Source organism: Ochotona princeps, chromosome 14 (genome assembly GCF_030435755.1).
Source record: "Ochotona princeps isolate mOchPri1 chromosome 14, mOchPri1.hap1, whole genome shotgun sequence".
NCBI lineage: Eukaryota > Metazoa > Chordata > Mammalia > Lagomorpha > Ochotonidae > Ochotona > Ochotona princeps.
This window is the reverse complement of record NC_080845.1, coordinates 33,146,339-33,287,781: the sequence shown is the minus strand read 5'-3', so window position 1 is coordinate 33,287,781 and position 141,443 is coordinate 33,146,339. Positions and strand designations below refer to the sequence as shown.

The window sequence follows — 141,443 nt, the reverse complement described above, 5'->3', positions numbered from 1 at the left end:
AGAAGCTGGTCAGAGGTAGAGCAGCTAGGACTTTCAAGCAGTGGCCATATGGGATGCCTCTGCTGGCAGAAGATTAACCTCTATGGCACTGACCTCGGTCAGGAAGGGGTTTTGTAAAAAGCCTTGCCATCTAATTCATTGGTGTGTCTTATTAGATTTCAATATTGCAATAAAAACTTTGAAGTATAACACCGTAGAGATCCCACAATCCAGGAATGACAGCTGCTTCTCAGGCCATGTGTGTGCATTTGTGTGTGTGTGTGTGTGTGTGTGGTGCCTGCTGTTAGTCTATGAGCTCATGGTCAAGGGTCACTTCACCCTTGTCATTCTTGTGGCACCCAACACCGAGTGTCTGGCCTAGGCTAAGTACCTACCATGTGTGAGTGACTTCCAGACTCCTTGGGAACACAGGAGGCTTCACTTCTTTGCTCCCACACTGCAAGGTTACTCACGCTGGCCCGGGAGCAGAGCTCAGCTTACGCATGAGTTAGAACCGGGTCTCTTGGATTGAACCAAATCATCCCGTGTCCTAGCATTCTTGCCCTCCTGTTCCTGCAGGTCACATGCCAACCCCAAGCTCTTAGCTCATGTTGGTGTCTGGGAGGGATGTGGGGTGAGGAAGATTACAGAGCAAGTGTAGTAAGAGGGTGGGAATTCATGAGGACACAGTCGTGTGGGGCCTTCTTACTCTCGTTCTCCCTGCAAGAAAGTGGAGCAGATCCTGTGTCACTGACGATCCACTCTGTAGCTGGGCATCTGAGTTGTGGGAAACCATGTGTGGCTTCTTCTCGTTCTGGATCCCCTTCCATTGTTACATGACGCTGGTCTTTGAATCCAATAAAGTTCTGTGAGTGTGCAATACTGTACAAGATGGCAGTTTTATAGATGTGAAATAATCTCAAGTATATTGTGTTTTTTATGCAGAGCCACTAGTATTGTTACTTTGGCCACTTTTGCTATTAAAAATAAATGTCAGGATTCTTTGCAAAGAAAGAGAGAGAGAAAAGAAAGGAGACAAAGGGAGAGATAGAGCGGAATTTTCCACTCACTGGATGGCTCTCCCAAGCACAAATGAATGAAATGTTACACAGAACATGCATGTATACAGGCATAACTGGCTGGATGGGTGTTAGATCACTGTTTCCAGAGGCAACAGAAAGAGAACTAGAATTCCTGGTGAAAACAGGAATTAAATGGATTTTTAAAAAGCAACAGCAGTAGTAGCTGTCCCCTGGGGCTGACATTGTGGTGTAGCTGCTTGCGACACCAGTGTCCCAGAGTGCCTTGAGTCACAGCTGCTACGTTTCCAATCCAGCTTCTTGCTCATGCACCTGGGAAGCAACAGTTGATGACTCATGCGGGACACCAGGTGGGAGTTCCTGATGCCTGGCTTCAGCCTGGCCCTGACCTGACTACTACATCAATCTGGGGAGTGAATCTATGGATGAAAGATTCTCTCTCTCTCTCTCTCTCTCTCTCTCTCTCTGCCTTTCAAGTAAAAAAAAAAAAAAATCTAACTGCCTTCTTTGTTGTATTTCCAGAGAATTCTTGCCAATTAAGCTGGAGACTGATAGCTCCTCCTCCCAGATCCCTTCTTTACCGTTGCTGAATCCCGCTACCCATGTGGATGAATTAGATTGCTTTTATCTCCTGTACTCTGGCACACGCCACATCACACCAAGTTCAGCACACACACATATCTTACACTTGCCCCCTGCTAGCCACCTGCTACAGATGTGTCAGGGCAAGCAGGGCTCTAGGGGTCCATTCTAGAAGGAAGCAGCTGGGGGGAGAGGGCAGAGCGGAATGTCCTCTCACCTTTGGGCAAAACTTTGGGAGATTGCTGCTAAGATAAGTCACCACCAGACTTCAGAAAAACCTTTCAAATGCTATATTTCCTCTAAGTATGTGCCTCAGGCCTCCTAAGAAGTACAGAGTTTATTTAAGGCTGTGTTGGAGTGCCAAAGAGGAGAAGAAATGTACCCAGGGTCTCTCTGAAGTGTTTAAAAACAAATGAAGAGGGTCCAGCGCGGTGGCCTAGCAGCTGAAGTCCTCACCTTGAACATGCCAGGATCCCATATGGGTACAGGTTCTAATCCTGGCAGCCCTGCTTCCTATCCAACTCCCTGTTGTGGCCTGGGAAAGCAGTCGAGGATGGCCCAAAGCCTTGGGACCCTGCACCCGCGTGGGAGACCTGGAGGAAAGTTCCTGGATCCTGGCTTCGGATCGGCGCAGCAGCGGCCATTGTGGTCACTTGGGGAGTGAATCATCGGACGGAAGATCTTCCTTTCTGTCTCTCCTCCTCTCTGTATATCTGACTTTGCAGCAAAAATAAATTTTAAAAAAATCATTTAAAAAATGGAGTGAGAAAACTCTACCCAGATCATTCCCTTACGGATAAAGATGAATGACAAAAGCTTAGGGTCTTGCCAGCTTCATTCAGCCTCACGCCTATTCGTTTCCAGTCTTATCCAAGCCCTGTGCTCCTGGGCTCGAGGAACCTGAATTTAGAAGGCAAACCAATGTCTGGAGGATTTAGAGATGCGAGCGGAACTCTGCTGCAGCCAGGAGAGAGAGAAAGAGAATATGAAAAATCTGGACCATGAAATTCCCTAGAGATGGAAATAAAATACACTTTAATTGTGAAGTACCTGAATAGACAAATAGACAATTCTCCAAAGAGGGTATAAGATTAACAAATACAGGTACAATGATCTAATCTCAGTACCAACAACAGAAGTACAAATAAAGATTGCATATGCCTGGAGCCTGGCACAGTGGCATTGCACGCTAATCCTCTGCCTGCAGCACTGGCACCTCATATGAACACTGATTTAAGCCTCAGTTGCTTCACTTCCAATCCAGCTCCCTACTGATGGTCTGAGTAAACAACGGAGGATGGCCCAAGTGCTTGGCCCCTATACCCACGTGGGTGACCCAGAAGATGCTTCTGGATCCCAGCTTCAGACCAGCCTAGCTCTAGCCATGATAGTCATTTGGGGAGCGATCCAGCAGATGGAAAATCTCTCTCTCTCTCTGTCTTACCCTCTCCCTCTCTCCGTAATTCTGATCTCGAAGTAAAATAAATAAATCTTAAAAAAAAAAAAAAAAAGATGTGTTCCTGCATACAGAAGGACACTTCAGTGAGGTCATGGAAAAAATGGAATTTCCACAAACTCCTTTAAGATGTTGGTGAGTTTATATGCGTGCACCGCATACAGTGTAAGTAGAATGTCCACTTTCTTTTTCCAGAGGAGAGTTTTCCTTCGTCCGTGGAACTCAGCTCTCTACACAGGTTTTGGTGGAGGTTGGGCAGCACTGGCAGGTCTACATTGGGGTGGGAATGCTTGTCCTCCAGGCTGTGAAGAGCAACCTGCATGGCGCTGTAGCTTCCCACGCACATCACCAGGATTCCAGCCTTTTGCTGGGGCAATGTCACTGGTGGTGGTGGCTTTCATGCGTGTCTCAGATGGTGAGCATCTCCATGACCTGGTCCTTGGGCACGCATCAGTGGCTATACATGCAGCAAACAGGATGCATGTGGCCATGGCCATTTGGGCACAGCCATTTCTGTTTTATTGTGCTTGTCAACTTGGAAGCAAGGAACCAAGAGAGTGAACTGTGATACTCTGTGAGTCATAATGTTCTGAAATGATCTCTAATGGAATTCTAAGTGGGCGGGGAGAGTCTTCTAAAAGCACTGGGCGGTAGGTCCCAAGTGTCTGGGAAGTGTTTGTACTTTACTTCCAAGAAGAGTAGCACAGGATTTGACATCAATTTATTCCCAGTTCTGATCACCTATCCTCAGGGAATCTCTTGAAATACAAAAACAAAATAACAGCAACAAGAACACCAATCACAAAAACTAGTCTCAAAGATGTGCATCTCTCTGGGGTTTTCTTTCCTTCTTAAACTTTTATTTATGTATTTAAAAGAGAGATCGAGATAGAGACAGACACAGAGAGATTTTCCATCTGCTGGTTCACTCCCCAGACACCCACAGCAGCCAAGGTTGGCTCATGTCAAAGCCAGGAATCTGAAATTCATATGGGTGGCAGAGATCCCAAATATTTAGACTGTTTCCAAGAAGCTAGAACTGGAAGCAGAGCCGGGACTTGAACATGAGATGCAGATGTCCCATACAGCATCTTAATTTCTACACCAAACACTTGCTTTCCATGCTATGCAACTGTGCCTAGGAACAACCTAAAACTCAGCCACCCAGTATATGGCTATTAGTAGAAATTCACAGAACATTCTTCAGGCAGGTGTTGTTGAGCAGTGTTAAGTAGTCACTTGGTACACCAGCATCCCATACCAGCATGCTGTTGCCTGCTAATGTGCCTGGGAAAGCAGTGGAAAATGGCAGAACAACTTGGGCCCCTGCAACCCACATGGGAGACCCTTATGGAGTTCTTGGTTCCTGGCTGCTGGCTTCAGCCTGGCCCGGCCCCAACCGTTGTGGCCATTTAGGGAGTGAACTAACATATAAAAGATATCTTTCCCTCTCTATAACTCTGCCTTTCAAATAAATAAAATAAATGTTTTTCTTAATTGTAGTCAGACTATTTTAACAAGTTTCCTTTTCTGTTTGCCATATGCTAAGCTTTGTCAGCAAAGAGCACAGAAGAGACACTGTGAGAGGAAAGGGCTTTTCCTTCCTTGTGTCAATGTGCCCTGCTCCACAGGCCCAGCACAGACAGTACCTGCTCCTACATCGCAGACAGCTGCTCCAGAATCCAGTCCTGCACAGGAAGCAACATTTTTTTTCAGACAAAGACAGACACATGGAAAGATCTTCCACCTGCTCGTTCACTATCCGAATGCCACAACAGCCAATGTTAGCGAAAGATGAAACCGAGAGACAGGAATTCAACCACTTCTGTGCATGGCAGAGAACCCAATACTGGCTCAAATATCCATAGCCTTTGAGACTGTACCGGCAAGAAGCAGATTTTGAATCACTCAAAGATGGAATGTGGGAATCCCAAACAGCAGCATCAAAGTTGTGCCAAACACCTGCTGTACCACTCCTTCAGCACCAGGTTCCTACAGGGAAGCCAGCTTTTCCAGCATCTGGCTCCGTAGATAAGCATCTTACCCTGGCATATTCTCTCCTTGGCTTTATGTGGTGATTCTGGCAGACACATTTCCACCAAGTACCACCCTTGCTGCCCCCACAGCAGCTTTTCTCCCACCCAGGGAGCCACAGCCATACCTTCTCCAACAAGAGCTGGTTCAAGCTGTGGGAATACTATCTGGGATGCTATATTGTAGCTCCTCCTTGCAGCTGCTATGCCTACGCACCACAGAACTCTGGTTCCTACTGGTTCGTATTTCATGATTCTGATCCCTGCTAGAGCTAATTACTCTTACATTAAGCCTTCCCTATTCAGCTAACACCATGTTATTTCTCTCTTATGAGTGGTGGGGATTTATCTCTTCTCTCTGGGTGACAGGCAAAATTTTACAGTGATAAACAGGAAAACTCTGCAACCCCTTTTTCAGCTGTGTGAGCTGTAACTGCACAAAGGAGAAGTAAGGAAACAGGTGCACAGGGAGAAGAAGCAAGTGATAAAAACCCCAGGGGCCTGAGTCAGCAGAGCAAGGAAGCCCCCTCCACTTTAATCCTTACAAAAATTCACCTGATGTTAACCCATCAGCCCCTTTTTTAAAAATGTATTGTTTTATTGCCTTAGTCTCCCCTTACAAACTCCATCATTCTGCTATTGTCCACTGGGAGCCCTCATTCTGTTCTGTAGAATGGCGGCTGCCTCTCAGCTGCCTTGTACACAAATAGTGAATACAAGCCAGCCAGCTCTGCCACTAAAGGTGGCGTGAGCACAAACATATGGGCCAATGATTCCCAGTGTCCTCTTCGGATCCTCCCTTGGCTGTTCTCCATTCATTCATTTGTGTCCTAGGAGGGTGACCAGATAACAATGCTTACCCCTCTGCCTCCCAGCTCAGGGCTGTAGATGGAAGACACTAGGAAACTGGGAGGGCAGAAGAGAGATGCTGAGGACTTCACTACCTCGGTCCCTTCCAGCCATACCGTGGTGTGCAAAGGCTGTGTTGCCTCACCTGCATTCCTGAGGGGCCTCTGTGTCCCACAGCTAGGGTATCCACAGGTGTGCCTCCAGGCCTCAGGACAGTCATGCCACATCACTGGTCCCCTGACAGTTTCTTGTCCCCTCACGGGTTACCGTTGCCTTGCTTGTAAGCAGTCGGTTCTCAAAACTTCAGAGCTCCCATTGAGTAAGCTGCTCGTTTTCTTGTGAGACCCCAGGCTGATGAGGCTGTCCATGAGGACAAGGATTAGAGTGTGTTACAGAAAAAATGTAAAGAGAAAGACTGAGGCTTCCCACTTAGTAGGGTTACATAAAGAGACAAAAACTATAAGGTAGCCTATTGATACGTTGCTTCAGATTATTCTTCTTTTAGAATGTATTTATTTTTTATTGGAAAGGCAGATTTACAGAGAGAAGGAGAGATAGAGAAAGAGCTTCCATATGCTGACTCACTCTCCAAATGGCCTCAATAACCAAAGCTGAGCTGATCGGAAGCCAGGAGCCAAGAGCATTTTCCAGGTCTCCCACGTGGGTGCAAAGTCCCAAGGCTTTGGACCATTCTGTATTGCTTTCCCAGGTCACAAGTAGGGAAATGAATGGGATGTGGAGTAACTAGAACATGAACCAGCCCCCACATTGAATCTTGGCACTTGCAAGGTAGAAGATTAGCCTATTGAGCCATCATGCCAGGCCCCAGATTATTCTTTAATCAGGACCTTTGTTATTTTTTTCTATTAGACTTTGAGAGGGACAACCTGACTTCCTCAATAAGAGATCAAGAATATCGAAACCACAGATTCTCTGCACGTTCCCAACCTGTGATATAAGTCTGTAATCACCACAAGAACATGGCTGACTAAATTACACGAGGTAGACTCCAAAGGTTCGTGGAAAATGGAATCAAAGGATCAGTTCATTTTGGTGCAAAACATTGGAAATTCATGCCTATGAGAAGTCTTCAAAATGCTTATGAAAAGTGCATCTTATAAAAGTTGCAAATATTAAAAAATAATAATACATTTACACCTTGAGGCCAGAGTTGTAGCATAAGGCATTAAGCCACTGCCTGCAACACCATGTGGGCTCCAGTCAGAATCCCGGCTGCTCCACTTCTGATCTGGGCTCTGCTAATGTGCCTGGATACAACAGAAGATAGCCTAGGTACTTGGTTCTCTACCACCGACATGGGAGACTCAGAAGGAGTTCCTAGCTTCACAGCTGTTTCCAGGCATCTGAAGAGTGAACCAGTGGGTGGAAGAGCTCTCTCTGCATGTCACTGTGCCTTTCAAATCAATAAAATAAAACAAATTTTTTTAAATAAATTAAAAAGAATTTTCCACCAAAATAAACTTTCATTTTAACTTCATTTCTGCAAACTCGTTGAAGTCCCTTTACCAACAGTAATAGTTACCACAAATTTTCATGCATCAAAGCTTCAACAGTACTACTAAGCAAAATGTGGGGCACGAAAGGTACAGGCGTTATGATCTAAAGTGTTAAATATGTACACAAAAACACATAGGAAAAAAACTTCCAAGAAATTCACCAGGACATACAAAACAATCCCACCATTAAGTGGTGGGATTAGGGGCTAGATGTATATATTTTTTCTTTATTTCCCTGTGTTTCTACATTAAGCACGGATTGCTTTTGGAGCCAGAGCCTTTTTCTTATATTTCCAAAGAACACACACATCATGTTCTGTCCGTGTTATCAGCAACAAACCAGACTGACCCCGGCCAGTGCCAGCCAAGGAATCTGCTTCTGGATATGCCTTGGCCTGGTTACTGTTATGCGCTTCAGCAAACCCAGCAGTTAACTTCTCCACAAAGTTGGAGGCCTGACCCTTTCGTGATGAGGGCTGCCTGTGGGTAGCGGGCTGCTCCAACGGGTTTGGCTGAGCTGTCTGGAGTACCTGCTGTAGACTTAACAGGTCTTCCCCAGAATTTTAGTGTGAGCCCCTGGAAGGTAAGCAGAGCCAGAATTGACCCAATTTTTGAGGGAAGAGGGGCAAAGGTAGGTCTCAGTGGCCAGGGATCTGCACAGCATGTGGCGGGCATCCTTGGAGAGTAGAAAGATCGTAGGGCTGAGTGGGTCTTGGCTGTATAGCTGCATGCAAGTGGATGGCCCCCTGAACCTCCCCGGGGGAGGGTGGTCCTGCCCTTGGAATTTATCGTCTATTGAAAATACCACCTCCCCATCCCATGCCCACCCACCAAACTCCTGCCTGACTTACCTCTGGAGTTTTAGGTAGTACAGGATGAAGACTAATCCTGCAGGACCCAAGGTCCTAGGGGCCCCCCCACCCCGCCCTCACATGCACCTGCTTCCTGGAGAACACAGACAGGTGCCCCCTGCTGGGGGCACTTTCTGCATTACACACTTCCTGAACCCTCCCAGTACTCTCCCAGTGATTAGCCAGTCCTCTGATTGCAGTGGCCAGCCACTGGCCAGGCCTGGCCAGAGACGATGCCACTGGAGGAGGGAACAGTCAGCATCCCTCAGCATTCTGAGTCCCACTCATTCCCTCCCTTCCAGCCATACCTACTGCATGTGCTCAGTCATGACACGCCTCAGCAGGAAGAATCTTAGGCATGGCCTCACTCCCTGTCCATTCCCCCTGAGTATCTGTGTCTCTGTTGCCTACAGTGCTTCCTATTCTGTCTGTCTGACCTGGCAGAGAGGCCGCTAGGTCAGCCTCATCCAGGAGACCACACAGGAATACATGGTGGTTTTGTTTACATCCGTGTTATGCCATTTAAAACGGTGCTTTTCTTTCTTTTCTTTAAAAAATTATTTCTTTTATTTAAAAGGCAGATTTACAGACAGGGAGAGACAGAGAGATCATCTGGTGGTTCACTCTCCAAATGGCCACAACAGCCAGAGCTGGGCCAGGCTAAGACAGAAGCCAGGAGCCAGGAGCTTCATCTGGATCTCCCACATGGATGCAGGGGTCCAAGCAGCACTTTCCCAGACACATTAGCACATAGCTGGATCAGAAGTGGATCCAGAAGTTGATCAGCATCCAGAATTTAAACTGGTACCCGTCTGGGATGCTGGTGGTGCAATTATTGGTTTAACCAACTGCACCACAATCCGGGACAAGGGCAGTGTGTAGAACAGAAATAAGAGTCACCTGGGGATCTTGTTAAAGTGTAGTTCTAGGATGGAACCCAAAAATCTGTATCTCTTCTATGGCAAAGATATAATGGACCCAGAATTGTGTTCTAGGCTCCGATGAAGTACTGACTTTGCTAGGCAGCAATAATCACTCAGCAGTATCATTTCCCCTACACCTTCCTTTAAAAAAAAAAAAAGATTTATTTTTACTGGAAAAGCAAGTTTACACAGAGGAAAGACAGAGAGGGAAGGATCTTCCATCCACTGGTTCACTCCCTAAATACCCACAATGGCTGGAGCTGAGTCAATCTGAAGCCAGGACCAGGAGTTTCTTTCGGGTCTCCCACACAGGTACAGGGTCCCAAGGTTTTGGGCTGTCCTCCACTGCTTTCCCAGGCCACAATAAGGGAGCTGGATGGGAATCAGGGTTGTTAGGACACAAATCAGCACCCATATGCGATCCCTGTGCACTCAAAGCGAGTTTAGCCACTAGGCTACCGCGCTGGGCCTGACACACCTATCTTGACTCTTTCCATGTTTGTTGGTGCAGTCAGAGAATTCTGAAGTCCTATGTCTAGTCTGGGGGCTGCTGGGACAAGTGGTCCTTGAAGTCCTAATCCGCAGCATGTTTTGAAGGAATGAGTGGGCAAAGCAATGGCATTTGAAGGTAATGTATGAAAGGTGTGGGGTGGCAGTATTGTCAGAATCGTGTACTGGGAGCCCCAGTTCAGAGAGGTGTGCGTGATATTTGTTACAGAAATGGGGAAGAAGCATCATCGTCACTCACAGGACCACAGTAACCCTGCTGAGACACCTCCTGCAGGGCTTGGGTGCTGAGGAAGGCAGAGGAGGCTGGAGAGAACAGCCGCTCCAAGAAGCAGGACTGAAGTAGCTGAGTGCGTGCCTGTGCAGACCAAGTGGTCAGACCTGGAAGCCATCTTCAGGCTGCAGGCTTGCGGGCTCGTCCTGCTCTCCTGGGCTTCTCTGAGAGCCAAGCAGAGGGCACTTCAGACCTCCTCTTCCATCTATGACCTCTGCCATAGCAGACAGTGGGATCAGGAAACCAACAATGCATCTTACCTTCTATACCAAATGCCCACCCCAGGTCCTCAGCTACTAAAAAAAAGTTCGCTTATTTTTGTCATCCAAGAGGCAGACAGACCTGCAGATGGACAGAGAGTTCCCACCTGCTGCTTTACTCCCTAGATATCCAAAAGTGATGGGACTGAGCTGGGCCAGAGTGAGGAGCAAAAGCCCAGATGTCCCTTGTGAACTTTGAGGACCCGACTAATTGGCCCACAATCTGCTGCCTCCTAGGGTCTGCATCCGTGGGATGTGAGAATCAGGAGCCAGAACTAGACAACATACCCAGGCATACCAATACAGGACAAGGCTGACCTAACCACTAGGCCAAAGTTCCTGCTTCTGTCAGTAGATCTAGGTGGGAGAGAAGGAGATAAATAAAGCCTAAGGAAGTGCAAGAGAGACCTCCAGCTCCGAACTGTTACAAGTACACGGTGGGATGGAGGTAGGCCCTGTTGACAAGATGCCTGCTTCCCATACCAGAGCCCATGGCTTTGAGTCCCAGCCCTGGTCCATGGCTCAAGCTTCCTGCTAACATGGACCCTGAGAGGCAAAGTGGTGGCTCGAGTAATTGGATTCCTGCCACGCACACAGGAGACCTGCATCGTGTCCATGTCTCCTCGTTCCTGACTTTGGCCTTGTTGTGAGCATTCGGGGAATTAAACAGAGGATGAGAGAGAAGCTCTCTGTTTTTCTTTGTCATTCTGCCTCTAAACTAAATAAGGAAAATAAAAAATAAAGATACAGGCCCACAAGATGATGCGAATTGCTCTCAAGAACACTCACAGGTAGGATTCTGAGGAATCTTGTTAGTGCGACTCTGCCTCTAGACTCCAGGGAATTAGGCACTATTGCCACCTAGTGGCAGCATGTCAAAACTGAAGCAGAATTCAGTGTTTTTTGGGTTTTGTTTTAAAGATTTATTTTATTTTTATTGGAAAGACAGATCAGATTCAAGGAGAGAAGGAGATACAGAGAGAAAGATCTTCACTCCCCAGTTGGCTGCAATGGCCGGAGCTGAGCCAATCTGAAGCCAGGAGCCAGGAACTTCTTCCGGGTCTGTCATGTGGATACAGGGTCCCAAAGCTTTGGGCCATCTGCTTTCCTAGGGCACAAGCAGGGAGCTGGATGGGAAGTGGAACAGCAAGGACATGAATCGACACCCATATGAAGTACCAGCAGTTGCAGGATTAGCCACTTGAGTCAATCTGCCAGGCCCCAGAATTCAGTTGTTTTAAAAAATTATGCATACAATTTACATAAAATGAAATGTTAGAGTCACGGATTGCTTAATGACCCGGCTATGCTCCAAGCCATGCCCTGTTGTGCATACCTCAGGGTGCAGCCTGACTGCCACAGACCAACAGCTTGATGTGGCTTCGGGATGTAGCCAGGAAACTGCATACAAGATATGTGAGGCTGCTGCTGGAGTCACACAGCAGACTGCTTTATAGTAACCATTTTTTTTTAATGAGTAGAAGGGATAAATCCTGACAATGGGGGCTGTGTTGTAGAGCAGCATGTAAAGCCCCCACCTGTGACATCAGCATTCCACATACATGCCAGTCTGTGGTCCTGAATGCTTTCTGTCCAGCTACCTGTTAATGGCCTAGGAAAGCAACAGATGATGGCCCAAGTGCTTGGAACCCAGCTGCCCACATGGTTGTTCTGGATGGAGCTCTGGCTCCTGGTTTTGACCTGGCTCAGCCCTAGTTGTTGCCATTAGCTGCAGATGTATGATGCTCACAGACCACTGGCAGCACAGAAGATCTGTTTATACCAGTGTTGCTATGGACACAAGGGTAATTGTGGGCATTTGGAGAGTGAACTAGTAGATGAAAGACCACTGTCTGTCTCTGTGTCTTTCAAATAGAAAAACAGAAACAATACCCAGCATGATGGCTCAGTGGCTAAATCCTCACCTTGCATGCACCAGGATCTCATATGGGCACCAGTTGATTCCTCTGCTGCTCCACTTCTCATCCAGCTCCCTGCTTGCAGCCTGGGAAAGCAGTCAATGACCTATATGGAAAACCTGGGAGAAGCTTTTAGATCCTGGCTTCAGATTGGCTCAGCTCTGGCTGTTACAGTTACTTGGGAATTGAACCAGAAGATGGGAGATCTTTCTCTTGTCTCCCCTTCTCCCTGTAAATCTTCCTTCCCAATAAAAATAAAACAAACCTTTTTTTTAAAACCCACATTTTAAAATAGAGATTTATTTACGTACTTGAAAGGCAGAGCAACAAAGAGAGGGATAGAAAGAGACCTTCCATCTGCTGGTTGATGCCCCAAATGCCTGCAGGAGCTGGGACTAGGCCACGCCAAAGCCAGGAGTTCCATTTGACTCTCCTTTGTGGATCACAGGAACCCACGGACCTGGGCAAGCTTCCACCATCTTTCCAGGTGATCACTCAGGCGCTGACTCAGAAAGGGAGCAGCAGGGATTCCAACAGGCACCAGATAAGGCATGCTGGCACCACAGCAGTGTCTTAACCTACTGTGCCATAATGCTGGCCCAAAATCATACCATTTGAAAGATAAACAACCTAATTTATTTAAATGGGCAAAAGACAGTTAAAGATACTCAAACAGCCAGAAAGGTTCAGCATTAGCCGTTAGGGAAGTGCAAATTGAAAACATGAGAAATCATTTTGTACCCACTATAATATTCAAAGGAAAATATCAAGAGTGTGGAGATACTGGAGGCAATTGGGGTAGCAGACATGCACACGCATGTGTACACATATACAGGGGAATGACTGTGTGCACATGTGTGTATGCACTAACGCACATGAAAATGACAGTGTGCACATGCTCACACATGCATGTACACGTATGTACATAGGAATGACAGCACATCTCTCCACCAACACTCAGTTCCTTGACGAAATAAGAACCCATGAAGGGTTTGCACATCTCCGTATGATCAAGCCAGAAAATTGCAAGGCTGGAAGATAAGCCTCATGCTTTCCACCGATTGTTAGGAACCCCTTGGGGTACAGAAACACATATGAAGGTGGGCCCTCATGCCTATTCTTTATGTTTTTCATTCCAGAGGCTTCCCCCCATCTCTCCTAAGAGGGAGAAAAGGATCCTAAAGGCAAATCAGATCAAAGTCAAATGACACTGGGTCCAGGGTCAAGAGAGCTGGGCAAGTGTTCATGAGACCCGTGTCCATCTGGTTTTCTCCCACTTTCTCTTCGCTCTCTTTCTCCTTTTCATCATGGCTTCAGTCATGAAATTTTGTCATGAACCAGGCTTGTAAGATGCACATTGCTTTCTAATGCAACACAGCATGGCAGGTATCCTTAGCCCTACTTTGGAGGACTTGGGGCTCCCAGGGTGGGGGAACTTGCTGAAGGTTGCCCAGCTGGTGGATCCATTTCCTGCTGCTGCTGTTGGAACAAACGACCACACACTTACAGGATGAGACTATGCAAGTGCCCCCTTTCACTCTGAAGGTCCGAAAGTTAACACGATCGGCTCTCTCTGCGAGCTCCCACGGAAGATCTGTTCCTTGTTTTTTCTGGTGTCATTAAAAAAAAAAGTTTCATTTATCTACTTCATTTGAAAGGCAAATGACAGAAAGAGGGAGCGAGAGAAATCAACCTTCTTTCCATTGATTCACTCCAGGAAGGTCCACAATGGCTTGGGCTGGGCCAGGCTAAAGCCACAAGCTAAGAATATCATTTAGGTCTTTCATATGAGTGGCAGTAACCGAAGTACTTGACTTGACATCACTGGCTACCTCCCAGGGAGCACATAAGCAGGAAGCTGGAAGCTGGAAGCCAAGCACTCTGATACAGAATGCAGGTATCCCAAGAGGCAACTTAACCACAGTGTGCCAAAGAGCCTCCCTCAGTTAGGATCTGGGGTTTGAAGTTCAGACTGAGATTGGCTTGAATGCCAGCTCTGTTGCTTACAATCCTGGAGTCTTTGGATAGGTTATTTAATCTCTATGAGCCCTAATCATCTAATCTATAAAATGGCCATAATTTCAGGCCCACCTTAGAGATTTTGTGAGCATGATGGCAATACATGTAAGGTTTCTAGCATAGCATCTGACACACATGGGAATAAATTCCCAGTGTCTGAAGACCTAACAGCCACACAACGCGGCATTGCCATATAGGTCCTTGATAACATGGAGTGATAAGGCTCCAGGGTCATCTGTCCCAGCTCTTCTGAGGCAGGGAGGCCTCTTGGGAAGCAGCCAATGTGTGTTCCATGATGTCAGACCTGTCAAGGAGCTCTGGAATTGAGCAGGATTGGATGGAGTAGCTCCTAGATCTGGGCAGCTCATTAGCAATGAAGCAAGGGAGGGAGGGCAGGGAGCAATGGTCCTGAAGCCCCAGGGACATGGAACCTATCTGAGGGTCCTTGGGCTAGGTCCGCAAAGGATGGTGGAAACCTTCAGCATCACGAAAACAAGTGGCTTCTTTGGGGGCTCAGTACTGTGGCTCAGTGGCTAAATCTTTGCCTTGCACATGCCAGGATCACATATGGGTACCAGTTTGTGTCCCAGCTGCTCCACTTCCATTCCAGCTCCCTACTCGTGGCCTGGGAAAGCAGTAGAGGACAGCCCAAGCCCCTGGGACCCTGCACCTGCATGGGAGACCAAGAAGATGCTTCTGGTTCCTGGCTTCAGATCGGCTCATCATGGCCATTGCAGCAATTTGAGGAGTGAGTCAGCGGATGGAAGATTTTTGCCTCTGTATCTTCTTCTCTCTGATAATCTTCCTTTTCAATAAAAATAAATTTGATCTGAACAGGAGATGGCGCTGCTCAGGTGAGAAATGAACAAGGCAAAGATCATGCCCACATTGCACCCACTACCCAGAGAGGGGCCTGTGAGGGTCTTCGGGCCGCTCAAAGGTAGGGCAGCAGATAATCACCAGAGAGGGGCAGACAGGCACTGAAGCCTCGCCTGCCAACACAGCAAATATTTGCTCAGCACCTAGTAGCACTGACCCCTCCCCCAGCCGAGACCGTGCTGCCTTGATGTGGAGGGCCTCGATGGGCGCACCTTGGGCACAAAAGGGGCGGGCCGCAAAAAAGGAAACGATCTCCTGGATTCCCAGTACCCACGATGAGGACTTTAGCCGTTTAAATTCTCAGGTCATGACTTCTGCCAGGTCTTACAATGAGCAGTCATTTCAAACCTTGCTACTTGGCAACAACAGGTGCACGTGATGTCAGCCTGGCCAATCCTAAGAAGCACAATACCCGCGCCAACAGCAACCGGTCCAAATATAGTGGATAGTTGTCCTAATGGTTGGATTGCCCACATTCTGTATCCGAGTATCTGGGTTTGAATACTGGCTCTGCTCCTCTTTCCAGTTCCCTACTAAGGCATACCCTGGGAAGCAGAGATTAAGTAGCTGGCCACCTACATAGAGACCTGGATTGAGCCACCTGGCTTCAGCCTGCTGCGGCCCCAGCTGTTGTGAGCATTTGGGGAATGAACCAGCAGACACCAATGTGTGGGGGTGTCTGTTCTCCCTCTGTTTCTCTTTCTCAACAAAGGGGAAAAAAATATATCCAAAGGATAAGCATGTCTTATCCATCCAACACAGTCTTCACCTGAGTCTGCCTGCATTGAAAGAGGTTGTGCATGGAGAAGTCCCTGTTTTGTTGGTCCACAAAGTTGGAATACGCAGTCTACAGCCTTCCCGCCTGCCCCCCGTCAGCATGCGCTAGACGTGTCCACGTCCTGCAAAGAAGGATAGGAGGGGAGATTGGAAGCAAGGCTTTGGCACACACCAGAGCAGCCCAGGGTCCATGGGGTGAGCAGAATCTGGGGAGGGGGGTGTTGCTGGGGAATACGTTTACCTGCCACTCCAAGGACCCATGGAGAATGATGCAAGCTTCCCCCACTGCAGCACATATCACACACAACTACCTGCTCACAGATGAGCAACTGAGCTTGAAGGTGAAATGACTTTCCCCAGATCTCCAAACTCCGGAGGCCAGGCCCAGAGGGTGCATAGCCTCTTGGCTCACCCCGAAAGTCTTGCATAGGTTAGGGTGGAGGCAGAGGCTGCACAGTCCTAACCCTGGGGTGTCCAGGTATGTCACTCTGGCCCAACCTGGCTTCCAGTGGAGGGATGAGCCTGTGGGACAGATTCCATGAGATCTGTGGTTTTTGTACAACCAGCACCTTTCCTCCTTTTGGTCATAGAATAGTCCCAAGTTTGCTTTGAAGATTTGCTCTTCTCCCACAGAATGCCATCTTTGTTGGATTGTTCAGCAAAATATCCTACCTGCTCTGCCCAGAAAGCAGGCATGGGCTGTAGGCTCTTTGAATGCTGTCCTTTTGTCTTTTTGTTGCTTTATTTCCCAAGATTTTCATCTAATGTCACGTGCAGCTGCTGCAACAGCTACTGTCCATATCCCACCCACAGCCCCTCACCTGTCACCCTTCCTGTGCCAACCTGCAGCTGCCATTTGTACCCTGGAAAGCCCAGGGACAATCCCACAGTGTGTACAGTACAGGTAGCACTGGGAGCAGGTGACTGTGTGTGATTTTGCTGTTCATCTGCAGGGGTGTGAACTCACATCATTCTCCACAGGCCCTGGAGTGGCAGGCAAATGTGTCCCCCAGTAACCTCCACAGGCTCTGCTTACCCCAAGCACTGCAGGCTGCTCTGTGATGCATCAAAGCCTTGTTCCTAACTCCCCCTGCTATCCTCCTTTCCAGGACCTCCATGAGACACTGGGATAGGAAGACTGTTCACGTCACTATTTCTAAAATTGTCCGGACTGTAGCATTTTATAAAAACTTGCTCCATTGTTCCTCAGCTCTACCACATGTGAACCACCAACTCCTGGAGCAGAGGGGTGCAGGATTCACTTATCTCTATAATCCCAGGAGCCAGCCACAGTGATCGGTGCCCCAGATCCCAAGAAGGGCTCAGTGCTTGACTATTAGGGCAGGTGCCTCCATGGATGAACAGCTGCAGTCCATTCCCATTGCTGAGTCCTTCGGAATTAGAGCTCAAATGAGTAAATGAAATCTCTCCCCTTTGAGAAGGTAAGCTATGCCCCCCTCCTTCTGTCCCCATGCTGGTAGACCTGCAATCCCTGGACCAGGAAGAATGGGCACCATAACTAAGACCTGGAATCAGGTGCCTGGAGAACCCTGAACAGTAGGACAGTATGGAGCTGGCTGGGTCCCAAGACAGAGGCCTGCACATGGGCTGTCACATGGGGAGACTGGGCAGGTGGGGAGACTGCAGGCTAGAGGAAGGGTGGAGCAGGATGTGAACTGAGGGCCAGGGAAGGTGGTCCATAGGCAAGCTGACATATTTGCCGTGTCATCTGGCAGGCTCACAGCCTACTTGGGCTCAGCTAACTCATTATTAACCAAACAAGGCCCCTGCCTTCTCCGCCCTTCCCGGGGACTTGTGATTCAGACTAATGGATCCAGTGCTAGCGTCATCAAGGTGTGGCTGTACTTCAGGAGAAGTTGGGCTTGATCCAAATCTGAGCAGATGGTGCAAAGGCAGCTGGGTGAGGTTAGGGAGTGCCACTCGGTAAGCATGCACTTCCAGGTCCTCACTCAGACCTGGACATAACACGGAGGAATCACCCAACTTCTCTCTGTTCTTCAACCCAGTTTCAGGGTCTATCTGTTCTAATTGTAAGGATCCTGGCACACACCTTGGTGCCCAGGGGTAGTTTAGGCCTTGGCCTCTGCTCAGGCACCTCTGTTAAGGTCACAGCAGCTGGGCCCAGCACAATTACTCAGTTGGCTAATCCTCCCCTGCAGGCACCAGAATCCCATATTGGTACCAATTCGTGTTCTAGCTACTCCACTTACTATCCAGCTCCCTGTTTATGACCTGGGAAAGCAGTTGAGGACAGCCCAAAGCCTTAGAACCCTGCACCTACGTGGAAGACCTGGAAGAGCCTCCTGGTTCCTGGCTTTGGGTGAGCTCAGCTCCAGCTGTTGAGGCTACTTGGGGAGTGAACCAGAGAACCCTCTGCTGCTCATTCTCTCCCTAAATCTGCCTTTCCAATAAAGATAAATTTTTTAAAAATCACAGCAGTGACATAACTTCATCTCACACAGTGCTCTGCTGGGCCACCATGACTGCTGTTCTTAGAGTCAGAATGGTGATGGTATGTTTTGGTGAGCCCATTACTCAGATGGAAGAACATGTGCAGACTCAAAGAAGGAACACAGAAATGGGTCACTTGGCTGGAACCTAAGTAAGGCCCGTCTCTCCCTTGTTCATTGTACTGTAGCTATAAAGGGGTCCTGGGCATGAGAATTCCATACTTACACCTCCCCTCAGGTCTTTACACAGGCAGGTCTTCAGTTGGCAGGCTCTTTCCCCACACATTACTATCAAACAGCAGTAGCCTCCCCTTTGTCACACTATTCCCTTCTACATAGCACACCATGTGATTATAATTTTTTGCAGTCTGTCAACTCCCAACTAATTGTAAGCTCCTGAAGATAGGGACTTTGGGGCCTGGCAGTGTGGTCTAGTGGCTAAAGTCCTCACCTTGAACACTCTGGGATCCCATATGGGTGCTGGTTCTAATCCCTGCAGCTCTGTTTCCTATCCAGCCCCTTGCTTGTGGCCTGGGAAAGCAGTCAAGGACGGCCCAAAGCCTTGGGACCCTGCACCCATGTGGGGAACCTGGAAAAGGCTCCTGGCTTTGGGTGGGCGCAGCACCGGCCATTTCGGTCACTTGGGAAGTGAGTCCTCAGACAGAAGCTCTTCTTCTCTGTCCGCCCCACCTGTATGTCTGACTTGGCAATGAAAATAAATAAATCTTTATTTATTTATAGGGACTTTCTGGGACTGGCTTGGTGGTGCAGCAAACTAATCCTCCACCCTGTGGCACAGGCATATGAATTTGTGTCCCAACTCCTCCATTTTGCATACAGCTCTCTGTTTATGGTCTGGGAAAGCGGCAGAGGATGGTTCAAATCCCTGGGCCCCTGTATCAATGTAGGAGATCAGAAACAGCTCCTGGCTCCCAGGTTCAGATTGGTTCAGCTCTGGCAATTGCAGGCATTTGGGGGAGTGAATCAATGATTGGGAAATCTCTCTCCTCTCTCTCGCTCTCTTTCTCTGTAGAATCTGCCTTTCAAACAAAAACAAATCTTTAAACGGATTTTTTTCTGTCTCATGGTGCTAGAACAGAGCATAGAATACAGTGGGCATTTAGTAAGCAGTTGTCCAATGGATGAACAATTCCAGACTGCTTCGCTCTTGGCTCCCAGTGCTTCTCTGTATCCCAGACGTCAGAGAATAGGGAGAGTGGAGAAACTGGCTCGGCCTGGAGGGAGGAAGCCTGGGCCCTTTATCAGAGACCCATCAAGATGTTCTGGCCCAGGCAAGGCTGCCAGGATGTCTGGTGTGTGCCAGGGGTTCTCTTGGGCCCTCATGGCATTCCAGGATCTTGGGGGCATTGGTGAGGATGGCCACTGCCTGCCCTTAAGGGCCTTTTCCCCAAAGCCAGCACCCCCTCTGTCCTTGAACCACCATCCTCTGTCTCCTCTAAGATGTGACATTTGAGAGGTATTGAGCACCTATTGTATGCCAGGCTCATAACTGGACTCCAAAGTGATGAAAGCCAGTAAGATACTATCTTATTTCCTAGAGAGCTTCCAGCTTGGTTGGCAAGGTAGATAAGCCAACACCACCTGGGCATAGCGAGACAGCTAGAGGAGGCAGAGGGGAAGCAGGGCAAAGGAGTTGGGAGGGCAGTAATGACTGTGCCCAACTTGGGGAAGGACGTGTAGGGGAGGCTTCAGGAGAGGGAATGATTGGACTGGAATGAGGTAGGGGTTGGAGATGGGAAACAGCATGGTCAGAAGAGAGAACAAATTATTCAGTGGGTTCAACAGACTGACGTGCAGGTCTGGGGTGGGGCAGGTGAAGGCAGAGCTGGAAAGGTGGGCTGTAGTCAGAGGGCCTTGATGCCAGGCTAAGGAGCTGGGGCTCACCTGTGGGCAGTGAGCAGCACAACAGCTTTGGGGCAGGGGTGAATTGGTAGCATTTGTCCACTCAGGTGCTTGCTTGCCCTGGCTGCAATGCACATGGTGTGTTGGAGTGGCAGGTGGAGAGACCAGAATGTGTTTTAGGTTAGGAAACTTTTAAGGTGGCTAGCTTCAAGGTGGCCAGGATGAAGGAATGGTGGTGGGTTCCGAGGGGAGAAAGGGTTCAAGAGCTACACAGAAAGCAGATCAGCACACTCAACAGCAAGGCAAACAGGCTGAAGGATCCATTCTTGGGTTCCTGTGTTAGAAGTTAGAGGGACCTGGGGTAGGGGAGCAAAGGCCAAGGCTGACCCAACATCCGCCGACCATCTCAGGCTAATCCCAGGCACCTCCCCAACTCCCTGCCTTCAGCTTATACCCCTAGATTCCCTGGTCTTCAATGGGGCCAGCCTCCTTCCTGCCTTAGGGCCCTCATACATTCTGCCCTAACACTCAACCTGCCCTGCACATCCATCCTTTGGCACTCCTATGGATGCATCTCTCATTCGTGGGATGGATCCCTGAAGGCGATGACACAGTTCTGCTCAGTCACAAAATCCATGAAACCACATCCAGGGAATATGTCTGAGTGGAGCTTGGCCCTTAGCTGCTTGTTTAACCTCGTGGAAGAGGCCCAGTGCAATGGCTCAGTGGCTAAATCCTTACCACGCAAGTGCCATGATCCCATATGAGTACCAACTCTTGTCCCGGCTACTCCACTTCCTATCCAGCTCCCTGCTTGCTGCCTGAGAAAGCAGTAGAGGATGGCCCAAGCCCCTGAGACACTGCACCTGCCTGGGAGACCCAGAAGAGGTTCCTAGCTCCTGGTTTCAAACTGTCTTAGCTCTGGCCATTGCAGCCATTTGAGGAGTGAACCAGCAGATGGAAGATCTTTCTACACTTGATCTTAGCCAAAAGGCCGAGAAGCAATTGGAAGATCTTTCTACCTGTCTCTCCTCCCCATAAACCTGATCTGCTTTTCCAAAATAAATAAATAAATCTTTAAAAAAAAAAGACCTTATTGAAGAACAAGCTGCACTGTGAGTCGATGAATGGGCTGTATGTGGATGCACTGACATCCTTAGTGGTACTGTCCAGGAGCAGTTGGAAACGAGTTAACCTCAAACTTCGGTGGAATGACAGGTGCAACAGGGGGGATCTAGGAGTTGGCTGTCTCAGGGAGGGCTGCTCAGCAGCTGCCTTCAATTTTACTGTTCTTGGGAGGATGCAGGATCCCTGGCAGCAGCTGCAACCAGCACCAGCAATTCCCGCACACTGATGATGGGGGTGGAAGGCAGGAGCCAACAGCCTCTGCTTCCCTCTGCCCCTTCCTTACTCTAACTTGGGACACTGGCAGATAGATCGAGGGATCCAATGAGAAATGAAGAAAGAGAGCCAGGAGCTCCATCACCTGCAAGGGTGGGAGGCAGGCAAGGGCTGGACCTGTTCAGCCTGGGCATGTTTGCACAGGTGCAGGAACCCAGAAGCAAAACTGGGAAGCCCTTCCTCACAAGGAATCTCAGGGAAGGACTCTGTGCCCCAAGTCACCCAACCATGAGACTGGTAGGCAGTAAGCTCCCCATCACTAGTGGCTGAATGGCTTCTTGGAGCAGGGATGGGCTGTGTAGGAAGAAAGATGGCAGATGGTGTCTAGATGCCCTAACTGCAGTTCCCCTCCCATTAGGAGATGATGTTTTTCTTTAGAACAGGAAATTATCCTTAAATATTTGCCCTGCCTGATTAAGCCACGGAAGAGCTGCCACCTGCCTTGGGGCATAGATGGACTGGGTAAGAGTGAAGGTTCTGAATGGTGACGGGAGGCTGTACTGTCAAGCTTGGCCCCAGACTCCTGGCGACCTTGGGCAGTGTTCAGTTGCAGGAGTGAGGCCTCTAGGAGTGTGTAGATGTGACTGGCTAGTTCCTCCACCCAAAGGAGCTGTTTATGGATAGAAATCCCTTTCTGAACAGCAATGGGGGTTGTGGCACAGCATGGCAAGCTGCTGCCGGGAACATCCACATCCTGAATGGGAGCACTGGCTTCATCCTGATTGGAAGTCTCCACTTTCAGTCAAGCTTCCTGCTAATGCATCCTGGGAATCAGACAGCAGGAGATGATGATCCAAGTGCTTGCGACCCTGTGAATCCCATGGGAGACCCAGGTGCAGTTCATGACTCCTGGCTTCAGCTAGGCTCAACCCTGGTTGCTCTGGGCATCTGGGGAGAGAACTAGCAAATGGAAGATCTCTTTCTCTCACTTGTTCACTCTCACTGTCTCTTGCTCTTTCAAGATGACAAAAAAATTTTTTTACTATCAATATGTTGTAGTATCCTTATAGCTTATCCAAGGTTTGAAATTTTAAACTGAATAAGAGTTTTCTTTTTTTTCCAAAGATTTATTTGTTTTCATTGAAAAGTCAGATATACAGGAAGACAAGAGAGAGAGGAAGATCTTCCATCTGTTGATTCACTCCCCAAGTGGCTGCAACGGCTGGAGCTGCGCCGATCCGAAGCTAGGAGCCATGAGCCTCTTCCAGGTCTCTCACATGGGTGCAGGGTCCCAAGGCTTTATGCCGTCCTCGACTGCTTTCTCAGGCCACAAGCAGGGAGTTGGATGGAAAGAAGGGCCACCGGAATTAGAACTAGTGCCCATATAGAATCCCAGTACATGCAAGGCGAGGACTTTTTAGCCACTAGGCTACTGTGCCAGGCCCCAAGTCTTCTCTTTTTTTCAAACAAACTCACTAGGGTCAGAATTGTGGTGCAGCAAATTAAGCTGCTGTCTGCCATGCTAGTGGAAGCTGATTAGATTTCCTGCTGTTCTACCTCCAGTTCAATCCCCTGATAACGCACCTGGGAAAGCAGTAGAGACTAGCCTGAGAGCTACTGGGCCCCTATCGACCATATGGGAGAACTGTGCCAAACTCCTGGCTTTGGCCTGGCCTAGCCGCAGCCATTGTAGCTATTTGGTGATGGGAGGTCTCCCAGTGGATGGAAGAATTCTGTCTCTCTGCTTCTCCCACTTTGTCACTCTGCCTTCCTCTGCCTGCTGGACCCACAGCCCTGGCTGTGGATGGCAGTAAGAGCCAGGGCTGAGCCACTCTGAAGCGAGGAGTTTCTTCTGGGTCTCACAGGTGGGTTCAGGGGCCTAAGGATTCGAGCCTTCTTCTACTGCCTTTCCAGGTGCACTAGCAGAGAACTGGATCAGAAACAGAACAGCCAGGACTCAAACCCGTGCCCTCATGGGATGCCAATGCTGCAGGTGGTGATTCAGCCCACCACACCACAGTTTGCCCCAGATAAATAAAATGAATCTATTTTTTTAATGGTACAAGGACTAGCACTGTAGCATAGCAGGGTAAGCCTCTGCCTATGACACTGGAATACCATATGGGTGCCAGTTTATATTCCAGGCGCTTCACTTCTGATCCAGCTTTCTGCTTATGGCCTAGGAAAGAAAGGGAGGATGGTTCAGTCCTTGGGCCCCTGTCCCCTTTTAGAATACCTGGAGGAGGCTCTGGCTTTAGACTGGCTCACCTGTTTGGGGAGTGAACTGGTGGATGGAAGATCTCTATCTCTCCTTCTCTCTGTAAACCTGGTTTTCAAATCTTTTTTTTAAAGGTACAAAAAGATAAGATAAAATGATGTTTTAAAAAGATGGTTGACAGAAAACATTGAGCTTTTAATTTAAATATTTCGGGATGAAGCTAGGTAGTTTTATTTTTTAATTCTCTCCAGGGAATTCTAATGTGCAGCTGGAGGTTAAAATCATTTATCGGAATGAATGAATGAAAATCTATTCAAACATGGCTCTGTTTTTATTTTTATAAATCAGAAATTCTTTGAAATCAGAGAATCAGATTACTCATTTATATACTGCCTTGTATAGAGAGTGTTTTTGACATTATTTTTTCTTAAATGAGATCCTGTCTTGAAACTGCTGATAGGCAAAGAAACACATGATATCGGCAAAGTAGGAAGAAATCTTCCACTGGTTTATTTGTTTAAGGGGCGGAGAAAGAGAGTCAGTATCTGCTGGTTCATCACAGCAGGCGCTGGGCTGAAGCTAAGAGCTGGAAACTCAAGCTGGGTCCCCAGTGTGGGTGGAAGGAGCCCAGGCGCTTGAGCTGTCACCACTGCTTGCTGGGGACCTGCTTTAGCAGGAAGCTGGAATCGGGGCATGTGATACAGGGCACTAGGCCAGAGGCACACCTCCTTTCTTTCAATATATTTCCCTTTGCCATTTTTTTTGTTAATAGTGTCCCTTTCACAGCACCAAAATAATAAATAAAAATAATTGCTTCATTTCTGTTTACAACTCCTTTCTTCCTTTTAAAAAGATTTATTTGTTTATTAGAAAGGCATATTTACAGAGAGGAGAGGCAGAAAGAAAGATCTTCCATCCACTGGTTCACTCCTCAAGTGGCCACGACAGCTGGAGCTGAGCCAATCCGAAACAAGAAGCCAGGAGCCTCGTCCAGGTCTCCCACGTGGCTGTAGGGGGTCCCAAGGTTTTGAACTGTCCTCTGCTGCTTTCCCAGGTCACAAGCAGGGAGCTGGATGGAAAGTGGAGCAGCTGGGACATGAACCAGAGCCCATGTGGGATGCTGGCACTTAAGGGTGGAGGATTAACTTGTTGAGCCACAGCACAGGCCCTACACCCCTTCCTGCTCTCATCACCTCACATCTTCTCCACGGCCACAGAAGAAGACGGCTGAGCTGGAATCATCACCTCCACTTGGTATAGAGATAAACTGGGGCTTGTTTTGTTTTGTTTTGTGGATAATGTTTACATAGTTGATCAGGGTGGAAAGGGTCGAGGATTAGGGGAAAGTGGGTGAGATCATTATCTCCACATTTTCTTTTTCTTCTTCCTGTATCTGGAGGAAGGAGGGACACAGGCGAAAAGCTTTACCCAGGCTTCCAACCACCTCAGTATCCGGGGAGAGGGAACAGCCACCCGATGTCATACCAGGGCCCCCGATGTGGAGCATGCTCCAAGGGTTCTGCTCAAGCGGTTTCATTAGTTCTAAAATGCTGTTGATCTCAACACTCTAAGGATGAGGAAATCCTTTCAAGATCTATTGGCTGACATAGCCCACCTTAGAGTGTCTACTTGCCTAGATATTTGCTGTCAATTCTTGGCCGGGGTAGTTGACCAATATGTTCTGCTCTCCTTCTTCTGTTGTGGTACCAGATGTCCTCTGCAGGCTACAATGGACTGCCATATTATCCTCCAGGTGCATCTGGGTATGCCATCCACTGCTCAATCTGAGCCACTGAGAAGGCCTAGCTCTGACACATGCACTCTATGGTCAGACCACAGATCCGGAAATTCTTCCCATGGTTGGAGTTCTGAGTCCAGCAGTTCAGTTGGGAGAATCTCCAAAGAAACCCAGTCTCAAGTGGTCCCAGACCTGACTCTTGTGTGTGCTTGTGAGTGCAGGGTCTGGCTCTGTCTGTTACCCACTTCAGCCTACACACACACAGGTAGTGGCAATTGCAGGGTCAGTTCTGTCTCTAAACCCATCTCCAATGCAAACCAATGGGGGCTATAGCCCAGCCCAACCCTGCCCACCACACACAGTCCTCACGTACACCAGTGGGAGATGCAGCCTAGCACAGCGACCCCCAGAAACTCCTATCATGCCCTACCCCCAACCCTGGTTCCTGTGCTTGCCAGTATGTGTAGTAGACTGGTCCAGTCTGTCTCATATCCCATTTGGCTCCCTTACATCTCATTGGGCATTGAAGCCTAGCTCAACCCAACCTGCCCCACCATGCAGCCTACACTCATGCCAGCAGGTGCCACCGCCTGTCTAGCCAGGCCCACCCCCAGCCCTGGTTCTCATGTTCACCAGTCAGAATTCAACCCATCAGAGAGGTGCCACAGTTTCCTCACTGGGCCCACTCCCACTCCCAGATCTTGTATTCTCCAGGTGGTTCTGCTGTCTAGCTTGACAGGATTTACCACCATTCCCAGCACTAGCTAGATGATGCTGCAGCAAAGTCCAACCAGTCTGCACCTACTCTGGCTTATGCATGCACCAGTGGGTACAGTTGGTTAGCCAGCCTGGCTCTCTCACTAACCTCGCTCACATGCAGATTAACAGGTGTTGTAGCCTTGTCCAACGTGATCTGCTCCTGATCCCAGCTCTCACACTCACCAGTAGGAGCAGTTGTCCAGTAAAAGAGTCCCTCGCAGCCCCCTATTGGGTTTGCACCCTCCCCCACCAGGTCTCAGGTGTGCTGGTGTGTGCTGCAACCCAGTCTGGCATGACCTGCCTCATCTCGGCATTTGCCAGTAGGTGCTGTAACTTAGCCTGGCCTGGTCTGCACCTGATTCCAGCTCATGCTGGTGGATGCTTGAGCCTAACTCAGGCCATCCAGTCAGCCCCTAGTCCTGGCCCTAATGTGAACTGGCTGGTGTTGCAGCCTGACCTGGCTTGTCTGCATTCTGTCCTGGTTCTCAGATATGCCAGTGGGTACTATGAATTGGCCCATGAGGCCCGGTTTTTAAAAAGTGCTGTTCCTTTTTAAAATATGTTTTTATTTGTTCAAAAGGCAGAGTGGTAGAGGGAGAGATAGAGTCAGAAAGATTTTCCATCTACTGGTTGACTCCCCACAATAGATGGACTAGGTCAGGCTGAGACCAGGAGCCTGGAACTCCTTTTGGGTCTCCCATATGATGACAGGGACCCAAGAACTTGTACCATTTTCCTCTTCTACTGCTTTCCCTGGCACATTAACAGGGAGCTGAGTGGGAAGTGGAACAGCCAGGAATCAACAGATGTGTACATGAAATGCTGCAGCAGGCAGCAATTTAACTCACTAGGCCACAACACTGGCCCCAGATGTTGGTCAGTGGAGGCACAGGCAAAGGAACCCATGGCCCAGCACCCTCCTCTGCCTTCTGCCACCTTGCAGCTGCTACTTTTTGGTTCATTTTTTCTTTTGATTCTGCCTTTTTCTCTTTCTCTTTCCCACTGTCTCTATCTCGATTACTGTTTTCCTAGTTCAGTGTTCCTCTCTTTTGGCTTCAACCCTCAGGCAAGGGTCAGCTTGCAAGTTCTCCGGATGTTTCCCCCTAAGGAAATCCGCCTGCCCCATAGCCTTAGCACCACGTCACCACGTCCCTGCACCCTTTCCGGATGCCTGGGTGCAGGGATTAACTCGGGGTGACGCTCTAGCCTCCAGCTGGCCCCAGATAAGATAAGGGTGGGGATTAGCACTATAAACAGGCCCCCATACAGCCCCTGGCCCATATCCCAGTCAGCTCAGACTGTACCAGCTGGCCCTGGATCAGCATGGCTATCCACCTGGGGTTGGTCACTCTGGCCTTGGCTACTCTCCTTGCTGTGGATGGGGGTGAGTGAACAGAACCTGGATGCTCTGCAGCATATGAGGGTGGTTGAGCATGTGGGATAGGGTCAGAGGCAGAGCATGGAGCCCCCTGGGAGGCCTCAGCTTTCTGCATGTGCTATCATTCTGATAGCATCCCTATCATAGTTGAGAACAGTATGAAATGTGAAGTTACAACCTTGAGTTCCCCTCCTACCTCTAGCCCAGAATTGCCCAAGTCCTCTTCCTTCTTGCGACCTCAGTCCCTCCAGCTGTAAAGTAGGAGGTTGCCCCAAGTTCAAGTTGCACTGAGTGACTATGGGGCTGGAGGCTGGGGAGGTGGAAGGGAATAGGTTGGTCACGGCCCTCAGGGAAAACTGGCAGGTATGTCCACTACAGGCTGCTGACTGCAGGGGGGCGGCTGCAAAGACAGACCTAGCTCAGGGCCTATAAGTTCTCAGTTGGCTCTGACGGGCCATGGTCTGGGATGTGGGCAGGTGGGAGACCTCACTAGAGCTGTACACTACCCCTGGAGTAGTGCCTCCTTGGATTGGGGCATCTCTGTGTCAGATGCTGTTCAAAGCCCTGGAGGCACATCAATGACCCAAATAGAAAAGGTGCCATTCTGATAGAGCTTAAATCCAATGGGGCAGGGAAAAGCAGGGGAGGCCGAAGGGGTACCATGCGTGCTGAACAGGATGCTAGAAGGCATATAAATTGAAGAAAAAAACACGGCTAGGGGGTTGGGCCAGGAGGGGCTGTGATTTTACATCAAATGAGGGCTGTCTGAGAGGCTGATGCTTTTGTTTGGAACTTTATTTGAAAGAACAAGTGACAGTGAGAGGAAAAGATGGAAAGACAGACCAGAGATCTTCCCATGCCAGTCAATACCAGTCCCCACCCCACTGCTCAGGGCGAGCCCAGTGAGATTGTTCATGGCCAGAGGCAATCCCTGCACTAACCTCCTGCACCCTAGCTCCAGGGAACCCACAAATGGGTTCACAGCATGAGTAGTTTTTGGTGTCTGATTTCTCTGGCTCAAACAGGTTCAACCACAAGACTGCGTGCCTCCGTCACTTATTTCTGCTGCTAAGTAGAATATTTTTTTAAAAGTCTTATTTATTTTTATTGGAAAGGCAGATTTACAGAGAAAGAAACAGAGAAAGATCTCCTGTTTTCTGGTTCATTCCCCAAATGGCTGCAACTCCTAGAGCTGAGCCAATCCAAAGCCAAGATCCAGGACCTTCTTCTGGGTCTCCCACATGGTTGCAGGTTCCCTAGGCTTTGGACCATCCTCTATTGCTTTCCCAGGCCACAAACAAGGAGGTGGATGGAAGTGGAGCAGCCAAGACATGAACTGGTGCCCATACGGAATGCCAGGACTTGGAAGGGGAAGATTAGCCAATTGAGCCCAGGCTCAGAGTAGAACCTTCTCGCATGGAAGTGTCAGTTTGTCCATTCTCCTGTCGGAGGCTCTTTGGGTAGTTTCCAGCTTTGGCAATTATGACACAAAAGGGATGGCAGTGTGGTGACAAGGCTAGCTACGCATTTGCATGTCCCATTGCCAAGCTTCAATTGCATGGCTGAGCAACTTAGCCTCAATTCCCAGCTCCCTCTTTGCCTTGGAAATCTCTTGTAATATCATCTCCAGAAAAAGGTGAAGTCACATTGCCTTGCTGCCTCCAGCCATGGGGGGAGCTCTTTGCTGGGGCAACCTCCTTGGTTGCAATTAAGCTCCCCTGTAGAGAAAACCCTGTTTTCTAAGGCAGGCAAACCTGCTATCCTGCTGTAGGGGTGCAAGTGAGGGCTGAGTAGGGCTCCAGGACACATCCTACCCTTCTCCAGCCCTTCCCCTCCATGGTCAGCTTCAGATCAGCTCCAGGAGTTGCAACCATTTGGGGAATGAACCAGAGGATGTGAACCAAGAGTCACATCGCTGCCCTTGGCTCATATCCTCTACCGCACAACTCAGCCAGAGCCAGAGGGGCACAGTGTGTGTGTGTGTGTGTGTGTGTGTGTGTGTGTGTGTGTGTCCTGTTGCGCTGCCGAGCCCCCTTACATATAGAGGGCCCCAGGAAGCAGACTTGGAGTGTGCTGGCAAGTATTCCTGGGAGTAGTGCTCATGAGGAGCGAGGGGGCAGCAGAAGCTGTCAATCCCCCTAGGACCTGTAGAATAGGGTGGCCTTCAATCCCACTACAAATAGAGACAAAGGGGCTAGCCACCCACCACCACAGTACCTCGCTGAACTGGAGCAGTGGGATCTAACAACTGGATCACATCGACTTTCTGTCTGGTGATTGGAATTCTTGCCCTCAGGAATTCCACATTGGGCAGTGGCTAGGCCAGGCATCCGCCAGTCAGACAAGCAGTCTTCAGACCCCTGCACTCAACGCCTACAGCCTACATCAATTGCCTAACCTTGCTTCTTTGTCTTTCAGCGGTGCTAATGTCAGCCAGAAAGCTTGTTTTCCCAAGAATGGTAAGGCTGTCACCTGTGCTCTGGTCTTCTCACTGCAAGAAGTCCTCTCATCCATAGCCAGCACCATGCCATTCCCTCCTCCTGCTTGGACACCTGCCATGGCTCCAAGGTGGCCAGGTAGACTCTGGAGCCTGTACATTCCCCCCAGATTAGCCCCTCTAAGATGACTACACAAGTCTCAGATCTGACTGTCCCCAAGTCTCAGGGATCTCCCCCAGCCTTGCTCCATGAGATCTCAGCAAGACACAATACTTTCTCTGCTTTGCATGTTACAGAGACAGAAAGACAGTGGCTGTGCAGGCTAAAGAAGCGACCCTCATATATGGGAATATGCCAGCCTCTCCCACCACATTTCGTCATCTCTCTCTTCACGCTGAGCACACAAGTGCCAAGTTGTCTGATTTTTCCTGGGGGTTCCTTGGGTCTAGTGGTCCCCAGTGATTACAAGGCATTGGTGTCAGCAAGCTTTAGACCTTCAAGCCATCCCTTCAGGTAGACGAAACAAGGAGACTAAAAGTCACCTTCACCTCCAGAACCCTCAGCATCTTCCCCAGCACTTCTTACCTGGAGCCCAAAAAAAGACATAGTTTATGTTCATTATTCCAATTAACCCCATGTGAACTTTATTTAAAAGGTGTGCACATACACATACACAGAAAGAGGGAAGAGAGACAGAATCTTTCTTCCATTGGTTCACTCCTCAAAGAGGAGCCAAAGATTTGCCATCCTTTGTCAAATGGCTACAACAGCTGCAACGGCTGGAGCTGGGCTGGATCAAACCCAGAAAGCAGGAGATTCCTCCAGGTCTCCCACATGGGTGCAGGGACCACAGCCATCCTCAGCTGCTTCTCCAGGCGCGTAGCAGGAATCTGGATTGGAAGTAAAGCAGCCAGGACTTGAACAAGGGCTCATATGGGGTGCTGACGTCACAGGTTGTGGCTTTACCCATTTCACTACAATGCCAGCCCCTCAAACAACATCTTAACCATTACCCCAAACACCTGCTATATTATGCTATTATTATTTACAGTTTTTACAGATGAGGACCCTGACGGCAGAACGGGAATGGCTCATCCAAGTTTGTACAGCTTGAAAATGGTAGAACTCTGGCCTGCAGAGTCCAAGCCTTGCACTGCACTGCTGTGCCACTTCCCTTATCCTGACCCTGTCCCAAGTTCCAACCCCAGTCTGAACTCAGCTCTGACCCTGGTTTTCAGACCTGGCCTGAAACCTTTTCAGATGGAGTCCCATACTCCGCCCCATTGCTCCAGGGTTCCCACTCTGTGCAGCCTCTCTGCCAAGGGCCTGCAGGGCACATAGACCAGGCTGAGTTTGGGTGCCCTTGGGAAAAAGAGGCACCTCCTGAGAATGGTGGCCCCTCTCTAAGGAACGTGGGACCTAGAGACCAGCAGCCAAGAGCACACACATAGATGTGAGCACAGACACTCCCTTGGACAGCTGGCATCCCAGGACTTACCAGACAAAGGTGCACAATCACACACACACCCATAGCCATAGACACACATGCAGTCATATACACACACACAGCAAACGTGTCAAGGAGCCATGAGTGTTTGATGTTGTGTTTGCTGCACCCACACAAGGGCCTTTTTAAACTCCCTGGGAGTTTAAAATGCAAGTAGAGCCCCCACGTCCCTCTCTACCCTCTCTGATTGTCACCTCATTTCCTTCCTGTCCCCCACAGCCCATCTGTGAGCACATGGTGGAACCTCCAGAATGTCCCCGGACAGCCAGACTCATCTGTGGTACTGACGGGGTCACGTACAACAATGAGTGCCATCTCTGCTTGACCCGGATGTAAGTCCATTCCCTGGGCTTGCTTGGGAGCACCCCATCTCTGGTGCATGCAAGTCTGAAAGCAGCAAAGCTTGGCCTGAAAAGCACTCTCTGACATTACCCCCAGCAGAATGAACATAGATGCGATTCAAAGCAGGCATATGTTTGCAGGCAAAAAGCCAGAAGCTGTGCTGGGGTGGGGGAGGGAGAGCTTGAGTTCTTTTCCTTATTCTTCCCATGAATGACTAAATGACCTCACTTGTCCTTGCATTCCTCTGGCCAATCATGATTGCTTGAGTGCTTACTATGGGAAACTTAGGAATACACCCTAAGTTCTAACAATACTGCTGTCCCCCAAGAGCAGACAGGCAGTCAGAGGAGGAAGCCAGGCAGATGGCCAGCCAGTTAGAGCACAGAAAGCTAAAGGTTGGCTGGGAAAGCTAAAGGTGCTGTGGGAACAGGGAAGGGGAGGGAAGATTGAGCACCTGAGCTCAATTCTGCTGGCTACGTTGGAAGCAGCTGGAAAAAAAAGGACTCAAAATCATTTCGTGTGTAGGAAAGGGAACTTTAAAAAGGCCTAGAGAAGAAAGTTTATGTTTGGGGGAAATATCAAGTTGATCTGCTGGAGTGTAAGGCTTAGGAGAGAACAGAGAGGTGAGCAAGCCAGAACATGACCTTGGTACCTAAGATCACCTATTGGGCCCCAGTTTCTTGGCCAGAAAAGCCCCACTGGAGTTGGCCTGAGGTGGTAGAAGAGAAAGTCCTTGGAAACTGCAAAGCTTCAAACTGATGCCAAAGAAAGTCTGTACTGGAAGAAATATAAGGAGGACTACATTGTCCTAGCTATCCCCTTTAGGTGATACTAGTTAAAGATTCATGGCCGGGAGATACACCGATGAACATTTGACAGGTTCTGGGTATGACTAGGTACAATGGCATTAGGAGAAGGTGGAGGGTTGAGTTCCATGTTGGCTTCTAGCTTGTGGGCTTGGATGCTGGTGATGCTGTGGGCTGACATGGAGATTGGGGTGGAGAGGTCTGTGGCAGATTTAGGAGGTGGTGATATTGGTGGACAGTGGAGGGCAGCCAGGTGGAGATGAATAATCGGCAACTGCATGAACAGTCAAGTCCGAGGACCAGGTTGGAGAGCGGTTTGGCAGCCATCAGCATGCAGTTACAGATGAAGTCTAGGGCAGCTGCAGTCTCCCTGAAGGAGGGTGTTTCCATGGGTCCCCGGGTCTGGCCTGCACCCCTACGTGGGTGGGTGGGCAGGGCTCAGCAGGGTGTCTGCAAGGCCCTGGGTGAGGTCCCTGAAGGCTAATTTATAGCTCCTACGGCTCTGTCTTCTGTGGATTCTAGAATAACCAAACGGGACATCCAGATTGTGAAGGATGGCATTTGCTGACACTGCAGGAGCACCTCGGGCAATGAAGCTTCAGGCTGGAGAGCAGCGGTGGGCATGGAGAGGTGACCTGAAATAAAGCATGCAACTCAGCATGGCAGAGTGGGCCAGTGTCTTGGTGGGGCACCAGGGCAGGGGAATCTTTGATCAGGGCTAGAGGGTTAGTTTTGCACTAAATCTGCTCTACTCTCCAGTCAACCCTCTGGTCCTGCTTATGCCTGTCGCATGTGGCCTTAGAGGTCCCCTTTACCCCTGACCCCAGGGCTCCTATCTGCTCCAGCATAGACTGCCACTCAGCCAGAACCTTGGCAAGATCTACATCCTCTGCTCATGCTGGGGTGTATGGCGCAGCCTCACTACGCCTCTGTAAGGTTCCCACAGCCCTCTGGGCTCTCTCTAGGCTGTCCTGGCAGCATGCGAAGGTACACACATACACACACACACACACACAGACCTCAGGCCATGTACACTGCATAGCTGGACTGTTTTTTCTAATACTGGAAATAGATGTTACCCCAAGGCCCTTCATTACTCCCTCACCCTACACCTTGACCTCCCAGACTGTTCCCTGGGAATCTGTAGATCTCCATGATCCAGCATCCAAGGTTAATTCCAGGATGGAAAGACAATGTCTCTGCTCTTTTGACCAGCACCCACGATGTTGACATAGGATACAACCCAGGTACAGACAGTGCACCTGCACTCACTCAGGGTCCACAGGAGTACTTAGCACTAGTACTGTGGTACATGGCCAATACCCTCTTTTGGCCAAAGTCCATAGGGAGAGCCTCTTGATAAGAGTGCCAGGGAGGGCCCGGCGGCGTGGCCTAGCGGCTAAAGTCCTCGCCTTGAAAGCCCCGGGATCCCATATGGGCGCCGGTTCTAATCCCGGCAGCTCCACTTCCCGTCCAGCTCCCTGCTTGTGACCTGGGAAAGCAGTCGAGGACAGCCCAAGGCTTTGGGACCCTGCACCCGCGTGGGAGACCCAGAAGAGGTTCCTGGTTCCCGGCATCGGATTGGCGCGTACCGGCCCGTTGCGGCTCACTTGGGGAGTGAAACATCGGATGGAAGATCTTCCTCTCTGTCTCTCCTCCTCTCTGTATATCCGGCTTTCCAATAATAATAAAATCTTTAAAAAAAAAAAAAAAAGAGTGCCAGGGAAAGGAGTGGAGAGGGCAGCCACATAGTAGGGCACTTCTATGGATTCAGAGTCCCTGCTCTAAAGGTGGGAAGAAGGAACAGCAGATGTTGTGCAGGAAAGCACACACAACTTGAGAAAATGGTAACAAAGGTAAGAACTGGCATTTCCTGTACCACGGAAGGGCAACACTGAGCAGGAATGTCATTGAGTCACAGGTGGCAGAGACTGGGAGTCATCTTTAAGCCTTTCTCCACTATTGATCAACTCACTTCCTGCATAGTTGCATATCATGTGTGATTCGGTTTGGTCCTAAAATACCGAAAATCCAAAGTAGCACTGGCCCAAATAGATGTTAATCTCTCCTCACACCTAGATGTATGCAGTGACAAATTCACACTCCTCAGGGCTGGCATGAGCTGTTGGGTTCCTTTGCCATTGTCACTGTTGTCCTCAAGTTTCCATCTCTAGGTTGAAGGTAACAGCTCCCATTCCAGCCATTGTGTCTATATTCCAGGCCATGAAAGGTAGGAAGGGGCACCCTGTCTGCCTCTAAAGACACTTCCCATAAGATCATGCAGTCTTCAGAAAGTTCATGGAACATGTGTATTATGGAAAACAATGATGAATTCCAAAAATTTTTTGCACTTTAAATTCCATTTTCCATAAACTTCTACAACTAGCCTTATAATACTGTTTATATTCCATTGGCTCAAACCTAGTCAACGAGTAGGCCAAGCTGGAGCAGTAATTGAAAAAATCAGTCTCTAACTGGCCAGCCATTTGTTAAATTGAAAATTAGGAGTTCACTCATAATAGGACAAAGTAGACACTGGTGACATCTAAAGTTTCTGCTCAGGGCCAGTGTTGTGGGACAGTGAGTTAAGCAGCCTGTGATGACATCCCACATGAGAGCACGAGTTCAAATCCTGGTTGCTCTGCTTTCGACCCAGCTCCCTGTGAATACTTCTGGGAAGGAAGAAGAAGATGATCCAAGTTCTTGGGTTCCTGCCACCCATTGTGGGAGACCAAGATGAAATTTCCAGCTTCTAGCTTTGGCCTGGCCCAATCCTGGCTGTTGTGGCCACCTGAGGAACAAGCCAGCAGATGAAAGATCTCTCCCTCTCTTGCTGATGCTCTGCCTTTCAAATAAATAAATAAACCTTTAAAAACAGTAAGATTGTTCTCTAGGATTTTTAAAATTGCCAACAAGAAAACAGAGGCAGTTCCTCTCTGATAGGAAAGCTGCAAGGTGTGTGACATTGGAGTTGCTGGTTGCCACTTTCCCTACTTCATGGAAGAAAGAATACTGAGAATGTGTGGATATGCAGAAATAGGGAGAATGATTTGGGGCTGTGCTTGCATTCCTGAAGCCCACCTGCTCTTGACCTTCCCAAAACTATGAGAGTAACTTGCCATCTTGCACATCAATTTTCTACCAAATTTCCAATTACTTTGGAATTAGGCTTCTGGTGCTTTCAAGTAAAAGTCCTGACTAGCACGCAAAGGACTTAAGAGGTGACCTGAAGGATTAAGTAGAAATCGCTAACCAATCCACTAGGCAATGTGAGAGAGGTCTCTTTCTGAGGTTGAAGGGCCAGTCTGTGGGAGCACACCTGCAGCAGGTCTGATCCTGTCCCTGGACAGAGGACAACTAAGAAGAGTTGTCTTTTCCTTGCTCCTGGGCAGTCACCCCATGGAGGAGGTCTGTGTGCATGAGCCCTGTGTACACATGAATAGGCACAGGTCCGTCACTGCCCTTAGTGACCAGCAGTGGCCTTAGTGCCCTTAGTGGCCCCCTTTTTGTTTGTTTAAAAGTTTTATTATTATTACTATTATTATTATTATTGATGATCTTTATATAGTTAATCAGGGTGGGAAGGGTTGAGAAGCTGGAGAAAGTGGATGAGATCATTGTCTCTACATTTTCTTTTTCTTGTTCCAGTATCTAGGGGAAAGGGGCAGACAAGGGGAGAAACCACACCCAGCCACCCAACCACCTCAGTACCCAACAATGGAGATCAGCCAATGTCATCCCAGGGTCCCCGGTAAAGAGCTTTTTCTGAGGGTTCTGGCCAAGTGGTTTTGATAGTTCCAAGATGCTGTTGATCTCACCACTCCAAGCATGAGGAAATTCCTCCAAGCTCAAATGGCTGACATAGTCCACCTTAGAGTCTCCATTCACCCAGAAATTCGCTATCGAGTTTTGCTGGAGTAGTTGACCAATTTGTTCTGTTCTCCTTCCTCTGTAAATCAGTGGGTGCTGGAGCCCAGCCCTGCTGGCCACATGATCGGCCCTCACGTACCCCAGGGGGAGCTGCAACCCAATCAGAGCAACCCTCAATAACCTTCACTGGACTGACCCCCAGCTCTGGTTCCTGTGCTTGTGGCCTCTTTTCAACCTTTAAATAAGACAGTGTCCATGGACGATGTGGATTCCAGTGCCAGCAGTTTCTGTGGAAACTTTGGTATTGTTGGATGCATTAGACATCCATTCACTCTCCAATTATCTGCTGCGGGCTTACTATATGTGGGTCAGTGTGCTTGAAACATGGCCATTAAAAACACAGAAGCCCCTTAACCCAAAGAACTCCAGTCTAGTGCTATAGGATAATACAAATAAACCCTCCAACTAGGACACATGCTTCCCAAGAAAAGGTATGGGAAATCAGGAAAGGCCCACTTGGGGGTCTCAGAAGCAGGTGGGTTTCTCCAGGAACAGATGTTTAAGCTCTGAAGCTGAGGCTCCTAGGAAAGGCATGGGGTGGAAGAAGGGTGGTGGCAAGCTGTTCAAGTAGAAGTGGCCTTGGGAACAGGGCTCAGGACAGCTGAGGCCCTGAAGAAAGACCGCAGTGGCTGACAGCAGAGAGCAAACTGGAGAGGGCGCGGAGATGAGACTGGAGAAGTCATGAGCGAAGGACTTTTATCTTTACTCTGACACAAAGTTGCATGGCTGGGGTTACAACCACCAGCTGATCGGAGTGATGGACTGTGGTGGGTACTGTGCTTACTAGTAGTGCATGTAGGAGCCTGGACTGGGAACACCTCAAAGTTCCTTTGGGGATTCCCCTGAACAAAATGGAGGAATCAAAACATTAATCAGGAAAAGATAGAAGATGGAGTAGATCAATCAACCACTTCAGCTCTATGTTTGCAGCGAAAAACTGGACAAGGGGAAACTCTAAGATGGACTATGTCAATCAGTGGACTCTGCACCAGTCTCATCGTACCTGGATTGTTGCTGATGATATGTTGGAGCTTCTAATTGATCGAGGTGAAGCTCTGCTGGCTCTGCCTTCAAACCTGAGAGGGCCTCCCTAAGAGGCCGTTGAACTTGACTGGACAGTGGGATGCTGGACTCTGTATGGTGTGAGCTTGTAATTAGGGAATCCCAACGGAACTTGAGCTGTGGTTATGCATCAAGGTGAAGGAATTCACCATGGGGGAAGGGTTTGGGGTGAAGGGGGGAGAATCCCAGTACCTATGAAATTGTGTCATGTAATACAATGTAATTAATGAATAAATGAATAGGAAAAAAAAAGGAAAAAAAAAAAGAATACATCTGAGTTTGGGGGAGGGTTTGGGGAGGGGTGGGGAGAATCCCAATACCTATGAAACTGTGTAACGTAATACAATGTAATTAATGAATAAATAATAAAAAAAAAAGAATACAAAAAAAAAAGTTGCATGGCTGAGTTACATTTCATGATCATTCAGATCTGTCCTGTTAACAAATTTGAGACAGGGGAAGGGAAGAGAGCAACATGGAGGTAGACGGAGAGAGGGGACAAGAGAATGACATGTGCAACCCACCTGGGTTAAGAGGCAGAGCAGGGCCCGGCGGCGTGGCCTAGCGGCTAAAGTCCTCGCCTTGAAAGCCCCGGGATCCCATATGGGCGCCGGTTCTAATCCCGGCAGCTCCACTTCCCATCCAGCTCCCTGCTTGTGGCCTGGGAAAGCAGTTGAGGACGGCCCAATGCATTGGGACCCTGCGCCCACGTGGGAGACCCGGAGGAGGTTCCGGGTTCCCGGCTTCGGATCGGCGCGCATCGGTCCGTTGCGGCTCACTTGGGGAGTGAATCGTCGGACGGAGGATCTTCCTCTCTGTCTCTCCTCTGTATATATCTGGCTGTAATAAAATGAATAAATCTTTAAAAAAAAAAAAAAAAAAAAAAAAAAGAGGCAGAGCAGTATATGCTCTGTGAGGATTAAATTACCATTTGGGGCCAAAATTGGAATGCAGCAGGTTAGGCTATCGCCAGTGATGTTGACATCCCCCATGAACCCTGGCTAAGCACAGTATGGGCTGCTCCACTTCTGATCCAGCTAAAGGGCCTGGGAAAACAGCTGAAAATGGCCAGAGGGTTTTGGCCCACACCATCTCACAAGGGAGACCTGGATGGATTCAGGCTCCTGGCTTCAGTTAGACCCAGCCTTGGCCATTGCAGCTGTTTGGGGAATAAATCAGAGGATAAAGGATCTCCGTGTCCTATTTCCTCTCTGTATAACTTTGCCTTTCAAATAAAATAAATCTTGCTAAGAGATTGATACACGGAGAACTTAAACGTGTCTAGCATAGTCAGTTCTCATTATATGCAATGGCTTAAAGCCACGCACACACACAAATACAGAGAAAAGCAGGGTCCAGAGTTGTGGCACAGTGAGCTAAGCAATTGCCTGCTACATTGGCATCCCGTAGTAGTGCTGGTTTGCACCCTCGTGGTCCGGTTTCTGACTAACTCCTTGCTGATGTGCCTGAGAAAGCAGAGGAAGATGGCCCAAGTACTTGGACCCCTGCCACCCACAAGGGAGATATAGACGGGGCTTTAGGCTCCTGGCCTTGGCCTGAACCAGCTCCAGCACCTGCAGTCTTTTGGGGATTGAACTGGTGGTTGGAGGATCTGTCTCTTTCTACAGTACTAGTATTCAAATAAATTAACACATCTTTAGAGAGAATTAGGGGCTGGCACAGTGGTATAGCAAGCTAATCCTCTGCCTGTGGCGCTAACATCCCATATGGCCACCAGTTTGAGTCCCAGCTGCTCTACTCCCAATCCAGCTCCCTAATGACCTGGGAAGGCAGCAGAGGATGGCTCAAGGCCTTGGAACCCTACACACCCATTTGGAAGACCTAGGAGTTGTTCCTGGCTCCCAGCTTCTGATTAACACTGCTCTGACTGCCATTTGGGGGAATGAACCAGCAGATGAAAGATCTCTTTCTCTGCCTCTCTTTTTGTAGCCATTTCAAGTAAGATAAATCTTAAAAAAAAAAAAATAGAATTTGTGAACCATTCTGACAAAAATTGGAGGTGGGTTGGACAGGCCCCTGAGCCTTTAGCCTCTGGTCCACCTCTACTCCTACTCCATTGCTGAGGCCTTGCCCACCCAGTCCTAAGTGCCTGAGAACCAGGGAACCCTTCTCTATTGAAGTGGCCCTCAGAGTGACCTGTTATGAGCCTGTCTCCTGGACTCTTTGCCAAACAGTGAAGTGACGTGGGATGTGTGTTTGGCCCTGAGTTAAAGCACTGTTTGGGATGCCTGCAGCCTTCTGTGGTGCCTGGGACAGACTTCAGTTCCACTTACAGTTCCAGCTTCCTGCTAATAGGCACCCTAGAAGCAGCAGATGATGGCTCAGCTACTGGTCCCTGCCACCCATGTGTGAGACCCAAACTGCGTTCTGGGCATCTGTCTTCAGCCTGGTCCAGACCCTGTTCACTGTGGGAATTTGTAGAACAAGCTACCTAGATGGAAAAATCTCTTTCAAATAATATAAAAAGAAATAAAACTTTAAAAAGAGAAAAACTGAAGTGATAGCAGCTAACAATTCCAGCATGCAGGACCAGAACCATATGGGGAGGAAATACGACTAGAGTCACAAAATGGAAACAAAATACTCTCCTGCCTAATGAAGGGCACACAAACTTTTTAATAATGGGAGGAATGGGGAGGGGAGCGGACAGGGGGGTCCAACAGACGGACAAGAACAACCATGAGAGAAACAACCACTCCCATGAGGGTGTAATAGAAATGCCTTTGAAGGAAATGTGTCGCTCCTGAGCTCTGCCTCGGCCTGGGCCACCTGCTTTACTCTATTTGGGTCCCTCCTTCAGCACTTGCTAAACTACAGCTGTGGCCTGGCTTCAGCCTGCACTGGGTTCTCACCCTCTGCTGAAGGTTTGCTTAGGGACAGGAAAATCTGTATATCTCAAGTCCTCTACAGGATGGCCCTAACATCACGGCCCCGGGGCTGGGCAGAGTCTATAAGCCAACAACTCAGCCAGATGCTCAGGAGTTGGGTTACATAGGGGGATATCTGGATTGTCTGTGTGGCAAACACCTATCCCAAGCCACTCAGCATTCCTGAATGGATCCAGCCATCTGGTGATTCTGGTTTACACCTATGAGATTGTGGGATCACTATGGCAAGAAAACTCTTGTGTACCTGAAGGCCAAGGCAGCCCATACATCTGGAACTCACCCAGGGCAAACAAGCTCTCTCCAGCCCAAAGAAGGCACCTGAAAGTTACAGAGCTAGGGAAGCTTGGGCAGAGGGTGTCCTTTCCAGAAAAGGTGGGCTGCTATACAGCACGGCCACACAGGGCAGAGAAAACAGACAGTAGCACTAACGTCAGGTGGCAAAGACAATACTTTTTCAGAGAATTGCTGTAGGAGGGGGAAATCCAGCAGTTGGCCAATTGCCCCTGGCAGCCCAGAGAGACCCTGGCCAAGAAGTTGGTGACACCGTTCTTCAGGGCAGCATAGCTTCTCTTCATGGCACATCAGTTGGCCAAGGCCAAGTTTGTAGACTGGAGTCGCTCTGTCTCCTCGCAGATATTTTGTTCCACCAAGTCACATTCAGCCAGGAATGCCTAAAAGATAGACACACAGGGCAGTGAGGGCTTGCTGAGGCAGCCTGCTGAGGCCAGCCCACACAGCCATTCTGGGGGATTCATGTGTGTATGAAGGGCACCTGACCTGGGCTTTAAGGTAGTGGAAAGACAGGAGAGAGCAGGGAAGCCCAGTACCAGGGTTTCTGACCATGTTCTAGATCAACAATTCCCTAAAAGACATAAGGACAAGCAGCCTTGCCTCGGGGCTGCTGCACTGCAATTGCTCATCTCCAGGGGACACAAGAATGGGGCCTTGCAGAACTATGCAATATGTTAGTCCTACTTGTTCTCCAGGGTGCTTCCCCCTTAAATACTTCAAATTCAAATATTACCATAGGGACATGAAGGGGGCTCTTTTTGATATTCTGAGTTCATGGTGATAAGTAGTATCCCAAAAAAGCAATGCTCCACACACTTCTACATTACCCAGCTTCAAATACATACATAAACATGACCCAACATACTGCCACTTCGTCCTCTACTACCACAGAACTCACCTGAATCTTTTTCACCAAACCCTTCCTTTTCAGTCTACTGTCTTTGAAATTTTCTGGCAGGATCTATGAAAAAATAAGTTGACACATAAGCAATCCTTTGTGAAAAAGAAATGAGACTCTTTCAGCAACATAGCAGACCCTGATGTGAATAAGATGTGCATTTTCAGCAATCACTTCACCAGCTCTGTTTCTTATGTGGCCCTTTCCACAGCTCCCATCCCTGTAAAGTGCCCTTTGTCCTCAACGTTGGAACCACTGAAGCTGATGTGGAAGAGACTGCTTTCACTGTTTCCTGTGTTAGCCTACCATTACAAGCTACACCATGACTCACCATGCCTAGAAAAGCACCTTTTGTCCGTCTGCACAACCCGCCCTCAGCCCCCACCTCCCCGCCTCGGCTGCATCTAAAGCTCAGAGAAGCTCACAGCAATAAGGGGGCCCCAGACTGGAAATGCCATCACTGCTTGTCTGTGAGAAGCTTGGCTCAATGATGCTCATAGCCTCACAAGATGTGGACCTAGTGAAATTCTACAGAAGAGATGAGCTCACTGGAACTATTAGTCACATGAGGAACAGAGAAAAGGAAGCCCCATGGTTTCTTTTTTAAAGATCTACTTTATTTTTACTAGAAAGGCAGATCAGACTTATGGAGAAGAGAGACAGAGAGGAAGATCTTCTATCCACTGATTCTCTCTCCAAATGGCTGCATGGCCAGAGCTGAGCCAATCTGAAGTCAGGCACTTCTTTTGGGTCTCCCACATGGATGCAGGGTTCCAAGGCTTTGGGGTTATCCTCTACTGCTTTCTCAGGCCATAAGCAAGGAGCTGGATGAGAAGTGGGGCTGCCAGGACACGAACTGGTGTTCATATGGATGCCAACTCTTCCAAATGAGGACTTAGTCATTGAGCCATCACACTTGTGGTTTCTTTGATCATGACATCAGGGACCACTTGGGTTCCAGCTTCATGATGTTGACAGATGCTAACAGCATACATGAACATATATGACAAAAGCCCTTTCTTATGGGCCAGCACTGTGGTGTAGCACATTAAGCTACCACTGATGACTTCAGTACTCCATACAGGTGCCAGTTCAAAATTGTTCCACTTCTGATCCAGCTCCCTGCTGATGTCCCTGGGAAAACAGCAGCAGATGACCAACGTACTTGGGCCCCTGAAATTAAAAGCAGCTCTTGGCTCCTGGCTTCAGTCTGGCCCAGCCTTGGCCATTGTGGCCACTGTAGCCATTGGGCGGGGGGGGAGGCAGTGAATGGATGGTGGAAGATATCTAATTCTACCTTTCAAACAAACCTGAAACAAAAAAAGTCCTTGGTTGAGTTATGAGTGTCTACAAATCGGGACTGACTCTTTGGTGTATTTATACAGTAGGAGACATTCAATGCGCTTGAAGAATGGGCTTGCTCAGGCAACTAGAAGGAGTTACTGAAAAAGTGAAATGAACCAAAAGAATGTCACAGAAAACTAGCTCTCAGCTCACTTACCAGAGTGTCAATCTCCTCTAAAATCTTCATAAAATGCTCAATGGTGCCTTTTACTCGCCTGTCAAGCTTGCTGAGAGCTTCTGCTTGCAAATCCTTGGCCAGAAAACCCTATGGAGAAATAACAGGTTATCATAAGAGCTCTTTGAGGCTGATGGAAAACTCTGTATCGATGATATGACCATACCCTGAGTCTATCACTGCTCTGATAGGCCTGGTCACATCTCAGGCCCAGCTCTTGGCAATAACACAAAGGCTGTAGGCTGCTCTATCTCCTACAACCCTCTGGGACGCTACCTCTGCTGAAGTCCTCAGTCCCAGTCCTGCACACAGGAAGCGACTCTAAGAGCACAGGCTGAACAGCAAGTAGGCTTTAATCCTGACTGCTACATACCAGCTTGTGATCTTATAAGACTTAAACTGTTCATGGCGTGAAACCTTCATTATTTAAAATATTTATTAATTTTTTTGAGACTTCCCATCCACTGCCTTACTCTTCTTACCAACCCAGATGACCACAATGGGTGTGAGTCAAAACTGGGAGCTATAGGTTGGAGCCAGAAACCCAACTCAGTTCTCCCATATGGTTAGCAAGATGCCAACCACTCAAGTCATCATTACCACCTTCAGGCTGCACCAGCAAGAATCCAGAATCAGGAGCAAGAGCTGGCTCTGAATCCAGCCCGTGCAATTAGGAATGTGATGGTATCCTAACTAGCATCTTACCGTTGTGCTCAACACCTGCCCCAGGTGTCCTTAGTATATTCCTTGGAGAATAAACAAAGATGTTTAATACAACTCCTCACACAGATGCTTAAAAATGGGAGTGGCTAGGCCCAGCACAATAGTGTAGCAGCAAAAGTCCTCACCTTGAACATGCCAGAATCCCATATGGGTGCCAGTTCTAATCCCGGCAGCCCTGCTTCCCATCCAGCTCCCTGCTTGTGGCCTGGGAAAGCAGTCGAGGATGGCTCAAAGCCTAGGGACCCTGCACCCGAGTGGGAGACCCAGAAGAAGCTCCTGGTTCCTGGCTTCGGATTGGCTCAGTTCCAGCCATTGCAGCCGCTTGGGGAGTGAGCCAGACAGAAGATCTTCCTCTCTGTCTCTCCTCCTCTCTGTGTATCTGCCTTTCCAATAAAAATAAATAAATCTTTTAAAAAAATGGGAGTGGCCAGTCATTATTCCCCCACCCCCGACAGTCTCACTGAATCACAGTTTCACATTTCTTTATCCAACACCCAACTAGATGGAGCAAGGATTGGATCACACAGAGCTCTCAAGATATTTGTCAAAGCTGAGAGCCACAGATACAGATTGACAACATGAAGCAAGAGGTTTTTTTGTTGTTTTTTTTCCCAAAGATTTAATTATTTTCATTAAAAAGACAAACTTATAGTGAGAGAAGAGACAGAAAGAGAGAAATCCTCTATCCACTAAGGGGGTACAATGGCCAGAGCTGAGCCAGTCTGAAGAGAGGAACCAGGAGGCTCTTCGGGTCTCCCACAGGTAGTAGGACTACCCAAGAGTACTTGAGCCACCCTCTGCAGCTTTCATAGGCCATAGGCAGGGAACTGAATCAGAAATGGAGCAGCTGGAACTCAAACTGACACCCATATGGGATGCCAGCACTGCAGCCTGATAAGTCATTGCCCCAGGAAGGAGTAATTCCAACTCAAAGTATTTATTAAAAAAAAAAATTAGAAGTGGGCCAAAAAGATTCAAGGACATTCAAAGAAGCATTACAAAGACGAATGCTGTGGAACAACAGTTAACCTGTTGCTTGGCATGTTCAAATCCCATATTGGCTTGCAATCCAGCTTCCTACTAACATGTTTTGGAGGCAGAAAATGATTGTTCAAGTTCTTAGGTTCCTGTCACTCACATGGAGACTCAGATGGAGGTTCTGGTTCCTGGCTTTAACCCAGTTCAGCCATGGCTTTCATGAGCATTTGGGGAATAAATCAATAGATGGGATATCCTTCTGTCATCTGCCTTTCAATAGAGCTGATTAGGTAAGCTATGATACATTCACCTACAAAATATTATGCCAGCTCTGAAGTCTGATGATTTTTAATGAGACAGGAAAATATTGCATGCTTTTTAGATTTTTTAAAAAAGATTTTTAATGGAAAGGCAGATACACAGAGAGGAGGAGAGACAGAGACGAGGATCTTCCGTCTGGTTCACTCCCCAAGCGGCCGCAACGGCTGGAACTGAGCTAATCCGAAGCCAGGAACCAGGAGCTTCTTCTGAGTCTCCCACTCGGGTGCAGGGTCCCTAGGCTTTGAGCCATCCTCGACTGCTTTCCCAGGCCACAAGCAGGGAGCTGGATGGGAAGCGGGGCTGCCGGGATTAGAACTGGCACCCATATGGGATTCTGGCGTGTTCAAGGTGAGGACTTTTGCCGCTAGGCCACCACACCGGGCCCTAGATTTCTTTTTATTTGAAAGCGTTGCAGAGGAGAGACAGAGATCTTCCATCCGCTGGTTCACTCCCAATTGGCTGCAACAGCTGGAGCTGGGCCAGGCTGAAGCCAGGAACCAGAAGCGTCTTCTGAATCTCCTACCTGGTTTCAGGGTTCCAAACACTTGGCCATCCTCCACTGCTTTCCTAGGACATTAACAGGGAGCTGGATCAGAAGTGGAGCAGCTGGGACTTGAACAGGCACCCACATGTGGAATGTTGGTGCCACAAGCAGAAGCTCTGGTCCCTATATTTCACTCTTTGTCCAAAAAAAAACCCAATTCACAGGGGCTAGTATTGTAGCACAGCAAATTAAGTCACTGCTTATGCTTGAAGAATATGAGCACTGGTTCAATTCCTGACTATTCCACTTACAACCCTGCTCCCTAATGTGTCTGGGAAAGCAGCTTGGATCCCTGCATTGATGCAGGAGATCAAGAAGGAGCTCCTGACTCTTGTCTCTGGCTTGGCCCAGTCCTTTCTGTAGTGGCCATTTGGCGGATGAACCAGTAGTTAGAAGATATCTCTTTCTGCCACCGTTTCTTTAACACTGCCTTTCAAACAAATAAGTAAATCTCATATGTATGGGTGTGCGTGTGTATATATATGTAGACCATATGTATATATTATTTACTTATTTATTATATATATATGCACTAATATAGAAAATAAAAAGTATCTATAAGCCTCTGACTCAGAGATAACCATTATTGAAGTCTGAAATATAATTTACAATTTATACAAATTTGATTTGGTAGGTCAGCACCTCCTCTCCAATTCAAGGAACTAAACAGGATGATCTCCCTACCCCACTAAGTTCATGCTCAACTTAATCCTTCTATCAATCAACAAAATGTTTCTTGCTGCGCCAAACTCATAATGGCCTGGCCCATGGGAAGGAGGCTACCTGCTCTGTTTCAAACAGTACATGATCCTAGCCTAGCAGGTGCTCTTTGAGCATAAATGTATGCTGATAGGGTTTAATAGCATCAAACCCACTGATAGCACTTAGTGCCAGGCTTAATCAATGGTATTTAGCATTCATAACTCTGAAGTAGGAAATGCTATCATTCGCTATTTCAGAGATGAGAAACTTGGGAGAAAGATGATTTTCCCCGAGTAGGACAAAAGGTACTGCCAGGATTGGAAGTCAGCAATCTGGCTGCACTCTACTCACAAAGTTCTTATAGAAGGTAGCAAGCCAAAGCTAAGGAAAGAAGTTACCTGTTGGATGCCACTAAGTTCTTTATTCAGCTCTTCAAGTTGGCTAGCTATCTTCTCCACAGACTTCTCCAAATCTTTCAACTTCTTTAGTTCAACCTCTTCCTCTGGACAGTTCTAAAATGTTTAAGAATAAAATGAAGTCAATAATCACCAACAACAGTAGCCTCCAGTTGGAAAAAAAATCTGACTGTAACTGGGATAAACAATTTATCTAAAGAGGGGTCTTAACTCTGCTACTCTGTGGACACCAAGTCAAAGGGTTATACTTGAAAATTTCTTATATACAAAGATTCAGGCCAGAGGGGAGATGTCAGGTAAACATTCCAGGGAGGGTCCTGGCAGCTTGAGTTCAGAGAAGAGAGACAAGCAGACCCAGGCTGATCAACAGCCAGACAGAAACCTGGAGGGTAAACAAATTACAGAGAGCCACTACAAGGAGTCCAGAATGCCAAGACAAGCAAAATTATCCTTTCACTGTCTCCTCTAAAGTGAGATCTGTGTTTCAATAAAATGACTATACTAAAAAGCCAACACAGCTACTGAATATTCCCTATACACCAGCCGCTACACTTAAATAAAATATGCATATGGGGCCTGATGCTATAGCCTAGCCACTGAAGTCCTCACCTTGCACACGCCAGGATCCCATATGGGTGCAGGTTCTAATCTCAGCGGCTCCGTTTCCCATCCAGCTCCTTGCCTGTAGCCTGGGAAAGCAGTTGAGGACGGCCCAAAGCCTTGGGACCCTGCACCCACATGGGACACCCAGAAGAAGCTCCTGGCTCCCGGCTTCAGATCAGCTCAGCTCTGGCCGCTGCGGTCACGTGGGAAGTGAATCAGCGGATGGAAGATCTTCCTCTCTGTCTCTCCTCCTCTCTGTATATCTGCCTTTCCAATAAAAATAAATAAATCTTTCATATATATGTATATACATACATACGTGTGTGTGTGTGTGTGTGTGTGTGTATACAAAAACATAGAGCATCAGAGAGAAAGGTAGAGAAGGAAAGGGAGACAGGGAGAGCAATATCTTCCATCCATTGTCTCATTCCTCAATGCTGGTCCTGCCAGCCACTATCCTAGACACATTGCCTTTATGATGGTTTTTTCTTTCTTGATAGGCAGAACAACAGACACAGGAACAAGAGCTGAGGCACAGAGAGCCTCTATGTGCTAGTTTACTCCTTAAACACCCACGTTAAAGCCAAGAGCCAGAAACTCCAGTCAGGTCTCCCACACAGGTAGCAGACATTCAGTCACTTTAGACATCACCTGCTGTTTTCTAGGTGCGCACCAGCAGGAAGCTAGATAGGAACCAAGGAGAGACATGATCGCTGGTACACTCAGATGAGACGAAGGTCCTAGGTGGTGGCTCAACCTGCTGTGCCACAATACCTGTCCTATATTACTTTCTTAAGTTTTACCACAACCCTGTGAGAAGTACTTTTACAAAGGATGAAACTAAAGATAAGACAGTAACCTGAGGCCACTCAGCCAAAAGAGGCAGGGCAACTTGAACTCTGACTGGGCTCTCTACACCCTGGGACAGTCCCCAACTCCTCAAACTCCACCCTTGGGTACTGCCCCATGCCCATCCTCATTCTCCCTGATTTTAGAAAATGCTTCCCCTCTCTTACCAAAACACTGGGTGGCAAAGTTTGTTACACTCTTCCAAACTTCACTTCTCTTTGTGGCCAAATCCTGAGGCCCAGGTTTTTGACAGTTTCAAGTCTGTATTAGATTCTTTGCCCCAACTTGGCTAAAATCAGCCCTCACTCTGCTTGGCCACCTCAAAAAACTTCACAAGCTCAACAATCCCACGGTGTCACAATGTAGGCCTGCTCCAGTCCTCTCTCATCATTTCAGGACAACTACTGTCACCTGCCACCTCCTTCCCCCACCATCAACTGACTCCTGGGAAAGAACTGAGTCTGATAAAGGTTTTGCTCTCATGGGAGGGGAAAAAAAGAGTAAAGGGAGAAAAGCTCTTAAAACTGGCACATAGTACTTATTTATTTATTTAAATATTTCCAAGTTTCTTTTAGCCGAAAACTCCCTTGCAGATTTCACTCAGAGTGAATGAGGTCTGTCCCAGACACTGTTTTAACCAGAGATCCCATCACCATGACAAAGCCACATTGTCAAGGAGACACAGCCAGCCTAGGTCCTGGAGCTCAAGGCCTGACCAAAAGGAGCAGAGAGATACAAGAACACCCAAACCAGTAACCCCATCCAACAAAAGGAGACTTGTGCTTGTGTGAAGAGGCGCTTGTCACCCATGTGGAATCTAGGTCCCGTCTGACTTTCTCAACAGAATCACATAGGAAAGACTTGAGTCTGCTGAGAGTCAGGAATTCTGGGTGGAAAAGCCACTTACCTTTTCCCCAATTAACATGATCCGGCAACCATCTTGTATTCCAAGGGCTGACAATGGTGTCTCCATTTCCTTCAGAGATTTTCCTGAAAAGAGGAGACAGGTATGCCAAGCTGTAACAATTGCGTAACACTGAATATTGATTTTTAGCGAGTGTACGAGAAATAGACAAGTTTATTCACTAATCGATCCTAAATCAGTATAACTTTTTTGGAGGGTGTCTTAAGTAACTTTACTTCTAGACATTTGTCGTAAGCAACTACTGCACATGTGTCTACACAGTGACTACTATATGATAATGCTCAGTACAATCTTCATCACAGTGAGAAACTAGAAAGAGTCAAGTATGTGGGAATAGGGGGCTGCTTAACACCACCACTGAAGACTTCATAGGCAGTAAAGCTTTTTTTAATTTTAAGAATCTTCAATGACACTATGAATTTTAAGAAAGAATTCACCATAAGAAAAAAATGTAAAGTATTATATAGAGCTACACCCAGAGGAATGTTCTCCTTTATGGTTTTGTCTGTTTTGAAACATGAATATCTATTGTTCTTATAGTTCAGAAATGAAATTTTTTGTTTTGTTTGGTTTTTAAAGAGAGAACTAGAGTTGTGCAATTGATTAAGCCACCCTCTGTAAAGCCAGAAACCCATATCAGAACGCTAGTTCCAGTCCCGGCTGATCCAGTTCAGATTCAGTTTCCTGTATATGCACCTGGGAAGCCAATGAAAGACACCCCAAGTGCTTGAGCGCCTGCTACACACATGGGAGACCCAAATGAGGCTCCAGGATCTTGGCTTCAGCCCTAGCCATTACGGCTATTGCAGGAGTGAAACTGCAAATGGAGGGTCAACCTCTGTTTTTCCTTCTGTCACTCTGCCTGCTAAATAAAACAATCTTTAAATAAAATCTTTTAAAAAAAGAAAAGATAAGCAGTTGTATTATGAAATAATAAAATGCTATCTATCACTAAATTCTTTATAACAACTGGCACCCAACGAGATAAGTCTATCCCCATCAGACACTAGAATTGGGTTGTCACAGGAGGGGGAAGACAGGATAGAGGTGGGCAGGGAGTGGGTCCTAATATAAATAGGCGTTATCAACTAGGCCTGCAATATTCAAGCCTGTCATAAGTTTGGTACAATGGTCAAGTTGACATTTAGAATGCCTGCAAACCTTATCTGAGTTCTAGCACTTGCTCCACTGTCAGTCCCAGGTTCCTACTACACAGCCTGATGTACAACCTGGGTGGCAACAGGTGATGGCTCAAGTATGTGGACCCCTGTCACCCAATGGGAGACCCAGATTGAGTTTCTGATACTAACTTTGGCCTGACCAGTCTCAGCTTGTTGGATACATTTGGAGACTGAACTGGTGGATGGAAGATCTGTCTTTCTGCCTTTCAGTAAATAAAAACTAATAAAAAAAAACTTCCTCAAGCACTAGACACAAGACAGTACCTTAACCTAACATCTAACAAAGTTTTATGTTAAGCAACTAAGAAAACAACTCTTTAATAGTAATGTCATTACAAGGTATACTACAAGGTACACATGGTAGTACCATGTGAACACACAGTAGGGAGAAGATCTAACCTAACCAGAGAGGTCTGATTATATGTACACAATGGTGAAATTTCTGTCATCATCACGTGGCTTCAAATCTGATCCCTGTTCAGATGAACAAATGTGCCAGATACAAGGCAAACCCTCAGTAAACATCTGCTGAAGAAATGAATGGCCCAGTTTGAAAACAGAATTCCCTTTGGGTAACGTTAAGCAGTTTTAAATCTGTCTGTTGGCCATCAGGGTTCAAAGATGGAAAAGATGCCTACCCTTAAATATGAGTTTCTGCAAAGGCAGTGGAACCCCTATGGCCTCTTCAACAACCTGGGCCAGGTCTTGGACGATTGGCTCGCTGCTGCCATGCTGGGGGATAACGTGAAGGTCATGCTTCTCATTGCCTGAGGAGACAGAAAAGTGGTGAATGAAGACGGATTCCTTACATACACCGACGCAGGCTGACACTGTATTACGTCTGTGTAGCACCAGCCTTCAAGCCCTGGCCCTAGGCCCCCAGCAGCACTGCTTTCCTCTGGTGATCTGCTGCAGGAGTTTTGTTTGCTCTCACACAATACCTAGCAGGAGGCACAAGAGGTACATTTTAAACACTTACATGTGAGGGGCTGGCACTAGACTCATACACCAAAAACAATCCCACCAAAACATGTGTGCTACTGCTTAGACACAGACTGAGTTTGACTCAATTAAGACCTGCCTTTGGACACCCAAACTAGATGGAATCGAATGAGTCCTCACAGGCACAGGTGTCATGACCCACTGCAGGCGGACACCGCACCACCACATACAAGCCAGACACAGAACCATAATCACAGTCACATGCTAACAGGACACAGAACCCGCGATTATACATACACACAACACAGATCTCATGATCATGCACACACTCAGGATACAGAACCCGCAATCACACACACACACACACACACACACTCACACACAGGATACAGAACCCGCAATCACACACACACACACACACACTCACACAATTAAACACACACACATACACATCCTGACACAGATCCCACGACATACCCGACACGGATCCCGCAGTCTCGCGCACACACACACACACACACATCCCAACAGATTCCCGCGACACGCCAGACACAGATCCCACAATCTCGCACATACACACTAGACACAGAATCCGCAATTACACACTCACACACATACACACAGAACAAAAACTGCAATCACACACACATGACACAGAACCTGTGATTATACACACACACAATTCAGATCCTGCAATCATGCACACACACACACACACAGGACACAGAACCTGCAATCAGACATACATACGACACAGAATCCGCAAGCACACACACACATACACAAAGGACACAGAACCCACAATCACATACACACATCACACACATACACACACACAGAGTCAGGCCCACATGGTAAAGCACGAACCCGCGTTCACACACACACAGACGGGCCCAGCGGTGAGGCACGAACCCGCGCAACACTTAGGTCCCAACAAATGCCCAAGACCCGGTCACAAGCAAAGGTGTGAGGACACAAGTTATACGCAGAAGTTGGCTCCACGGACACAGCCGAGAAGCCCACGCTCCGGGACATTCTCCCGGAGGACTCGTGGCCGGACCTTTCGAGCCCCGCACCGGGCCCACCCTGCGCCCGCGCTCACTGTGGGTGACGGTCACGCAGAGCCCGGCTGCCGCCATTTCCTCGGTCCCGGTCAGCTCCTCTGCCTGGGTCACCTCGTTCGGGATCACGTCCTCGGCCGGCGGCGGCACCTCCTCAGCCGGGGGCACCCCTTCCACCTGAGGAGCCTCCTCGTTTCGCGGTGTCTCCTCGCTCCGGGCCGAGCGGGTACGGGCTTTCTTCTTCATCCGCGGCCTGGCAGCGCCGGAGGCGGCGCCCCGGGTGGGTCGGTCATGTCCACTGGCTGCACTCCTCAGCGATGGACGACGAGAGGCCGGCTGGCGGCCCTCGGCCAGGGCCTCCGACGGGCGCGGCTCCCGGCCGGACCGAGGAGCGCGCCGCCGGGGGCCCAGCTGGCCCCGATCGCCGCGAGGTCTCCTTGCGTGGCCGCGCTCCGCCAGGCCCGCGCTTGTCGGCCGCCCAGCAGCCGTGGGAGCCGAGCGCCGCGTCCCGCCACCGTGCCCCGGCCTCCCGGACCCGCCTCTCGGCGCCGGCCGGCTCTCGCCCCGCCTCATCCGCTAAAGCCACCGCCCTAAGCCCCACCCAACGAGCCTGGGCCCCGCCCCGCACAAGGAAGCCCCGCCCACACATCACGGAGGCCCCGCCCCCGGAGGCTCCCTTCCCGGTTCCCCAATCATCTGGCCTTTCCCCCCCATCCCCCGGAAGGCCAAGCTGAAAACCCGGAAAAAGGTTCGGGAAACTCCAGTCACATCGCGCTTGCGCGTGGTGGTGGCGTGGGAGGGGGGGCCCGGAAGTCGGACCGGGAGTGATTCTGCTTCCGTTTCTGTGTTCGCTCCAGTGTTTGGGTTCTCTCCGCGGCCGCCCAAGATGAACCGATTCTTCGGGAAAGCGAAACCCAAGGCTCCGCCACCCAGCCTGACTGACTGCATTGGCACGGTGGGCACTTGACCCTGAAGGACTCGGCTCAGGGACTTTTAACATCCCGACCCCGCCCACCCCCCGGTCCCTGGGCGCCTAACCCTCCTCCCCATTCCTGGGCCCATCACACCCCGACCTTCCGTCGCACCTTACCTCCTTCATTCCTGTGACCCTTGTCTTTCCAATGCCACAAGCCAGGGACCCTTTGGCCCCATCACTAGCTCGCCTTACCCGTACCCGACCCATTGCCCTCTCCACACACTGCACTCCATCCTCTGCACTCCAGCCAGCCGTTTTGGTCCCCTATACCCTTCCCATCATGTTCAGCCTGACTCCGTGTCAGTACCCTTAGCTTGAGGTTTGCATCATAGTGATGCAAAATTAAGAACCCTGGTCCCTCCCCGCACTGTCCACTGGGCACTGCCTGTTTGTTGGACCTCCACCCTGGCCGGTCTCCAATGCCAGTGAAAACCTCAGCTTAGAACCCTGATTCTCCAGTTATTATTCTGCCTCCAGTACATTTAAGGGAGACCTGGTATCTCAGAATCCAGAGAACCCCCTGTGTGTGCTGCTGCTGTTTCCCGCCATTATCCTTCACCATTCCTTGTTTCTTCCTCCGTACTCTTTTTCTCCTGTGCCTTTCCATGTTAAGTGCAATCACTGTGACCACATTTGATATTTTTCCCCAAGGTGGACAGCCGGGCTGAATCTATTGACAAGAAGATTTCCCGACTGGATGCTGAGCTGGTGAAATACAAGGATCAGATTAAGAAGATGAGAGAGGGCCCTGCAAAGGTAAGGCGGGCAGCGACGGCTTCCTGAGGAGCAGAGCGCGCCGCCTGAAGCACTGCAGGAACAGGGCTGGGGGTGGGAGATGGTGAAGGATACAGAAGAAATGCTCACAGCTTGGTGAACGAGGCATCATCAGAGGAAGGCCAAGGTGTGGCCCGGTAGGGAAATGATGCTGATGATGCCAGAAATATGTACACAGAATCAACATATACTGCCGAAAACGTGACGGAGCAGGGCCTGGTTGTGCCCAGGAGCAGTGACTCGTCAGGCCGGTCAGCTTAGGTGGTTATGATACATTGGTTAAGAAGTGGCATGCTGGGAAAGCATACTGAATGAGGCCCATGGGACCAGCGTTCCTTTTTTTTTTTTTCTTTTAGGATTTATTTTTATCGGGAAGGCACACCCGCTGGTTCACTCCCCAGATGGCTACAACGGCCAGAGCTGAGTCAATCCATAGCTAGAAACCAGATCTCCTACGCAGGCACAGGATCCCATGGCTCAGGGCTATCCTCCACTGCTTCCACAGCAGGGAGCTGGATGGGAAGTGGAGCAACCAGGAAACGAATGGGTACCCACATGGGTTCCTGGTGCTTCCAAGGGGAAGACTAGCTAATTGAGCCATTACGCTAGGCTGGGAGCAATGTTGTAAAACACTGTCACCACCTACTAGCTGTGACCCTGATTAGGTAGGAGCAGAGTGTTGCATTTAACTGCATTGACTAAGCATATGGAACTAGTTTTTTTCCAGCTGCATACTGTATCGACCATATAATCAGGTTATCACTTAACTTTAATTTTCCCATCTGCAAAGTGGGAAATATAATAATATAATATAATATAATATAATATAATACTTTATAGTGTAACCATTAAAGTAATTTACATAACATGAATTTACTGGCATGCATAGAAACACTCAGTAAATGTTAGTTACCATTGTCTGTGTCCTCCCTTACTGGAAAAAAACCATACAATGATGTACAAAAAGGGAAGGCTTTTTTCCATTCACCTTAATGGATAGTGTGGAATGAACAACACAGAATGAAGCCCACCTAGACTCAAGGCGAAGCCCGACCCAGAGGGTAGTCAAGAGGTAGTGTGAATCAGTTTGAAAGTGAGTTCTTAAAATCAGCAATGAGTTCCAGTGCAGAGAGAAGAAAGGTAAGGTTACCATAAAGGTTCTGCTTCTAGAGGGGTTGGAGACTGTAAGATAAGATTGAGGCTTGAGGGAGTGAAGCGTAAAGCAGGAGAGCCAAGTGCAGAATCCCCCGTAAGGCAGATATACAAAGTCAGCACTCAAAATAGAGATCATATGCACTGGGAAAAGGGAAAGGAGTCCAGAACACTTAGGGTGTGGATGCACAGGCAGCTGGGCCTTTCAGGTGGCACTGCAGAACCAGAGCCAGGTGTCTGCGTCCTCTCTAGGCATATGAGTGAAGGAATATGGTCAGTTTATCTTCGTATGTGTCTATTTTCTACCTGTTTTTAATTAAGTCTATTTTCTTCCTCAGAATATGGTCAAGCAGAAAGCCTTGAGGGTGTTAAAGCAAAAACGGATGTAAGTTACATGCATCTCTTTCCCTCTTGCAGGTTTAGCACCAGGGAAATGGTCTTATATCCCTTCAGGTTTCTGTTGATTTCTGTACAAATTTTCATTCACATAATGCAGTTAATAGGGTATCCCCCTTAAAAGTTCAGTTACATCTGTCATATCACCTTCTATTTTTGAAGATGCTCCATATGTATCTTGTGTCCATTATAATAACTGCTTGCCACATGTGGCTGTTGAACATTTGAAATGTGACTACTGTGACTTAAGGCCTGAAATCTTCTCTTTTTAAGATTTATTTTTATTTGAAAGGCAGATTTACAGAGAGAAAGACCTTCCATCCGCTGGTACATTCTCCAATTGGCCGCAACAGCTGGACCTGAGCCGATTCAAAGCCAGGAGCTTTTTGCAGGTCCCCCACTTGGATACAGTGTCCCAAGGACCATCCTCTGCTGCTTTCCCAGACCATAATCAGGAGGGCAGCCAGGATACAAACTGGTGCCCATATGGGATGCCAGCACTTGAAGATGGAAGATCATCCTATTGAACCATGGTGCCAGCCCCTGTAGTTTTAATTTAACTTAGTGAATTTAAGTAGCCATGTGTAGCTAGTGCCTACTGCTTGGAAAGAACCATATCTATAAGGTGTTTTTCCTCTCAGTATTTAGCTAGAGTATGCCATTTTTTTAAATATTTATTTATTTATTTAATTATTTTTATTGGAAAGGCAGATTCACAGAGGAGAGATAGAGAGAAAGATCTTCCAGATCACTCCCCAAGTGGCCAAAGCTGAACCCATCCAAAGCCAGGAGTGTCTTCCAGGTCTCTCACGTGGGTGCAGGGTCCCATGGCATTGGGCCGTCCTCTACTGCTTTCCCAGGTCACAAGCAGGCAGCTGGAAAGGAAGTGCAACAGGCAGGACATAAGCCAGCACCCACATGGGATCCCAGCAGTTGCAAGGCGAGGACATTAGCCCCTAGGCTACTCCATTGCGGGCCTCTTTTTTAAAATAAAGTTAGGAATTCTGTGTCCCTTACCGTTAGAATACATTTTTATGTAATCATCCTTCATTTGTTTTGGTAACTATGCTGCAGTGTTTATATAGAAAGCAAAAACAGTGGTTAAGATGCTGTTTAGGATGCCACCTCCCAGTTAGGGGTTCCTGTATTCAAATCCCAGCTTTGCTTCTAGTTCCAGCTTTCTGCTAATGTGCATGTGGTGTCTCAAGTACTTGGGTCCCAGTCAGTCTTGTGGGAGATTTAGATTGAGTTCTGACCTCCTGGCTTCAGGCTGTCCTACCCCTGGTTGTTGTGGGTATTTGGGGAGTAAACCAGGACATGCAAGGTGTCCTTCTGTTCGTCTATCTCTGCATTTCTCAACTTTTCAAATATAAATAAATGTTTTTTTTTTTAAAGAAATTTTTCTTAAAAATGTGAGTTTTCACCACTGTGGACTACATAGCTGATAAGATATAGCTAGTAGGGAACCAGAAAGGTTGTTGCTATCTCTGTTCCTATTTTAAATTGACTTTTCATATCTGATGTTCTCTTCCTTCTTTGGATTTGATCAGATTGGGAAAAGAAATTCTAATGCCTAGAGTGGTGTGAGTGTAATAAAATTACTACCTTTTTAATTAGTGGCCAACAGGCTGCAGCTTCCAGCAAATGCCAAGACTAGGGACAGGCCATACTGGGCTGTAGCACCTACTAGCACACACAAGACTCAGGGCTGGGAGCAGGCCTGGTAGTACAACCTAGGGGATTCCCTTATGGGCCAACTGCTTCCACTGGTGAGCATGAGAGCTGGGACTTGGGGTGGGCTGGTCCAGGCAGGGCTGCAGCACTCATCAGCTGGCACGTGGGCCGAATCCAGGGTGCAGGCCAGGCTGGGTTAGGCTACTATACCTGTTGATGTGAGAGAGAGCCAGAATGGGCACAGCCAGCTGGTCTAGGCTGCAGCACCCACTGGCACACTCACTGCAGGCTGGACTGCAGTACCCCCAGCAGGCAGTACCCCTTGGCTGGCATATATGTGGGCTGGATCTGGAGGCAGATCGTGCTGAGCTTAGCTGCAGCACCCATGGGTGTGTATAAGATCCAGATGAAATTCAAGACAGGCTGGGCTAGGCTGCAGTACATGCCAACTCATGCAGAGACCAGGGCTGGGGTGATCCTGGTGGGGTTTTTGGAGTTCCCCCCAACTAGGCTGTAGCACCCGCTGGTGTGCATGAAGACCGAACCTGTGGCAAGCTGGGTTGGACTAGCTGCAGCATCCATCAGTTCATGTGAGAGATGGGGCTGGAAGGCGGGGCTGACCAGGAAACTGCATCCACTGGTTTGTGTGTTGCTGGTGCAGGTGACAGACCAGGCCTGACCCTGTACTGTCTGTCTGTCTGTCTGTCTCTCTCTCTCTAATGCTGTCTTTCAAAATAAGTCTTAAATGCAAAAACTAACTTGGAATTCCATCCAGGTCTCCCATGTGGTTGGCAGGGTCTCCAACACTTGGGCCATCTTCCACTGCTTCCCAGGCACATTAGCAGGGACTGGATTGAAGTGGGGAAGCTGGGGCTCAAACCACTGCTCCTTTGGCATGTTGGTATTGAGGTGGCAGTCTTAACAGACTGTACCATAATGCCAGTCCTAATTTGCTGTATATAAAAAATATTTCTGAAGAAATTCTCTTTGATTGCTAAGGATATTTTCTTCCTAAAAAAATTTTTTTGTCTCACATTTGCCATTCTCAACTCATGCTAAACAAGGTATGAGCAGCAGCGGGACAACCTTGCCCAGCAGTCATTTAACATGGAGCAGGCCAATTACACCATCCAGTCATTGAAGGACACCAAGACCACGGTACGCCAAAAGCACCTTTGTCCGTTGTTTTATTTTATTTTTATATTCTTGGGATTTCTCCCCTGTGATTTGCAACCAACGTGGCTTCTTGAGACACTATGTTTTCTTTTAGGTTGATGCTATGAAACTGGGAGTAAAGGAAATGAAGAAGGCATACAAGCAAGTGAAAATCGACCAGATTGAGGTGAGATGTCTGCCAGGTTTTGCAAGAACTTGTACCAGTTTTTGAAAGAATGTGAACAAACATGAGTGATAGAAGGAGCAAAGAAGAAGGACTGAACCTCAGACTGGCATCTGTTGGTGGTATAAATAGAAATATCTACATGGTGTGTCTGGTGCAGAAGAAGCACCTAGCAGTTGCTTACAACTCAATGCTTTTTGATCAGTTTTCTCAGAAGGCAGTGACATTGCTGCCTGTATTAAATGAGGATACATGGGTCCGGTTATTAACACAATACCTGGCATCAAGTTGGTTCCATTTTCCATTAATTACCTTTTTAGATTTTTTTTAATTTATATATTTATTTCAAATGCAGAATTACAGAGGGAGGGAAACAGAGAGGTATCATCTAATGACTGCTGATTCCTTCTCCAAATGGCCACAATGGCCAGAGCTGGGTCAAGCCGAAATCAGGAGCCCAGAGCTTCTTCCAGGTCTCTCTCTTGGTTGGCCTCTGGTCCAGCTTCCTGCCAGTGCGTACTCTGGGAAGGCTGCAGAGGATGGTTCAAGTACTTAAGTCCCTGCCACCTCTATAGGAGACCTGGATGAAATTCCTGGTCATTAGATTTTGTTTAGCTCAGCCTTGACTATCAGATGCCATTTGGAGAGTGAGCCAATGGGTGGAATAGTCTCTCTATCTCTCTGCCTTTCAAATAAAATTAATATACTTTTTTAAGTAGTCACTAACCTTAAAAAAAAAAATAGGTGCTGATATTGTGGCATAGCAGGTAAAAGCTACAGCCTGCATTGCTGGCATCTCATATGCGCACCAATTCGACTTCTTGCTCCTCCACTTCTAATCCTGTTTCCTGCTAACATCACTTGGGAAAACAACTGGAGATGACCCAAGTGCTTGGGCCTCTGCCATGCATGTGAGAGACCCAAAAGCAGCTCTTGGCTCCTGGCTTTGGCCTGGCTCAGCACTAACCATTGCTACTTCTCAGGGAATAACCTAATAGATAGAGAACCTCTATCTATATAACTCTGACTTTCAAATAAATCAATAATTCTTAAAAAAAAAAATAAAACACGCAAAGTGGTCACTAGCAAAGGATTTAGATAAGGCACTTGAACTAACAAATTGAGAGCTGCTTGTAATTTTGACATTTTACTAACTTTTAAAAAATTACTCATTGCTAAGATCGAAAGGAAAAATGTAGGGGAAGGGAATACTTAGAAAAAAAAAAAAAACTTGTGACACGTATTTCTATAGGATTTACAAGACCAGCTAGAGGATATGATGGAAGATGCTAATGAAATCCAAGAAGCACTGAGTCGGAGTTATGGCACCCCAGAATTAGATGAAGATGACCTCGAAGCTGGTAAGTTGTGAGAAAAACAATGTAAAGCTTTAGAGCATGAAAGGAACAGGTGGCTAAGACCTGGGTGATGGCAGCAGAAGTAGAGGTAATTGATTGAAGAAATGTTAGGAGATTGAGTGGATAAGACCTAGTGGTTATCTGGGTACAGAGGAGAGGGAGGCACTGAGGAGGACAGTTGCTGATTTCTGGCAAATGGTGGAACCACTTCATATTTAGTTTTTTGTTGCATGATTCCCCTTTACTGCATTTTTCTTCAAAGTCTGTTCTTGCTTAGTCTTTTGTTTTATTATCTTTTATTTTTTTATTTCCCATCTTGAATGTCCCCTGATGAGTCTCTGCCTTCTATTGCCATTTTTCCAGGCTGCTTCCGATTTGCCTTATCACAGATTTCTTTTTAGAGCTTGATTTCTTGTAATGATCATGTAATATGCAACAATTTCATGTCTTCTTTCAGATCCATAAATAGATGAGAATTGTTTACATTTGTTGTCAGAATTTTCTTTCTTGAATTGGCCAGCTAAAGTCTTCTCATGAAGACTGGAGTCTTGTAAATCTGTGCGGAAATGATTGTTTTACATGAATTTTTGCTTTTGTTTTTTTATAGATTTTTCTACATAAGTCTCCTTGAAATTTCTTAAATACATTAATTTCATTTTATGACACAGTTTCATAGGCTCTGGGATTCTCTCAACCCTTCCCCAAACCCTCCCCCATATTGAATTCCTCCATTTTGTTACAGTAGTACAGACTGTAACTAGTCATGATTCCTTCATTGTGGACGTAGACCATAGTCACCTTGTATCTTGAGACTAGTATTTAAATTTTCATAATTGACTTGGTTAACATTGAAACACATCAACCTGACGATTGCACTGCTTACATTTTCATTTGAAATGCTGACTGTTTCCCATCTCAGAGTTGGATGCCCTGGGTGATGAGCTCCTGGCTGATGAAGATAGTTCTTACTTGGATGAAGCAGCATCTGCACCTGCAATTCCAGAAGGTGTTCCCACTGACACGAAAAACAAGGTGAACATTTTCCTGTTTATATTTCTAAGAAAAATGGTCAAAGTTATATGCCTGATCACCAGCCTGCAAATCTAAATGGTAGTCATTAAGTTAGGACAAAGACAATCCTGGTGATTATTTTGAGAACCCTTGAAAGGCCAGTTTTCCGGTACTGGATGATAACAGGCCAGTTTAATTGTGTCACTGAGACTTGGGGATGTGTTTTAAATGGCAATTTGTATAGTACATATAATAATCCTCATTGTGAGCTAGCACTGGGTATCATTTGCAGGTTTCAGACATTTCTGGGGAAAACCTCAACCATGAGCTTCCCATGAGGTGTAGTGTTAAAGAAAGTCCTGCTTTCCAGACATACTAGTGTTAATTTTTTGAGTGGGTTTTTTAAACATGGGATTAATAATCTAATAGAAATCTTAATGGAGGAGGATTCTAATTCCACAAGATCAGGACATCCATTTGGCACTAACTATGATAGAAAAACTGATGTGAGTTTTTCTGTTCTTTGCATCTGTGATGTGCAGGTAACTGCAAATATTTCACAGTTGTTGTCTAGGGCAAATTAAATATTGTTATCTAAAGAACTCTATAAACCTAAAGCTGTTTCCTGGGGCTTGTGCTGTGGCATGGTTGGCAAGCCACCTCTTGTAGTGCCAGCATCCCGTATGGGGATTCATTCATGTCCTGGATGCTCCACTTTCATTTCTTCCTGTTAATGACCTAGGAAAAAAGCCCCAAATACTAGAGCCCCTACTACTCATGTTGGAGACCTGGATGAAACTCCTAACTGCTGGCTCCTGGCTCCTGGCTCCTGGCTTCAGCCTGGCCTAGCCCTATCTGTTTCAGCCAGTTGGGGAGTGAGCCAGAAGACAGAGCAGATCTGTCTCTCCTTCTCTCTGATTCTCTCAAATGAATAAGTAAACCTTAAAACAAACAAACAAAAAACCTTGAAGCCGTCCCCAACTGTACATAGTTGTTATTGTAAACAGATTATATTATTGCTTATAAAATCTCATTGACTGCATCTTAGTTCCATCTTAGTAAACTCTCATTTTTTTCTGTAACTACTGCATATTTATAGTCTGGTGTTTGCTTTCTCACTCTGAACCCTAAATCTGTGCAATGTAGTTGGCAAACTGTGTGGGAGCCAGCCTTAGTTGTGCCTTATTCACAGTTATCCTTTATTTATCATTTGACTTTGAGCCAGTCCAAAACTCACAGCTTTTCTCTGAACATCATCAATTTTTCCCAATCATAAAATGTAGAGAGCAAAGATCACAGAGCAGGTGATTTCTCAGGGCCCTTATAACTGATTTCTTAGAATGTGCAGTTTCTCCTTTGGTAATCATGCCTTCTCCATCAAGCCTGAGCAGTTGTACCCTCTCAGTCCAACCTCTCTGAAGTTCCAGGTGCACACATTGTCTCTGTGCCCCTAAAGTAATTTAGAGCAACACTGCCACAGCTCACCCTTTCAAGTCCCTAGTAGCAAGTTCCTGGATCATCCATGTTAATTCCACTTTTATAAGGTCACAGATTTCTGAGTTAAATGTGCTATGTGATTTTTGTTTTTTTATTTTTAAGATTTATTTATTTGAAAAGCAGAATTGGAAAGGGAGACAAAGAGAGATTTTCCATCTGCTAGTTCACTTCCCCAAATGCTGCATGAAATCAAACCAGGAACTAGGAGCTTCAAGCTGGTCTCTCTCATAGGTGCAGGGCCCAAGTACTTGGGCCATCTTCTGCTGATTTTCTCAGGCCATTAGCAGCAGGGTGGATCAGAAGTGGAGCAACAGGGACATAGAGTGGTACCCATATGGGATGCTGACATTGCACACAGGAGCTTATCTGCCACACCATAACAGGCCCTGATTTCTTAATAGTGGTACCAGTGCCTATGATTTTGTAATAAGGCATGATCTGGAAGTGACTGAGGACACTGTTCTTTCAAGGATTTGGGAGGCTTCTAAAGGAACTGGATCTACAATATCCATCTTAGGAATCAGAGGGGAAATGTGAATCTGGAGGGATGGACTAACAGCACCTCTGCCTTTTTCTTTTGCCTTCCAAGCTTCCTTGACCGTTTCCTGTGTTCACTCATATATGCTGTTTCCCTCCCTTTACCCAAGAAAGGATCACACCACTTTCTGTTTTCTGATTCTTTTCCTGATTCACTTACCCCTCATCTTCTGAGTAGGATGTGGGCTTTTACTGATGAAATACTTGGAAATGAATTTCAACTAAACTGGTCTAATGATTTTTCATCAAGTGGAAACTAGTGGTACTAAACATTGCTTCCTTTTCGCAGGATGGAGTACTGGTGGATGAATTTGGATTGCCACAGATCCCTGCTTCATAGACTTGCATCACTCAGCTCCATCATGTAAAATCAGCGAATATTCTGGGACTGGGAAATATTTCTCTTTCCAAATTTACCATAACAAATTTGGGTTTTTTCCCTTTCTTTGAAAGAAAAGCTAATCACACTGCTCTTTTGTTTTCCGTTAAGAGACTCGTTGCTTGGGGAATGCTTTTTTTGTACTAAAATTTGATTTTTTTTTTCTCTTATGAAAGGTTAACTTACTTAGAAGTGTCTTTGGCTTTGTATGACACGTTTTCATTCATTAATAGCAATTTGAAATAAAACCTAGGAAATGAGAATATTTAAATTCCATGACAGTGTAACTCTGCAGTCTCAAAATGAACTGATAAATTTCTGAGGCAAAGATTAAATTATGGAGACTGTTCATATTAGGATTCAAAACCATTTTCTATTGTGGCATTATAGGGTGGTTAAAGTGATGGCCTTTTTTGATAGGTTTTGTTGTGTCTTGTGAGCAAATCACTGTGTGCAGTATTGGAATGGAATTATCACTACTGTATCATAAGTGGGTATCTTGATTCTGTGGTTCCCTCAGTATTGTAGTCTGACTTGTAACCAATAATGAATATTTCTTGATATTTAATGTATAGGACATTTATTTATACTCAATAAATATTTTTCAAAAGGATATAACTTTACTAATATCACTTTTTAGCCTAAATACTTCATCTCAGAAATCAGATTTAATATAATTTTAATGTTAATTTAGAATCCCATTTGAGTCCACAGCATTGTACTATAGAAGAAAGAGCAAGGCAGGGCTGGCACAATAGCCTAGTAGCTAAATCCTTGCCTTGCATGTGCTGGGATCCCATATGGGTGCCAGTTCGTATCCTGGCTGCGCCACCTCTCTTCTGGCTCCCTGCTTATGGCCTGGGAAAGCAGCAGAGGATGGCCCAAAGCCCTGGGATACTGTACCCATGTGAGAGGTCCGGAAGAAGCTCCTTGTTCCAGGTGTCGGAATGGCTCAGCTTGGGTCATTGTGGCCACTTGGAGAGTGAATCAGCAGACAGATCTTTCTTTCTGTCTCTCCTCTCTGTAAATCAGGCTTTCCAATAAAAAGTAAAAAAAGAAGAAACAGCAAGGAACAATCGGGACTTGGCCCTGGGTGCTACCGTCTTCTAACTGCTGAGTAGTCTACTACACTTCTCTAAATGCCTGCTTCCCTACTCACAAAACCATGCTTATTGTACACAGCTCTTGTGAGAAACAATTGAGGTAATCATCATAACTACTTTTGTTTACTGCAATGTGCTCTTCTCATATGAGAAATTATTAACAATAAAAAAGCAAGGGCTTCATTATTTTTGTTTTTGTTTTTTCATTGCTTCTTGTTTTGTTTTTTTTTTTGGAAGTGCCTGTTATTGCTACAGCAAGTTCATATTCCTGCCAGAGTTTAAGGTCTTTAATGATCTTAACCTTCCTTCCTCACTTTAACTTTCACCATCAGCATCCCTCCCTACGTCCCCTCGCCAACCCCCAGCTGGGTACCTCATGTCTGCAGAACACTAATGAACATTTATTGAATAGCAGCTTTGTAGAAGGCTTATTACCAACATAGGGGTTATCAAGAATGGTCAAAGTTCTTCTCTTCCTAAATTCATTGTCTAGTTAAAGATATGATTGAACTACAAATGCAATCCTCACCTACCTTACCCCCTACTAAACCTTTCAATAGGAATCAACATTATGGTAGGGCCCGACACAGTAGCCTAGTAGCTGAAGTCCTCACCTTGTATGTTCCGAGATCCCATATGGGTGCAGGTTCGTGTCGCAGCAGCCCTGCTTCCCATCCAGCTCCCTGCTTGTGGCCTGGGAAAGCAGTTGAGGATGGCCCAAAGCTTTTGGACCCTGCAGCAATGTGAGCCACCCAGAAAAGACTCCTGGCTCCTGGTTTCAGATCGGTTCAGATCAGGCCATTGTTGTCACTTGGGGAGTGTCACTTGGGGAACAGATCTTCCTCTCTGTTTCTCCTTTTCACTGTATATCTGACTTTCCAATAAATAAATTTTTTCAAAAAACACATTATGGCATTCATCATTGTCTTCTTGAAACCTTTCTTGTCTTCTCTATATATTCTCTTGGTTTTTTTGTTTCTTTGGCCATGGTTCCATGATGCTTCTTTGTTATTCAGCCCTGCAAGCTGAATAACATATCCCAGTCTGTATGCTCCTTGAGAAAGCTCCCACCCATAATTTATTTTTTTTAAAGATTTATTTATTTTATTACAAAGTCAGATATACAGACAGGAGGAGAGACAGAGAGGAAAATCTTCCATCCGATGAGCCACTCCCCAAGTGAGCCGCAACGGGCCGGTGCGCGCCGATCCGATGCTGGGAACCTGGAACCTCCTCCGGGTCTCCCACGCGGGTGCAGGGTCCCAATGCATTGGGCCGTCCTCGACTGCTTTCCCAGGCCACAAGCAGGGAGCTGGATGGGAAGTGGAGCTGCTGGGATTAGAACCGGAGCCCATATGGGATCCCGGGGCTTTCAAGGCGAGGACTTTAGCCACTAGGCCACGCCGCTGGGCCCTCCCACCCATAATTTAAACTTTATATATCTATTAATGACTCCAAGCAACTGTTGTTTTTAAGATTCATTTATTTATATATAAAAAAGTGAAATTTAGAGATAGGAGAGACAGGGAGACCTTCTGTCTGCTGGTTCACTTCCCAAGTGGCTGCAACAGCTGATGCTGAGTTAATCTGAACCAGGAGCATCTTCCAGGTCTCCCGTGTGGGTGCAGGAACCCCTGGCTTTGAGCCAATCTCTACTGCTTTCCCAGGCCACAAGCAGGGAGCTGGATGGGAAATGGAGCAGCTAGGATACGAACGCGTGCCCTCATGGGATCCTGGCTCATGCAAGGCAAGGACTTCAGCCACCAGGCTACTGCCCCAGGCCCAAGCAACTGTTTCTATCCTGGACCTTTCTCCAGACTTATTTTCAGTCCTGAGCATTTCCATTTAAATGTTCCATCATTACTTAAAACCTAATGTATCCAAAATAAGCACATTATTTTAGAGATGATTCTCAGCAAATTTTCCTCTGTATTTATATTTACTTCAAAGTCAGAAAAATGTACAAAGAGAAGTCTCCCATCCAATGATTCACACCCAAATTTGGAGCTAGGTCATGCTGAAACCAGGAGCCAGGAACGATCTGAGCCTTCCTTGTGGGTGGCAAGAACCAGAGTACTACTGCCTCCTAGAATATACAATAGCAGGAATCTGGACTAGGAAAACAGAGCCAAACTCAAACCCAAGTACTCTGGTATGAGATGTGGGAGTCCCAACTAGTGTCTCCCATGCCAAATATCTGTGAAGTGTTGCGAAGTTGTAGGAAGCAGTGTTTGCATGGAAAGACAAGATAAATACGCATTTAGATTTGTAAGTTTTGAAAATCAGGAGCAGATTCTCCAGTATACCAGCTGAGAATGTGTTGTGTTTAGGTTTTGAATTTCCTCCTTCACCTCTGATCTGTGACCTGGACTGGGCCCTTTGTCCTCTGCCAGCTGGCAGGTTTTGTCGATAGAGGGCACTGGTGAGAGGCTGCTGGGAGAAATGGTTTTGCTTCCTGTTTGTCGTGGTTTTGGTTGATCAGGGTTCTTCATTGTCTGACTCTTATAACACATCTTGCTTCTTCAGTGCCTAGCCGTTACAGTGTGCAGTGGCCATAGCCAGAAACTTGTGGAACTTTCAAGGTGATTTTAGTGGAGTGTCTCCCCTGAGATACCTCTCTAAGAATAGCTTTTACCAGCAACATAGAAGATGGGTGTCTGGTAACTTCTTGCCAATTTGGTGAGCCACAGGCACACCCTCCAATAAGGTCGGCACCTCAGTTGTGATCTGGACTCTTCCATGGACAGTCTCTTTCAGCCCTGGAGGAAAGAACTAGTTCTCCATTTTGCTAATCCTGTGTTCTTTTTAGAGTTCTCTTTTACTTCATTTTACTTCTTCATCAAGATATCCCTTATTACTCCATCCCCTTTTATATTTTATAAGTGTTTAAATAAAATCTTACTTGTGGGCCTGGCGGCGTGGCCTAGCAGCTAAAGTCCTTGCCTTGAAAGCCCCGGGATCCCATATGGGCATTGGTTCTAATCCCAGCAGCTCCACTTCCCATCCAGCTCCCTGCTTGTGGCCTGGGAAAGCAGCCAAGGACGGCCCAATGCATTGGGACACTGCACCCGCGTGGCAGACCCGGAGAAGGTTCCAGGTTCCCGGCTTCGGATCAGCGCGCACCGGCCCGTTGCCGCTCACTTCTCCTCTCTCTGTATATCTGACTTTGTAATAAAAATAAATCTTTTAAAAAAAAAAAACCTTACTTGTAAAAATTACAGTGTAGTTCTCCCCTCATTGGATGCAGGCATACATACTTTATACTAATTGTTTTAAATTATTTTTTTAAGATTTATTTATTTTTATTGGAAAGTCAGATATACAAAGAGGAGGAGAGACAGAGAGGAAGATCTGTCAGATGGTTCACTCCCCAAACAGCCACAACAGCTGCAGCTGAGCCAATCCAAAGTCAGGAGCCAGGAGCTTCTTCCAGGTCTCCCACATGGGTGCAGGAACCCAAGGCTTTAGGCCGTCCTCAACTGTTTTCCCAGGCCACACAAACAGGAAGCTGGATGGGAAGCGGGGCCCATATAGGATGCCGGTGTGTTCAAGGTGAGGACTTTAACTACTATGCTATCATGCCAGGCCCACTTTATACTAATTCTTAATTTTTTTCAAAAATAGGAATTTATGTTCAACAAAGACCAAAATGAATAGATTTAATGGATAGAAGCCAATTTAAGTGTCTAAAACTGACAAGGGACTGACACCTACAATATATTAAAAAAATCTATCAACAGGGGCCCAGCGCAATGACTCAGTGGCTAGATCCTCACCTTGCACATGCCAGTATCCCATATGGGTTCCAGTTCGTGTCTGGCTATCTATTTCCCTTCCAGTCCCTTGCGTGTGACCTGGGAAAGCAGTGGAGGACGGCCCAAAGCTTTGGGACCCTGCACCCGCGTGGGAGACCCGGAAGAGGCTCCTGGATCTGGATCAGCTCAGCTCTAGCCGTTGTTGAGGAGCAAACCAGTGGACGGAAGATCTTTCTCTCTGTATCTTCTCTCTGTATATCTATCTTTACAATAAAAATAAATAAATCTTTTTAAAAAATTCCTCAGCAAACTAAGTCATAAGCAAGACAGTTGCTATGGGAACAAGCAAGTTCTGGGTCAGTTTTTCAAACATAATGAAGTATTCCCATATGATTCTCACATACAGTTCAGGTTTAGAAACCCAGTAGGATGGACTGCAGATAGTCTATGGGTTCTGGCTTTGTATTAGCCCGTTTTATGTTGTTATTTAAAATATATATACTTGATCCTGGAGAGCATATTTTTAAAAAGTTGGGACAGGTGCTTTGGCATAGCAGGCAGAGCTAGCACTACCACTATTGGCATCCCATTCGGGTGCCAAGTAGAGTCCCAGCTGTTCAACTTTTGATCTAGCTCCCTGTTAACGTACCTGGGAAAGCAGTGAAAGATGCCCCAAGTACTTGAGCCCCTGAACCCACGTGGCAGACCCAGAAGAAGCTCCTGGATATTGGATTCAGACGGACTCAGGGAGTGAACTAGTGGGTGGAAGATATTTTGTCTCTCCCTAAGTCTGCATTTCAGATACATTTTTCTAAAAGGCTGGTAATCAGAAAAGACATGTTTTAAGGGAAGGCAACTAGCCTAGTGTTCAAAGTGCCAGTTAAGGTAAATATACTGCATAAGAGAGCATCAGGGTTTGGTTCCTGGCTCTGGTTTCTCACTGTAGCTTCCTGCTAATACCCAGCCTAGTTTGGCTACTTGGATAGTGGGTCAGTATTTGGGGTGTGTGTGTGCACCACTACCCAAATAGCCAAAACTGAGTTGGGAAACAAATCTACTGCTAAAACTAATCTACTTGGGCTAACGGACTATTGACCATCAGTCAGTAGTTCACGTGTGTGGTTATCGACTCCATGCACCAGGTCCATTGCTGCTGGACAGCGAACAGCCCAGGGACAGCCAGGCTGAGCCCCAACACACACCCTGGGGAGTGGCCTGTGACCCAGCGTCCTGGAGCCTACCAGAACTGACAGTGCATGGTCATGATCATCCTGTGTGCTGCTTCACCTGTGACAAGGTCATTGGCAACAAGTGGGAGGCCTACCTGGGGCTGCTGTAGGCCAAGTACATAGGGGAATACCTTGGGCTTGAAGCACTACTGCCACATGCTGTTGTCCCAAGTGGACTTAATCAAGAAGATGTGCAACTACACGCCCCTGGAGAAGTAACCACCTTCTTTCCTGGCCTCCTGTTGCTCTCAGCCACAGCCATCCACATGCTGCCTGAAGCTCTCCCAGGAGTGTGGCAGGTGTACAAGACACTGGCCCCCATGACCACTTGGTCCCCTAAGAAACATGTTGCCCAGTAAAGTCCTTGCAGAAAAACAAATAAATAAAAATAATCTACTCCCAGAACCGTATTATTTGAAACTGGTCCAAAAGGGGTGGGTGCTTGTCCTAGCTAGCAATGGGATGCCAGCATCCAACATCCATTATCAGGGTACCTGGTTCAAGCCCTGGCTCTACCCCCTTTCCAGCTTCCTGCTAACAATGTACACCCTGGGTCAGATACTTGGATCTCTGGCTCCTGGCTTTAGCAAGTTTCAGTCCTGGCTAGGTCAGTATTTGGAGAGTGAACAGTGGATGGAAGATTTTGGTCACTCTTTCTTGTTGCTCTGCCTTTAATAAATTATTCATGATTCCAAACTTTTTCTCTGGTGTCCATCTACATTGGCCCTATCTACATTTTCTTGCTTAAGTCATTTATCAGTTTTAAAATGTGGATTATCAATTTCTGATTTATAACTGTGCGTATTGTTTGTTTTGTGGATTTTCCTCCTAGATTTTCTAGTAACTATTTGTTTAAAGATTTATTTTTATTGGAAAGTCAGATATACAGAGAGGAGGAAAGACAGAGGAAAATCTTCCGTCTGAGGATTCACTCCCCAAGACTCCGCAACTGCCAGGGCTGAGACAATCCGAAGCCAGGACCCAGGAGCTTCTTCCGGGTCTCCCACATGGGTGCAGGGTCCTAAGGCTTTGGGCTGTCCTCGACTGCTTTCCCAGGCCACAAGCAGGGAGCTGGATGGGAAGTGGGGCTGCTGGGGATTAGAACCAATGCCCATATGGGATCCTGGTGCATTCAAGGCAAGGACTTTAGCCGCTAGGGCACCGCACCGGGTTGTGACTTTTTTTTTTAACGCCAATCCTATCTATGAGGAACATAGCATATGAGCTGACCCCTGACATCATCTGAAGTCAGCTAGAGGACAGAAGGTCAGGGCGACAGGAGAGCATAGCAAATGTCTCAAAGAAAAACAATATGATTACGCAAATCCTGTTTCCACCCCGCACCCCGCTCCCGGAACCTGGGGCCGCCTCCGGCTGCAAACCTCCCTTTCCGCCCAGCGCTCGGAGCGTGTGTCTGACGTCAGGAATGTGCCCTAAAGTAGGTTTGAATCGCGCAACTTCCGTGACCGCCTACTCGGCGCGCAGATGCAAATCTTCTCGTGGCGCCGGAAGTCCGTGGCACGTGACCGGGTGACAGTGCTCGCTGGCTGCAGGGCTGGCTTTAGGTGCTGCGGCACGGGATGGCGGAGGCGCCTCCTGTCTCAGGTACTGTCCCAGACCGCGCGGGTCTGGGCCCCTCTCAGGGAGCGGAAATTAGGTCCGTGACAAAGTCCTGGGGGCCCTTAAGCCCTTCGTATCGCGAGAGCGGCGCGTGTCGGGCTTGGCGATAGTGGCTCGGAAGGGCCAAGCTACCCGCGCGTGTTGCGTATGGAGAGCTCCACCATCTTCGAATGGATGGTGAAGCCCAGCCGCCGGGCTTCTGCTGGCGCCCAGGAGGCCGCCGTGGGGCCCGGCGCTGCGGCAGGGGCACGCTCGGGCCTGCGGAGGCGGCCGCGCCCTGCCCTCGGTGGGCGGGCGTCCGCGGGGTCCGCGCCGGGGCCGGTGTCGGGCGCTGGACGGCGCGCGGGTTGGCGCGCATGCCTAGGGTGTGTTGAGCTCCCACAGTGCTGCTGGCGGCGCTGGCGCGAGCACCTCAGCCCACCAGCCGCTGTGTGTGACCGAGTCCCAGTGTCTTCCTAAGAAGTTAATACCGGCCGTATCCCCTGACTTAACGCTCTTTCTCCTTGGAGGTGCCTCTGTGCGTGGAGACAGCCTAATTAGTACGTGCTAGTAGAACACCCTGGGGTAGACTCTTTGAATGGCGATCAGAAAAACTTTTATCACCACCTCAAGTGCACACTTCACGTGGCTCTGAACGGACACCCAAAGTTGCAGGAAGTGGTGGTTCCCTTTACTATCTGTAGTATATTCTATTTTGGGGTTTTTTTTTTTTTTTTTTTTTTTTTTAAGGCTGGTGACAACCCACGACAATGATTTTTATTTCACGATCCCCAACTTCTAAAACAGATCAGCAGTTTCCAGTATGGAGTTTGGAAACATTTGCTGATTTGAATCAGTTTTATTATCAGCCAGCATATACTATAAATAGTATATGCGGGATGGCAAGTAAAATGTATTTAATATCGTGGACCTTAGTTTCAAAAAAAATTTAAGCAAAACTGTCATGCCCTAGTCTTCATTACAGCATTACATAGTGGGGTGGAAAACTTTAGGCTGCTGCTGTTTTTTTTCACAACTAGTCCTTCACCTGACTTCTAGACTGAATCCATTGATTTCCGCACCACCACAGGTTTGCATAGCTATCGGTATTTGAAGCAGAATTGAGTAGGAGCTGGTTGTGAACCCAGGTGTGGGGCCCTGGTGCCATCTGTGTGCAGGTTGTCCTCTGCACCCTGTAACTAGCAGCTGAGGCTGTAGTCCAGACACCTCCCACTGCTGTGCCTTCTGTTATTTTTGTTTCAAGTCCATGTTCTTACTTTAGACTCACTTTAGACTCGTCTCTAGCCCAGACTTCCATCCCTGTTCAAGATTGCTAAACAACAGCTAAATGCAGAGAGTGTCCTTGTGCCTATGGACAAAGTGTCCTGAACTTGCTTTGTGCCTGAGCTTCAGGGCCTGCAGTTGGGTTTCTCCTCTTGTGCCCGCGCTATTCGCTATTCGGTGTAGGAGAACACCTACTGTGCTGCTGTGTTGATTTGGAGCTAGGGTACCATTTGTCTGATACAGCCATGCCTTGCTGATAATACATCTGTGGGCTGAATGACTTTAGGCTACTTAAAATAATGAGTGAAAACAGTGTCTGATTTTTGCCATGGTCTAGTTTCCTAATTGGTGTGTCTCTTTTTTGCTTTTTTGTCCTAAGGATATTTCTTAGGCCGTAACCCCATTACCTCTTGTCTGGTGGAACACTTACTGTATTTGAGAGCACCGAATCCTAACCACTAGACCACCAGGGAGGCGCTACCACTTACTGTATTTGAATAGGATCAGTTCACTACTGTTCAACATGAAGCACCCTTTTCCCACCCTTGACCAGCTCACTCTGGCCAGGCTGTTGGCCTCATTTCTACCCCTGTCTCCAGCCTGGTTGCTTCAAGCCAGAAAGAACCAACCATTATCTTTTGGCCCAGTCTACCCATTTTGGAATACCTTTGCCACCTCCTGAATTTGTCTGATCCTCTTGCCATCTTGTGAGGCTTTCTACTTTACTCCCGGAATTCTGCCTTTGTGAAAACTTTGGAGACAAATCCTGAGTTGAATGAAAAGTTATGATAATGGCCTTTGTAATCTTGTTCAGTTCTTCCCTATATGTTCCTGTGGCACACACTCCCCAGCTTGCCTGCATACCATAGTGTAAGAGCATGGTCTCTAATGCCACACATCCTGCTTTGGAATCCTGAGAAGTAATGTAAGCTTGGGCAAGTTGTTTTTAATCAGGAAAGTAAGTAAAGGCTAGAGTTAACAGTGTAAAGTGATTATGATAGTGGCTGTCACATACTAGGTGCCACATTGACCATGAAGACCACAAGCTGTGGACTGTACCTGTGTGTGGTTGAGTCTGTGTCTCACATAGGCTCTACCAGCAATGACGAAGGGCCATTTTAACCACTTCTGTGGCATTAGCTTGCTTTGTTCTTCATAGCAGCTCTTTGATAAAGGTGTTGTTAATATTTCTATTACTTATGGGAAAGCTTAGGCTAAATAACTTGCACAAAGTCACAGTACATGATGGGAAAAGAGTTAATGCATGCCTTCCAGGTCCTACTGATTCATAGCATGTTCTACACAACGTGTAGTTCTGAGTTTATTACTAGCTAATATTGTGTTTTAGGGCAAGTCATTTTTGTCTTTGAGCTCCAGGGCCTCGTTTAGAGCATCATAGGAAAAAAGATGAGTGGGTTGAAGGGGAGATTCTCGATCCTATTACAGAAGTTACATATGAAAACCCTCAGATGTCTTCCTGGAGGAGGAGATGGACACTGATGTACTGACTATGCTCAGCACTATCTCTATCAGGTCTTATTGAATCTTATAGCAACTTTTGAAAAATATTGTCATTTTCTATCATGGATGAGGAAGTTAAGGCTTGCAGCAGTCAAATGATATCCTTAAGGTCACATGTCAGTTGGAGAGCTGACCCCAAAGCCTGTTTGCTTGGCATTACACAATGCTGCTGTAGAGAGTTGAAAGTTCATGTAGAATCTGACGATCGGTATCTGGACAGTCACCTGACCTTTAAGGGTTGGTTGGTTTTGCAAAATAAATGCATGTAGACATGGTACCTGATGTGCCCATTGATTTTTACCCAAACTCTTAGCTGTTAGTGGCTATTGATTTGGCTCCTGGGCATGGGCTGATGGGTCTTCCACAAGTACATTGAATCTATTACCTCTGTGTGGAACTAGAGGTCTGACAGGGAGTGTGTTTCATGCAAGTCTACAAGAAAATAATTTTTAGATATGATCGAGAGTTTTACGGAAATTCATAGATGATAAATGGATTTCTTTACTGATGTGTCTATTTCTTGTGTCTTAGGCACTTTCAGATTCAATACAGATGCTGCTGAGTTCATTCCTCACGACAGAAAAAATGCCAGTCTAAATTGTGGAGCCCAAAGGAGATTAGACTCTGGTAGAAGTGGTAGAAGAAATTACAGTTCGCCACCTCCCTGTCACCTTTCCAGGCAGCTCCCTTATGAGGACATCTCTGCCATTCATCAACACAGTTATCATCCTTTAGGAAGCAAACCCAGGAGTCAGCAAGCTGCCTTCCACTCCTCTGCTTCTCATAAGCCATCCAAAAACCATGGCCTTCAGAATCAACCTTGGCACAAATTGAGGAGCGAAAAGCACCACCTGAGAATCAAGAAAACACAGAATCTCACTGATCAGACCTCAGATGTAATCAGCTTGGAAAGTGTGACCAGATTGGAGAGTGGGACAAATCCCATAGAGCACAGCCCTTCTGAGAGCGAGAAGGAAGTTGTTGGTGCAGATCCCAGGGGAGCAAAACCCAAAAAAGGAGCACAGTCTCTCTACAGCTATGGTAAAGGACCAAAAATCAAGGGTAAACTGAAATGCGAGTGGGGTAATAGAATAATTCCAAAACCTGAAGATGCTGTCCCCGAAAATGCCAAGCCTGTAGTGGTTTTCGCCCTGGATTCTTCAGATGCGTCTTCCAGGAAAGCAGCAGTAGATGGGTGTGGGGCCAAACGAAATGAACAGAAAAGATACCCACAGAAAAGGCCTCCCTGGGAGGTGGAGGGGGCTAGGCCACGACCAGGCAGAAATCCACCGAAACAGGACAGCCCGCGCCAACAGACAAATACAGGGCCCAGAAACAACGTGGGCTCCATTCCAAAGGATAATCTCAATGAGAGAACAACAAAACCTGCCTGTGACAACGGGAATTTGGCAGTTGTCAACAAGTCTTCCAGAAGGATTGACCAAGAGAAATGCACTCTGAGGAGGCAGGATCCTCAGGTGGTGTCTCCTTTCTCCAGAGGCAAACAGAACCATGTGCTCAAGAATGTGGAAACTCACACAGGTAAATCTATCTAGAGGAAATTTTTTTTAGTTTTAGTTTTAACTTTAAAATAGATAATATTCACACAGTTTAGATCCTCGGAAGTATAAAAATACAGAGTGGGGAAAAAATCTTTCTTTTAATAGATGAATTTTTATTTTTCTTGGAAAGGCAGATTTACAGGAAGAATAAGAGACAGAAAAATCTTCCATCTTCTTGTTTCATTCCCTAAGTGGCCACAACAGCTGAAGCTGAGCCAATCTGAAGCTAGGAGCCAAAAGCTTCTTCTGGGTCTCCCATGCAGGTGTAGGATCCCAAGGCTTTGGGCCATGCTCTGCTGCTTTCCCAGGCCACAAGCAGGGAACTGGATGGGTGGTGCTATTGTGTTTGTATGAGTTCAACCATGGATTAAAAACATTCTGGAAAAGGATTGCTTCTATACTGAGCACTTACCTGTTTTTTTCTTTTTAAGATTTATTTATTTTTATTTGAAAGGCAGATTTTACAGACATAAGTCTTCCATTCACTGGTCCACTCCCCAAATGGCCACAGTTGCCTTAGCTGAGCTGATCCAATACTGGGAACAAGGAGCTTTTCCAAATCTCCTAGGTGGATGCAGGGTCCCAAGGATTTGGGCCATCATCCACTGCTTTCCCAGGCTATAAGCACGGAGATGACTGAAAAGTGGGACAGCTGGGACTAGAAACAGTGCCTATATGGTTGCTGGCACCTCACAAGGAGACTTAACTTCCCACTCCACAGCTCAGGCCCTGCATTATGTCACTTTAAATTCCATTCAGTGGGGCATGGTGCAATAGCCTGGTGACTAAAGTCCTTGCCTTGCGCATGCCGGCATCCCATATGGGCACCTATTCTAATCCCAGCAACCCCACTTCCTATCTAACTTCCTGCTGGTGGCCTGGGAAAGCAATCAAGGATGGCCCAAACCTTTGGGAACCTGTACTCTTGTAGAAGACCCGGAAGAGGCACCCAACTCCTGGCTTTAGATCAGTTCAGTTCCAGCTGTTGTGGCCGCTTAGGAAGTGAATCAGACTGAAGATCTCTGTATAACTGACTTTCCAATAAAAATAAATAAGTCTTTAAAAAAATTCGATTCAATGATCTCAAGATCTGCAGACTCTGGCTTCTGTCCTACTCAACAAGCTTCTGCCTTCTCAATTTCCACCACATTTTCAAAAAAGATCTATTTGTTTGAAAGAATGACTGAGAAAGAGAAAAAGAAAGAGGAATCTTCTGTCTAGTTCACTCCCAAATGCGTGGAATATCCAGACCTGGCTCAAGCCAAAGCTAGGAACGTGAAACTCTTAACTGTGTTTCGCATATAGGCGTCAGGGACCCCAGTATACTTGGGCTGTCATATGCTACCTTCCCAAGCATATTAACTGAAGCTAGGTTGGAAGCATTGTAGCTGGAGTTGACCCAGCACTCTAATATCAGATGCAGGCATCCCGGCTAGTGGCCACAACACCTGCTTCTCTCTGCCACATCTTGTTATCAGTTCAGTACTGTTTTGTATTTCCATGCTTTTGCATGCAGCATTCTGTCTACAATTTCTAGTAGTTAACTCACTGGTGAATTCTTATTCATTACCAAAAGCTAGGTATACACTCAGGGAACCTTTTCTCATGTCTGTTAATAGCATAGATCTCTTCTAGCCTTTATTGTATGCCTTTGTCCTTGCTTTACATGGTTGGATTACAGAAGTTACCACTAGAAACAATAATTTATGTGTCAGTGGCCTCTACTAATCCATAATCTCCTTAAAAGCATAGTCTGGGGCCCGGCGGCGTGGCCTAGCGGCTAAAGTCCTCGCCTTGAGGGCCCCAGGATCCCATATGGGCGCGGTTCTAATCCCGGCAGCTCCACTTCCCATCCAGCTCCCTGCTTGTGGCCTGGGAAAGCAGTTGAGGACTGCCCAATGCATTGGGACACTGCAACCGCATGGGAGACCCGGAAGAGGTTCCAGGTTCCTGGCTTCGGATCGGCGCGCATCGGACCGTTGCGGCTCACTTGGGGAGTAGGTCATCGGACGGAGGATCTTCCTCTCTGTCTCTTCTCCTCTCTGTATGTCTGGCTGTAATAAAATGAATAAATCTTTAAAAAAAAAAAAGCATAGGCTGATTTAAAATTTTTTGTAGCTTCACTAACATAACTCTTGGAACACCCTGTGTACTCCATGCTGACTTTTAAAAAACTTCATCTTTACATTGAACTGATAACTTCCTTTCTATAAATAGTCTTTATTCCTTGGCTCAAGTTTTTTTTTCTTTATTTTTGACAATCTTTACGTAGTTAATAGGGCAGAAAGGTTCAAGTTCTACAGGAAAGTGGGTAAGACAATTTTTTCCACATTGTTTTTTTTCCTGTGTCTGGGGTAAAGGGGGAGATAAAGGGAAAAGCCCCACCCAGTCTCCTCACCCATCCCAGGTCCCTGATGTGGGACATGCCCGAGGGTCTTGCTCAAGTGGTTTTGATAGTTGAGCAGTTATAAATTGCAGCCAGTCTCACCATTCCAAGTACAGTGAAGTGGCTGCAGAATCCACTGATGGACATAGTCCACCTTAGAGTCTCCATTTGCCTAGTTTTTCACTGCCAACATATGGCTGGGGTAGTTGATTGATTTGTTCTGTCCTCCTTTGTGATGCCAGGTCCTCTGCAGGTTTCGATAGACTGCCATATCCTCCATGTGCAGCTGGTTATGCTCTCCATGTGGTCCGTCTGAGTGTCTGAGGAGGCTCTGCTCTGGCATTTGCAACCCATGTCAGACCATGCGTTCTTAGTCCAACAGTTCAATTGGGGAGATCCCAAAAGAAACTTTGTGTGGCTCATTATGTCTTATAGCTTCATAAAGATTGCATAGATTTATTTTGTCAGAGTTTTTGTGGCTCAAGAATCTGGGTTAGCTGGGTTCTCTGCTCAAGCTCTCCCAGGACTGGAATTTAGCCTCATATGTGCTCTCACCTGAGGCCCAAAAGCCCTCTTGCGTGGAAGGACTAGTTCCTCACAGGTGCGATCCCTGTGTTTTTGGTGGCTATTGATGAGAGTCACTCTCAGCTTCTAGGGGACACCCTTAGTTTCTTACTGTACGGTGCTCCCTACAATCTAGCATTTTGTTGTTTTGAGGCCTTTAGGAAGCATTCTCATCTCCAAGTGAGCGCAACGGCCGGGAACCTGGAACCTCTTCCGGGTCTCCCACATGGATGCAGGTCCCAAGCTTTGGGCTGTCCTTGGCTGCTTTCCCAGGCTACAAGCAGGGAGCTGGATGGGAAGTGGAGCTGTCGGGATTAGAACCAATGCCCATATGGGATCCCGGCGCATTCAAGGTGAGGACTTTAGCTGCTAGGCCACGCCGCCGGGCCCTCCAGGCTCTTTTTAACAGGCTCACATGACAAAGGTCGGGGCCATCCATGTTCACAGGGAGGAGACTGTGCGAGGCAGAGGTGGAAATCTGGATTAGCCTACTACATGCTGTTGGATTCTTTACTTAAGTGACTTACTGATGCTTGAGTAAACAATGAAGTATGGATTTCTGTGTCTCAGATAATTTTTCTCTTACGTTTAAACAGGATCTCTGGTAGAACAGCTGACTACAGAAAAATATGAGTGCATGGTGTGCTGTGAGTTGGTGCGCGCCACAGCCCCTGTGTGGAGTTGTCAGAGTTGCTACCATGTGTTTCACTTGAGCTGCATAAAGAAATGGGCACGCTCTCCAGCATCTCAAGCAGGTCTGTTACTTCTGTCCTGAGTAGTAGTTATTTTCATCCATTTGATATATTCAGATTGTAAACCCAGCTTTAAAAATACTATTTAAGTCCTCTTAAATACTTTATCTTCAGAGAGAGAATGTTACCTTAATTATATTTCAGATTACTAGAATTAAGTTGTAGCTCTAACCTAATATGACAATATAGATTTAGGACCTGATTTAAAAAACTTGGTCACTTTAATTGAAAATGGGAGATTTTGCCTAGGTAGCAACTTTAGGTAATTTATTTTAGAAATGTATAGAATGTAATTGTTTGGTTTATCCCAAGCATGTTGTATCTGCCTTTTACAGATTTATGTAGTATATTGTAGACTTCTCCCAACGTGTCCTTGAATTCATGGACAATGCAGCTGTTATTATTAATATGCTGTCTGAACTCTGATTCTAGTTCAAAACACCTAGGTATTTCCTGCATTAGAAATACTAGAACAAAAGGAATACTTGATTCATTGTGTCTAAGAGTCCTTGTAAGTATAAGCCCAAATGCAATATTTAAACAAACCTGCAATATTTTGAATTTGTTTCTTAAATGTCCGGTATTTGTGTTGATACTGTTTCCACTGCTTCAGTATCATGGCTTCTTAGAACTTTGTTTGGCTTACGCCCATTTTTGCTGACAGATGGTCAGAGTGGTTGGAGGTGCCCTGCTTGTCAGAATGTTTCCGCACATGTTCCCAATACCTACACCTGTTTCTGTGGTAAGTTTATCTGTGTACACTGGAGTCGCTTACTTCATGCACCATATCCCAATTCTTAATCCTGGAGGGGTGGTTTGCTGGGGATCTGTTCAAAGTTACTATGATTTAAAAGCTGCAAGGGTCTGTAAGATCATACCTGTGCTGCCTAGCACATGGCTAACTGGGCCTTTAGATAAAGACTTGGCACACTCTTCTGGAGATGGGCCATCTGTCTTTTTCTGCCAGCCAAGCTCATGCTGCCTCTAAGCTGTGATGCTATCTTAGCATGAGACCAGAGCTGACCAGGTAACAGGCAGGGGTACGCATGGGCTCCCTCTCATTCCCAGTCCTCGTTTCAGCAGCATGAATAAAGGACGATGTAAACTAGCATTCCAGATTCTGTTCTTGCATCCTCCCTCTTTGTGAAATATAAGTACTTCCTGTTTTTGAGTAGTTCGGTTTCCTTATAGATTAGGAAAAAACTTCCTGTGATCCAAATGCTTGTTCTTGCTGCCAGCCTTTCTCTTCATGTCCTTTTTTCCCTTCCTGTCTTCTAATAATTAACCTCTGTCTAGTTGTTGATTGTTCACATTTTGTTTCTTAACCACTTGTTTTCCTCCATGAACCATTGAAATTTTGCTCTGTTCTTTATACCTTACTGAAAATATATTCAGAAGTTAGCACTAACCCTTTCTGACCACATGTGGAGCTGAATTGTAAACTCCTCATCTTTCTGGCAACTTTGTCAAGAGTCAGTCATTGACCTTCAATTCTTTGTTTTCTAAATTCACTGAACCCACTGATTGTCAGGAATGTTTTTTCCCCTTCTTTCTTTAGATCTAGATTCACTTATTTAAGTTCTGACTCCCAAATGGCCCTTCTCAGAGGGTACTTCTCTCACCTTGGCCACTCTTTTATTTGGAATCTGCTTGTCTTATATATTTTATTGCCAGAAATTAGAGCTTTAAAAGGTACTAAATTAATATTAGTTGAGGGAGTGGCTGTTCTTAAATGTAGCACCAGAGAAGACAGCATGAAACCAGAAGCAGGAGATAAAGTTTGGAAATAAGACAATACCAATATTGAATTTACTTTAAAGTGTTTTAAACATACCACAGTAAATAATTCAAAATAAAAACTTAATAGAGCCATCACTGAAAATTTAGATGAGGAAATCCTAAGTGAAAGTATGAAAATACAGGGTGAAAGTTGAAATGATCTAAGAGAGGTAAAGTGATGGGAGAATGCAAACAGTGGCCTTTCATTTATCTGATGACTTTGTCCTGTGCTGTTATTCCAGGATAGTGTTAATGTAATGTGTCTGTTTACCAGGAAGTAATTAATGTGCCAGGTACATGAAGAAATAGGAGAATAAGCCCATTTATTGACTTTCTGGAGCTTATACTATATATGCCACAGTTAACTTGATGTTCTACTTGAAGTATAAAATGGGGGATCTTTGGGATGAGTTGTGACTTGTAGCTGGATGAATAAGAGAAGCTTTCCTAAAGGAAGTAGGCTTTTTCTGGGCTTGAAAACTAGGTATAGTCTTGATAGGCAGATTTATAGAAGAAAATGGGATATGCAGAAATTCACATCCAACAAGGCTGAGGGTCTGCTGGGAAAGAGGGTGTGAGACAGTTAGGGAGCCCATGGCAGTGTTGAAGCAGATGGCTGGAAGGGATGGTGCTGACCTCTGCTGCAGGCTGCAGGAGCTGCCAAGGAACTCAGTCCAGTTCTGCATGGAAGCTCATTTGATGGCCATGAGTAGAGTATTGGGCAGCCTAGAAGTTTGCGAACTTAGAATAGTCAAAATGAAAAGAAATAAAGGTTTTAATAAATGGGATAGAAGAGTTGAACTGTTTCAAAGGTAAGCAGAAATTACAGCAGTAGGAAAGGGAGGAACCCAGATGTGACTCCAAAGTTCCATGCTTTTACAGATAGTCATACTGAGGGAAAGGGCAGATCCAGAGAACAAGGTTCAGTGGGGACAAAGAGTTCAGTTTAGAAATGTTGAGTTGGAGGAGTATGTAGTGAGAAATATCCAAGGTAGAAAATATGTAAAGAGAGATCAAGACTTAGTTAAGAGAAATCGATGACACCATGGTGGATAAAAGGGTAGAAGTGAGGAAAGGAAGTAATGCAAAACTCTAGGGGGAAAACAGAAAAGAACAAGTCCAATTTAGAATCAAGAACAAGAGGGGGAGCCATTGAAAAGTGTTAGGGGAGGATCAGGACGCTGGAGAAAGGCCAGAAAGCAAGCGGCAGGGAGACCTGTGTGTCTGTGCGAGAGGCCGGAGGCAGAGGTGGGTAGAGGTGGGAGACACTGGAGAAAATGGACAGATCTGACAATGACATGGAGTGTGAAAGCAGAGAAGCAATGAGGACCAGGTTTTGCATGTTTTGGCTGACAGAAGCAGGGAGTACTGAAGAAGAGGGAAATTTTAGATGAAAGAGGTGAGCTCTAGCTATGGATGGTCAGTTTACAGGGACTTGGAAACCCTGAACAGAGATGTCCAGTGGGTGATTGGATATGCATGACTGAAACCAAGCTTCCAGGGAAGCTGGAAAATGCAGATTTGGGAATCACTGATATTTAGGTGTATGAGAAATCTTTTAAAAAGTCATGGAAATAGTATACTGTGGAAAAAAAAGAAATACCAGGGATTTGGAATTTTGTGTGTGTGTGCCAAAATAAACTTATCTATAAACCATGAACTTTCTGAAGTACCCTTGAATTAAACTTCTGAACATGAATTTCTGAAAGAGTAGTACACAGAGCGAAAAACAAGAAGCCCAAGACTGGAAATGGCCGTCGTTTGGTGCATGAATTGCCCAAGTGGGACTGAATTCCTCTAGGGCAATAGAAACCCTGGCTTTGGTTTTACTCTTCCCTGCTTCTGTGCCTTTGCAACTTTAGAAGAGGCGAGTTCCCACTACCCGAGAGACTGTGAGCCTTTCTAGCTCTCTCCACGACCTCTGTGTCCTTTTTCTGACCCTCAATGCAAGCTGTCTCCATAGCAGTCCAGGGATCCACTTACAGAAACTCATCTTATACATCATTTCCTTCAATTCGTTAGAGTGACATTTTCATGAGTAAAAATGACTGTCTTTCCCAGGTAACCCACAGTTTAACATTTATCATTTTTGGTGAAGCTTTTGAAGAATACCATCATGTTCATCTTTTTATTTTAGGATGTGATATAATGCATTTGTGGAACTAATGAAACCCATACTGAAGTGTCACACTGTCCAGTTACATTGTATTGTCTGATTGAAATCAGGAAAGTGCTTGACTCCCTGATCTGATGTTTTAGGTAAAGTAAAGAATCCGGAGTGGAGCAGAAATGAGATTCCACATAGTTGTGGTGAAGTTTGTAGAAGGAAACAGCCTGGCCAGGACTGCCCACATTCCTGTAACCTGTAAGTTGGAACTCTGGACCCTGGGGAATTCCTGGTAGACAGGCTTTGCTGATGGCACTAAATAACTTACCTGGTTAGCATCCGACAGGAAGGGATGAGGAGTGTGTTGCACACTGTACATATGTTAACTTGTGTGGGTATTTATTCCCACTTTACAGATGAGACTCAGAAAGGTCAAGTATCTTGCCCAGTGTCACATTGCGAAACGATGGTGATAGAACTGACATTTCAAAAGCCAGTGTTGGGCCCAGCGGCGTGGCCTAGTGGCTAAAGTCCTTGCCTTGAAAGCCCTGGGATCCCATTTGGGCGCCGGTTCTAATCCCGGCAGCTCCACTTCCCATCCAGCTCCCTGCTTGTGGCCTGGGAAAGCAGTGGAGGACTGCCCAATGCATTGGGACCCTGCACCCGCATGGGAGACCCGGAAGAGGTTCCAGGTTCCTGGCTTCGGATTGGCGCGCATCGGCCCGTTGCGGCTCACTTGGGGAGTAAATCATCAGACGGGAGATCTTCCTCTCTGTCTCTCCTCCTCTGTGTATATCTGGCTGTAATAAAATGAATGAATCTTTAAAAAAAAAAAGCCAGTGTTTTTTCCATACTGTATTACATTGATGGCTTCTGAAAGGAAATGTATCGGGCCCGGCGGCGTGGCCTAGCAGCTAAAGTCCTCGCCTTGAACGCCCCGGGATCCCATATGGGCGCCGGTTCTAATCCCGGCAGCTCCACTTCCCATCCAGCTCCCTGCTTGTGGCCTGGGAAAGCAGTTGAGGACGGCCCAATGCATTGGGACACTGCACCCGCGTGGGAGACCCGGAAGAGGTTCCTGGTTCCCGGCATCGGATCGGCACGCACCGGCCCGTTGCGGCTCACTTGGGGAGTGAAACATCGGATGGAAGATCTTCCTCTCTGTCTCTCCTCCTCTCTGTATATCCAGCTTTCCAATAATAATAAAATCTTTAAAAAAAAAAAAAAAGAATGTTGAAAAAAAAAAAAAAGAAAGGAAATGTATCAAGATACTTTAGCCCTGGAGGGTTGGCCAGGCCCCCAAGGGTACAGTACAGTCTCTGCCTGGAGACAATTGTATAGGTGATTTTTTTTAAGGTTTATTTACACATTTCTATAAATGTATGTGCATGAATGTTTATTGATATGAAAGGCAGAGTGACAGGAGATCTTCAGTCTGTTGGTTCACTCTTCAGAGAGCTTGTGCAGCCACAGAGGTAGGCCAGGCTTAAGTCAGAAGCCAAGAGCTCTATCTGGTATTCAGATCTCTGAAGTACTTGGATCAGCATCTGCTGTCTGCCAGGCACCTTAGTAGGAATTGGATCACAGGTGAAACAGCCAGGACTGTCTTTACAGTGTGACTAAACAGCAGGCTCTTTATCTCCTGGGCACTCAGCCACCTCCTTCCCTCTGACCATTAACACAGGTCCTTCCCGTAGACTCGTTCACTTAAACTATTCCCTTCTTTATCAAGACATTTTTTTCCGGTTTTTAAAACCAAAATATTTATTGCCTAATTGTTGAAATTCTCAAAATGAATTGGATGTAGCAACAGCTGCCCATCAGGCATTTTAAAAAATTTATTTATATGTGGGAGGCAGAGTGACAGAAATAACTCAAACATTCTTTTCAGAGCTCTAATTCTGACCTATAACATATTACTAAGCTGTTTTTTGTGTGATTTCATTTCCAGTTCTTTTGCTATTACTTTGACCATGCCTTCCCTCCTATCAACCTTTTCACTGTTTTGAAAATTAGTCCATTGCTTGGTTATTCACAAGCTGTTGAGAAAATATGACCTCCTCATAATCTAATAAAATTGGGATCCATACTTGGCTGTACTGTCATTAACCAGGGTGACAAACTGTTGTTTTTTAATGATTTATTTTTATTGGAAAGTCAGAAATACAGAGAGGAGAGACAGAGAGGAAGATCTTCCATGTACTGATTCAATCCCCAAGTGGCTGCAATGGCCAGAGCTGAACTGATCCAAAGCCAGGAACCTCTTCCGGGTCTCCCACGCAGGTGCAGGGTGCCTAGATTTGGGCCATCCTCGACTGCTTTTCCAGGCCACAAATAGGGAGCTGGATGGGAAGTGGGGCTGCCAGAATTAGAACCGGTGTTCATATGGGATCGTAGCATATACAAAGCAAAGACTTTAGCCTCTAGGTTACTGTGCCAGACCTAACAAACTCTTTTTCCTCACACAAATATCACATTCGAATGTCAGATCCAAATAAAACATTCTTTTCCATAAAAATGTAGTTGATACTTTTGTTCAAGTAATCAGCTGTAGAGAAACACTGAGACATTTCATAGTGGGTTTATTTACTGCTATATTTGTAGTAGACCACAGCTCCATTAGCTTTGTTTGGGGTTGGTTGCCTGGTATGGCTTATTCCTTGACATTTCTGTTTTTCAGTCTCTGCCATCCTGGACCCTGTCCGCCCTGTCCTGCCTTTACGACAAAAGCCTGCGAATGTGGACGGACCAGGTAAAGTCAAAATTACACTATAAAGAAAATCTCAGTTTTTGTCATTTACTTGTGAATTTTTTTTTAAATATTTTTTTTTTTTAAATACAAAGTCAGATATACAGAGAAGAGGAGAGACAGAGGAAGATCTTCCCTCTGATGATTCACTCCCCAACTGGCTGCAGTGGCCGGTGCTTCACCAATCCGAAGCCAGGAACCAGGAACTTCTTCCAGGTCTCCCACGCGGGTGCAGGGTCCCAAGCTTTGGGCCGTCCTCAACTGCTTTCCCAGGCCACAAGCAGGGAGCTGGATGGGAAGTGGGACTGCCGGGATTAGAACCGGCGCCCATATGGGATCCTGAGGCGTGTTCAAGGCGAGGACTTTAACTGCTGGGCCACGGCGCCGGGCCCTACCTGTGAATTTCTAAAACAGAAGATTAGTAGATAGCTATAAATATGTGTATGTGGTAGGTATAAATCATATTTTCTATAAATGGTAGTTTCCTGTACTATCCTTGGTTATGGCTTAGTCTTATGAGTTGTTAAAAAGTTGTATGAACAGTGAGTTGTGTCAATAGCCATTTTCAGGTGAGATACCAAGGTGGACTGAAATATTTTAACCTCTTTAGTAAGTGACAGAGTGAGGCATTGAACGAAGGCTTGTTAAGGCCCAGGAGGCAAAGCCTGTTGTCCTATACTTAGCACAGTATCTCCTTAGTAGTGAGCATCACGGAGAGGAAGCAGAAGTGAGCCCCACTGTCCACCATCTTTCCAAAGCACAAGTCCATGTTGTCAGAGCACGGATCAGTGAGAGTCACAAAGCTCCTCGGAGGCCTGGTAACAGACCACGAGAACAAGGTGGGATCGTGCAGATTGTCAGTGATTTGCCATTTGTTTCATTTCTACTAAACTGTAGTAAGTTTCAGTCATGTGCAGAGTTGTGGGTCAGTAAGGTCAGATGTGGGCTCTGTCACTTGCCAGGTCATCAGTCTCACCAGGTCTCATTTATCTTACCATAAAATAGAAGTAATAATGTCAAGGAGATGGTATTAGCCATGGTGTTAGGCATAAAAGTAACCTTACCAGCAGTGTGAGATATGCTGAGTACTATAGACCAATCATCTACATAAGTGAGAGCGCCTTCTTAAAATAGGGAGCTGAGGGGCCTGGTGCAATAGCGTAATGATTAAGGTCCTTGCCTTGCATGCGCCAGGGTCCCATATGGGCGCCAGTTCTAATCCTGGCAGCTCCACTTCGCATCCAGCTCCCTGCTTGTGGCCTGGAAAAAAACAGTCGAGGACGGCTCAAAGCTTTGGGACCCTGCATCCATGTGGGAGACCTGGAAGAGGTTCCTGGTTCCCGGCTTTGGATTGGCGCAACACCGGCCATTGCAGCCACTTGGAGAGTGAATCAGCTGATGGAAGATCTTCCTCTCTGTCTCTCCTTTTCTCTGTACATCTGCCATTCCAATAAAATAAATAAATCTTAAAAAAAAAAATGGAGCCGAGATGGGAGTAAGGGATAGAATGAAACTCTTGCCCAGGTGTTGAAGTAGTTTGGCAGCAAGGAGAGCCCCCTCCTATCCTCATCCACCCCGGCAGGCAGTTGTAGGACAAAAGGAGAAGTTTGGAAACGTTTGTCCTAATCTCCTTCCTGCATACCAGGACTCTCTCCACCCTAATTAATGGACCACACAGGCATACATCCTTCTCAACTATGGAAAGAACATTTAAAGTAAATATATATTTAAAAAATAAAACAAAACCTTTTCTAGGAGAGTAGGCTCAAAAGTCAAACCATGACGCTGGAAAGACCTGAAGACAGTTGCCAAAAGTACCAGCCTAATAGCCTTCTTGAATGGATAAGTTGGCAAAATTAGGATATCTATTAGAACAAAACCAAAATGATGTCTCCACCATGAATCAGCCACACTCAGGATATTCTGAGTACCACAGCTGAATAAAGGCCAAAGTGCTGGGTCCCAGGGAAATGCGATCCATGGTGCTTGCTGTGTGTGTCTAGTCAGATTTGCATATATTATTGCTACTTTTCCTTCCTACTCTGTAAGCTACTGGAACCAGGATCTTCATCCCAGAGCTCCCTACCTATCTCATGTTGCATCACAGAACACATGAAATCAATTGGAACAGCCCAGAGTTCCTCACGGATCGGGAAGCAGGGCAGAGGGAAAGGCAGCATAGGATTCAAGAGAGCAGAAGAGTAGAAAGAAGAAAGAGAAATGGAGGAAATAAGAATTAGAAGAGGAAAACAGGGAGAGGGATAAGTTTAGAAAGTGTTGAGGGAAAGGTTTAGGTATTCAATAGAAAGTCTTAGCTGATGCTGTCTTCACTGCTGCTGTCTTCACTGCTGCTGTCTTCACAGGCACACAGTTCGCTGTGGTCAGGCAGTCTCGGTTCACTGCTCTAACCCCTGTGAGAACATTTTGAACTGTGGGCAGCACCGCTGTGCTGAGCTGTGCCATGGGGGCCCGTGCCAGCCTTGTCGGATCATATTGAACCAGGGTAAGTGGTGGGCACTCTAAATTGTGTCACAAAACTGCTAAAAAGAACTGATAGCCCATGGAAAACCACACTGAGATACCTTTCACACTGTAAGGACAGTGAAAACAAAGACTCATGACCACATGAAAAAATGATGACTGGAACTCATGCGCTGCTGGCAGATGTGTAACAGCCTGTCACCGTTTCAAACAGTTCTTTGCCAGTTTTTTATAAAATTAAACCTGTGTGTATTGTATGACCCAACCATTCCAATCTTAGGTATTTTTATACTTATATTACAAAAAGTTTCCCACAGAAATATGTGTTTCTATGAGCCCCAAACTGTCAACATCCCAGTTGTCCATGAGCAAGAAGAGCAGTGGATAAGTCACTATATTTTTTCCTTTCGTTTTCTAAGTATAGATTTTTCACACTGTATTTTATTTATTTGTTTAAAAAGGCAGAATTAGAGAAGGAAAGAGAGTGAGATTTCATCCACCAGTGCACTCTCCAGATGGCAGTCAGAGTTGGCCAGTTCAAAGTCAGGAACTCTGAGCTGCTTCTATGTCTCCCACATTGATGCAGGGTTACAAGGCTTTGGGCATCCGCTGCTGCTTTCCAAAGCCCTAGCAAGGAGCTGGATAGGAGGTAAAGCAGCCGGGACTAGAACCTGCACCTATGTGGGATGCCAATGCTGCATGTTGTAGGATTAGCCTGTTGAGCCACCATAGTAATCCCCCCTTTTTAAAAATTTATCTATTTTTATTGGAAAGTCAGATATGCAGAGAGGAGGAGAGACAGAGAGGAAGATCTTCCATCAGCTGATTCACTCCCCAAGTGGCTGCTATGGCTAGAGCTGAGCTGATCAGGAGCCAGGACGTTCTTTCGGGTATCCCACATGGGTGCAGGGTCCCAGGGCTTTGGGCTGTCCTCAACTACTTTCCCAGGCCACAAATAGGGAGCTGGACGAGAAATGGGACCTCCAGGATTAGAACCTGTACCCACATAGGATCTCTACATGTGCAAGGCAAGGGCTTTAGCCACTAGGCTACCATGCCTTACCCCCCTCCCCCTTTTTTTTTCTTTAAGTTTTGTTCTATTTATTTAATTTGAAAGGCAGAATTACAGAGGGGAAAGGAAAGTGTGATATCTTCCCTCTGTTGATTCACTCCCCAAATGGCCACAGCAGACAGAGTTGGGCTACTAAGGAGGCAGAAGCTTCTTTTGGGTCTCCCAGGTAGGTGCCAAGCCCCTAAAATTTGAACCATCCTCTGCTGCTTTCTCAGGCCATAGAGAGCTGAACTGAAAGTGGAGTAGACAGGACGTGAACCAGCATTGGATGCCAGCCCTACAGACAGAGGCTTAACCTACTACTATGCCACAGTGCAACCCTCCCCCCCACACACACTTTTTTTTTAAGATTTATTTTGTTTGAAAGGCAGAGTTAGTGGGAGAAACAGTTCTTCCATTAACTGATTCACTCCCCAGAATGCCACAGTGTCTAGGGCTGGGCCAGGCCAAAGCTAGGAGCATCTTCCAGGTCTCCTACGTGGGTGGCAGGGGCCCAGAACATGGTGCCATCTTCCACTGCTCTCCAGGTGCATTCGTGGGAACTAGATCAGAAGTGAAGGTGCCAGGACTGCCTGCAGCAGTTTAATCTGTTCTTAGTTTCTACCTGCTCTTAGTTTCTGGAATAGATTTCCCTCGGGGATGATTGAAGTCATTTTATCATAAGGATTTTACATAAACTAATGTTTTTCTTTATAACTCTAATTTTAGGCTGTGATCCTTCAATAGCCCTACAATTGTTTTCCTTCTTTCTTGTCACCTTTTTAATATACATTCTCATTGTACTCATATATACTTACAAGCTGCCTCAAATCCATTTTTAAAGTAAGATGTTACATGTGAATCGGCAGTTTTGTCTTAGATTAAGTGATGGGGTGATAGAGTGTCCTGAACTGGACCTTTGCTCAGCTAAATCATCCAAGTCTATACCATTTGTATGGGTTCTAGGCTCTTTTCATTTTCATGTGGTTGATTTTTCAAACCCAGATAAAGACCTTGATTTTGTCCACATTAAGTCACTAGCAAATGGTTTTGGCTACATATATGGTTTACTTTCTCAAGTTATCTTCTAGGATCCTTCTCAGGTTTGTGTAGAGATTTCATACACATTCTCCTTTTGGGTCCTTATTCATTTATTTGAACAGATGCAGGCTGGTGGCAAAGTCCTTCCTCCAAATTGTCTCTGGATCCTTGACTACTTCCTTCAGTCAGTTATGACTGCACCTAACTTCTATCATTAGCTCTTTTTTTTTCCTTGTGCCTAAACATAGCAGAGCTTCCTACTAGTGCAGTCCTGAGGAGGCAGCAGTGACAGTCAAGTCGCTGATTTCCCCACTCTTGGCACTGGCCTGGGTGTGGCCTCAGCCTGTTGTGGCATCAGGGGAGTGACGCAGCAGTGGGAGTACACTCCCTTTACTCTGCTTCTCACATGAATTACAGTGAGTCTTGATTATGTCTTTTCCCCCTGTTCAATAGGAGCTTTTGGTTCCATTCAAGATACTTTTTCTTTTAAGATTTATTTATTTTTACTGGAAAGGCAGATATACAGAGAGGAGGAGAGACAGAGAGGAAGATCTTCTGTCCGATGGTTCAATCCCCAAGCGACTGCAATGGCTGGAGCTGAGCCGATCCGAAGCCAGAAGCCAGAGCTTCCTCCAGATCTCCCACATGGGTGCAGAGTCCCAAAGCTTAGGGCCGTCCTCGACTGCTTTCCCAGATTACAGGCAGGGAGTTGGATGGGAAGCAGGGCTACTGGGATTAGAACCAGTGCTCATATGGGATCCTGGTGCATTCAGGGCGAAGACTTTAACCGCTATGCTATCGCGCCGGATCCCCAGGTTACTTTTTCATTTCTTACGTTTTCTTGGAAACATATTCATACTCTCTGTGTGATCTTAAATTTAATTGAGTCTCTTATTTGTTTATGTAGGATGAGGTATATGTGCATAGGTTGATGTATTTTTATTTTCATTTATTTGGAAGGCAGAGCAACAGAGAGAGCTTCCATCTGTGGGTTTACTACCCTAAAGTTCTCAAGAGCTAGGGCTGACAAGCCAAAGCCAGAAGCCCAAAGCTCCTTCCAGGTTTTCCATATGTGTGGCACGGATCCAAGTACTTAAACCATCACCTTGTTTATGAGTTAGAAGCTGGATTAGAAGCAGAGGCAAGACTCCATCCCAGCAGTCTGGTATGGGATGCAGGTATCTCAAGGACTACTGTTAACTCGCTGTATCATAAGGCCTATCTGTCCACAAAGATTGATTTTAATGACATTTTCAAAATAAACCTAAAATGTAAAACGGCAACAGAAAAGTTATGTAAGTTGATAAAAGTCTTATTAGGACTTTGTTGTGTGTTAATGTATCAGAAATAACTCCTTAAACATGAAACACAATTAATATTGACAACAGGAAATAAAGGACAATTGGAAAATCAGTAAATCAATTTTTAATATTTTAGGTACTCTGTCTAGTAAATAAAAGTCTTAAGTTACTTTCAAATTTTTGTTCAGTGTGAACACTTAAGCCTCATTTCAAATTCCATAAAAATTGCTAAGGACTTTATACCATCATCCTAATTTTTTAAATGTCTTAGTTTTAGCAGGAGGAACTATTTTGGTAAAATTCCTGAAGCCAAGAACTTCTTTCAGGTCTCCCATGCAGGTGCAGGGTCCCTAGACTTTGGACCGTCCTCTGCTGCTTTCCCAGGCCACAAGGAGGGAGCTGGATGGGAAGTGGAGCATCTGGGACACAAACTGGAGCCCATAAGGAATCCAGGCACTTGGAGATAAAGAATTAGCAATTGAGCCATGGTGCCGGGCCTGTAACCTTGTCTTTCAAATAAATGAACAAATCTATTTTTTTTTAAGTGTTTTTGATTTTGTTTGTTTTAAGTCACTAAAAAAAGAATTTCTTGTGATTAAATTCCTAGGTGGATTTTGCTGTTGTATAAACCACATTGAAACCTTCAGTCAGGTCTGATCAGCGCCTGACTGAACGAATTTTCCATTTGTTTGTTTTATAGATTATTTGGAATATTTTAAGACTCTCTAAAGGTTGCCAATGTTTTGTCTTTCACATGTGCCTTCTAGTATGCTACTGTGGCAGCACCACCAGAGATGTGCTGTGTGGAACTGACATAGGAAAGTCTGATGGATTTGGGGACTTTGGCTGTTTGAAGATATGTGGCAAGTAAGGTTTGTTTTCTTTTTTTCCACTTGAAGTTTCATACCATGCAGCAATTATGTAATAGTCTCTTCTTTTTCTTAACAGGGACTTGAAATGTGGGAACCATACATGTTCTCAAGTGTGCCACCCTCAGCCCTGCCAGCCATGTGCACGGCTGCCCCATTTGGTACGCTATTGCCCTTGTGGTCAAACTCCTCTTAGCCAGTTGCTGGAACTTGGAAGCAGTAGTCGGAAATCATGCATGGATCCTGTCCCCTCGTGTGGAAAAGTGTGTGGCAAACCTCTGCCTTGTGGTTCCTCAGGTAACTAGTACTCATAAAGTTGACTTTAAAAATAAAAATGTAAGTAAGCATTTGGCAGCAGTGACGAAGTAATATGAAATACCAACTATGAATAAAAAAAAAGAATAAATGTAAGTAAGGCCAACTGGAAATGTAAATCCATATGGTAAAAGAGTACTGAAAAGTACATGTTTTTGTCTCATCTGATTTTAAAAGCAATTGCATAAAATGGTATTGATAAAATTGTGTTTATCAGGCCTGCAATATTTTGAAGTATATTTCATGATAATAGCACAAAGAAGGCAGAAGAAATCAAAGTTGTACTGGAAATAGGAAATGGTTCCAGAGGAAAACTTAAGCCCACAAATGCAAAGGAAGAAAACTGGAATGATAAATATAAACATAAATGTAACATTCCAGATATATGGTTGGCTTCTTTTCTCAATTTCTTTGTTAAATATGCCAGTATAAAAAATCATGAGTGTAATATTTGATATATAACATATATCCATTTTAACAATACTAATGTAAGCACAAAAGATGAGAAGTAGACTAGAGCTGTTCAGGAAGTCTTCAAAAGTTTCATGGAAAATGCATGATGAGTTATTTGAAGACATCCACTGGTTCATACCCAAATGGCTGCAGCAACCAGGGCTCAGCCAGGCTGGCACCAACAATGTGAAACTCCATCAGGGTCTCTCCTGTGGATGGTAAGGACCCAAGTGTTTGGGCCATCTTCAGCTGCTTTCCCAAGTGAATTAACAGAGCAGTGGATCAGAAATGGAGCAGCCAGGACTCAACTTTGAGTTCATGTAAAATTCCCACATCACAGATAACAGACCACAGTGCTGGCCCCCACACTAATTTCTTTCTTTCTTTCTTCCTTCCTTTTTTTTTTTTTTTTTTTTTTTTGTTAAGATCCATCTTATTTGAAAGAATTAGAGGGAAAAACAGAGATCTTTGATCCCTTGGTCCACTCCCTAAATGGAACAACAATAACTGCAATAGGGCTGGGCCAGACTGAAGCCAGTAGCTTTCTCTAAGTTTTGTGCATGGGTGCAAGGACCCAAACACTTGAGCCTTCCTCTACAGATTTTCCAGGTGCAGTAGCAGAAAGCCCTAAATTTAATTTAGCAGAATGAATGTAGGCCACCCATCATGAGACAGTCACAGAGTTGTGAATTTGGAAATGAGTAGCTTATTTCGTTCCTAACTTTTCATTTTTATTGAAGATTTCATACATACTTGTGAAAAGTTCTGCCATGAAGGAGACTGTGGACCGTGCTCTCGCACATCAGTTATTTCCTGCAGATGCTCATTCAAAACAAAGGTAAATGCTGTACAGTGCCAGAGTTGTTGCTCTCAGTGTCTTTAAAGTGGCTGTTATGGAAGGGTAGGACTTAGAATAAACCCAGTTTGATTTGTCATATTATGTATGGCTCACTGAACCCAGCCAGTAGTTACTGACTCATGTTATGGGCCAGTTGCAGGATATATGTGTTGAGAGGCTGCAGCACTCAAGGCTCAGAAACCAGTAGTGGAACCAGGACAGGTGTGCAAACAGCTCCACCAAATAAAGTGTGATAATGTTCAGTGCCAGCAAAGAGGAATAGTGGCTGTGTTGGAGGGGGTTAGCTGAGAAGTTAGAGGGAACCCAGTCGACACTTTCGACGACCAATGCAATGGTCGGGTAACTGCTAAATTAAACAATCCATGATCACCCACTTTTAATACCAACTGTAAGTTCTGTAGGCCCCAAGACCACCCTCGAAGCTTAATAATTTGGTGGAAAGATACACTGAACTTATTGAAAGCTGTTATACTTATGTTTTTATTGTGAGGAAAAGATGCAGAATTAAATTGTTCCAATGTAGGGCAGACTCGAGGGAAGTACCACATTTGGATTTTCATTTGTCTTCTCCCTGAGAAATCAGGACAGCATTGCTTTCTGTGTGTCAGCAGTGTGGGATGGTGTATTGCCACCTGGGAAACTCTCTGGAGAAGCATGGGTAGTCAGTTTTTATTGGGACTCCATTGAGGAGACAGGTTTGACTGCCCATGTGGCTGATCTCAGTCTCCACTCTCTCCACAAATCTACCGGTCAAAGCCACCACCCTGAGACTGTTCAGTGTGACCAGTTTGCTCAGAAATCATAGTTAACTACCCAGTGATCTAAGGCCACGAGCAGGCAGCTACATTCCCTGGGATTGCTCCAGGGGAGCAGCCAAGTGCAGAAGCCAGAACCCTTTGGGTATTTTGTTAACTCATCACTGTCGAACTGTTTCATCAGTTTCTGCTTTCTGCTCTGGGTAGTATTGATTTGATTTTGTGTTTTAAAGGAGGCCTCTTAGTATTTTAGGTTGATGCCCTATCTATTAAATAAGAGGCGGCAGGAAGTCTTCCTGTGGAAATCTTTGAGTAACCCAAAACCCAGTGTTGGACCTGAATTCTGAACAGTTGGTACTTTTGGTTAAAAAACAGCCCAAGGTTGTTGGCAGCAGTCAACGTACGTGAGTCTGTGAATTGGAAGCTAACTTAATAGATAAACTTTGTAATAAAAGGAGAAAAGATGTGAGAGTAGTATAATTTGTGACAGAAATTGTGTGCTACATGGGTTTTTTTCTGTCAGAAATCACAAAATATATATGGAATAGTGGAGGTATGTTGAATGTTAATTCAGAAATATTAAAGGCTGTGAGATCTATTAATCATAAATTTAACAGTGCCTAGAGTTCTTTCAAGGCTAGGACTTCAGCCGCTAGGCCACACCGCCAGGCCCTCTTAAAAGTTTTAAAGGTTGTTTTCATCATTTTGTTTGGGAGCTTTTGAGAAATATATGCTGTCTCTTACTACTGCCTAATAAAGAATGGTACGTCTGCATTTTTATTGGTAATTCATGTACAGAGATTTATGGGAGTTCTGCCTTAACATTCCAGCATGTAATTTCTTGTATACTGTCCACTGGAGGCATTGACTGGGGCATTTACTCAAGCAATTTCATGAGTCATCTTTTTTTTTTTTTTCAAGATTTTATTATTATTGTAAAGCCGGATAAACAGAGAGGAGGAGAGACAGAGAGAAAGATCTTCCATCCGATGTTTCACTCCCCAAGTGAGCCGCAATGGGCCGATCCGATGCCGGGAACCAGGAACCTCTTCCAGGTCTCCCACGTGGGTGCAGTGTCCCAAAGCCCTGGGCCGTCCTCAACTGCTTTCCCAGGCCACAAGCAGGGAGCTGGATGGGAAGTGGAGCTGCCGGGATTAGAACCGGCGCCCATATGGGATCCCGGGGCTTTCAAGGCGAGGACTTTAGCTGCTAGGCCAAGCCGCCGGGCCCTCATGAGTCATCTTTTTTTCATATCAGTAAAGAACACATGGGAAGCCTTTTCATATCTTCAGTCCCAGGAAATTTCGTGTTTATCCAAAATGTATTTTTTCCCATTGAGAACTTTGAATTTCTTAGACTTTTTCATATCTATTACCAACTCTAGTAGCTGCATTTTTCCCCTTTTAGATTAATTTTTCTAAAAAGACATGTGTTTGAGTACATAGTAACATGTAGATGATTTCAAAGTCAAATTCAGATGTAGATGCTGGATAGCCAGACTCACTTGACCTCAGCTGATGGATTCAGAGTAATAAAACCTCAGAGGCCAAGGGGCTACTGGTTTCATTTGACTATAGTTTATTTTGTGAGAAGGAGTGCTCTTGGGGATATAGAGCTATTATTTTTAGTTCTTAATTTTCTTCTTATGGCCTTTTCTGTCTATACTCTTATTGAATAATTACTTATGTGCTTTGCATACTTTAGCAGCCTGTTTCCACTCACAATTTATAATTCGTAACATGCTCTAATCATGAGTTTAGAGGACAAAGAAGACTAGAATTATTTTTAATTGGAAATCAGCGAGCCCAAGATCCTGTTGAGTGTGGTATGATGTGGGGTTGGGCTAGCCTCTGGCAGGCTGAGTTGGTAAATATAAACAGCTATCCGAGAAGACAGAGTATCTTGGATATGTATGATATATTTAGCATTATACTGTGGTGGTGATGTTTCAGATATGTCTAATATAGTTACTGTTTTTTCTTTTTCTTCTTCCATAGGAGCTTCCATGCACCAGTCTCAAAAGTGAAGGTATGAATGGGAGAGGACATAAGGCTGTTTTCTGGGGTATCTTGAGAGTAGGTTGAGTTTTATGTGAGGGAAGGTTTGTGGGAAATCGAATTAAAAGCATGAGCTTACAAGGGCTGATACTGTGACACAGCAAGATAAGCTGCTACCTGTGGTGCCAGCATCCATATGGATGCTGGTTTGAGTCCCAGGTGCTCCATTTCCAATCCTTCTCCCTGAAAGTGCACCAGGGAAAGCAGAGGAGAATGGCCCAGGAGCTGGGAACCCTGTATCCACTGGGACACCAGGAAGTAGCCCCTAGCCCCTGCTTCTGCCTACTGTGCTCTGGTCATTGCCACCATTTGGGGAATAAACCAGTGTATGGAAGACTGTCTCCACACTCCCATAACTTCTCCCCTTGCGTGCCTCTGCCTTTCAAATAAATAAAATCTTTTTTTAAAAAAAAATTTTTTTTTTGATGTGAGGGCTCCACTGGCTAATCCTCTGCCTGCAAGTGCCAGCATCCCATATCAGTACCTGTTCATGTCCTGGATGCTCCACTTCGCATCTGGTTCCCTGTTTATGGCTTAGGGAAGGCAATGGAGGGTGGCTTCAGTCGTTGGGAACCTGCACCCATGTGCGAGACCCAGAAGAAACTCCTGGTTCCCATTTTCAGATCAGCTCATCTCTAACCGTTGCAGCCATCTGGAAAGTGAACCAGTGGATAAAAGATCTTTCTGGCTTTCCTACTCTATAAAATCTGCCTTTCCAAATAAAAATAGATCTTTAAAAATAATAATAATCAAAACGTAAGAGTTTAGGGACAGACATTTGACACCCAGAGTTAGGATGCTGCTTGGAACTGCCACCATCCAGTGTCAGCACAGGTCACCTTCCGGCTTCCTGTTCTTGGGCTCTCTGGAAGTCAGCAGATGAGGACCACATGGAATGTTGGAGACAGAAGTGGTAGCCTAACTCACCGTGCCACATGGAATGCATAGATTGGATTCCAGACTACTGGTTCCTGGCTTCAGCCTGACCTAGCCCTAGCTAGTACAGGCGTTTTGGAGTTGAGACAGTGTGTAAAAGGTTTCTGTCTCTGCCTTTCAAATATAGGAAAATAAAAATAGTTTTAAATATTGCAATGTGGAAAACATAGAAAAATTATGCTTAGATTTCATTCCTCTTTTTAACTGCGTTTTTTCTGAGACTTTTTGAAGTTACTCATTTATCAAAATTTAGCAAGGTATACCTGAGATTTGTGCATTTTAAGAGATGCTTATTTATTTGAATAGCAGAGTTACAGAGAACAGATAAGAGCTCTTTCTGTCTGCTGCTTCACTATCCAAATGGCTGCAAAAGCTGGGAGATAGGGGCCCAAGCACTTGGACCATCCTCTGGTGCTTTCTCAGGTGTGTGAGAGGTAGCTGTATCAGAAGTAAAGCAGCCAAGACTCAAATGGCATCCATGTGGCATGTTGGAGATTCACTGTGCCACAACACCAGCCCTGATTATTTCGTATGTGTGAAATGTTATGATAGGATATTAGCAGTGAAGGGAGCAAAATTAAACAGCGAGTGAAGCAGTTTTTGTGCACGCTGACCCTTTATGTCTCAGTGGGACTGCTGGACATTCCCGAGCAGTCTTCTTAGTCTTGAGGCCTGCAATATTGTCTCTTCCTTAGTCTGTGGTCCTGAGTTCCCGCTTTGTTCTGATGCTATCATGTAAGCTACCCCAAATCCCTTTGGGAAAATAATAGAAGATAAATATGTACAAAGTAAAAGCTCTTTTTTTAGTCAAGAAAAAAGCTGAGTTGATTAGGAAACTTCTGGACATAGATAACAGAAAACCTGAGGAAGAACCATTGAGGGTTTGTTGTTTCACGGAACAGGAAATCTAGAAGCAGAATAGTTACTGATTCTGGAACTCTGGTTCAGCTTCTCTGTTTTCCCCTTCTGGGTGTAAATGAGCTACTGCAGTCCACACAGAGGGTGTTTATCTCTGTTCCTTTTTAAGAGCAAGAAGAGTGGTTCTGAAAGGTCCTCTGTACATTTTATGCAAACATGTTCCTACCAAAGCCTGTTGCTATCAAGGGGGATGAAAGGACCAGGATGGATTAGGCACATCATCATTCAGCCCTGTAACTGAGGAGCACATGGGCACCTGAATTCTAACTGATTTGGATCCAGTATTGTGGTGCAGTGGTTCACTCCCCAAATGACCGCAACGAACACAGCTCTGCCAGGCTGAAGCCAGGAGCCAGGAACTTCTTCCAGGGGCCCAAATTCTTGGGACATCTTCTTGCAGGGAACTTCTTCTTGCAGGGGCCCAAATTCTTGGGACATCTTCTGCTGCTTTTCCAGGCACATTAGGAAGGAGCTGTATCAGGAATGGAGCAACTGGGACACAAACGTCACGGGTACTGACATCCCTGGCGGCAGTTTAATATATTATGTCACCACACTGGCCCCTCTACCACATCTCATGTCACTACAATGATGACAACATTTCCAGCACATGAAACCTTGGGGGAAAAGCACTTCCAGATCATAACAACATTCAGAGTTTCAGTTTTTAAAAATATGTAGTTTGGAAGTCAGCATTGTGATGTGGCAGGTAAAGTTGCCACCTGCAGCACTAGCATAACATGTAGGCGCAGGTTCACGTCTTGCCAGCTCCGTTTCTGATCCAGCTCTCTGGTAATGCATCTGGTAAAAGCAGCAATGGCTAGCCCAAGTTTTGGCCTCTGCATCCATGTGGGAGACTTGGCAAAAGTTCCTGGCTCCTGACTTTGGCCCAGCACAGCTCCAGTCATTGTGGCTGTTGGGGGAGTAAACTGCTGAATGGAAGATTTTTCTCTAATTCCACCTTTCAAATATGTAAGTAAAAAAAAAAATTTTTTTTTTTTGGGCCCAGCACCGTGGCCTAGCGGCTTAAGTCCTCGCCTTGAACACACCGGGATCCCATATGGGCGCCGGTTCTAATCCCAGCAGCTCCACTTCCCATCCAGCTCCATGCTTGTGGCCTGGGAAAGCAGTCGAGGACAGCCCAAAGCCTTGGGACCCTGCATCCGTGTGGGAGACCTGGAAGAGGTTCCTGGTTCCCGACTTCGGATAGGTGCAGCACCGGCCGTTGCGGCTCACTTGGGGAGTGAATCATCGGACAGAAGATCTTCCTCTCTGTCTCTTCTCTGTATATCTGACTTTGTAATAAAAATAAATAAATCTTTAAAAAAAATGAAGGGAAGATATATTTTCATTTTATAATACACATACATGTGTTTGAGTACACAAAAATTATATTCTGTAATTTTCACAAGTTATGTATTTTTATAGCATTAAATTTTTTTTAAAAAAAGATTTATTTATCACCTACCACTACTGCCTTCTTTAATATACTTAGTGCTGTTTATATGCCCATTTGCTTTGTATGAGTTTCCGTTTTTCTTCATTACTTTATCCTTTCCATATATTAAATCAGTCTTGCTGCTTTCTATTTTTGATCATTTGATGAGTGAAAATTATGTATTAATACATATTTTCTCACCATTAATTATTTATATTATTACCTTTTATTTTTTTTTCAGTCTATAATCAGATGATTGTTGGTTCACTATTCATATCCGTTTGCCTGTCTTTCTTTTTAATTGTCCATGACAGATGCTACATTTATGTGTGACAAGCGATGTAACAAGAAGCGGTTGTGTGGACGGCATAAGTGTAATGAGATATGCTGTGTGGTAAGTGGACTTATCGTTAGGCATCATCAGACTCCAGTCCTCATGGCTCGGCTGTAAAAGCCTCAGCCATCTGGAATGCAGCCCGGTGTAGAAATCACTGTGCAAGTGCCTACACGCCAGAGAGCATGCAAAGTCCCTGTACTCTATCAGGCCTTCTTAGGCCTTGGCCAGGTTGAGCAATCAGCTGGGGCATCCAGGGACCCTCAGGCCCTCAGACTAGGTGATGGGAGTATAGAGACCAGCCATGTTATCCACAGCCTGGCTTCAGATTTGGATAGTACTCTTCAGGCCAGGCCAGGAGGCAAAATGAGTTTGGCATTTGGTAAAGCAACAAGTTTCATTTATTTGTAATACTTACATCTGTGGAACTTATTAGAGGAAGCACTACCTGACTGTTGGACCTGTGTTTTCTCGTCATGTATGAAATGAGAGAACACATATGTAAAAGTATATGTGCATACATGTGTATTCATACACTTTTAAACAATATCAACAACACAATAGTACACTTACACATTTACATATGTGTGTAAGACACATAGCTATTATATAAAAATTTGTATATTTACAAGGTAGAGTGATGGATTTGTGCTAAATACCAAGATTTGTAAGCTTTGACTGCCTCTTAGCATGGAGCACTTCAACCAGATCAAAGCAGAGCTGTATACTGCATCTGCACACAGCCTGCTCTTGAAGTGACCACCAGCTCTCGTCTAGCCTTGTTTTTCACCCGTATCGTGCATACTCCCTGACCCTGGATATTCTAATGCTGTTTTCAAACATCATTTGATCCGTGCATGTCAAACCTGTTACACTTACTGCTGTTTAAGGAACACATGAAGTGGAGACAAGTCTGTGAACAAATGTAACTCTCTCTTCCCAGGATAAGGAGCACAAGTGTCCCTTGATTTGTGGGAGGAAACTCCGTTGTGGCCTTCATAGGTGTGAAGAACCTTGTCATCGTGGGAACTGCCAGACATGCTGGCAAGCCAGTCGGTGTCTTTACTATAAGAGTTTCCTAGAAATTCAGAAATAGTTTTACTTTGATTCATATGAATTATTGAACTAAGCCTTAGTATTATGGACATGTTAGCACAAAGAAGCTCTTTCTGGTGCTGTTATAGTCCCTGGATGTATGAAATGAGATGTGAGCAGTGATCTTGAAATGCGGCCTGGTTCACTCATGAATTTCTCTTCTGCTACCTACCGCGGTTCTGTCCTCAGTGTTCTTTGCATCTTTAGTAGCAGCTTGCCAGCTTGATTTTAGGACTTATTTACAATTTTAGAAAGAAATGAGGACCCCCCAAAAGCTCTTTTTATATGAGTTATATATACCTAAGTCTACTGTATTACCATTTAAAGCTGAGAATTCAAAAACAATTGTTTTATTCATTTAAAGATAATAATCACTTTTTGTAAATAATACTTGCTATGAAAATAATAATAGTGGGTGCCTAGTTTAATAGAAGGTAACTGGATTTTCATATATGAGAATTTATGTATTTAAATTTAGTCTTCTGTTTTTCATCTATTGTGATATAATTGAAAAGTTCAGCCTCACAGCTCATTTGAAAAGGAAAGTGTATTTTAAAGATTTCTTTCAAATAACTGTGGATATTCTTCTGTGATATTGCACCAGAACTTAACCTTGTTTCAGGAAATACTGGAATCAGTATTTTTGCTTTTGTTCTCTGTGACATAAATTTCACTGCTCTGTCTTGTGCTTTGACTGTATCTTTTTACTCATATTTAATAGTATACATTGATCATTTGGAATTATGCAGATCTTTACAGTGTTGACAGATGTCCTATTACAGTGCTAAAATCACAGTCATTAATAAAACTTCAGTCAAATCAGAAACGTGTTGTGAAAAAGTATTGGAAAGCCATCAGGCTCAGAGTGGTAAATGCAACACTATGTATTGTCCATGCCTTTGTAATCAGCTCAACCTTAATAAAATAAAAACCCTTTTATGTAAAAAAAAGAAAACAGAAAAGGAGCTCACCTCCCAGATTTCCTTCTAAAACTGCAAGTGAATAATGTGTATGTGTGAACATGTGTGTGCACATCCCAAACTCACTAGGGGTTATTTTATTTCACCTGCTATTCCTCCAGGTTTTGATGAATTGACCTGCCACTGTGGTGCATCAGTGATCTATCCTCCAGTTCCCTGTGGCACTAGACCCCCTGAGTGTACCCAGACCTGTGCCAGGATGCACGAATGTGACCATCCAGGTGAGGCCCGCTTGCCACTGCACCTCACAGCCTGCTCACACCCTAGCATTTGGGAAGCTGCCATGTCACGTTTCAGTGCCGTGATGGGTGCTGTTATGAAAGTGAGGCTGTGGTCTGAGCCATGCTAGGAGTCACAGTGCCCTGCTTTGCTTTACTGTGGGTTGTCAGACGTAGCTAAGAGGTTGAAGGATACCCCAGCAGGTAGAGTATATTATTAGGATCTTCCATGTGCAGGTTTGTCTTCCTAGAATGAAGGTAGTATCCAGATCTGCCATCTGCTCATTCACTCACCAAATGGCCACAGCAGCAAGGAGGTCAAAGCAGGGAGCCTGGAAGTCCATCCAGATCCCCTGTATGAGTGCAGGGACCCGGCACTTGGGCCATTCTCTGCTACATTCCCAAGCACATGAACAGGACACTAGATTGAAAGTGGAGCAGGTGGGACTCAAACCAGCCTTCATTTGGAATACCAGCACCATAGTGAATATTTTTCTACAATATAGATTTTTTTAATGTCTTTGAAATTTTTGAGGCAATAGTGACTGAAGTCCTCATCTTACATGCACCAGGATCCCATATGGGCAGCAGTTTGTGTCCCAGCTTCTCCACTTCCCTTCTGGTTCCCTGATTGTGGCCTAGGAAAACAGTAGAGGATAGCCAAAAGCCTTGGAACCCTGCATCTGTGTGGGAGACCCAGAAGAAGCTTCTGGTTCCTGACTTCAGATTGGCTCAATTACGGCCACTGTGGCCACTTGGGGAGTAAACCAGCGAGTTGAAGATCTTTCTGTATTTCCTGCTTCTATAAATCTGACTTTCCAATAAAAAGTATATCTTTTTAAAAAAATTTTTTGAGGCAGATAAACAGAGAAAGCTTCTACCTGTTGATTCATTCCCTAAATGCCTGCAGTAGCCAGGCAAGGCTAATGCCAGAAGCCAGGAATTCAATCCATGTCTTCCACATAGGTTGTGGAAACAACCACTTGAGCTATCACTGCTGCCTCCTAGGAGCTGAATTAGCAGGAAACTGGATTTAGAAGACAGAGGATGAGTTTAGATAAACTCCCCCTAAGTGGCAGTACAAAATTTGAAAGAAGTTATCTGAAGCATTTAGATGAACTAAATAGCAGAGATAAGTGAACCGGTTGCTGTGTAAGTAGAGCCAAGAGAATGTCATACTGGAATGGGCAGACTGCTGCAATGGCTGTGCTGCAAGGGATAAAGTAAGAGATACCTCCATCTCTGTTTGTCTTGGCATATCTATCCCCCACCTTTACCACCACCATTGAGTTTATTTTACCACCTCATATTCAGTTCTTCAGCATTGTGATAGAAAGGTAACAACTTTTTATTTTGCTGTGACCATTTTGGAAAGTACTTCTGGATGGTTGTTTGATGCAGTCGTTAAGATATTACTTAGGATACCTGCATCCTGTGTTAGAATACCTGGTTCCAGTTCCAGCTTGAACCTGTGCTTCTGATTCAGCTTCCTGCTGGAGCACATCCTGAGGCAGTGGATGGTGCTTAGGTTCTTGACTGGCTGCAAGCCCTGTGGGAGCCCTGGATGAATTCCAGGTTCCAAGTTCCTGGCTTCAGCCTCGCTGTTGCAGGCGTCTGGGGAGTAAACCAGTGGATGAGAGATTGCTTTCTGTTTCATTGCCTTTCAAATAAAATGAAGATGAGTAAATAGAAACTAAAGTAAAATAAATAAAAGGTACTCCTAATTCCTGAATTTGAAAGTTATCAAATGCCATTTGTAGCATGGTTTTTAATTTATGTGGCTTCAGAAATTCTTCCCACTGATTGCTTCCTCTTTTTCGCAGTGTATCATTCTTGTCACAGTGAGGAGAAGTGTCCCCCTTGTACTTTTCTAACCCAGAAGTGGTGCATGGGTAAGCATGAGGTAGGTTTACTTGTGTTCATTGTTCCAACCAGAAATTAATTATTTCATTTCATCAGAGTTGTTAGGCTCATCATTTCCACCATTTTTGCCTTCTAGACTTGTGCCTTTTAACAAAAGCACTCATCTAGTCATGTTATCACATCACAATCAAGGTATAAGAGTTCATTCGTCCCCAAACATTTGTTCACACCTTTTGTAGCCTTCTCTCCTAGTTCTCCAGGATCTGACAACCAGTGAATTGTTTGTTGTCTGTCTCAGTACTATACCTTTATTTTTTTTCCCCAGAGTGTCACAGAAATAGCGTGATAGAGTAATGTATCATTTGGAGTATAATTACATCTAGTCAGATTCTAGGTTGACCAGTGTGGGCAGAGGTTGCTGGCCTGACCAAACCCTTTCAGGGAGAGCACCGTTGGTGTGAAGGCGGATTGTCTGCCTGTTACCCCTGTTCTCTCTAAGCCCGCCTGCAGCTTCCCATGGTAATCACTGTGCTGAAGTGCCTTCTTCGCGTCTCTCATCTCCAGATTTCCAGTGTCCCAAAGGGCTTTTATTCCTTCATTCATTCATTTGGAACGAGTTTGAGAGAGAGAGAAGAGATGGATCTTGTATCCAGAGGTTCACTCCTCCAAATGGCCACATAGCCAGGACGGGGCCATGCCAAAGCCAGGAGCCTGGAGCTTCATCCAAGTCTCCCATGTGGGTGGTAGGGACCCAAGGACTTGGGCCATCTTCCACTATCTTCTCAGGTGCATGAACAGGGAGCTGGATCAGAATTGGAATAACCAGGATTCTAACCAGCAACCATGTGGGATGCTGGGTCCCATGTGGTGCCTTAACCTGGCATGCATAGTGCAGGCTCCAGAACTTTTATTCTGAACTTGTAAACTGTATTTGGCATTGTCAACTGTAACTATATAGAACACTGAAAATTCTGAAATAGGTCATGGTGTAGTTTAAAGTTCATGGCTTCAGTTTGGATCAGTCCCGGTTATTGTGGCCAGTTGGGTTATCTCTCTCTCTCTGTCTCCCCCTTTCTCTTTGTACCACTCTGCCTTTCAGATAAACAATATTTAGAAAATGAAATATAATAAAACATTTTGTGTGTGAATTTTAAAGATGCAGGTTCATTATAGCTCTACTACCAAGAAGGAAGTCTTCAACATTCTGGTGTGTTATTTACCAGGCATGTGTGATGCATCCTCTTCCGTTCTCTGCTTATGATTACACTGTTTTGTAACCTGCTTAGTTTTCTTCCTAATATGTTGGCCAGCAGTCCCTGAAGCTCTTGATGCCTGTAGCAACATGCTGTCAATATTGTTTTCTTATCTTGATGAGCATATTTTTCTAAACTTTTTTTGTGGTAGTTCTCAAGTTACAGACCTTAGCATTTATTCTTCCTCTGTAAGTTTACTCTGTGGTTCATGAAGCATCTTGTTGATTTCTTAGTCATACTTCATTCAACAAATGTGAATTGAGAAACTGGTAGTGCTAAGTTTGGTTCATTCAGAAACAAACAAAACTGACATGATGGTTTTGGTGGAACCTTTCCTGTGGGCTTGGAGGCCGATATGTAAGTGGGCAGTAACACAGAAAATAAGGAGTGCTGAGGAGGATAGGCAGGAGCCACCCAAGGAAGCGCTACTGGAGGAAGTAACACCTAAAAGGATGCTGGGAAGAGTAATGTGGGGACAGAATGAAAGAGCAGAGGATTTGCACAAACTGACCTGGTACCCTGACAATAACATCAAGTACAGGTTTCCTGGATGGGAACTATGCCCTACCAAAAGTCATTGGCAACCATATGTCATAGTTTTCAGGGGACTCTTCAAGGGTGGAAGGTACATGTCACTGATATAGAAATATATCCATTTTGAGAGTTCTTGAAAGAATTTGAGTAAATATAATAAAGAGTAAGCTTTAGTCCCACAGAGTAGAAGTCCAACACTTGTTTTCTGCAATGGGGAAGCCTGAAAGCAGGGAATTGATTTGGAAGCTAGGGCGAGTGCACATCTGCTTTACTCCTAGATTGCACATGGTGGAAAGGGGGCTGGAGTCGAGCCTTGAGCCTCATCCAGGTCTCACAGGTGAATGTGCAGAACAACTACCTGATTTACCATCACTGCCTCCTGGGGTCTGCATTAGCAGGAAGTTAGAATTAGGAGCTGGGCCCAAGAGTTACTTTCAGAGACGCTGGTGTGAGACATGGGTGTCCTAGCAGGTACCATAAGCACATGGCCCAATGCCTAGTCCACCTGTTAGTTTTTTTAAATAACAGGGCACTCTAAAACTTCAGAGACCATCAATTGAGGCATGCAAGAATTAATTATGAATAATTAATTCCATAAAAGAGCTCTACCTTCAGTCTCAGAACCCTGAATCAGGTAAGCCCCTACACATTAGGATAGAAGAGGGCTGATCTGTCAGTTCAGCATCTTAGCAGTTTGAAAAGGAGGGGAGAAATCATCTCATCCTAGTAATTTGTCATAGTGTTTGTCTTTTATTTTAAAATTGATTTATTTTTTGAAAAGGAAATATTTTACTTAGAGGAAAAAAACAGAGATCTTCCATTTACTGGTTTGTTCCCCCAGTGGCCACAGGAACTAGAGCTGGGCATGCCGGAAACCAGGAGCCAGAAGTTCCCTCTGTGTCTCCCACATGGCGGAGCAGGGGCCCAAGTCATTGGGCCATCCTCCAGTGCTCTCCTAGGTCATTATCAGGGAGCTGGATGGGAAGTGGAGCCACCAGAATTCAAACCAATGCCCATATTGGATGCCACCGCTGAAGATTGAGGTTTAGCTGACTGTGCCTCCACACTGAACCCAATATTGATTTGGTTTAAAGGCAGAGTTATAATAAGAGTGAAGGAAAGATGGACAACTTGAATTTATTGATCCAGCCCCAAAATGTATGCAACAGCCAGGGCTGGGCCAGGCTGGAACCAGGAGGTTCATCCAGATCTTCCCCATGAATGCAGTGCCAGAGAACTTGGATCGTCTTCCACTGCTTTTCCAGGTTCATTGGTACAGAGCTAGATCAGAAGTGGAACAGCTCAGACTGCACAGCACTCATATGGGATGCCCGTGTCTGGAAGTACCAGTAGTGGCTTACCCAGCTATGCCACAGCACTGATGGCTTTTTTTTTCCCCAAAATATTTCCTAGTTATCTGATTCTGTCTGCCTGTTACCAGCCTTGGAAAATTAATATTCCATGTGTCGCATTCTTGTTTCCTTTTCAGACTAACCTGTCAGACTTTGAAAATCAAATGCATTTTGTTTCAGATAAAAAACTTTTAGGAAAAATGCTCATTTATAAATTGAGAAATGCATTAAAGTTAAAACTATCCTGAGTCTCACACCGAGATGAGAATCTATATTTCTGTCTCTCCTAGCTACGCAGCAACATCCCCTGTCACCTGACTGATATATCCTGCGGATTGCCCTGCAGTGCCACACTACCATGTGGGATGCATAAGTGTCAGAGACTATGTCACAAAGGAGAGTGTCTTGTGGATGAGGCCTGCAAGCAGCCCTGTTCCACTCCCAGAGCCGACTGTGGCCACCCATGCATGGCCCCCTGCCACACCAGCTCACCCTGCCCTGTGACTGCTTGTAAAGCCAAGGTGGGTAGTGCTGGCTCCTGATAGGGGCACTGACTGTGGTTCTGAAGCTGCTGGTGGATCAGAGCTGTTTGCATCTTCGTGAGGAGTTCCTGGTTGCAAGGAACTGTAACCAGTGACATCAGTGTACAGATTATTTTTTGTCTTCTGAATCTTCCTAGTGTTTTAAGAGAGAGCAATCTCCCACTTGCTGATTCACTCCCAGATGGGCCCTGGCCAAAGCCAGAAATTCATTCCAGGTCTCCCACATGGGTGGCAGGAAACCAGTCACTCGAGTCGGCACTTCTATTCTCCAGTATCTGCGTTAGCAGGAAGCTGCAGTCAGAAGTTAGCCAGAAACCAAACCCAGTTACTCCAGTGTGAGAAACAGGCGACTCAGTCATTGGCTGAATGCTGCTCCAGTCATGCATACTTCTGTCTAGCTTGATGTGGTCTTTTACCCAGTGCCACCTGACCACAGTCTGTCATCCTTTGATCAGTGTTGTCACCTCCATATATTCAGCAAAATGTGTAAATGTCTGTATGGCACAAGGTGCTGAAGCTAAACCGCTGAAAAAGAAATACGTAGTCCCTTACAGTTTGGTGGGATAAATACTCAGCAAATGATTACTCAGATAATTAGTTACAACTGAGGTGGTGTAGCCTGGACTGAGGGTGAAGCAACCTTCCTACCCTCTCTCCACGACCAGCATGCAAACAGTAAAGGTATTGGCTTGACTCTGTTTTGATCTGGGTTAACTGTCCACCTTGCTGGTTCAGTGGTAAAATTTCATTCTAGGCCTGCCTCATTAGAACAGGTTAAGAATAGAATCACTTTGCAGAAAGTGGCCTTGTGAATAGATCACTTCCGTTCTAGGTTGTCAGCTACATGGTTTGATATGTGAAAAGTTTTGAAATGAAGCCTGCTGTTCACTTGGATCTTGTATGCTGAAAGTCGCTCTCGATTAATCTTGTTTCAGGTAGAGCTACAGTGTGAATGTGGACGAAGAAAAGAGATGGTGATTTGCTCTGAAGCGTCCAGTACTTACCAAAGGTTAGTGGTACTCCTACACGTTGACCTTTGGTGGACCTAGGTGAAGGGTGTGTTTATTGTGGGGTGCTTGGTACTCAAGATTGGAAAGTTTATTAAGTGATATCTGGTTCTTTGGGGGTTTTTGTTTGTTTTCAAATGTGTCTGAAAAGCAAAATGACAGAGGGTCACTTTGACCCAGTGGTTCACTCCACAACTAGGTAAGGTAAAGTAGCAAGCAAAGTAGCCAGAACTTGAACCAGCACTGTGGTGTGGAATGCCAGCCTCACACACAGGAGCTTTGTCCCCTGCACCGTAGTATCAACCCTGGATTTTTTACATTTGATTTCTCTGGCTCAAAAAATGGTTCTGGGGTTAGCATCGTGGTACAGTGCGTTAAGCTATTGCTTGCAAGGGCCACATCCTAGATGGGAGTGTTGGTTCACATCTCAGCTATTCTTTCTCTGATTCACCTTCCTGTTAGTACCTCCTGCCTTCTGGGAGGCAGCAAATCCTGTGATACTTGGACCTGACACTTACATGTTAGACCTAGATGGGGTTCCTTTCCTCCTGGTTTCAGCCTAGCCCAGCACTGTCTGCTGTTGAAGGCATCTGGGGGGTGAACCAACAGATGGGAGATCTCTGTCTTGCTCTGTCACTCTGCCTTCCAAATAAATAAAATAAATATTTCTTAAAAAGGCCTTATGTATCTTTTCTACATTAACTTTTATTTATAAAATAGACATTTTTTTCCCTCCTCCTTCTTCCTTTCTGTCTCTGAATTTTTCCAGCTTTGGGTCTTATGGCACCATGGCATGAAAGGGGAAACAGCCCACCTCTGGTTGGGGTGCAGCCTGATTGCTGGTTCCCTGGTGTGAAGGTTTCTCATTGTTCTGTGAGGTATCTTTGCAGCCTCCTGGAATCTTGACACCTGATATGGTCGTACAGGAACCTGCCTGCAGAGGTGGAGCTATTAGGAGCTGAATGGCCTGGGCATCTCCCATGAGATGTGTTTTGGCCCTCGGACTTTTGAGGCGCAGATGAGCCGAGTTGAAAGCCTCCTGGATGTGCGGCATTGGCATGGGCTGAGAGTCGAGTTACTTCATCACTTTCTGTGCAGTTGCTTAAATTGAGTTGAGGGCATATCACAGAAACATGTACAAGTTCTTAACAGATGGACTTACAAAGCTACTCCAACTGTCACATGGTGAATTTCTTTGGAGTATTCCGTATACCCAGTATGGGGAGATTCTTGTAATGTTTTTTTTTCTATTGTATTTCAGGATAGCTGCTATATCTATGGCCTCTAAGATAACAGACATGCAACTTGGTGATTCCGTAGAGATCAGCAAGCTTATTACCAAGAAGGAAATTCAACAAGCCAGGTAATTTTTAAAAATATATGTAAATACTAGCCTGCTGCAGTTACACTGAGTTTCTAGAAGACAGAAATTACCTTAATTCCCCCACAGGAGAGTCACACACACACACACACAGAGCAGGTGTTCCAACCCCAGTGATCCCAACTCAGTGTATAGCAGAAACCAGCAGAGACTTCCAGGCCTCACTCCAGCCTTGTGGAGTAACCAGCGTCAAGGACGCCCCACCCGACCCTGCAGAACAACAGAGAAACAGAATAGATGCGGTGGCTTGAACGGGAGCCGTGGCTATTAGAGGGGCACTGGGCAGTGGTTTTGAGGCTGAGCTGCCAGGAAATAGTCAGGAGGCCCACCTAGTGGACTGCTCGACTCCTCCAATCCCGAGACCTGCCTGCCTGTTCTTAGAAGGGGCCTCTTCCAGCCTTCCCTTGACTAGGACGTAGGGGAGAAGATGGAATTCTCTGGTTCGGTGGTGGGGAGGAAAAGCAGCAGGGAGGGATTGTTGCTAATGAAACCTGAAACCCGATGGTCTCATAGGCCACTGATGCCTGCAGAGAAGTGCTTTGGCAGCATGAGTCTGTGTTCTGCTCAGCTTCCAAACCTAGTGAGGGAAGCTGTAAGCCTGTGCCCTGACTCGATGTTTTTTCATTTGCTTGTCAAGGCTGGAGTGTGATGAGGAGTGCTCGGCCTTGGAAAGAAAAAAGTGAGTATAATTTCAACTGCTTGTTCTCTCCTCCTCCCTGAACCCCGTGATGTCATGGGAGGAAGCTGCCTGTCAGCATTCACTCAGCACCCACTCTAGGTGTTCCTGCTGTCACTGCAAGGGACACATGATGGGCAGGAGCTGAGTGGTCTGAGCATTCAGCACTCAGGTAATTGCAGAAACATGAGCTGTGGGGCGTGGGGCATGATGCAAGCATCAAAAGCCACAGCACATTTAATGCAGTGATCAGCCAACTTCCCAATTCCAACCTTAGCAAGAAGGTTTTAAAAATGCTTAGGGAATTTTGTACTAAAGTGTGATAATACTTAATTATATTAATTAATTAGTTGTGTACAGATTGGTGAGTCATCAAATGAATACAGCAGTGTAACTAGCAATCAGGGCAAGAACTGAGAAACTACCCCAAGCTCTCCATTGTGTGCCACCGAAGTTTAATCTGTCTCCTGATTTTAGCATTTTAGGCTAATTTTGTCTGTTTTTGAGCTTTATGTGAATGATGACATCATGCAGTTTGTGTTCCTTTTTAAGACTAGTTATTTTTATTTGAGCGATTCACAGAGAGAAAGACACCAGTTCACTCCCCAAATAGCCAAAACAGGCTAGAGCTGAGCCGATCCAAAGCCAGGAGCTTCCTCTGGGTTTCCCACATGGGTACTGGATCCCAAGCACTTGGGCCATCCTCTGCTGCTGCCACAGTTCATAAACAGGGTGCTAGATCAGAAGTGGAGCAGCTGGGACTCCAACCAAAAACCATACAGGAGGATTAGCCTGCACCAGTCCCAAGTGTTACCAATATTGTGATATCACAAATAATATTAACAGCATTCCTTTGCTTGCTGTATGTATATACTCATTTCCATTGGATATAAATTTAGGAGAATTGCTTATTAACAGGGTATGTATATGTATCAGCATTAGTACATTGTGCCAAACAGTAACAAATGTTATACCAACTTAACACTTCCTTAAGATCATTCCAGCAGAGTAGTGATTCCGGTTTGCTACACATTTTTATACTTGAAATTGTTTTAATTTTAGCCATTCTTACAGGCATATAGCAGGATGTATACCTTGCTTTACCTTGAAGTTTGACTTTGAACCATTTTCAACAGTGATTCTTTAGTGCCTAAATGTGTAGAAAGCAAAGTAATGACCAATAATAATACCCAGATTTTCCTTAGTTTGACTGCAAAGGCAACTTGTGAACAGCTGTGTGAACAACCTACCCTGTTTAAGAACTGTAGTTGGAGGGCCCGGTGTGATGGCTCAGTGGCTAAATCTTCACCTTGTATGTACCAAGATTCAATGTGGCTGCTGGTTCATGTCCTGCTACTTCCCATCCAGCTCCCTGCTTGTGGCCTGGGAAAGCAATAGAGGATGGCTCAAAGCCTTGGGACCCTGCGCCCACATGGGAGACCTGGAAGAAGCTCCTGGCTCCTGGCTTTGGATCAGCTCAGCTCTGGTCGTTATGGCCACTTGTGGAGACAGATCTTTCTGTCTCCCCTTCTCTGTACATCTGCCTTTACAGTAAACGTAAATAAATCTTTAAAAAAAAAAATACTGCAGTTGGAATGTGCTCAACTGTCAAATGTGAATTAAAGTCCTGGGTTTTCAGAAATGTACTAACTGCGTAGAAGGTCTCCAGAGTGTGAACATTAACCTTTATGTGGTGGAGACAGTACTGAGTAGTAGTTGGAGCTCTAGCTGTTAGAGCCTCGTCCTTAATATGAACTCTAAAAGTGTGTAGGGGCTGGCATCCTATACGAATGCTGGTTCTAGACTGTGTGCCCTACTTCCCATCCACTTCTCTGCTAATGCACCTGGGAAAACAGTGAAAAGTGGTCTGATTGCTTGGTACTTGCTCCCCACGTGACAGACCCAGATGGTTCCAGGCTGCTGGCTTTGGCCTGACCCAGTTGTGGCTGTTGTGGACATTTGGGCAGCAAATCAGCGGGTGGGAGTTAGCTGTGTTCTTTGTCATTTCCTCTTTATATCACTGTGCCTTTTACATAAATAAATTTTTTAAATTACAACGTAACAGTTTTTAAAAACAGGTAACTCACTCTATAGCCAAGTATGGAAATACCATGAGATGCATGGTGCCAGCTAGTACACAAAATGTTCTGGAAACCACTTGGGCTGCATTGGTCAGATATTATGTTCATAATAACATTAGAGCCCACACACCTGAAACCATTTTTCAGGAAAATTATTTTTAAAGATTTATTTATTTTCATTGGAAAGGCAGATATATGTAGAGAAGGAGATACAGAGAGAAAGATCTTCTGTCTGCTGGTTCACTCCCCAACCGGCCACAATGGCTGAAGCTGAGCTAATCTGAAGCCAGGAGCTTCTGGGTCTTCCACACAGATGCAAGATCCCAGGCCTTCACCATCCTTGACTGCCTTCCTAGGCCACAAGCAGGGAGCTGGTTGGGAAGTGGAGCAGCCAGGATCAGAAGTGGCACCTATATGCGATCTTGGTACATGCAAGGCAAGGATTTTAACCACTAGGCTTTCGCGCTGGGCTCCAGGGAAATAATTTTAAAGGCTTTTTATACAGAGATCTTGTCACTTGCAGTGTTGAGGAAACTGTAATTAAAGGAAGCAAGCTAAATGGGGAATTATTTAAGTAAATTATGTAATAGAAGATGATGTAATAGTGAAACAGCAAAAGCAGCATGAGAAATTTTAGTTACGTAAAGATGAGAGAGGAAAGATGTGAAATTTCATATGTAATTGCAACTACTTATAAAAATCTGAAAAGGTATATAAAGCTTTTCAGTATTGCTATGTCTGTTTGCTATATCTTAAGTATAAATTAAGAAGGTCATCCTCATGGAGCACTCCCAGTGACATTTCAGACACACTCCCTACCCCCATCCTCCACTCCCCACCTACTCCGTGTCCCCAGTGATGAGCCTGTGGTTCTCTCAGACCCATTCAGATCTATTTTGTTTATTTCCTTATATGATCACAATAGTACATCTTGGTCCAAGCTGTTATTCTGTCTTTAATATCTGGTTTGCTGTGGGGAAGGCACTGTAACGTAAAAGCTAAACCTTTACCTGCCCTGCCAGCATTCCACATGGGCACCAGTTCTAGTACCGGCTGCTTCACCTCCAGCTCCCTGCCTGTGGCCTGGGAAAGCAGTGGAGTACGATCTTGGGCCCCTGTACCATGTGAGAGATCCAGAAGAAGCTTCTGTCTCCCAGCCTTTGGACCAACCCAGCTCTAATCAGTGCAGCCATTTGGGGAGTGAGCCAGTGGATGGAAGATCTCTGTCTCTCCTCTAACTCTACCTGTCAAATAAAAAAAGGAAATAAGGGCCCAGCACGATAGTGTAGTAGTTAAAGTCCTCGCCTTGCACACGCTGGGATTCCATATGGTCGCCAGTTCTAGTCCCAGCGGCCCTGCTTCCCATCCAGCTCCCTGCTTGTGGCCTGGGAAAGCAGTGGAGGACGGCCCAGAATCTTGGGACCCTGCACCCATGTGGGAGACCAGGAAGAAAGTTCCTGGCTGCTGGCTTTGGATTGGCTCAGCTCCAGCCATTGCGGTCACTTGGGGAGTGAACCATTGGAAGATCTTCCTCTCTGTCTCTCCTTCTCTGTATATCCGCCTTTCCAATTAAAAAAAAAATCTTTACCAAAAAAAAGGGAAATAAGTCCTTAAAGAATATGTCTCAAGTTTGCTGATATAATTAATGTGCAGAAACTTTGGACTTGGTGGGTACTCTGAGTTACTGTAGTAGTCCCCTCTCTTCATTTTTGTGGGTTCAATGTCTTAGCTACAGCCAGAAAATACTTAATGGAAAATTCCAGGAAACACTAACTCAACAATTTCAACTTGGGTGCCATTCTAAATAGCATGATGAAATCTCACTGTCCCACTTAAACATGAATCATTCCTTTGTCCTGTAAATCCATGTTGCTCCTGTGCACTGTCCGCCCATGAATCACTTAGCAGCTGTCTAGGCCATCACATTGTGGCGGTATTAGTGTTCAGTAACCCTTGTTTACTTAATAATGACCTCAGAGGGCAAGAACAGGGTTTCTGACATGCCTAAGAGAAGCCATAAAGTGTTTCCTGTAAATGAAAGGTAAAAATTTCCCACTTTTGGCCAGCATTGTGGCCAAGCGGGTGAAACTACTGCCTGGACACCACTTCACGACCCAGCTCCTCCAGTTCCCCCCAGCTCCCTGCTAATGTACCTGGGGAAGCACTGCAGGATGACTTTAGTGCTTGAGACCCAGAAGAATCTCCTGGCCCCTGACTTCAGACCAGTCCAGCTCTGGCTGTTTGAGCCATTTGGGGAGTGAACCAGCAGTAAAAGATCTCTCTCTTTCTCCCCACACCCTGCCCACCCTGTAACTCTGCCTTTCAGATAAATAAGTCTTCAAAAAAAAAAGTGAAAAAAAATTTTTGAAATATCCCCCAGCTAATAAGAGAAAAAATGTGTAGTTAAGTTGTGAATATCTTTGACAAGTTATTGTTGTTAATCTCACACTGCCTAGTTTATATGTTAAAATTTATCAAATGTATGTAAATATGAGAAAGAACAGTGTATGGATAAGGTCTTGAAAAATATTTATTCATTTAGATGGCGTAGTTTACTTAAATGGCCACAGCAGTCAGGGTTGGGCCCAAGTCAAGAGCTCCATTCTGGTCTCCCACATAGGAAGCAGAGACCCACGTACGTGCATCTTTGGCCTTCCCAGAAATATTAGCAGGAAGCTGGATCGGAAGCAGAGCAACCAGGACTTGAGACAGCACTCCTGGGATGCCAGTGTCAAAAATGGCAGCTTAACACTGTACTGCGCACTGGTGCCTTCTAGATTTAGTACTGTCCATGGTTTGAGGCATCCACTGGGGATCTTGGAACATGCCCTGAAAGACTGCTGTTTAAGATCATTTCCCAGGGCCCTTGGCTACAAATGGCATAGCACGCTAATCTTCTACCTTCAGTGTTGGCATCCCACATGGCCACTGGTTTTTTTTGTCCCAGCTGCTTCACTTCTAATCCAGTTTCCTACTTATGACCTGGTAAAGCAGTAGAGAATGGCCCAAAGCTTTGGGACCCTGCGCCCAAGTGGGACACTCAGCAGAAGCTCTTGGATCCTGGATTCGGAATGATTCAGCTCTGACTGTTGCAGCCATTTGAGGAGTGAAGCAGCAAGTGGAAGATCTCTGGGTTGCTCACTCACTGCCTCTCTCTAACTCTTTTAAGTAGAAATTAGATTTTAAGATAAAGTATCTTCCCTCCCACTGTGTTCCTTTTATTTGGTATACCTCTCTCACGCTTTCAGGAGGCTGGCAGAGGCATTCGATATCAGTGAAGATTCTGATCCTTTCAACGTACGTTCTTCAGGGTCAAAATTTAGTGATAGTTTGAAAGATGATGCCAGGTATGTAACTTACCTGCTCTTCTAATTGTAGTTCATGGGAGTGATTGATCTTTTAAGATGGTGTATGTAATATGTATTCTTTGTATGACTGGGCCAGTTCAAGTTTATCTATTGTTACGATATAAAATAGTTAATAACATTCTCCCTTGGGAACCTTGGGGGCATGGCCCTGGCTGTTTCTCTGTTATTCTTCTCTGCTCATATATTTTCTCCTTCCTTTGTTCCATTAAAGCTGACCTTCTATTATCTGACAGTTCCTGACCTCTTCAGTTTTTCTGCCAGCCTTGTCCGTTGTTGGCACTTTATGGTCAGAAGGTTGGTGAAAAGGGTTTCTGAAAGAAAAGAACGGATTAAATTAACTGTGATGTTTTCTCATTTCAGAAAAGACTTAAAGTTTGTCAGTGACATTGAGAAGGAAATGGAAGCCCTCGTGGAGGCCGTGAATAAGGTTGAAGTCAAAACATCCAAATAGACATTTTTTTTTCCTAAGACCAGCTTGACTTAAACAAACAACAACAAGCAAGTCCCAGAAATATTGTCAGCCTAGAGTAGTTACAGGGGAAGTTACAACTTCTTGGTCGTTTCTAAAATCCCAGCCACTGTGCTACCCGTACAAGCATGTCATGGTTCATTTGTTGCAGAGATGTCTGTCTGCTGTCACATTGAGTGATGGGAGCCATAGGAGGCCCCAGGTCCCTGCAGACCTGTGTTCTCTCCTGTCACACCGGCTATTTATTGCCCTGACACCTGGAAAGAGAAAAGCCTGTAGGAAAGGTGGACGTCCCGCGAAGTGCTGTGTCTGTCCCGGAGCAGCCAGGGCTCATCAGGCATAGGCACCAGCAGCCAGCGCTGCCCAGTCCACGTCCCAGTGGGGTTGGTGGGAAGCATGAGGTGCTGCTTTCACGCCATCTCTGATGAGGAAAGTTTTCCTCACACCTTCTCATCCCCTCCCCGTGCCCTTCCCTTTCCCCTTTGTGTTCCTGCTTCCTAACAGGAACTAAAGGAGGAAATCAAAAACGTCGTTCCTCTCCTGATGAGGAAACGGTGTCTGTGCCTGTGTGTGTGTGTGCATGGTTTTCAGTGTAGCACATACTTTCCTAAGGAGTGAGATATTCTTATGTAACATGTCTTTGTTTTATTTAGTCATTCTACGGGAATGTTGCAGGACATGTCAGGAGAAATGATTGCCCTTTGTTCCCAAGCCCTTTCCAGGTGTCACAAATGTGACTTACAGAGTAGATGGAAGACAAAAGAAGTGAGAAGTACCTAAGCTCTTATCTCCTCCCCACCGCCCCCCTCCGGCTTGCTGGGCAGTTAATAAAATGCTGCCCGTTGCAAACCTCTGGACTGCAGTCACCCCTTACTAACCCGGGTTGCTGTAGTGGTAAGGAGAGTTGTGTTTTCACGGTGATGTTATCAAGCAGTCATCTTTTCCCTCAATGCAGGGAAAGAACAGTAAGAGAAGCCACTGCTTCCCTCCCATGAACAGAGACCACCGCCGCCTCATCCATGACCTGGCCCAAGTGTATGGCCTGGAGAGTGTGAGCTATGACAGCGAACCAAAGCGCAATGTTGTGGTCACTGCCATCAGGTGGGTTGGTCTTGCTGTCACAGGAAGAACTGTCAGAAGGGCACACTGGACCCAGGGAGCAGGGTGTGTTGGTATTTGCTCTCCCCTTCTTGGACAAGGAAAAGGAAAACCTGCTTCTCTGGGACAGTCCTTCCTGGATACCATAAGGTCAGAGCTGGGGAGCAGAGGGCAGGCCTCCCGTTTAGAGATGCAGAGGCCAAAGATGCCAGCTCCACTGCCAGGGGCAGTGCCAAGTGCCTGAGCCCCACTTCTGCCCTGTTTCCCCACTTGTCTGCTGTGCCTCCCTCCAACTTCTTCTGGCTCCATCCTGCTAGCATAATGAAAACTGAAAAGATGCTAGCCTCTGACTGCAGGCATCCCTGTAAAGCGTAGATGGCCAGCTGAAGCAGTAGTGTTGAGTTGGGAGGGGAGTGGGGACCTAGGGTCCCCGTCAGAGAGTAGTAACTTGCCAATGAAGAACAGGCCAGTGTGGCTTGAGGAGAAGCAGGAACAGGCCTACCAGAGGTGCATGGGCAGGACAGGTTGACATGCAGGGTAGCTTGCCTGGGAACAGACAGGTTATATCACAGGGTTCAGCAGCACGTGTTCCAGAGCCACAGGCACAGGCAGTGCCTGACTGTCTACCTAACTGCACAAATGAGCCTTGTTTTTCAATGCCTTGTGTTTTTGGCTTCTCTCAGAGGGAAGTCCGTTTGTCCTCCTACCACGCTGACAGCAGTCCTTGAAAGGGAGATGCAGACCAGGCCGCCACCACCGATTGCTCACCACAGGCATCAGATGGACAAGTAAGGATTCCGCAGCAATTCTTCCAGGCACCTGTCGTTCAGAGAAGCCAGCACAGGTGGCCTGGCCATTGGTGGCTTCAGGCCTGGCCTTTGGGTATTATTCTTTTGAATAACTGCTGGACACACTTATTCAAGTGGGAAGGATCCTAAGGTTCCTATTTGTTTTGCTCAGTTCCCCCACTGGGGGAACAGACCCTGGTGGTAGCTTCCGCTAGGTAAATGACAGAAAGCAGATGAGTCTGCGTTGCCACATGGTTTCAGACTAAACAACTCAGTTACTCAGAAGATAGAAGTGGGGTTTGGGGTGCGGACCATCAGTGATGGGGATGTGAAGGGGACTGTGAGGACCTCGATGTTCTGCTCTACTTCCCTATAATTTGAGGCATTTTTATAATAACACATTTTGTGACTTAAAGAGCAAAGAAACAGGTTAGCAAATAGTGAACCTGCTGAGTTTGTTCACATCTCTGCCTCCTCTTATCAGGAGGAGCAGAGCTGCCCTCCTACGAGCAAGGCAGCTGGGCTGAAAGATGCTCTGAAGCCCAGAGGGTCCCTGCTCCTGTTCTGGCTGCCACATGGAAAACTTAACAATGCCTCTTCTGTGGGTCCTGCACAAAATCTCCAGAAGGGTGACTGTGGCGATTGCCAAGTCACCAATGAGTGTCCGATAGGCATTTGGAGTTGCTGTTGCCAGGGGAGTCTGTTGAGCATGGTCTCAGCCCAGAGCATCTGGAGCAGTGTAGCTGGCCAGGACCCACTCCACTTGACCCAGTCAGCTCGGTCTACAGATCCTCATAGGCAGTGGTTTTAGAAACATGAGACATATTCCAAGACATGGCCCACAGCCGTGGCCAGTGCCTCTTAGACATAACCACGTGTTGTTGACCTGTTTATAGCAGGCTGTCTTTTTTTTTTCCTTTGCATGCTTTTTTTTTTTAATTTAAAGCTTTAGTAAGGAATATTTTGCAGTTGAGATAATAGTATATTGTTCTTTTTTGTTCCTTTGAGACAGATACAATGTTCCCATCTGTTGGTTTACTCCCAACTGCTGACAGTAGTCAGAGTTGGACCAGGCCAACACAAGGAGCTTGACCTCATTCCAGGTCTCCTGTGTGGTTGGGGTGATCCAGCCACTCAGACTGTAACCTGCTGTCTCCCAGGTGCACATTGGCCGGAAGCTGACATCAAGTGCAGAGCTAGGATTTGAACCCAAGCACTCAGATAAGGGAAATACACATCCCAAGTGACATCTTTACTATGCTAAATGCATGTCCCAAGAGAACAACATTAACATGAGCATACTTCAGAATTTTGTGGAAATTTAACTAAAAGATAAGTGTGTTTCATGCAGAAATGTTTTGAAATCCATGTGTAGTTTTTTCACAGTGCACATTTTCCATAAAGATTTTGAGGCTCTCTCATAAAATGAGTTTCTGTGTGCCTGGCACCAGACTTCAGCCATTTCCCAGCTCACATTTGCCTTGCTAGCTTATCAGAGCTTCACAGGTGATAAATCAACTGGCCTGTAACGGTCTCAAGACCTCCATCTGTTTCCCCACAGAGAAAAGACGAGCTGTTCTTTGTCGGCTTTACAGGAACCCCGGCAGCAGTCATCTACAGAGAGTGGCCAAGGAGCCGGTGATTGACTACTTTGATGTCCAAGACTGAGCAGACCCAGATGCACTTAGGTCACAGAGAGAGGAGCTGCAGTGGACACTTGTTCGCCGGCAGACCCGTCGTGCTCACTCTGTCTGCCGGAATCCCAGCCGCATGTGCCATCTCCTTCTGACACATGCGGAGCATGAATGGGTCAGAAATACCCTCGTCTGTCTGTGAGACCAGATCCCCTCCTTGTACAGTCACTAGCCGTTCGGTCCTATATTTGAAGAGGCTTCTCTCACTGTCACTGTGATTGCTCTGAGGGCTGGGGGAATGTTGGACTTTCCTTGGACAAACCAGAATTTTAGCCTGAAATCTGCTTTGTGGCACCTTAGTCATTGTCTCACCTATTCTTTGTCGCCCTGAACATACGTGGAACGCCACACAGACCCTGCTTGCTTTACCCTAACTGAATGCCATCTGTAGAAAGGCACTGTTGATTTCTCCATCTAAAATACACAGCATGGAATTGGTACACGTGTATACCAAGCCAGTCCTTTGATCAAGAACTCTGAGAAGGAAATCTGGATTTATTTTTGTGAGTCCCAGCTCTGTCTGTTGTAGAACTAGGAGAAGGGTCAGATTCCATTACAGAATTCCATTTTCTTAAACCCCTGGTGTTTCTCAGACTGTTTCACCGAGCCTGTGCAGTGATAGTTGAGCCATCCCCTATCATGGGAGATGATACAAAGTAAGCATGTCCTTCTTCCAGGTTCACACTGGGGTCTAAACTGATCCATGTAGCCCTAACTCCTCTGGCTCGATTAAGAGTCGCACGTGCACACCATCCTGTGTTACTTTTTCCTAGGTTTTCAGCAGACGAGTGCACTTGCCATGCCCTGAGCTCTGGACAGCCCAGGTGCCCGCTCGAGCTGTTCTTTAAGCTCTTCCATGATGGCTGCTTTGACACTTACCTTAATTTGGTCCTGTTTGCATTGACTCCCCTCTGGCTTGGAGACCATCAGCTGATTCATTCCCCAAGTGGCTGCTATGGCTAGAGCTGAGCTGATCAGGAGCCAGGACCTTCTTTCGGGTATCCCACATGGGTGCAGGGTCCCAGGGCTTTGGGCCGTCCTCAACTGCTTTCCCAGGCCACAAGCAGGGAGCTGGATGGGAAGTGGAGCTGCCAGGATTAGAACCGGCGCCCATATGGGATCCTGGGGCTTTCAAGGCAAGGACTTAAGCCGCTAGGCCATGCCGCCGGGCCCAGGGTGAGCACTGTTGACCCAGCAGTGACCAGATGGTGGAGGACAGAATCTCTAACTGCAGAGCTGGAAGGGCCTGGCCTGGGCCTAGGGAGTGGTTCCTGCCCCCCTCTTCCAGCTCAGCTGCAGCCTCAGCTGGCTGAGGGAGTAGGGAGAGGAGTCTGCAAAGTGCCAGAAGCAATTGGAGTCAGGGGCTGCCCAGATGGCAGCCAATGCAGCTCCCTGAGATCACACGGCTGGACCCAGGGCCTGGAGCATGGGGAAGGACCAAGGTATCCTCAGTGTACACCCCAGCGGGCTCCTGGAGCTGCCAGGCCCGTCCCCATCCCACACATGCCATGGCCACTTCTTGTTTATCTTTGTAACTACATGGTACACCCATAGCACATTTACGTAAGTTGTGGAGAATGATCACTTGACAAACCCGGACGGCACCCTGGAGCTCCGGGCTGCAAAGTCACGATCTGTAGGTTCCAGGCCTGTGCTTTTCCATTTTCCACATCCCTTGCTCCCTAGAGGAATTATCCCCCCTCCCCTCATTTGCCGTTCATAAGCATAGACATTATGTTAAAGCTGCTAATATGATTTTTAACATTAATTTATTTGAAAGGCAGTGTGATCTTCCAACCTCTGGTTCATCCCCCAGAGGGCTAAAAGGGCTGGGACTGAGCCAGGCTGAAGCCAGGAGGCCGGGACTCTGTCCAGGTCTCCCACGTGAGTGCAGGGACCCACGCAGCTGAGCAATCTGCTGCTGCTCTCCCAGATGCGTTAACAGGGAGCTGGACAGAAAGAGGAGAAACCAGGACTCGAACTGGCACACTGGCATGGGTTGGAATGGTAGCACTGAAAGCAGCAATTTAATTCCCAGCACCACAAGGCTAGTTTTTCATCCCCTTTTGTTAACCACACACACGTGTGTTTCCCATAGTATCATGACATTTCACTCGTCGGGAGCTGTCACGCTGCGTGTAGCCACATCCACGAAGCCTGGCTGCCTGGCTCTCCCCTTCAGCTCTCTCCTAATAAGACAACGCTGCGGGTGTTGATGGCCAGGCACCATGGCACTGTGTAAGCCCAGCATATTGTACTGTCACAGCCACCCAGAGGGGGGTGATATTCTCACCCTGTTTCACAGGCCCAGGGTGCCTGAGTGACTTGCCCAAGACCACACAGCCCTCATTGTCCAGGGTCACCTCCCCTAACCTGGGCTATTTATCTTCCTCCCCAGAGGAGCCTCTTATCCCTGCTGTATCCTTGGGGGAGCACACTGCCTGGGCCAGACAGGAAGTCCTCCCTCCCTCCCTCTCCTGTTCTTCTAGTCACCCGTCCCTCCTAGTGCTGGTCACATCCCGAGTTTACTCTCTGGGTCCTCAGCACTGACCTCTTCAGTACCCACTCTGCTCACAGCCCCAGCCCCACCCCCTGCACACACAGCAGCTCAGGAGGCCCTCTGGTCATCTTACTACTGTCCACCCTCCAGGAGAAGTGCAGCCACCTCTGTGCTGCCCTTGGTGGCTCCCAGCTCCACAAAGGGCACCCTCACCTCCCATGTTGCTGTGTCTGCTCCTCTGAGAAGCCCTCCGGGAATTCCTTCTGCACCCCACAGCCCCCAGCAGCCCAGGCTAACTTGTTTGGCTCCCCCCTGGCAGATCCTCCCCCTGCCACCACCATTACAGGCACTCCTCCCAGACAGGATGCTGGCCCTCATGCACTGCATATACCCCACTCCCAGATAGGGCCTGCACACAGTAGGAGAGCAGGATCATTCCTGAAAGATTTATTTATTTGAAAGAGTTACAAAGAAAGGTGTTCCATACACTGGTTCACCCTCAGCTTGCTCTTCAGGCTGAAGCCAGGGTCTTCCATGTGAGCAGAAGGAACCCAAACACTTGAGTCATCCTCCATTGATTTTCCCAGGTGTATTAGCAGGGAACTGGATGGAAAGCGGAGCAGCTGGGACTCGAACTGGTGCCCATTCGGGGTGCTGGTCCTTCCTGCCTCTTCTTTTTTTGGTCTTCTTGTAATTTTTTTGAAGATGTATTTATTTTTATTGGAAAGAGATATTTACAGAGAAAAGAGACAGAGAGATTTTCCATCCACTGGTTCACTCCCCAACTGGCCACAATGGATCTAGGGTTCCAAGGCTCTGGGCTGTCCTCTCCTGCTTTCTCAGGCCACAATCAGGCCTGCTCCTACAGGATGCTGGTGCTTGCAAATGGAAGATGAACCAATTAAGTCATTACACCAGCCCCATCTCCTCAGCTTTTTGCCTTTTCCTTCCCAACTTCTCATGTGGGACAGCTCTGGTTCCAGAACAAAGAACCCACTCCCTTACCTCCTTCTCAGTCCATGCCAGGCATTGGCAAGGGAGTGAACACTGACTCTTGGAATTGGGGCAGCAGGTGGGAAAAAAAAAACTGACTCTGTGTGTGAAACACAGATACTCAAATGGGAAGTCAGCACCTGGCACTTGTGGTGAGGAAATCACACATGCGGTTGTGGAACCAAGGACCACAAGGCTGCTGAAGAGGCATGGTGGTGCAGATGGAGAGATTCCAACCTGTTCTGGGGCTCTGGTCTGAGAAGAAGAGCCAGGGAAGGGGCTGGAGTCCTGTCCTCAGGGTAGCCCTAAAGCTAACCCCCCAAATCCCTGGGGCTCCCTCTGCCTCCCGTCTTCCTGAAGCTCCTCCACCCTGTACCTGGGTTGGGGGCCCTTTCTGCTCTAACGTCTCGCCCCCTACCCCCAAATCACAGGGCTGTTCTTCCCCATTCCCCTACAAGGCGGTACTCCAGCTCCCAGGGGCTGGAATAAAGTGAGGCTTCCTTGGCTTGGGCAGCCCCAAGCTAAGACATGACCCTGGAGCTCCTGGTGGAAGAAGCCAGCAGGGAAGGCCAGCCACAGGAGGCCCCAAGAGGTGGGGAGGGTGCCGCTGCAGGACCACTTTTTTTTTAATTGGGATAGTGGCGGAGTCACCAAGTGTCTCTACTCAGAAGCTCTCTAGGGGCATGGAGTCGGTCACAGTGGGGATGGGCTGCACGGAAGGTGTGTTGATGGACATCACAGGGAAGTGAGAGCTGGTCTTAGGCAGCGCAGTTAGCCCATGGTCTTCAGTCACCGCAGAGTTCTCTTGTCCCTGGGACTCCTGTGGGGCCCGGGAGCCAATGAAGACCAGGTGGACAATGCCACCTATGTAGGCACCCATGGGTGGCGCCACCACTGGTACCCACCACCAGTTCTCGCTGGCCCTGCAGGCAAGAGATGTAATGACCAAGTGGACACCTGCATTTACCTGGGGCCAACACTGGTCAATTAACAGAGTCATCTTCCTCTCTTCTCTCCCCTAAGACACCCAAATCTGATTCAGGGACAGAGCTGACACCCAGTGCAGGAGCTGGATCTGCACCCAGGCTTGGCCTGGGGGAGCTGTGAGGGTATAGGCAGGGGTAGTACCTGAACACCTCTGTGCCCCAGCCAGCAATAAAGGTGAAGAAGCGGGGAGGCAGGTCCCGGGATGGATTGATAGCATAACCGGTGTTCATGCCCAGGGATACTCCAATGATGGTAACTAGGATGCCGGTGACCAGGGCTTGTGTGCCCGGCAGCGCTGGGTTGTTTTCCTTGTCAGTGATGGCTAAGATACAAAACTGGAGCATTCCGGTCAGTACCACCTAGGGAGCAGACACCATGGTAGCCCAGGTCCCACTCTACCTCACCCAGCCCAGCCATGAAGCCCCAGCACTTCCCCAAGTCCATGTGCCTACGCACACACACACATACACTTGGGCAGGAACCGATCTTGGTACAGTCTCCCATCCAGGCTTCTGAGGAGGGCCTTGGGGAGCAGCCCCCAACCCTGGACCACTGACCTCATTCAGGAAGCCCCACCACAACGTCATGTGCTCAGGAAGATAGGTAGCAAAAATGCCTGCGGTGGCCTGGGGACCCGTCACTGCCAGCTCTCCACCGGAGAAGTGGAGAATGGCCCCTAGGGAGACACACACTGAGTGGGCACCTGCCCTAACTGAACTCCCCAGGCCTCCCCCAAAGGAGACGGCAGGGTGGAGGGCTGGGGAGCAATCCCAAGGCTCTGTGTTTTAACCGAGTTGGGACCCCGCAAGCGGGAGGTGGAGGGGAGAGCGGGGGTTGGAGGCAAGTGGCCCAGGGCTAGGCGCCTACTGTAGAAGAGGCCGTAGATGGTGGCGGCAGCGGTGAAGGAACCCAGGAACTGGCCCAGCACGTACACGGGGTACTTCCTCCAGGACATGCGGCCCAGCGCACAGCTAGCGAAGGTCACAGCTGCGTTCATGTGGGCCCCTGAGGAGGGAAGGGGGTGAAGGGCCAGGGATTGAGGGCATGAAAGGCAGGAAAAAGTAATGAAGGATGCAGGTGTCTAGGCAGCACATCCTCTGTGACAGCACTCCCAGACACACCACCCACAAGCCAGTGACCACCATCTTTGTCCACCATAGAGAAAAGGAAATCACCTGCCCACAGGGACCCGCTACTCACAGTGGTGGCCCCTGGAGAGTCTCGGGAGGTAAGGGACTCTAAGAGTTCTCCTGCCCGGGGTGACTGGGAAAGTTGACACCCAGCTATGTGGAAGCAGAGGCCAATTGGAAAGGACCTGTGGGGACCCCTGGCCTTGCTCAGGTGGGTGAGGCCTGGCCTCTCTCACTCACCAGAGATGTTGCCTGCCACGTGCACTCCCATGGTGACACCGAAGCCAAAACCTATGTTGACACCGAGGTAACTCCCGTGCGTCTGATCTAGGACCATGTGGGCCACAGAACCCAGACCAAACACCTGCAAGGAAGGGCTTTTGAGGGGCCCAGGGCTGGGCTCCCAGCATTGTCCCCAAAGACCCTGTGCTGCCTTCTTCCAGAACCTTCTCTTCCCTTCCCATCTAGGGCTCTGAACCTGAGCCAGTGAGAGCTGCTTGATGGAAGCCAGGGCTCAGGCAATGAAAGCAAAGCCTCTCATCATGCACACACAAGGTGCCTGGACCCCAATCCTTCAATCCCCAGGAGGAGGCAGGCCTGGGTGGGTGGCTTATCTGGGTTGCGTCCTTAGGGCAGTTTGCACTCAAGCTTGAGGAAGATTCTCCAGGGGTCTCCAGGCTGCAGGCACAGTGAGAGTGTGGTTCCCAATTCTCCTGCCCTCAACTCTGTCACCTGGCCCTCGGACATCATTCACAAAGGTCCTGCTCTCGTGCACCTATCACCACTCCATCTGCTTGAGAGACCCAGACCTCTGCAAGGAGTGAAGAGGTCCTCACTCAGCCTCCAGTTACACCCTCCTCCCCGGGCCTGGCCTCCACTGGTTCCCATAGACTTGAGTCTCTTCTTTCCTAATAAACCTTGCCGGCTCAGTCCAGCCTGCCTCTACAGCCATGGATTTCTGGGCTGCTCCTTGCTGGTGGCCATCCCTGCATCCCTTCCCATGTACCCCTCTTCTCTCAGTCTGGCTTCTGCTCACATGGAAGCCCCCTGACAGGGCTCCAGCAGCCTCCTCATCTGCCCAAGTGCTCCCAGGCAAGTATCTAACCTTGACTTTGCCACCTGAGCTGCTCTTCGCCATGCTGGCGTCCTGCCGGGCACCCCCCTCCATGCCTCCCCTTCCTGGTCTTTTCCCCTTTTGCTGGCCACATGGCTGTTTCCAGCTCCTGCTATTGTTTCCCATAGGTCTCGTGAACACATCTGATTCAGGCTATTTTCACCCCTAACTCCAGTCACTCTTCCTGGATCTTCTCACCAGAACTGTAGCATCAGTTGTGCCTGAAGCACCAAAATTCCCCATCATCTCTCCACCTGGGAGCCACATTTCTATTTCTAAATACCCTGGAGGATCCCCAGACCATCATGGTCTCCATCAGCTCACCCTGTGTTCTGTTGCTCACTCTCGGCTCCCCATCCCGGTGTGCCATGCCAGAAACCCAGAAGTCACTGATGAGAGCTTCCCCTCTGCCCTGCTTCCCAGCACCCCACTCACTCTTGGGACATCCTGTTGGAGCTCCTCCTGAAAGCCAGAGGCTCCTTCCTGACCACATCCACCCCTTCTTCAAACATTCACAGGCTGCCCTCCAATTCCAGGATGAAGTCCTAATTCAGTACCCAGTCACTGAAACCCCTTCAGAGGGGCGGGCATTGTGGCACAACCAGTGAAGGCATCACTTGGGGTGTCCACCTGCCCTATCTGAGTCATTGGTCCAAGCCTCAGTTATTCTGTGCTTCTAAACCAGTTTCCTGTTTACATGCTTGGGAGCTAGCAGCGGAAGGCACAAAGACCGGAGTTGTTGCTACCCACATGGGAGACTCACATGGAGTTCCTGGTTTCTGCCCAGCCCTGCTCTGACTGTTGGGCCATTTGAGGAGTGAACTAACAAATGAAAGACTCTATCTCTTCTCCTTCTGTTGTGTGTGTGTGTCTAACCTTGCCTTTCAAATACATAAACGCATATTAAAAATAATAAAAATCCCCATCATTCTAAGTTCAAACTCTCGGTCCCCTGAGCATGCAAATTTCCAACCCTTGCCCTGTGGTTCATGAGCAGAGCTGGCCTTCTAGGGCCCTAGTGGTTCCAGCCCCTCCCCAGCCTGGTCAGTGAACAAGGCCCTGCCTGTTAAGTACCCCCAATAGCGAGGAGGTCAGTTCCATGGACCACACCCCTGTAGGCTACAGATGGTCTGCTGTCCTCATCCTGGTGGCAATAAATGGGACCCAAGGTCACCCCAGGCTCTTGGGGAAGTGCCTCCACGTGCTGACTCACAGAGCATGCTATCATGGAGCCAGCACCCCACTTCCTGGCACAGGTTCCACAGCTAAGAATAACAGCACAATGCCTGGTATGTGCACAAACCTTGCAAAGCTCTTTTGCAAATGTCCCTTCCCTTCCGTCTTCACAGGAAAACTGTGTAGCTAGTGTTGGGTTCTTTAAAAAGTTTTATTTTTAGGGGTGGGGAGAACCCAAGTATCTATGTAACTGTGTCACATAATACAATGTAATTAATGAAGTTAAATAATAAATAATTAAAAAAATAAAAAAAAAAGTTTTATTTTTACTTGAAAGGCAGATTTTATGGAAAAGGGAGAGACAATGAGATCTTTCATCTGTTGGTTTACTCCCCAAATGGCCACTTGGGCTGGAGTTAGGCTACTCTGAAGCTGAGTCTCCATGTAGGTACAGGGTCTCAAGGACTTGGGCCATCCTCTGCTGCTTTTCTAAGTGCATTCTCAGGGATCTGGATTGGAAGTGGAGCAGCTTGGCCTTGAACTGGTGCCCATATGGGATGGCAGCCCTACAGGCTGAGGCTTAACCTATGATTCCATGGGGACAGCTCCATAGGTAGTGTGGATGAGGAAACTGAGGCCTTTAGAGGAGTTTTGAATGCAGTTGGGCTGCTAGGAGCAGCCCTCTTCCCTTCTCTCCTACCTCCCCCAGATACAGGGGAAAAACTTTCCCTCACTCCTCAGCCCTTCCCACCCTAATCAGTAGTCTACATGGGTGTCCGTCCTTCTCAACTATGTAAACATCATCAAAAATAAAACATTTATTTATTTTAAAAGAGGTGTCTTGAACTATTCAAAATCTGGAAATGAGAGCTTTACCCCAGCTGAGGAAGAGCTAATGAGTCAGTCTTAGGAACTGTGCTGAACCTAAGCCAAAGGGTAGATTAGAGAAGTGAAGAATCAAGACTGGTAGTAGGGGCAGGTGTCATGGTACAGGGTGTAAAACTGCTGCCTAAAATGCCTGTATCCCACATGAGTCCTGGCTGCTCCACTTCCGATCCAGCTCACTGCGAATGCACCTGAGAAAGCAGTGGAGGATGGCTCAAGTACCTGGGCCCCAGTCTCCTACATAGGAGACCTGGATGGAGTTCCAGGCTCATGGCTTCTGCCTGGCCAATGTCAGCCAATGCAGCCATATGGGCAATAACCCAGCTGGTGGAAAAATCTCTCTCTCTCTCCACAAAAACACACACGTACGTGTATAAATATCACTCTTTCAAATAAAATAAATGTAAAGAGAGAGATTGAGTGATACTAAAGCAAACTGACTTTACGCTGGACTTAAGGTGTGATCTCAGGCAAATACCCGAGACTCATGGAGCCCCCAACCCCCAGCTGTGAAGTGCCCATGCCCCAGGCCGCTGTGATGATGTGAGAGGACACCCCATGTAAGGGCTGAGTCCCCTGGTGCTCAATAACGTCAGAGGAAGAGAAACACAGGTGTGTGCCAGCCTCCAAGTGTGTGGGTGGTGCCTGCTGTCCCTAAGAACTCCCCAAGGGGTGACCAAGGTTCCAAGGTTTAACAGCCCTCATGGGGCTGGAATGTCTTGTCATAAATGAATGACTTTGTCCTGGGCTAAGGAGAGATAGGAGTCAGCTGTTGCCAGTCACAGCTCAGGAGACTGGGAAAGAGGGCGGGGTGGAGAGGGAGGGAGAGTGATGCAGGGAGCGCGCTCCTCACAGCGGCAAGGGGCCCAACGCGTGTGTCCAGGAGGTTGGCACCAGGCCTCTTCCACACAGTTCTGCCAGCTCGCTGGGAGTGTTCTCTAACGAGGGAGCTCATTCTGGATAGCTAAGATTCTTTTGGTAAAGGCCACACAGCCAGAAGACAACAGAGCCAGGATTCAAACCCATCACCAAGGCCTGGGCAGGCCCAGTTCCTCACATTTACCACCTGAGAAGACAAGCTTGGGACTGGACAGATGCCCACCAAGGCCGGCTGGGAACTCAGAACCTAGGTGTGCAGGGTGCCTCACGCCCTGGGACACTCTGTGTGTCCCATCATCTCCTGCACTGTGGCTCAGTGCACAGTGTACACCCAGCCCTGGACATACCACACTTTCAACACATACACACACACATACTCACACACACACACGTTCACCTACAATCTTACATACACACACACACACAGCCCCAAATACACTCATACTCCCATCACACACACACATACTCACACACACACACACACGTTCACCTACAATCTTACATACACACACACACACAGCCCCAAATACACTCATACTCCCATCACACACACACATACTCACACACACACACACACGTTCACCTACAATCTTACATACACACACATACAACCCCAAATACACTCATACTCCCATCACACACAACCCAGCCCCAGGTACTCTCACACTTTAAACCCATGCAGGTTCACTCACACCCTTACACACACACACACAGCCCCAGGTTCACCTACCCTCACCTCCTCCAGCTGCCTCTGACTGCCTTTGCATCCCTTCCCAGGAATCCCTCTTCTTTTCCCAGGCCTGAAAGTCCATGGCACTTGCTTAGGGCACAGGCTTCCGGGCCTGGGGACAGACTGGAAGTCAGTGGAAAGAGGACCAGGGTCCCTCTGCCCCATGCTCCCTGCAGCCTGTCATCTGTGCCCATCACACTCAAGAAGAGCCCATGACGAGGATTCCCAGCGACCTGGGACCCTGGTCTGTGTGCAGCTTCCCACCTGCTGATTACGCCCTCCTGGCGGGACAGGCCCTGGCCCTCATGGCCCTTTCTGGTTCCCCTGTGTCTTCTGATGGCTGCACCAGTGCCTGACTGCACACACAGAAGCCTCCCTGCTGGCCCCAAGCTGGGATCTCAACCCACCAGGGCTTCTCAATGCCATGACTACAGCACTGGGCAAGTTCCTCCTTCCCTGGTCACCACCCCTCTCCCCTGTAGGTCCTACAGGGCACCCAGAATTCTCTTCTAAACTCTGCATCCTAGGGGCCAGTGCTGTGGCATAATATATTAAGCTTCATCTGCAGTAGTGCCATCCCATACAGCTGCTGGTTCATGTCCCAGCTGCTCTGCTTCCAGTCCAGCTGCCTGCTAATGGGCCTGGAAAATTGAAAGATGGCCCAAGTCTTTGGACACTGCACTTGCGTGAGAGACCCAGGAGCAGCTTCCAGACTCCACACCCAACCACATCGCAACCCTGCTGGGTAACCTCCATCACTTCCTCGCCCTTCTCAGGATTGTATCTCAGAGGCTGACTTCCAAGCTTCACTTCACCCTGTCTCCCCTGGATTTCCCATCCCCACTGCCATCCCTTATCCCTAACACCCCCACTTCCCAGCCACAGATCCATTCTGTCCCCAGGAAAATTGGTGAGAAAGGCCCCTCTCCACACTTCCCATTGCTTCTTCCCCAGACTCCCACCTCAGGGGCGCTGGACAAAGGACCCCCAGTCTGCCTTCCAGGGCCCCATCCACACCGTGCCACCTGCTCACTCACCATCATGACGTAGGTGCTCAGGAACTCTGCCAGGAACTCTCGCACAGTCTCCTTCTGCAGGATTGCATGGATCCTTGGAAGTACAGGCTCAGAGACCATCCGGGAGCTGTGGGGCGGGTGAGCTGAAGCTGCAGCCAAAGTCAAAGCCATGGACAGAGAGCAGGGGCAAGTCTGCGTGCCTGCTGCACAGCAGCCCTTCGCCTCCTGGCTGAGTTAATGGGTAATCCTCACAGCACGCTCCCCACAGACACCTCCTCTTGCTTAGGGAAGCTGGGAAGCGCTCGGCCAGGAGACACCACAGAACCTCGGGGCAAGGGCAGTGCCTGGGCTGCATGGGTGGTCAGCCTCTGCTGTCCTCTAGTTGGTACTCAAGCAGTGGGAAAGGCATAATGAAGGAGGTTCTTGGCTGAGGGGTGAGCTGCAAGTGTAATGGGCAGTGCCCAGGGGCACAGAGCAAGGGGACCCAGACTAGAGAGAGGAGCCCAGCTATCCGCCTGTCTCTCTGCCTGCTTATCTCTAGGAACCAGAGCTTTGGGGTCACAGGCCCAGGGCCCAGCAATGGTGAGGCACTCTGCCAACAGAATGGGGTGTGGCAAAGTTTGCTGCTGGGCCCTCACGGCAGCCCGAGGTCTGAGGCCTGCGCTGGCTTCTGCAGAAGATAAAGGGTCAGAAGATACCCGGGCTGTGTGAGATGCACACATGAGGGCGGGCAGAGAAGGAGAAGAGCAAGGACTGTGTCTACTTCCTCAGCACAGAGCAGGTGTACAGCAAGCCACATGGAATGAATGAGCACAGGGGAGTCTGCCTTACTCTGGGCTAGATCCCCTGGGGATGCCTACAGCGCTGGTGCTTGATAAATACTTGTGTCATCAACACCTGGTTAGGTGAAGTTGTTCCAGGCCCTATGGTCTGTGTGTTGGGGGGGACACAGGACTGGGGCTTGGGGGAAATTATAGGCTCTGAGGAATTAGAGGGAAAAATGGACAGACTACAGATACCCCTAGGTGTGGCCTTGGTGCTTCTTCAGACTAGTGAGCCTGCCCCCCTGGCCTCTCCCCACACAGCCCCCCGGCCTCTCCCTACTCAATCCCCCTCGGCCTCTTTGGTGGACAGCAGCATTTCCTTCATCTCGTCAAAGCGAGCACAGGGGTGAATGTTGTCCAGGGACCCTCCACTGATCAAGCTGAGGCTCCCTGTTCACCTCCCATCCACCCCGGGCCTTGCTCCACTCCTTACACTGGGGAAAGCAACCCAGGCTTAGCATGTAGATGTGGCCTAGACAACCCACCAACACCCCATTCAACTCCAGTTCCCATGCTGCCTCCTCCGGAAACCCCAGTCCCTACAGAAGGCCTCCCCAGTCCTGAGGAAGAAGCTGAGAGCAGGCAGGCACGGAGCAGGGATCCCCCAGGACCATCAAGGGGAGGTGTCAGAGGAGGCAGATGGAACCACCAGGAGAAATCAGAAAGCCCCATTCCTCCCTCCTCCCCAGCATCAAATCAGCAGCAGCTGGCCAAGGAACCACCGAATGCCTCCTCTGTCTGCCCTACACAGGTACTGCAGGAAAGGCTGCTGGCAGAATCCCAGGTCTCAGGAAGTAAAAACAACTGATGAGGGCCCAGCACAGTAGCCTACTAGCTAGAGTCCTGGCCTTGCATGCACCAGGATGCTGTATGGGTGCCAGTTCACATCCCAGCTGCTCGCTTCCCTTCTAGTTCCCTGCTTATGGCCTGGGAAAGCAGTAGCGAACAGCTCAAAGCCTTAGGACCCTGCACCGTGTGGGAGATCCGGAAGAAGCTCCTGACTCCTGGCTTCAAATCAGCTTAGCTCTGGCCATTGTGACCACTTGGGGAGTGAACCAGCAGATGAAGATCCTTTCTTTCTCTCTAAAAATAATAATAAAAAAAAATTATGGAGCCAGCAACTCCAAAGGAGGGATGGGTTTCGCCCTGTGGGATTGACTGGGAGGGGCTGGCCAGAGGCAGGAGAGAAAGCGACATGAGATGGGCAGAGAAGGGCCAGCTGCAGATGCAGGTGTCCCCACCCATGGAGCCTGGTGGAGGATTAAGCAGGACAAGAGCCTCCCCACAACCCCAACCACAGAGACCAGGGCTGGGGGCGAGAGAATGAAGGCATGCAAGCATCAGGAGGCCTCCCCCACAGTCAGGCCACATGGTGACGCCCCTGTGAGTGTACCAAACGCTGCAGGAGCCCAGGTGAGTCTGAGCAGAGAGGGAAGGTCCAGGAAGACCGCAGGTGCTGGCTTAAAGCAGTGGGAGTGGCCAAGGCAGCCCGCAGGAGAGAAGCTGTAGGTTTAGGTCAGAGAATGAACAGCCCCGTGGCAGATGTATTGAATCCGAGAATCCCACTGGACCTTTGGGTGCAAAAGACCAGTAAAAAGGCAGCTGGTTGGGTGATCTGAGAGACCACACAGAAAGAGCCACATTGGAGCTTAGGCGGACTAGTTGAAGGAACGGGTATAGACTAAGAGAGCATACAAGAAGACTAGCTTGCAACCTGAGGACTGGATGGGTCGTCAGCTCATCTAAGTAATCTGTTAGTGAGGGGCAGCACAGCTAATAACTCCCCAATGCTTTAATGAACTATCCAGTCCAGCAACTTAGCCACTTCTCTTATTAGCCAGTCATGGACTCAGTCCGTTATTGCATCATTTGTGAACTTGTTTAGCCATTGAAGCTAACTGGTCAACCACAAACTCTCCAGCTAACTTCAACCATTCCTCTTGCTAGTCAACATTTCTTCACTCCATATGCATCTACTTAGGAGTCGGTCAAAAACAAGTCTCCCAGGGAGAAGCCTGGGAGGGGTGTGTGTGTGTGTGTGTGTGTGTGTATGTGGAGAGGCTGGAAAATTGTTGTTCATGTTTTGAAAGGGAGAGAGAGGGCGGCAGAGGGCGCGGGAAAGCACTGCCATCCAGGCGCTCACGACACCTAGGGCTGGGCCAGGCCAAAGCTGGGAGCTGGGAAATCAATTTGGGTCTCCCACAGGGGTGATGGGAGCTCAGCTCCTTGAACCATCCCCTGCTGCCACCCAGGGTGCATATTGGCAGAAAAAGTGAAAGAGACCCCTTCTCTGGGGCCCGTGGGAAGTGGGTGGGTGGATGGGGAGGAGGGGAACTGGGGGGAAAGGCTGAGGGCAGGACAGGGGGAGCTCTGAGGTGAGGCTGGGGGCGGGGGGATGACGGGTGCTTACCACCTCTGCCTGTCTGTCGAAGCCATATTTTGTCTTCCAGATAATTCCAGGCTGTGGAACCAACATTAAGTCACTAAGACAAGGGGTAGCCCCTGATGGTGCCACCCCTAGCCCACCAAGGGGGCGGGGAAGGTGGGCGTGCCAATGGGGAGAGGCCCTGGAGCCCCACCCTCCTCTGTCCATGCTGGGGGAAGGTAGGAGGTTGGGGGCAGGACTCCTGACCCCTGGACCAGGTCTGTCAGAGTTTCTCCTGACCTTCCCAAGCCTGAAACATGGCTCTGGACTCTGGAAGTGCCCACAGCTTCCCCTTAGCAACTCCAGCCCCTGACACGTTGTCTACCCTCAGGTCCTCTTGCTGTGGGATTCCAGGGCCTCTTCTTGGACACACACACAGAACAAGGACCTGAGAGCTCTGACAGCCCCTACCTCAGAAAAAACTGTCACCACCTGCCTTTCTTAAGCTTCTCCCTTCCCCAGGGACTCCAACTGCCAGCATGGAGAAAGCCCCTGAGTATCTGTCCCTGGGGTCCTCTGTGCTCTCCAGCCCTGCTGATCGCACCTGCTACAGCTCAGATTGGGGGATCACCAAGATTCCGTCTAGCCCCAGGGAAGGGGACTCGAGGGGCAAAACCAGCCCAATAAGCACCCCTGGTGCCCCACGTCTGACCACATTGTTCTCCCAGCCCATTCTCCCACCATGAACCCCAATAGCAGACTTACAGGCCAAGGAGAGAGTGGGACATGCCTGTGTCCCAGACGCACAGGACTGATTCCAAATACAAAGTCAGGCCTTCACCTCCAAGTTTGGGTTGCTGCCTCAGACAATCCCACGGTCACGTCCTCTGCAGTACAGTTCCCAGCGAGAGGCCCCAGTGCCACCCCTGCCTGGATCCCCGTCCCGCTGCGCCCTGCTCAGTGCTTGCTCCCTGATTTGGCCCCAGGCTGGGCCCCACGGCCCGCCTTCAGGTCCCCCTGGCTGGAACCACCTCTCAGTCTGCTCCCTCTTCTCCAGGGGAGAGGTTAGTAGGGCAAGGGGTTTTAGCCAGTACCGCTGGAGCCAAGCGAAAATATGTCACCCAAAATAGCACCCATTCTTCTGCCAGCAGGAAGAGCCAAGCCAGAGCTCCCAGTGAGACCTCTGGGCCTCACGGTCTCAAAGGGAAGGCAGGTGCACCGGGGCCCAAGGGTGGGTCTGGGTCTGAGCCTCGGAGCCTCAGCCAGCCTTCCCAGCACCCCAGGCCTGGAGGAGGCTGCAGAAGCTCCTGGAGCCCCCAGCTGTGGGGAGAACTGCAGAGAATGGAGACTGGAAACCCGGGGTTTGCCCTGTGAGGGCCCCCCACTGGGAAGAGGGAGGGGGAGAACCAGTAGGGGAAGGAGAAGGATGAAGGAGAACAAGCCAGGAAAATTGGGCAGGAGTCAAAGCACACCAGAGGATAAAACTCAGGGCTGAGGGAGCTCAGCCATGCCCACACACACGCACGCACACACACACACACACACAAACACACACACGTGCACGCATACACACACACCACACCAAGTAGCGAGCCTGGGGACTGAAGATACAACCCAAGGTGATGGGAAAGAATTTCTGGAGCCAAGTCCTGCCTAGGTGGGCCTCATACTGGGGTGGGCAGTTTGGGATTTGAACAAGTGATCTGCAGACTGAAAGCACACCTGCCTGGCAGGCTGAGAGCCCAGCCCTGGAGACGCTGTGTAAGTGCAAGAGGGAAGAGTTGGGTGTCCAAAGCTCAGCAGTGCAAACGGAACTGTACACTAGAGGGCGCCAAAGGTCAGGCCAAGTTTGGAATGGACCCAGCCACGTGTGGGGAGGGGGATTAGGGAGGGCAAGGGCGTGGGGGAGGATGGGGCGGCGGGGGTGGGGGGACACGGGGAGAGGGGTGGTGCCCCAGTTCTCCACAGCCAGCCTCCGGTTTCCACTAAATCCCAAGTCGTCCAGTGGCCACTCTGCAGGGAGAGACAGGGGCCTTTGCAGTCCTATGGTTTCCTAGTCAGAAGTCCTTTTGGGTGGGCACTCAGTGCAGCCAATGAAGTCCCGGTTTAGGTTACCCCCATCCCATATTCCAGTGCCTGGTAAGTCCCATCCAAGTTCCTGCTAGTGCCCTTGCCAGGAAAGAGGCAGCAGAGGATGGCGTAAGTGCTTGGGGCTCTGCCACCACGTGGGAATCCCGGATTGAGCTCCAGGTTCCAAGCTTGGGGCTGCGGCTACCTGTGAGCAATGAGGATTAAAATCAATCAATCAGGGCCCAGCACAGTAGCATAGTAGCTAGAGTCCTTGCACGCGCCAGGATTCCTTATGGGCTCCAGTCTGTATCCCAGCTGCTCTGCTTCCCATCCAGCTCCCTGCTTGTGGCTTGGGAAAGCAGTGGAGAACGGCCCAAAGCCTTGGGATCCTGTACCCGCGTGGGAGACCTGGAGGAAGCTCCTGGCTCCTGGCTTCAAATCAGCTCAGTTCTGGCCACTGTAGCCACTTGGGGAGTGAAACAGCAGACAGAAGATCTTTCTGTCTCTCCTTGCCTCTGTATATCTTCCTTTCCAATAAAAATAAATAAATCTCTTTTTTTTTAAGATGCATTTAAAAATCAATCAACCAGTCAATCAAAAGAAGCCTTCCTTAAGAAATAAACTGCTGGACCTAGTGCAATGGTCTAATGGCTGAGGTCCTTGCCTTGAGTGCGCTGGGATCCCATATGGGTGCAGGCTCTAGTCCCGGCATCTCCACGTCCCATCCAGCTCCCTGCTTGTGGCCTGGGAAAGCAGTCGAGGATGACCCAAAGCCTTGGGACCCTGCACCCGTGTGTGAGACCAGGAAGAGGATCTGGGCTCCTGGCTTTGGATCGGCGCAGCACCGGCCGTTGCAGTCGCTTGGGGAATGAATCATTAGACGGATGATCTTCCCCTCTGTCTCTCCTCCTCTCTGTATATCTGACTTTGCAATAAAAATAAAACAAATCTGTAAAGTAGCCCCAGAAGTCTCAGGCTCTGCCTGGCCCTGTCTGCAAGTTGTAAGAGGTTTTAGATGCTTCATCTCTTACTTTAAGAAAGGCAGAGACCTGTGTAACTGCTTAAAAGATTAAGCTGCCACCTGCAGGGCCAGCATCCCATACGGGTGCTGGTTCAAACCCTAGTTGCTCCACTTCCAATCCAGCTTCCTGTTAACACACCTAGGAAAGCAGTGGAGGATGGCCCATGTGCGACCCTGTACCCATGTGGGAGACCCAGAAGCTCCGGGCTCCTGGCTTTGGATCAGCTCAGCTCTGTCCATTGCAGCCACTTGGGGAGTGAACCAGCCAACTAACGATTTCTCTCTCTCTGCCTTTGCCTTCGCCTCTCCCTCTCCAACTCAACCTTTCAAATGAATAAATTTGTTTTCAAAAGAAAGGCAGCTGTAGCCCTGGGAGAGGGGACTGCCTCCGTTCCTTTCCTGTTTGTGCTGTCAAGATATCAAGATCAGAAGGTAACATACAAGTGGACCTAGGATCTGAGATGAGGTCAAGTTGGGAGCAGTGTGCTCTGCTCTGGTATCAGGTTGGTGAGAGTGGGAACAGAGATCCACCCGGGGTCAGGGATCAGGCCTGGGGCTGCTTTCCTGGGCTGATTGTTGGGAGTTTTGAGGTGAAGAAGACCCACTCCCACAGAGTTCCTGAGAGAGTTCAACACACACAGCAGATAGCTTAGGGTGCACTGGGCAAGGTTAAACAGGCCTGCAGGAGGGCAGGGGTCTCTAGGCATAGTGAGGTGCCACTCCAGGATGGGTGGCAGGGGGCAGGGTGAATAGCAATGACATCCGATGATCTCTAGTGAAAAGCCTGGTGTGTCCCGGGAGCAGTGAGTGGCTTGCAGAGGGCTAAGAATGGGCATGGGTCCCTGGGATGCCCTGGCTCCGCTCGGTTCTGAGAATCTAAACAAAGAGCAGGGTGGTACAGCTGACCTGGGGCACGTAAAGTCAGGGTAGCTGCCGAACCTGGGCTGGGCATTTGCCACGGGGATTCATGAGATTATTCTGAACATGGCAAGATGCCGCAGGGTGATGGGGACTGAGGTAGGAAAGGAACTGAAAACCCCTAACGCTGGACTGCCAAGAGGACGAGTGGAGCCAGCTGTTGCCCCAGGCCAGGGGTCGGGCAGCCAGGCAGGTGTTTGCAGAGAGCCCCCAGTAGGCAGGTGAGCATAGAGGATACTGCCATGCTGGGGAGTTGGGACTGGGGAGGCAGAGAGAGGTCGGTCTTCCATGGCAGATCCTATCCCCTAAGTCCCACAACAGAGAGCGCGGGGACAGGTCCAAGCTGGGAGCCTCAATCACCTCCTGGGTCTTCCAAGTGGATGACAAGGCCCCAAGCACTTGAACTGTTTTCTGCTACTTGCCAAGGTCCACGTTAGCAGCAAGCTGAAACAGAGTGGAGGCGGGAGCTGCTGAAGCCATAGCTTACCCCCACTGCATCACAATGCCCACTCCTTTGGTTAACTCTGGCCAACCCTAGCCCTGGGCCACCATGAAGACCCCTCCAGATGCCTTGCACACTCACCTGAGTTTGCATCCCAGCTGGTATGGAATGCATATGCAACCTGCAATCAGACCCTGTCCCTCATGTGTGAAAGTGAGGACCCTCCCACCAGCTGCTTCTAGCATCCAGATGGCCCTGGGATAAGTTTGTGGAGCCGGCAGCGTGTGGAAGATCCAAAACTAATTTGGAATGGCTGGTGTTGCAGCAGAGTGTTAAGCTGCCCCCTGTGGTGCCAGTATCCCATACACAGTGCTAGAACAAGCCCTTGCTGTTCACTTTATTTTGTTAAAGATTTATTTGTTTTTATTGGAAAGGCGGATATAGAGAGGAGGAGAGACAGAGAGGAAGATCTCCCATCCGATGGCTCATTCCCCAAGCGGCTACAACGGCTGGAGCTAAGCCGATCCAAAGCCAGGAGTTTCTTCCAGGTCTCCCACGTGGGTGCAGGGTCCCAAGGCTTTGAGCCGTCCTTGACTGCTTTCCCAGGCCACAAGCAGGGAGCTTGATGGGAAGTGGAGCTGCTGGGATTAGAACCGTCACCCATATGGGATCCTGGCACATTCAAGGCAGGGACTTTCGCCACTAGGCCACGCTACCGTGCCCAAATAAATCTTAAAAAAAAATAAAAGTAGAAGAAATTTCTGATTCCTTCCCCGCCCCCTGCCTTTTTGATATATATAGCTAAAGTACCCCTAAGTCAAACGAAATTTCCAGGACCCACAACCATGTCACTTCTAGGACAACTCATGTTAACATTTGTTCAGTTTCCTTCTAGTCCTTTCTGTGTTCAGATCTACACATTGCCTCCCTACTTGGTCAACAGAAAACAGCATGATGCTTACACATGGTTTTATAAAGTCCTCTTCTCATGCACATTTTTTTGTTTTGTGATAGTATCTTTCCCTGCCATAAGCTTACAGAGTGTGGCTGGACAGCCCCTGACGGATGGTACCCCACCCTGTTGTGGCGCCCCCTGCTGGGGGGCCTTCAAAGGCACCAGACT

At 47.2% G+C, this 141,443-nt stretch overlaps 5 protein-coding genes and 1 pseudogene across 7 annotated transcripts; 4 read left to right on the top strand and 2 right to left on the bottom strand.

The window, feature by feature from the left end:
- Positions 1-27,528: 27,528 nt before the first annotated feature.
- SPINK4 (serine peptidase inhibitor Kazal type 4) lies at positions 27,529-33,384 on the top strand. The gene is made up of 4 exons (XM_004581219.2): positions 27,529-27,639; positions 30,052-30,092; positions 31,798-31,910; positions 33,249-33,384. Exons 1-4 carry the CDS (start codon positions 27,579-27,581, stop codon positions 33,292-33,294), a joined length of 261 nt encoding a protein of 86 aa, XP_004581276.1. The 5' UTR covers positions 27,529-27,578; the 3' UTR covers positions 33,295-33,384.
- Positions 33,385-40,453: 7,069 nt separating this feature from the next.
- Positions 40,454-53,168, bottom strand: BAG1 (BAG cochaperone 1). Its single transcript, XM_058672170.1, has 7 exons — positions 52,622-53,168; positions 51,216-51,344; positions 49,379-49,461; positions 47,002-47,115; positions 43,318-43,425; positions 41,817-41,879; positions 40,454-41,298 (listed from the first exon to the last, which is right to left on the bottom strand). The coding sequence occupies exons 1-7, from the start codon at positions 53,151-53,153 to the stop codon at positions 41,209-41,211; spliced, it is 1,119 nt and encodes a 372-aa protein (XP_058528153.1). The 5' UTR covers positions 53,154-53,168; the 3' UTR covers positions 40,454-41,208.
- A 28-nt stretch (positions 53,169-53,196) lies between these two features.
- CHMP5 (charged multivesicular body protein 5) lies at positions 53,197-64,291 on the top strand. Its single transcript, XM_004581047.3, has 9 exons — positions 53,197-53,328; positions 53,438-53,535; positions 54,208-54,312; positions 55,821-55,867; positions 58,617-58,710; positions 58,823-58,894; positions 60,144-60,252; positions 61,169-61,281; positions 63,584-64,291. The coding sequence occupies exons 2-9, from the start codon at positions 53,467-53,469 to the stop codon at positions 63,632-63,634; spliced, it is 660 nt and encodes a 219-aa protein (XP_004581104.1). The 5' UTR covers positions 53,197-53,328; positions 53,438-53,466; the 3' UTR covers positions 63,635-64,291.
- Positions 64,292-68,866: 4,575 nt separating this feature from the next.
- LOC131481953 (DNA-directed RNA polymerases I, II, and III subunit RPABC5-like) lies at positions 68,867-69,979 on the top strand (annotated as a pseudogene).
- A 1,236-nt stretch (positions 69,980-71,215) lies between these two features.
- On the top strand, positions 71,216-121,710 carry NFX1 (nuclear transcription factor, X-box binding 1). The gene is made up of 24 exons (XM_058672160.1): positions 71,216-71,365; positions 74,696-75,706; positions 79,273-79,431; positions 80,093-80,170; positions 83,467-83,572; positions 85,995-86,066; positions 88,427-88,566; positions 92,705-92,804; positions 92,886-93,103; positions 94,315-94,412; positions 97,186-97,216; positions 100,852-100,931; positions 101,815-101,923; positions 103,048-103,167; positions 104,988-105,067; positions 108,457-108,691; positions 109,648-109,717; positions 110,977-111,078; positions 111,734-111,775; positions 117,102-117,200; positions 117,582-117,648; positions 118,646-118,791; positions 119,472-119,576; positions 121,172-121,710. The coding sequence occupies exons 1-24, from the start codon at positions 71,341-71,343 to the stop codon at positions 121,242-121,244; spliced, it is 3,366 nt and encodes a 1,121-aa protein (XP_058528143.1). The 5' UTR covers positions 71,216-71,340; the 3' UTR covers positions 121,245-121,710.
- Positions 121,711-125,356: 3,646 nt separating this feature from the next.
- On the bottom strand, positions 125,357-136,807 carry AQP7 (aquaporin 7). 3 transcript variants are annotated; one of them, XM_058672699.1, is made up of 8 exons: positions 136,635-136,807; positions 135,915-135,965; positions 132,702-132,807; positions 127,121-127,244; positions 126,618-126,755; positions 126,215-126,426; positions 125,892-126,109; positions 125,357-125,686 (listed from the first exon to the last, which is right to left on the bottom strand). In XM_058672699.1, exons 1-8 carry the CDS (start codon positions 136,655-136,657, stop codon positions 125,428-125,430), a joined length of 1,131 nt encoding a protein of 376 aa, XP_058528682.1. In that variant the 5' UTR covers positions 136,658-136,807; the 3' UTR covers positions 125,357-125,427. The 3 variants fall into 3 exon arrangements, with proteins under 3 accessions (XP_058528682.1, XP_004581275.3, XP_058528683.1); XM_004581218.3 differs by having other exon boundaries at positions 126,308-126,426; XM_058672700.1 differs by lacking the exon at positions 135,915-135,965.
- Positions 136,808-141,443: the final 4,636 nt, after the last annotated feature.

Excerpts from the sequence above, each read along its gene's own strand:
- SPINK4 (XM_004581219.2), top strand. The coding sequence starts at position 27,579 with ATGGCTATCCACCTGGGGTTGGTCACTCTGGCCTTGGCTACTCTCCTT. Across the intron at positions 27,640-30,051 it reads TCTCCTTGCTGTGGATGGGG|CGGTGCTAATGTCAGCCAGA; the intron begins GTGAGTGAACAG and ends TTTGTCTTTCAG. Across the intron at positions 30,093-31,797 it reads AGCTTGTTTTCCCAAGAATG|CCCATCTGTGAGCACATGGT; the intron begins GTAAGGCTGTCA and ends TGTCCCCCACAG.
- BAG1 (XM_058672170.1), bottom strand. The coding sequence starts at position 53,153 with ATGAGGCGGGGCGAGAGCCGGCCGGCGCCGAGAGGCGGGTCCGGGAGG. Across the intron at positions 41,880-43,317 it reads TAGAGGAGATTGACACTCTG|ATCCTGCCAGAAAATTTCAA; the intron begins GTAAGTGAGCTG and ends ATTTTTTCATAG. Across the intron at positions 41,299-41,816 it reads GTTTGGTGAAAAAGATTCAG|GCATTCCTGGCTGAATGTGA; the intron begins GTGAGTTCTGTG and ends TCTATCTTTTAG.
- CHMP5 (XM_004581047.3), top strand. The coding sequence starts at position 53,467 with ATGAACCGATTCTTCGGGAAAGCGAAACCCAAGGCTCCGCCACCCAGC. Across the intron at positions 54,313-55,820 it reads TGAGAGAGGGCCCTGCAAAG|AATATGGTCAAGCAGAAAGC; the intron begins GTAAGGCGGGCA and ends TTTCTTCCTCAG. Across the intron at positions 60,253-61,168 it reads TGAAGATGACCTCGAAGCTG|AGTTGGATGCCCTGGGTGAT; the intron begins GTAAGTTGTGAG and ends TTCCCATCTCAG.
- NFX1 (XM_058672160.1), top strand. The coding sequence starts at position 71,341 with ATGGCGGAGGCGCCTCCTGTCTCAG. Across the intron at positions 79,432-80,092 it reads CTCTCCAGCATCTCAAGCAG|ATGGTCAGAGTGGTTGGAGG; the intron begins GTCTGTTACTTC and ends TTTTGCTGACAG. Across the intron at positions 105,068-108,456 it reads GGTGCATGGGTAAGCATGAG|CTACGCAGCAACATCCCCTG; the intron begins GTAGGTTTACTT and ends TGTCTCTCCTAG.
- AQP7 (XM_058672699.1), bottom strand. The coding sequence starts at position 136,657 with ATGTCCCACTCTCTCCTTGGCCT. Across the intron at positions 132,808-135,914 it reads TCGACAGACAGGCAGAGGTG|CTCCCGGATGGTCTCTGAGC; the intron begins GTAAGCACCCGT and ends CCCGCCCCACAG. Across the intron at positions 126,110-126,214 it reads CGGTTCCTGCCCAAGTGTAT|GTGGTACTGACCGGAATGCT; the intron begins GTGTGTGTGTGC and ends TCTGCTCCCTAG.